The following is a 110,188-nucleotide window of genomic DNA, read 5'->3' on the forward strand; positions in this document are numbered from 1 at the left end:
GAATTTTGTCCCGCAGGAGTTCTTTTACATGCCAGTATATCTACTGACTGAGCCTACCGCATTTAAGCACACTTAAATGCCATCGACCTAGCCCGGGATCGAACCCGCATCTTTAGGCATAGAAGGTCAGCGCTATAACAACTCGCCAATCAGGTCGACGCTGCAGTAGAGGGGAAGTGGAGATGAAAATGGGATTTTAATTGAAATAACAGGCATAAGAGCTATAGCTATAATAAAATGTGTCTTGTAATTCAAAATACACAATCAAATAGTGGTTTCAAATTGAATGCTATATCGTTTTAATTGAAAATGTTGTAGTTTGTTATTGAAAGTAAAAACCTAGAAGAGTCAGTTACACAAAAATCAGACGCGGCTTGAGGCAGACTTCGGTGCACCCGGTGTCCTCTGGAGAGCTGAATTATCCAGAGATTCCTTCCTTCTTCGAATAAGAAGTCTAGTCCGTGAAGGGGAAGATGGTTTCCTCGTTCAAGGTGTGCGCACAGAGACCCGATTCAGGACTGACGGACCGCGAAGTCCCAGAGGACGTGGAGGCGTTGAGCTCCGGGGAGCTGGTGGTGAGCCGCCTCAGCTCCTCCGACGCCGAGGACACGGACGTGTTGGAGCTGAAGTTGTGCTCCGTCGGCTCCGGAGGAATGTTGGGCTGGTACACCTGCGAGCTGGAAGACGCACCGTTGCGGTCTCGAGGCACTCCCGCCTGCGCCGCCAGTTGGTACACCTGCTGCATGAAGCTAGTGGTGATGACGCTGTGCTGGGGGGCGATCATGGCGTCGGACATGACGGCCAGACGCACGCAGTCCCCGTAGTTCATGAGGGTGAGCGCCAGACCTGCGTAACAGAAGGGCACCTTACTCGTTTTGGAAGTAAGGAAAGAACTTACTAATGGTGTGTTAAATGAACAACTTTAAATAAAGTAAGGGAGACTGTTGTACCTTTAGCATAGTGTACCTGTGAACATTTTTTGTTTTTTAATTCTTGCTGCTACCTAGAGGACTCAAACTGAAGTAGATTGTAGAGAAAGCCGCTAAGTAGCTCTGGTCGTAGTTTCAGTTTGATTTATTGCAAAGTGTGAGTTCCGTGGACAAAAGAATTTTTTTAGAACCAAAAGTAAACATTTCGTTCATTGATGTATGTTTTCTAACACAAAACCAGATTGTATTTGTTACTATCTATCAAGTACGGTGTGTTCCCTATCATCTAGTGAATAATAACATATTTTAATTTGCATGATTTATTTGACTCTCTTTGTTTTCGGAGCCGTATTTGTTTAAAAGTGCACCCTCTTGTACCTTTGAACACAAAACATCTTGTACCATGGAACATATTCCAAATTACACGATACTATCGGTTTTTGTTTTTATTTTATTTTAAGGTCATGTCACGAAGGAAGTCTGGAATTAAAGAGGTCTCCAATTGATTCGGATGCCTTGAAGAAGGGTGTTGAAGCAGTTATTGCTCCTCCAGGAAATAAAATCTAAATCAGAGAAGCCTGCTCTAGTTTATGACTGCAAATACATTTTAAATATGATTGTCAGTTTTTACAGCTATATTCCCACCTATATTCCATGTGTTCCAACTTACAAGAGGGAATGTTCCAAGGTACATGATCCTGTTGTACCTTTGAACACATTACATATCCCTTCATTTTATTTTTTCCATCCTTAATAGATCTGTAAAACAGGAAAATACATACAGGAAGTTGTAAAGGAATCTTCAGTAATTATTTCAAGCATTTTTTCATTTAAAAAATTTTATTTACCTAAATTAAAAAAAAATAAAATGTGAAAAGTGTTTAAAGGTACAACAGTCTCCCCTACTGTGTTAAAGGTTGATGTACGCCATTTTGCATCAAAAAGTAGATTTTTTAAAAACTAAGTTCATAATTTAGTTTGATGTATGTATCGAATATGAATGAGGTCTCGCCCACCTCATTGCTTATTACATGACTAGTGTGAACTAGTCGATTTGTTTTATTACCATTAAGTACGAGAAAAATTCGTACCGGCACCGGGAATCGAACCCAGGATCTCTCAGCTGTGCGCGCTGAGTACTCTTAACCAACTGGGTTCGATTCCCGGTGCCGGTACGAATGTTTCTCATACTTAATGGTAATAAAACTAACCGACTAGTTCACACTAGTCATGTAATAAGCAATGAGGTGGGCGAGACCTCATTCATATTCGATACATATATAATGTTAACAGTTTTCAGAAACTGTTGTTGAATATGGCCATAAAGTCATTTAATATGCGCTCCTGTATATATATATGACGTGCATCGTCTTAAGTGCAGCTAGTAAGGCCGTAACATAACATAATACTACGAGAGGAGTTCGGCCGGCGTCGTGGATCGTGTCCCGGCATGGCTCAGTTGGTTAAGAGCACTCAGCGCGCACAGCTGAGAGGTCCTGGGTTGGATTCCCGGTGCCGGTACGAATTTTCCTCGTACTTAATTAGTTTGATATGTTAAGAATATATTCCCCAAGTTTCATGTCTATATTCAAATTACAAATGCATCTAAAAATTATTTTTGTTTTATTATGCACAGGGCTACGGGCTATTCCATATGAAATCGATCAGTAAGAAAACCTCGCAAGGTGCTGAGGAGAGTGCATTTGCAAAAATATACTATGGAAAGTCAAACGGTTTTCGTGTTGTTGAGCGACAAATTTAGCGCATTAAAAAAAAAAACAAGCCTCTTTCAGCGCTCAGAACTCTGGAACCGCTTACTGCAGAACATTGAACGAGAGCTCATTTTGAAGCTGACATTTGGTAGGTTATGATAAGAAGTAATCCTTATTTTTATTGTACACAGAGAGACAGATAATCTGATTTTACTTACTTTTAGGCTTTTTGCCCATTTGTAAAAATGTAAAAAAATATTGAGAAAAAACCTTGCATTATTAAGAGGGATTCGGCATTGTTTGCTTAGTGTCACGGCAATAAGTTTCGGGGGTATTAAATAAACTAATTTCACACGCCTAGACTTGAAAGGCGCAACACAGAACACACTAGCCGAGAGATGAAGATAAGCGAGCATTGGGCGTCATTTTACTCCTGTGTTTATGAAAACTTGTGATAAAGCTAGCCCAGCTATGCTACACGAAACATCACGTGTTTATTTCTCCTGGCCTTGCTTGCCTAGGCTAGCTCCCGCCTCAGTCAGCTGGTTACCTTACGCGCGTACTATTTATTTTCTTTATTTGATTTTTCAATACTTTCTTATTAACGTTGCACCAGTAAAAAATATGTGTTTATTTGTACTTTCAATGCGGAATCTAACCATATATTTTAAAAATATTTTTTCGTGGGCAAAGGTGTCTTAATTAAGAAAAATCTAAATTTCTCCATTTCCATAAAAAGTAAGAAAAACTGTTTACATGTCAATATAAACTTTAACTTTTCAGCATCAAAATAAACCATGATTTTGATCATTGGGTGAAAGGGTTTCGGAGCCACAACAGTTTAAAGTTGCTAATTTTATGAAAATACGATAAATTAAAATATTTTTAATTTAAACACTATGAAGTTCTGATGCCTCAAACTTTGCACAAAGCATTGTATCATAGTTGTCTACGGACAGAAAAAGTTTAATTGTATTTAAAAATTGCAAGATCAATTTTCTCTATATTTCGGTCGATTTGAGATGGAATAGCCCCTACGCTCCCTTCGTGAAGTGCAGAATTGCAGAAAATTAACAGTTTTTTTAATTGATGAACTAGTGGACTTACTCGTGTTAAATGTCGTGTTTTTTTTAGTCTGTACCGAAAAACATTTACAGCGTTTTGCTGTTTGATTCAAGATGGCTGTGGTGACATGACTATCAGCGCATTTCCTGTTTGTCATAAATAAAGGAGGAAACCTTTTCTTTTTGGTCAAGTTTTCATATCTTTATTTAGTAAGAACGTTTTTGTTTTTCAATTTTTCGTAACTTACACTTTTTAGTATACGGAATGGAGATTTTCTCCTAAACCGTTGGAGTTATTTACATGAAATTTGGCACAATAATTGTTTTAAACACTACAGTGGACATTTCTGTGGAACAGTTTTTGCGTAAGTAAGTTAAGAGTGAAAATATTCAGACTTACATGCTTGAAAAAGTTAATTTTTTCGTAAATAGGCCTATACTCATAGGAAAAAAATGTATCTTACAATTTAAGATATCTAGACAAATTCTGTCCCATAAGATTCTTTAATAGCATCCCAATAATCACTGAAAAAAAAATGCAAGTTCATAACAGCAGTAGGTTTTGAGAAAATGTTCCTTATGACTTTAATGGTTTCACAAAAAAAAAAAAAAATAGCATAAATGTGTCAATTATTAATACATTTTCTTCAAAATTATAGGACTCATTCCTTCAATACTTATTTGTGTGTGTGTGTGCAATACTTGAATACATTATCTTTGAAATAATTTAAGTTATAAAAAATATTGCACTTTACAAAATCTTCGCATAGATCCCCTTCGAACCATGGGACTGAAGGGATATTGTGACTAGTTTCGGCGTGGTTTCCATCATTATCAAACTTCTAGCGAGATTTTGCGAGTTTTCAAGCCTCTTCTTACCGGGTTTCTTTGTGGGGGAGGAGGATGTGTAGGTGCTGTGCTTATAATTGGTGGTGTTGTGTCAACTGAATTTCAAAACGGACCTCTTTTCGATACAGTACTCACAAACTCATCCCCACCATTACCTACACATCCTCCCCGTCACAAAAACATCCAGCAAGAAGAGGACAAAAGAAAGAACCCCTTTATTTTAATTTTTAGTAGGTTATTTTACGCCGCTCTATCAACATCTTAGGTTATTTAGCGTCTGAATGAGATGAAGGTGATAATGCCGGCAAAATGAGTCCGAGGTCCAGTACCGAAAGTTACCCACCATTTGCTCATATTGGGTTGAGGGGAAAATCCCGGAAAAAACCTCAACCAGGTAACTTGTCCCGACCAGGGCCACCTGATTTCGCGGCCAGGCGCGCTAACCGTTACTCCATAAATGTGGACGAACCCCCTTATGGTACAGTTAGGTATTTAAAAATATTTCCAAGTGAGAGTCATTAGTTACTTAAGAAAATCGTACTCACATATATTTGACTGCGGAGTTCTCCAGTACAGGGCGCTCTCAATTTCCTGACCCCAAATTAGTCTTTTACGGGACTCATCCGTTGCCTCTGGAGCCACTTCCGTCAGAGTGACAGCATATCTTCTGGACAAATAATTTAGTATAATCCGAACTGCCAATGAAGGCAAGAGTCTGGTGATATAACCGCCGTCAAGTTGCCAGAGAGACGCTTCGTAAATGGCCGGCTGCTTCCTACGGGCCTCGGCCAGTATCCGTTGTATCTCTTGAACGCTCTCTTTGCCATCTTCATAAATTGGAGAAGTCGGTAAAGCGAGACACAGAAGTCCTCGACCTGAAGGCGGTCCTGGGCTGTCATCTATCCCCCTGGACGTTTGCATCAGACTTTCTAGCGGGAAGTACCTAGCTGTGGCGAGAACAGAGCCGGGCACTGTTAGACCGAACTGGCGGAAGTATTCTCTCATCGCACCGGAAACAGCACTTATCACAATCTCACTAGTGGAAGCTCCGATCGAGGTGCCGATTTTACGAATCGTGTCCAGAGGTATCGGGTCGGTCCAAGCCACTACTTTTCGGCCACACAGTGAAACAGTCTGTAGCTGGTGCATCGGGTCGCGATGGGAGACCACCAGCTCTTCTATCAACATTCTCGGAGCAGTGTAGACGATGTTCGCCAAATTGAAGAACTCTTTGATGGCTGCAATGATCATTGCACAGTAGTTGAACGTCATTTCGGTTATTGATTTCGAGTAACCGAAGTTCTTGTCCCGTAGCACGAGTGCTCTTACTTCGCAGACTATGATATGGGGCACGGTTATCGTACAAGTGTAGCTGATACACCAGAAGAAGCTGAAGCCGCACACTATAAGTTGTTTCGGACTCAGCGAGTTGAGTATGCTTGAACTGATGAACTGAGGTGTGCACTGACGTCGCTCGACTTCTGTCGTAATGGTCGGGTTTATGTTAATTATCTTCTTGAAGACCGACATGTCCTTCCTTGTCAGTGACCACAACTCCTTCAGTATGGACACTCCTGTTATGAACGTGACAGCCGCACACACCTGAATTCCTGGGGAAGATTTCAAGATTTCTGGGTTCTCCACTGGGTCATACAGAGATACCAGCTGGTTCCAGCCGTTGCTTATGACGTCACGTATGCTGTTGTACAGTTTGGGGATTGCTACCGGTGTGGGGAACAGTTCTGTGAGAGGACTGTTTGGCAGAGGCTCTTCTATGGGGTTTTCGTCGTCCTCGTTTAGGCGTCGTTTGAACACGTTCGGTCGGTCAGGCCCGATGAGCAGCAGGTCTCCCAGGCCGAGGCCTTCTTCTGACAGCAGCAGGTGATGGATGCGAATCAGGAAGTAGAAGCGCTCCTCTTGACCCAAATAGCTCGGGATGAGACTGATCTGCCAGGGCGGAAGCTCAGGTGGCAAGTACTTGGACACGATGTCGCTCACGTACTCCTGCAAGTGGATTGATTAGCAAACATTAAGAACAAAAATTGTTAACGTAACGTAGTATGCTTTAAAACAGCCATTGAGAAGAACAGTCTTGTAAAACAGCCAATAAAGACAAAAATTAACATGACGTAGCATTCTTTGAAAACAGCTATTACAATTATTCCGATATCTTTGTATAAAATCTGACATTGCTTCTACTTTTAATTCATTACATTTTTCTTCATCTCGTTCCTGATCATGTAATGAATAGTATACTTCGCACGAAAACATGACGACCTTCCCTCATCCCCTTCACCAGTTAACTGCAGGCACGCGCAAGGGATAAACCCTTAGCCGAGTTGCCAATTCTTGAAGTCATTGTGATTTGCGAACGTTTTTCAAACTGTGTTCCGTGAAACCGCGATTTTAGAAAGACTATATTATCTTAGTAAATATATATCTTAATTTATAATTACTAAAACAAAATTGGTATGAAAATGAACAAACTTATTTTAAAAACACTTTATATTTATATTTTCACTAACATGTTTTGCCTAAATAAACAAAAAAATGCAGAATTCTATAATAAGTGTTAAATTCTCACGTTATTAAAGTTCCAGAATTTTATACTTAATTAAGAATGTTGCGCCGGTAAAATTTTCTGAAACTGTGATCATTGAATAGTTATAGAATTTATAGTACGAAAGAGTAAAGTTAGATTTTATCAGCTTCGCCTTGGGTGATAATTTCCACGAACGTATAAAATCTGTTTACTCTAGTGTGCTATACAATATTTTATTCATTACTAGTATGTAAATTTAATTTTAAATTGTAGGGATTTTCTTTGTAATGTGTTGTTGGCGAAGAAGTTCATTTACATTCATTTTAATTAATGCTAATATGTTGGTTGTTATGTAGAGAGTGATTTAAAAACATTTAATTCACTGCTGTAAGTTAGAAAACTTTTAAGCACTGCTGTGAATAATGTCATTATTTAGGTTGCTAAGGACGGTGTTGCTGTTGGCGATATCTCTTTCGCGTACTGTTCACATACTGTTCGGCGAAGTAAATCACGTATAAAATCGTCTATCTTACCGAATTCTGTTTTAATTTGTTTATTTTCTCTTTAGTTGGTGAACCGTAATTCTTAATTTCTATGCCCATATATCCAACTCCGCCTGTTGCGTCCGATGTTAAGTGATTAAGATGTATACTTATTAAATTGCCTGAACTTTCGATTACTTTATGGATAGAATTTCTAACGTTAGACACAATTTTAACACTTTGTTTTCTTAGCTACGCTCCTCTGCAAATAAGATACTCTGTTTTCTTCGACGGTGTTATTTGTTGTTCTTGTCGTGATCTTCAGGTGTATCAGGAGGCCTGGCTGCGGATCATCTGCTCCAACACTCATTAATCATGGCCGGAATAAATTAGACATATTGAGGCGCACAACGGTATAAAACAACACGTCGACAAAGACACTGAGAACGGGTGAAAGCCATCAGGTAAAGGCAATGGCTGTTAGATTTGGCAATGCTGGGCTCTATTGTATTTCTGCCACGCGGCTAGGGGTTGAGTAGAGGATGGGGGTTTATGAGGGATTACACAATTCCAAGAAGAGAGGCCGTCATGTTTCCGAGCCAAGTATACACAGCTATTCGCCTGATGAATCGAATTTCTGAACTCTATAATCTTCTTTCATCTGTTTTTTTCTTTTCATGGTCGAGGCCTCTTACTCACATAATATTCCAATATTAATCTTGTATTGTAGATACGTAATCTTATTTGTCTGTGAACATTTGATTTGTAACACTCGTTGCTTTAGTCAATTTTGTTATTTTTGTTGGCATATCTTTCTCGGCTTCGTAAGATAGAATGCAACCTAAGTAGGTATAATTCCACTTACTAACTTGTCCTGATAATTATATTGTTAACACTTAGTAAGCATCTTCTTGCTGCGTAGAGTACAATGCAGTAAACTGAATAGGCCTATTGTAAGTTTATTACAAATGTTCCGAAATTGTTACCGTTTTGTTTCTCTTCAAATTTGTACAACCAGTTACTTATTTTGAGATGTTTTGTCACTTTCTTCAATCACTAAATATATTAGACAAACAGTATATTATATTATTACTTTTTTGTGCCTGTTGTCATCTTATCTTTGTACTTGTATTTTTTTCTCCCCTTTTTTGCATTTATGTTTTTTGTATTTGTAATTTTATTTCTATTTCCTATTTACTTCTTCTTCTTCTCTGCATTTGTTTTCAAAATAAACCTATTTGTATTCTGGTGGTGTGGTAGAGGAGGCCTATGACTTTAACTCCTTCAGATTATAAATAAATAAATAAATAAATAAATAAATAAATAAATAAATAAATAAATTAATAAATAAATAAATTAATTAATAAATAAATAAATAAATAAATAAATAAATAAATAAATAAATAAATTAATAAATAAATAAATAAATTAATTAATAAATTAATAAATAAATTAATAAATTAATTAATAAATTAATAAATAAATAAATTAATAAATTAATAAATAAATTAATAAATAAATAAATAAATAAATAAATTAATTAATTAATTAATAAATAAATTAATAAATTAATAAATAAATTAATAAATTAATAAATAAATTAATAAATAAATTAATAAATTAATAAATAAATAAATAAATAAATAAATAAATAAATAAATTAATTAATTAATTAATAAATTAATAAATAAATTAATTAATTAATAAATTAATAAATAAATTAATAAATAAATAAATAAATTAATAAATTAATTAATTAATAAATTAATAAATAAATTAATAAATTAATTAATTAATAAACGAACAAACAAACAAACAGGTAAGCAAGCAAGCAACTAAATAAGTAAATAAATAAATAAATAAATAAATAAATAAATAAATACATAAGCAAGTAAATTAATAAGTAACTAAGTATGTAAGTAAAAAAATATTTTACTTCTCATAGTGTATTTCCCACCGAAAACCATGCTATTCTTTTTTCCATTGCATATTTTCATGTCTTGTAGGCCTAAAGCTATCTTTATAATGAAAAAAAAATCTGTATAATGGAAAGTGTAATTATGTCATCTTCGTGGCATACTTTTTTGTTATTTCGACTTATCAGTAGCAAAATGTCAGTAATAGTAGAAGTGCCATTAAGTGAATGCAGACGGTACTTTATTGAATTATGAACGTTAAACTCTGCACACTTCTACCTGTGCAGGCGTGCTACGTCACTGCTTTGACAATGATTCCCGTGCTCAGAGTTATTGTCATGTTCTGCACTGATGGTACACTGACTCTTTTAAGGCATATATTTTTAGTTTCTGGTTGAAGATCTCGAGTCAGTGACTAAAGAATGAAGTCTTACCTGTATGTTTAAGTCGTTGACAATTCTGCCACGGAAGAAGCCGCTGCCCACAAGCAGGTGGTTGTCCAGGGAGAATGAATTCGACTTCACCCACGCGTATCGACCCCATTTTGTTGTCAGCGAAGTCTGCAGATGCGGGAACATCAGCTTCCCGTCTTTATTTCGCTTCTCTATTATCTGTTCCTGTATACAAAACACTGCTTCAATTTTCGTACCATTACTCAAACCTGATTTATAATAATTGCAGAATACGAATAGCAAATTTTCAAAGATATGTGCTGTGAAAGGATGGCCAAGTATGGACGAAAAAGATTTGCATATCAATTAATAAATTAAGAAGGAGTACATCCGAGTGGTTAGCTGACAACAGCCTATGTTGCAAACATTGTGTTCTCTGACAGTCCTTACATTTATGTTTCAAGAAATTTTAGATATAATAATTATTTTATGCTCGACCATGCCGAAATGTAGTAATTATACACTTGGTAGCAGTCCTTTAATGCATGTCATTAAATTATACCTACTCATTAAAGTACAGGTGTTCAGCCAATGACGAGTCAGCTTTGTACCGTTATAAAACCTCCGCCAATGACAAGTCAGCTTTGTACCGTTATAAAACCGCAAGTATCGATTATTCTCGGATATGCAGTCGAAAGAGAATTAGCGAAAAGTCACGGAGGCTGGAAATCCAATACTGTCGCAGAAGGTTATGTTCTGTTACTATAATAATTAGCGTTAATTGTAAATAATATTCAAATAAATTCAATTTGTCATCTCGTTTTTCAATGTCTAATTTAATTTCAATGTTATATCAAAGTTAATATTTAGTTTACTCTGTAGATTCTTATAGGCTGTCAAGGTCAATGTGGACATCTGTTCCTCGGAAAAAATCAATACTTTCGCGTCTGCGCACATCTCACAATTTACGAGGTATTGCTCAAGGTCAGTTAGATACAAATAAAATGAATAATTTCAAGTTAGAAATATGGTCGAGCATAAAAAGTCGTATGAAACTCGCCTATAATGGTAATTAAGAAGCTCGTATGAAAATTATGAAACGAGCGCAAGCGAGTTTCATAAACATCCGTACTCGCTTCTTAATTACTATCATTATAGGCTCGTTGCATAATGTACTATTTCGATACTGTGCCTCAGAAAAAGAAAATGTTTGTGCATAGTGATAGAAGGAAGAAAGTAGAAAGAGCAAGAATAACCATCGAACGCTGCATTAAGTTAGTCTTATGTAAGTTGTTGGCTGTTAAAATATCGGTTGGATTTTACTCAGTTATTAATGTACCGGTACTGTATATACAGCCGGAAGGCCGTGTGTTCGATTCCCGATGGAGTCATTGATTTTTCCATTCATCTAATCCTTTCTTCCAGTGTGTACTCAGCCTCTAACAGAAATGAGTACCAGGGGCATTTTCTTGGGGTAAAGACGGCGGGCAAGTAGGACTGATATCCATACTGCCATTAAATGCCGATTGTCTGTGAAGGTGGGAGTCACCCTCTGCCTTTACTTTACCTTTATACTATTTACAATTAATAGTTGTAATTTTATAATAGAACTAATGGATTTAATACAATATAAATGCAACATGTGGTATTCGTAACATATGACCGGGAAAAAAAGTTAATACAATACAGGATGATTCGTTTGGGAAGATACAAAATAAAAACGCTGTGACATGAGAACGGTTTCTGTTTATTTGTCTGTAATTTGCAAATATATACTAGAAGGATGGGAGGGCTTACAAATTATAACTTACGTATAATTATATATAACAGAATTCACATCGTGTGGATAATTCCTGTCATGTGTGATATAATATTACAGGGCAGAATTTTTAAAATAAGGTCAGTTTTTGCTTTGAGATAATCAATATTCCTATGCTGCTGTACATAGACATAATTTTTTACAGAACCTCAAGCACATAAATCGGGTGGCGTCAGGCCTGGAGAATTTTCACGCCACATAATTGGCCTCACCAGTTCATGTCACATGCTGTTCAGAAAATCATCAACTTCTTTTCAGTGAGGTTATGCCCAGACTGCCAGAACACCGTGTCTACTTGCCATCCATTTCTGGACAGTCACAACGCGTGGGCTAATGTCTAACACATTTCATGCGGTTGCGGTAGAGTTTTAGATAAATTTGACAAGTTGTGTATGATATAGCCATCTCTAAAGACTGTCGTCTAAAATTTGTAAGTCGGACCTCTCTGAAAACCACAATTACAGTGAAAACGACGCTGAACTGATGTTAAATATTTTCAAATTCTGTAAAACAACACGTGCATTTAGCTAGTTGCCTTGCAGTAAATGGCATTTTTATTCAGTCGTTGCTAAGAGATAATCTGATTTCTTTTGTTCGTAAAAGGAATGATACAAAGCTCTTGTGTAATTTTAAGTTTTGTATCACTGCTGATATAATTTATAGTGATTTTATTTTGACCTCCCAAACGGAACATCTATATTTTATACGCAGACTACAACCGGTGTAGTTACTTCGTTGCCTAGCAACGTCTCAAACCAAATTGAATTGCGGCATGCGCAGAAACTGGCAATATACCTGTAGTCTGGCCTTGATGAGTTCGGGCTGGAAGCGGCCCTTGACGGTGAGCAGCAGCGTGATGATGCCCTGGTTGCGCATGGTGTCCGTCGCGGTGCGCACTGTTACATTGCGCACGAACTCCAGTCCGGGAAACAGACGCTTTAGCACCCCCAGCCAGAAGCTGCGCGTGCAGTTCATAACTGGGGAGAGAACACAGCAATGGCTTTTATTGTCTAGTATGGAAGAATTGCAAGGTTTTCTACGGATTTACCAGCATAACTAACTACAACCAGTAGCCTAGGCGGAGGAGGGGGATTTCTCGCTTTTGTATTGATGGCAGTCATAGGCTAGAATAGTAATATGCGTTACAAGAGCGGTATGTTGAAGTTTTCATGTTCGAGGAAAAGTTTGAAATAGCGAAACGTAGTTGAGCTTTTTTAATTTCCGAGAATTGAAAGAAAACATACTGCTCATTATCGTACATTATTTTGTGCGAAGATCGTTTATTACATACCTGAAAGAGGAATCTCTAATTAGTTGCAATGAAATCTCCATCTTGGTTTCTGTTCAATGACGGCAAATTTGCAAAACAAAAATATATATCTTCAACATTGTTGCTTTAAAATATTTTCTGTGTTTACTATACTCCAGCAGGCCGTGATATACATCTGTATTTTTTTTCCCCCAGTCTATGATGAGTCTGGAATCTTGTTGATTTTTTCACGGCTTCCTTAATGTTACTTGCATCACGAATGCAGTAACTTTAGTGGAGTTGTAGAGTTTACTTATTTTTTGCAAATATTCAAAAACAATAATTAACATTGCAATTTAGGTGAAATTGCAGTGGTAAGTTTCCAATTTATAATTATTACTATATTGAACGTCTCTAAAAATAATATGTTAAAAGCCTAAAGCAGTAAAATCAATATGTCACTTAAGCGGTAAGAAGAGGGAAATTGTTATGTGTGTTAGGTTGGGAATACTGAATGTGGAATTTTAGACTTTCCGCGGATTGGTTTTGTGCGGAAACCAAGCAAAATATACGCACAATCTCGCACAAACTTATTTTACATAAATACGAGTTTGCAACTGCTACCAAAAATTTAAGATCTCCTTTGTAAGCTCGTATTCTTTTGATTCACAACTAGTCTACGCTCTGCCCCCCTCCGTATGACCGGAAATAATGCTCGACGATAAACACCTTCTCCTTTGTTGTGAGAACCATAATTGCAGAAATCAACACAACACTGAATTCACAATTTGTCAAGCTATGATACAAAATGAATAAACATTTCGTTGCTAGGGAAACGTGGACAGCAGATGAGTGATAATTTCACTACTGTTTGTTTTGACGCGTACCGTACCATTACCATTTGTTCTTAACTTCCATGATAAAATGTCTAGCTTTCATTAATCAGGTATTCTTGTCGTACTTTAACTTTTATTGTAATTGTAAATTTAACATTAATTGTAATCTTATTGTTCATGTTATAGTTGTAATCCCCTGGTAGAGGGGCAGAGAAGGCCTGACGGTCTTATCTCTACCAGGTTAAATAAATAAATACTAAATACTAATACTAAAAGTGTATAGCCTAAGTGTTCGAAAAATATATCAGCAAGGAAAGCCAGTCTAAGATGCCAGAGTTCTGGGAAATAAGTTTGCGTCTTGCAGACACGGCACAACATAAATTGAGTGGAATCCACTGTTATGAGTAAAATTTTCGTTGTTTTCGATTTTATAGTAATTTGTATTTTTGAATGGGGTTAAGTACCGTGCGGTAGTGGGGGATCGCAAACAAATGCCTCTTCCAAAAATGGGTCGCGCCTTCAGAAAGTTTGTGAACCACTGCCCTAAAGTTTTGACGTACTTTTTTGTTACACCCTGTATAACAGTGGAAGGCCGACGGCATTTACTTCAGCCAAACCCGTTTCCTGCTGAACTATGAACACAATCACAACACGAGGATGTTTACCGCCGTAGAGGACGATGGTGCCCGGCACGAGGAAGCAGGCCGAGAGGAAGGCGAGGAACGTGTACAAGTGGTTGGCGAGGTCCATGAACTCCTGCACCTGGCGCAGCATCCAGTGCCCCCTGGAGGCCATCTCGCGTAGCTGTGACCGGCTGCCTCGAAGTCGCTTAGCGCTCCTGTACCTGCCACAAGCAACGGAGAACAAACTGATTAATACAGGGTGGAACTAATATAGCTGTGCAGGTTTTAACAGCTTATTCATTCATTCATTCATTCTGGTGTAGTTAAGGTAGCCGTGGGAAAATGTGATCCTGCGCCGAGCCACTGTGTAACCTGCACCTATGGAGGGAGGCGGACACCCGAAGGGGAAGTGAAGCAACTGTGTGACTTATTAACGGATTTTCATTTTCCTTACGTCAAGCACTTAAATATAATTTTATAGCTACAGTACAAGACTACAAACTAATTTTTAGTACGTGTAACGAAGAAAGAAATGAACAAGAAAACATAGGACACATTATCACAACCTAAAATTAACTGTCTTCAGAATGTCTCTGCGACAGAGTTTCAAAATCAGGAATTATGTCACTTACTGCCAGTCGTAGTTGATCACGAAAATATTTGTCTGTCAGTCGTGATCTAAATTTGGTTTTTACTATTTTCATTGTTGAAAATAATGTTTCACAAAATGTAAGTTGTAGTGAACATGGCTTCAAAAGAGCAAGCGAAAGAACGAAGCTTCGAATATCTATTTTTTGGCAAAGATTTGAAAAGTTCAACATTTGTCAAATCCTTACATCTAGCTTTCATTTAACATCACATTGTAAATCTGTGAGTTTAAATTGAAGATCTAACCTCATTATTCGTACATCTTCTGTCGACGTACTACCGTAAGATGATGATGATGATGATGATAATAATAATAATAATAATACTTAACCTTTTAATGTTTCATCAGTAACATGTAGTATAATGCCGTTTTATGTTATACAACCGTTTTCCTCGTAATACTTGTGAACAAATCATACATTTAATATTCTCATCATATTGACAGGAAAAAATGCGTCCTCCAATCCTACTTGGAACTTTCGTTTTTTTAGAGGTACATGGTTTCGAGAGAGACATTGCGACGATACGCCACTCGCAGGTCAGAGACAAATACAAATGGAACGGAGTTTGACTCCAGTGAGTAAGAGGGTGGGGGATGGGGGAGGTAGGAAGCAAGAGAAATGCATAGCTATCATTGCGAGCCACAGTGTGCTCGTGAGTCACATTTTCGCCACGGCTGAGTTAAGGCCATCAGGCCTTCTATTTCACACCACCAGAAATACAAATACAATAATAGAAATAAAAAATCATACTATAAACAAAGTAAAGCCACACAAAAATATACACAGGTTGCAGTCACACAAACTTTAAATGAGTGATTAAGTATCATAATTAATTTTATCCTAGTTAATTAACGAACATAAACAAGAAACTTGCAATTTTAATCTAGAGTAAAAAAAAAAACAAATCAACACTTCTAGCAATACCTACAAAAACCATTAAATAAGACAAAATTGTCCAAAGTCCGGCAGTCCCTGACGTCATTAGGTAACGAATTCCAGAGGCGAGGTATTTCTACAGTGTAGGAGGATGAGTATAAAGACGTTCTGTGATGAGGGATAGAAAGAAGTGCTTGATGCCGGTTTCAAAGACATGTGACAAGTTGAAAGCGCGATAGTAGATAATTCGGAGTAGAAGTATGCATGATTCCAAATAGAAGAGGCAGTGAATGTATTGCATGCGGAAATCTGTGGTCTGTGCCTGTCCCTCTTCACCGCTGACCATGACTACCCACGCGCATGTAAACAAAGACGTATCTATTGTCAAGGAATAGCTAACCTGTTTCATCGGGCAACAAGTTTCGTTCCTGCTAGTCAGCGATGTATGCAATGGAGGGGAAAAGAAACTGGCCACCCTACACCATTATCTCGTGGCTTAGCTTCCTAATTAGTGATACATTATTGGTGTCACTTATGAGGTTCAACAACTATCGATTTATTAATTAATCAATGACCGATCAATACATTCATTTATCAATCAGTTCTTCATCTGTCAAAGCATTCGCTTATGTCTCAACTATCGACCTATTTATCAATCCAGCCACTCATTCATACATTTGTCGATTAATACATACAGTATGTGTCGTAATTATGTACTATTGCGGAGTATTCTATACACCAAAACAAACATATTTTATCATAAACGTATAGCCGATACTGCATTATAATATCTTACCAAGAACAGTAAAGTAACCCAATTTTGACGATACAACAGGCCAACACAGCCAACCATATATGTGAAAAAGTAATATAGTGCATACAGTGTTTTATAGTGTATATATTTATTTGTTTTATTTGTTTATAATTATGTGTTATAATGTTTTAACATAATTTTATTGTCCTATACGGGTTTTGCAATTGATAGAACTTAACAGCATCACAATAACCAACCACATACTGCCTATAGTAAACTAAGAAATCATGAAAGGCCATACACAAGTGAACAATCCACAACATAATTAAAAAACTAGGTCTTCACAACACACAATGACATAGGCCCCATATCTGAAGATGACACACACCAAGTGTCGAAAACGTTCATAAATCCAAATATTAAGATAAGCACAGGTGGAAAACAAAAAAATTGATATTATAATACAGTGAGCTTATCGGCATCTCCAAAATGAAACCAAAATGAAACTATCCAAAATGAAACCAAAATGAAACTAAGAAACGATACTGCATTGTTATCAAGATATGGCAACACTGCGTTATTTCAAAGCTAGTCTACCAATTACTCGTGGCTAAAATCGGAACTAACAGTCGGTGTTGTTTTGTGGTTCATAGTTGGCCATGTCTTGTAGTCATGGTGATGTTTTGTTGATTCATGATGTTGAGTATTGTAACTGAGATTAGTGTTATTTTTACTTTACTGAATTGCATAATATAACAGTTGGAACTATTACAGAATGGGGGAACCATACACAAGCAGTGATGTGATTTTGATTTACGGTGAAGTAAAAACAATTCTGCTGCTGCTCGTATCTACGCTGAACGTTTTCCTGACCGACGACACCCAATTGCAAAAACATATTTTGTAGCAGTGGAATGTCGCCTTAGGGAAACAGGTCGCTTTCAGCGTATTCCGAATCTCACCGGACCGGTGGACAACAATGACGTCACGCTGCAGCGAAATAGGAACAAAACTGCTGGAAGGATCGATGGCTGTCATGGCGACTGTATAAGTTGTTGTCTGTGCTACGCTAGCAAAATTTTGCGAAATTTCCGTACTGCCATCTCGTTCAAAGAAAAGATAGCATGAACAATTTATTTCTTGAACCGGTAGTAATAACTGGTCCGTTGACATGTTCGCTCATAAGCCATTAACATATTGTTTTTACGTTGTGCTCATTACAAACAATACAGCAGAACACACCGCCATGACACAACAGTGCACGATGTCATTCGTCTGCTAATTCCCGCACTATACAAGAACCAATCAGATTCACTGATGGCGGCTGATGGAGACTGCCACCACCTCTGCAAGCTGATGACACCGGTGCGACACCGGTGGAGCATCAATGAAGCCATCGGTGGAATTCGGAACACCGTGATGCCATCGGATTGCTCAGCGCTAAGATTCGGAATACGCTCTTTGCACCTGTGATGGACAATGCCAATAGACCGCGAAGTCGCAGAACTGCTGCTACTGAAGAAAACATTCTGCTTTCCGTAGACTATTCACTAGGTACAAGATAGTTACGATTTTAGGCACGGGTAATTGGTAGACTAACTTAGAAATAACGCAATGTTGCCATAGCTTGATAACAATGCAGTATCGGCTATACGTTTATATGACAAAATGTGTTTGTTTTGGTGTATAGAATATTCTGCAGTACTTTATAGAACATAATTATGATTCACCTTGTATAATCTATTGATAAATCCTTACAATCTATCTATCTGGTACGGTGTGATCTTGTCCTGTTATGCCATGTCTTTTCTTGTCTTTCGATGGTTCCACCATCCATGTTAATGTTCCTTTCCCTTCTTTCCTCTGATATTGTCTTGTCTTCGCTTAGTATTTCCTTTATATCTACAATCGCTCTTATTACTTTTTTTTTTCCGTAATGTTATTTTAACTATCGAAGAGTTTTAGCGTCACACCCTTCGTATGTGGCGGAACTACGGTGACCAACATGACGCCTAACCTTTCAATAAACTCGGACAAATTCTGCCCAAAGCGGGTTCGAATCCGGTGCCAGATCTGTCCGACAGCAAATTAACGAAGACGGCAGCATTAATAAAATGTGTAGGCTATGAGTAAATGTTAAGTGGAATCTTCTCATCTGTTACATCCGACGGCCAGAAGTAATTGGTCAGTGATTGTCCCGTCAGTTTTACCAACATAAAGATTTATATACTGTTTTTCCCAGCGTCGCAATTTATGATACATTTCCGAGTGTTGACGACCACTAAATTCCAGGAAATGTCGGGCGTCCATTCACGCAGGCAGCTGATAAAATACGCTATCCGTAACCTGCGCCACGGTTCGAATGCTCTCGATGAAGCTGACGTCGTAACACTCTGCCATCAAGAACCAGTATTTCCGATCAGTATTGAATGCAAATATGTTGGCATGATTAGGCATGTTCAATTATTGGACAATAAAACGCACGGAAAATGCATGGCGGATAGCCTACCGCGAAATTGATGTTATGGTTTGACCCCTCGGGCCAATATTTATGTACTGCAGCACCCGTAGGATATTTCGTTACGTCTTTTAATTTAATACATTGAAAACGTCCAGTAGAGTAGCAAATGAAATTTGAATATTCTGTAAATGAAACTCGTGTCATATTATTATTATTATTATTATTATTATTATTATTATTATTATTATTATTATTATTATTATATTCACTCTAGAGGAAATTAAACGCAGAAAAGTATATTCTATTATCCATGTGCTAAAAAGGATAAATGTTCATCTCCCCTCTTGCTTAAAAAAGTCCCTTGTGCAGACACTTGCATTTCCCTATTTCGACTATGCGGACATTTTACTGACTGACCTCTCCAGCGACAACAAAATGAAACTTCAACGTGCTCATAATTTGTGTGTACGTTTTGTAAGCAATGTTCGTAAATATGATCATATTACTCCATCCCTGGAAGCAATAGGTTGGCTTAAACTAGATAAGAAAAGAAATTTACATTCACTTCTCTTTCTCTTCGAAATCTTGAACTCTTCTATTCCTTCGTACCTGTCGTCTCGCTTCACTTATCTTTCTTCCCACCATAATCTGAACACACGCTCTCGTCATGAAACAATACTAACAATACCATCCCATCGCACCTCCTCATACTCATCTTCTTTCACAATAGCCCTGCCAAGACTCTGGAATTCGCTACCTGCTAGCATCAGGGACTGTCGAAATAAAATTGAATTCAAACGAAAACTTACTAGGCACTTGGTCAGTAATTGATTACTTGTAAATAGTTTCTTTAATCTATGACAAAATATTTCAATATTCAGTAATTTCATCACTATACAATTTTGTTATTCTAGATTTAATTGTAATTCAGTAAATATAAAATATTCTTTGTTTCTCTATGATAAATTATCTAGCTTTAATTATTCAGGTAATCTTTTCGTACTTTGATTTTATTGTAATTGTAAATTTAATACTAACTGTAATATTATTTGTAATTGTAATTGTAAATTTAATACTAATTGTAATTTTATTGTTGATATTGTAGTCGGAATCTCCTGGTAGAGGGGCAGAGAAGGCCTGACGGCCTTATCTCTACCAGGTTAAATAAATAAATACTAAATACTAAATAAATAGGAAATGCCTGCTATTATTCTGTTGACAAGCTCTCAATTTTCGTTAAAGTACTTTCACCGGATATAAGTAATTGATTTTGAAATTGGCTGTGTAGTAACGAAATTCTTATGTTAAGTTGAAGGATTATTGTTTTGTTATTATCCAGACGAAACAATCAAGCCACGCTGTAGAACAGAGCTTTATTGTTATTAATTTTATGTCTTTGGTTATGCTGTTACGGGCATGGAGATTATTAGAATGTACACTCTATTTCATTTAATTTCGAAGAATGTTAGAAACGCAGTTCTAAGTGTTGAGCTTTTGACATTTTCTCAACTAAACCGTACATTTTGTTCGTTTTTTTTTTTCAGTTTTAACATTAAGTGTTAAAAGTGCAAATGTTCTTTTTTAACACTAGTGCAGTCTATATCTTTATAAATATACAGATTCATGTTTAGTATTACTACATCAGGTTATGTAATGTTAATGACGTAATTTGCTTTCTTTAATTATATTTATCATAACATTAGATTATGTGTTAATAAAAACAGATGAAAATATAAGTTATATTCTCATAAAACTAGGATAGGAATATAAAAAATGGGGGCAAATAATTATTAATATAGCAAAAACTGAATGTCTGGCTGTCGGCAATGAAACAGTGGATATACTACAGTACTTCGTGGTGATTCATGATATTGTAAGAGGGAAAGATCAACATAATTATCTTTGAGTTAGGCTATGTTTAATAAACATTTTAGCAGTAATTTAAACGATAGGAGATGGATAGCCCTAAGGAAACAACCGACAAGACAGTTACATCCTGTAATTTGAAATAAGAATAAAAAAAAAGAAACCAAAATAAAAATGTCCACACCTGTGGAGTAACGGCTAGCGCGTCTGGCCGCGAAACCAGGAGGCCCGGGTTCGATTCCCGGTCGGGGCAAGTTACCTGGTTGATGTTTTTCCGGGGTTTTCCCTCAACCCAATATGAGCAAATGCTGGGTAACTTTCGGTGCTGGACCCCGGACTCAATTCACCAGCATTATCACCTTCATCTCATTCAGACGCTAAATAACCTAAGATGTTGATAAAGCGTCCTAAAATAACCTACTAAAAATAAAATATAAATAAAAATTTACAAAACAATCTTAGAAATAACGTGAAACATCTTTAAGAGGGCGATACCAAGTTAAAAGTGAAATATTGAAAATCAAAACCAAATAAACAAAAACAATATTATATTGGTGGATAAAACATAATGAAAATATAGGGAACTAGCTGAAAGTACCCGGTGTTGCCCGGGTTTTCCTTTCTGCTTCTGTTTTCAAATGAACTGTTTGTTAAATTTTAGAAAATTTCGGAAATCCAACTATAGACAACCAAAACGAATTGTTTTACTAAGCTTTCCTCTCACTTACATGAATTAATACTCCTTAGCCAAATGCCTGCCGGGTTTAACTAAATTTAAAACAATTGTAGATCAGGCACCGAAAAGAAAATATTTCATCATATGCCTGACGTTCAACTTTGTTTTAAAATTATATATTATATATTTTAGCACACGTCCTAGGATCCTGTCAGCATGGAGAACTCCTGAGAAATTCACGCCATCATAACATCCGAAAACTAATAGCACAAGCCCTTAGAAACAAATCCTTCGAGGTCCATGAAGAGGTGCACTGCGTTGCGTCTGAAGGCGGCGGAATTAGAAGAGCGGACATCGTGGCTCTAGACAAGACTAATAGTAAAGGCTTTATACTGGACCCAACTGTTAGATTTGAGATGAGCCAGACCCAACCATCCGAGGTCAACAAAGAAAAACAACAAATTTATGAGCCTACTATTCCGTATTTTCGAGAAAAATATCAGATGGAAGGCACCTGGGAAGTACATGGTTTAATGATCGGAGCGAGGGGCACCATCCCACGATCAACTGTAAACACTATCAAAACATTTGGAATCCATGACATCATTCCAAAAATAATTACTTCAACCATTAAAGGGTCTGTGGCAATTCTGAAAAATCATTTATACGGAATATCATAATACCCCCCCCCTTTTCTATTCGTTAGTGTGTGATTGTTACAAATATATGTACAAATTTATTATTTCTTAAACTTAAGCTCCTAGTTCACATTTAAATTTGGCTCATCTATCTTACTGTAATCATTACTATTCTTATATGTGTGTTATTCTGTGTTTTTGGCAACCCAGGATGCCTGGGCAGACTATTTCTTGAAATAAATTATATATCTCTGCCGGTCAGTTACCGCTAAATTTCAAGTGCTTTATCTTAGTCGTGGCTGTCAGCGTATTAAACACCATTAATTTTTCTGCTGTCTCCTTTCCTCCCCGCCACAAATGTGACGTTGTACAGAGGCAGAGAAAAAATAATTATAAGATCTGTACATTTAACTGAAGCTGTGCTGACATACATTTCACGTAATTTCATGCCTATGTGTGCTTTCACTTGAACTTCAGAGACAGCTGATGGTGATTAGAGAATTCCCTTGTTCCCAGTCTGAATCGTTGGGGTGTCATTGTGTGCCTAAATTTATCTATCGGTCGTACCAAAGAATCAATATATACGTATGTAATTCAATTTATATTGGAACATTTTTTACCCCTTGACAGCTGTACGCCCGCTTATATCATACCAGGGCTTTTTAAAATATGACTTAAGATATAATATCTAACAAATTTAGAACATATTAAATATATTACTTTTTATTTTATATACAGAATGCAGATAGAGTATAATTTTGCAAGAAGTCATTGTTCAGCATAAATAATAATATTCTGAAAGACATCCTATGTTTTAGAAAATGAAGTCACCGTTCTTTCCACAACGCTTGACATACTACACTGGCAACCTGATTACACAGATAAAATTTCGCAATAACTCATTATTGGACATGGGCAATAATATTTTGAAAGATAGCCTATATATTTTACAATTAAGTAGTATATCGAAATGATAGCCGTCCAAATCTTGGATTTAAAATATCGGCATCCCAATCAATTCAAATGAACAAAAATGAAGAAAATGTAAATTAATGTCTTATTTTCAGTGGGCTTAGGTATATTCACATACTACATTAGGAACATGGCAAAAGTCTCATTGATATGCATACAATTCGTTTTCCCGTCTTTTGTATAAATATGTATATATGTTTAGGTGTGCTCACTTGAAAGCAAGTTACGCAATTATTGACAATATGAAAAACACGGAGATTTAGGTGAATGTCTGCAACTTCGAGCTACTATCCTTGAGCTTTATTTTACTACGGTCATTACGAATGCTAGTTGCACTGAAATGGCAGTTGCTTAAAATCGAATGACATGTTACTGGCTATCATAAGAATATGTGGGATAAAAACATCTTTTCCTTTCGTTTTGCCATTTAATACTGTCACTTCTATTACGTCTGTCATCAGTTTTTTCACACCAATTCCTGTTCCATTGCATAGTTCTTGTGGATCAATATTTCGCAATAGTACTATTGGTGGTTCAATGTTAAGTATTAAATTATGTGTTGGCAATCCTTGTGATTTCAAAGAATTTAAGAATTCAGTTTGATAAAACACAGTCTGCTCACTATCTACAATTGTCTCGAGAAACACATAATACGGTTCTGGACTGCATAAGGATACTTATTGCATGAATTGTCTATATTTTGGCCCTCATGATGTATCTACAATGTTATTTTATATCGTTTTGCTTTTTCCATGGCCTCATGAAAGTCGATGTTGAATACAACAGACAATAATAAAGAACAATTGACTATAGAAGATTGCATTTTAGTATTATACATGAATGTTTGATCGTATTTATTTTTATTTTTTACTTTTTTAATCAATTTAACGTCCATTTTAACAATTTTAATATAGCCTATGTTCTTCTCCTGGTTATGAAGGTTAAATGTGCAAACTTTGGTACATATTGGTCAAAGCGTGTAGATTTGTATAGGGAACATACATACATACATACATACATACATACATACATACATACTCACATTCACTTTTATATATTAGATACGCCGGGACTGATAAAATTTATCGTTGCAATACGGTTTATCGTCATTCCAGTTTTCGTTTATGGAAGTTCGACCGTATGAACAACCACGGATGCCCAACAACAGACTATCTCAAAGGCTATTTAATTGCAATCCTTGTGGAAGAAGACCAAGAAAGCGGAGGAGACCAGCGTTCAACCTGAAGCGGAACAGACTAGAAGGCCTAATCCAAGATAGTCGATGATGATGATGATGATGATGATGATTATGATGATGATGATGATGATGATGATGATGATGTTTTCTTACCTGAGTGTGAGAATGACTTTTCGTTGTGAGATCTCACAGTGAACTGCTGCGTCTTCAGCACAGAACGTGCTGCATACAGGCAGTCTGTGTTGTCGATCGGAAGATAAGACATTGAATCCAAAAGAAGTTAACACAACACTGCGCTTTGTTTGCACCTTGACCGTTGACCTGCTCTCGTGTGACTCATGTCCAGGAATGTGAAATATTTTTATACTTCATGCAATGTCAATAAAACAAATTTACACTTTAATGTCGATTGAAATAGGCTGTAAGAAACAGTGTGCTGCTTTCTTGTTCAGAAGGTTCGTTTTTGAGACCTGAGTTCGGTTGTCCGCTTTCCTAAAACAAAGTTCAGTGTAGTACCTTAAAGATACCATTACTGCCTTTGCAGAACGAAAAGTTGCACTTGTAAGGATAAAATTTCTGAACGTTTAAAGGACAAAACTAAAATTATTTCAACCATTTATTACCATAATTCACTGCTGTCTTTAACTGGCTGAATTAAATCAATGGCTTGCCTAAAACGTGCTATAAAGTATTTCATATAAGACAATTTTTATCTCGAAAAGGAAGTAAAAACGAGCAAAATTGTATTAAACCGTTTTGTTCGAAATATTTCAAAGAATATCCCCCTAAAATTAATGATGTTACTTACGATTCACTCTGTATATATTTGGTGAATTTTTACATGTTAGAATTACAAAAAGAAACACAAAATGGTGAAAGAGAAACACAGACGTTAGGTTCTCTTTATAATGTCCACAATTTTAATGTCCATTTTATTATGTTCATTGCACAAAAGTCCATTACACTATGTCCATAAATATATGTCCAATGAAGTATATATCCACGTTATTTTAGTCCAATTGCACAAATTTTATGTCCACATTTTTACGTCCACTACATGATTGTAATAGTAATATGCGTTACAAGAGCGGTATGTTGAAGTTTTCATGTTCGAGGAAAAGTTTGAAAAAGCGAAACGTAGTTGAGCTTTTTTAATTTCCGAGAATTGAAAGAAAACATACCGCTCGTGTATCGTACATTATTTTGTGCTAAGATCGTTTAGTCCATACCTGAAAGAGGAATTTCTAATTAGTTGCAATGAAATCTCCATCTTGGTTTCCGTTCAATGACGGCAATTTTGGAAAACAAAAATATCTATCTTCAACATTGTTGCTTTAAAATGTTTTGTGTGTTTACTTTACTCCAGCAGGCCGTGATATACGTCTGTCTTTTTTTTTCCCCCAGTCTATAAATGCGAACTTAATACAAACGGCTTCCTTAATGTTACATGCATCACGAAATGCAGTAACTTTAGTGTTGTAGAGTTTACTTAATTTTTGCAAATATTTAAAAGCAATAATTAACAGTGCAATTTAGGTGAAATTGCAGTGGTAAGTTTGCAATTTATAATTATTACTATATTGAACGTTTCTACAAAAAAAAATATGTTAAAAGCCTAAAGCAGTAAAATGAATATGTCATTTAAGCGGTAAGAAGAGGGAAATTGTTATGTGTGTTCGGTTGGGAATACTGAATGTGGAATTTTAGACTTACCGCGGGTTGGTTTTGTGCGGAAACCAAGCAAATACGCACGATCTCGCACAAAATACATTATGTCCATTTACAAATTTACTTCAATTCTCTACTCAATGTCTTCTGATTGTTCATCTTCATACAGCTTCAGATGATAACTAATAGCTTTGAGGTAAGTTCTGATGTGTAGGCCTATTTCTTCGTTTTAGTGTTGTAATTCCGAACAATCTCTTCTACTCGACTTAAATTTTGTAGGTACGATCTTTTAATAGGGTGTCGCATATTCAAATGCCCGCCAAGCACATCTCTCTTTTCACATCTCCAGTATCCCTTTTGCCCATTACTGCTCTATGATGATGACGACAAAAAACTTTACAATAGCAAAGGTTTAGACTGGATCAATTTTGCTTCAATCATGGTTATGGCTCAATGTACTCTATAGAGGAAAAAGGGTAGCCGTTTCCATAGTTTCGATGAACAATGAAACAGGAAGCTAAAAATATTGCTGATAACTGGTCATTAAAAAGTGGGCATAAATAAAAGTGGACATAACGGCCATGGGCCCAAAACAATGGACGCACATAAAATGTGGACATAAATGAAAGTGGACAAAAATATTAGAGAACGTAAGTTATATGGACATGGTTTCAATGGACTTGACGTCTTGGTAGCGTGAAAGAAGAATTCAGAAGTTACAAAAAAATAAAAAAATTAATAATAATAATAATAATAATAATAATAATAATAATAATAATAAAACACAACAAAACTCGAAGAAATTCTTAGTTGTCTAAGTTTGTAGTAACTACTGATTAAATTTCAGTTTAAAAATAAATACAAATTGCAATACAAGGAGCGTTATACTGTATATATGGCGATACAAAAACAATAAAATAATAAATACAAACCTTTTTAAGCTTTGAAGTTACAATTTAGTATGGCATCACTTGTTAAGTGTGCGAGTACACAATAAAAATTTAAAAGAGATTGTTTCAAAAATACAGAAGTTGAAAATTTCAGCCCTTAACCTCCTTGTATACATTATTTTTTTGTGTATGAAAAATAATTTTATTTCTGCTTGTCTTGGGAATAATTGTTCATAAAAGTAAATTGCAAAGGAACCATCATTCGCAACACGGTAAAAGAAATGAATTATTCTGAAACGAGTAAAAACTCAGATAGTGTTGTGTCATCATGGTGGCATCAGTTATTTTCGGAAAGAAATATATTTCGACCCCGACTTAATTGAAGTTCGTAGCACTGATATCTCCTATGTCTTGCGCACTCAACTACTAAAGTGCTTGTTTTGATACTTGACATCGTAAGAGAATGCCCCCTGCTAAAGGCTTACCTTCATGTAGAACTTGACACTAACATGGACACAGACAGTTGTGGTTAGCCCTACATGGCAGTTCACAGCGTAGCGCGAGGCCTTCTGACACAGACGATGCGACGGTGAGCACCAAACGTAGATTACTGCACTGTCGTGCGTCGTGCCAGAGTCTGGTCAAACTCCTTGTTTACGTCACCACTCATATCGAGAAGATTCCATGTCAATACCGATGAGTCTGTTTTAACTGTACAGCATCGTCATCCATGTTCGAAATGTGTATGTTATTCATTCATAGTGTTCTGCCCAAGGACAGGTCTTCATTATTTATAATAATAATAATAATAATAATAATAATAATAATAATAATAATAATAATAATAATGATTTATTTAACCTGGCAGAGTTAGGCCATACGGCCTTCTCTAACACTCAACTAGGAGTAAAAACTGCGTTACAAAAACACTACAAATTTACAAAGTACACTACAATTTTACACACAAAAGTGAATAAGATAATAATAATAAAATGTAAACAACAAGTAAGAAGAAATCAGACATAATATACGAGTATAACATACAGAAAGAAAGAAAAAAGCATAATAAAATGTGAACAGCAGGTCAAAATAAATGAGGCATACAAAGTATAAAAAATAAGACAATTATTGATAATAATAATAATAATAATAATAATAATAATAATAATGATAAAAAATAAGAATAGTAATAATAATACTAATAATAATACTAATAATAATACTAATAGTAGTAATAAAATAGTGCAGTACAAAGCATACAATGAATACAATATTTTTAAGTACACATAGTAAGGAAAATTATGATTATATATAGCTCAACTTATCACATTATAGATATACCATTATCGGAAAATATGGAAACAAAAATATAAAATAAGTTAAATATCACTAGAACATAAAAAAATGTGAATACGTGGAAACATGCAATACAACACTTGTCATAATAGTAAGTTAGTTTGGCAACTCGTCATAAGATAATTTTCTAACTTGGTTTTGAAAGATTTCAATGTTCGGCAGCCCTTGACTTCAGGCGGCAGAGAGTTCCAGTGACGAGAGGTAGCAACAGTGAAAGATGAGGAATACAGAGATGATGTGTGAAGTGGAATTTCTAGCGTGTTATCGTGTTGTGATGGAGTATTAATATTATGATAGCGAGAGAGAGAGTATGAAAACGAGCGAATAAATAATAGGGGGATGAAGTGTGCATAATTCGATATAAGAGAGAAAGCGAGTTTATGCCTAATTAATTTGTCTAAAATGCGTTACGGTCCTTAAGATTAGGTTGGTGTCATAATTAGTAACTGACTTTGTGCAGTGCGACCTTTGAGTGCTTCCGTACCTTAATATTGAACTTCAGCACTCATTAGTACGCTATGCTGTTAGTTCAGACTTGGGAGAGCTCTGAACTCTGCTGAAGATACGCAAGCTTGTGATATTTGTTTCGAGTCTGATCCACCTCTTTCCGAATCTTGTATGTACAGGTGACTTTTCGAGTGTAGGTAAACTGCGACAAGATGACCGAAGATGCTTCTCTTTATATTAAAAGCTTCCTTTGTCATTGCTATCCTCCTTTTGACTTCCTGACAGCTAGGCTTACCATGAGAAGAAATTCTATAAAAGGACATGGAATCTAAAATAAGAGGACATTGCTGAAAAAAAGGAGGACTTTTTAAAAATTGGTATAAACAAAATTAAAGATAAAAACAATGGCTCACCTTAGTCAGTTTTCTCACTAGTTGCTGGATCAGTATTACATCTGTACCCTACTTATCGGTGGAGCCCACTTTGTGCACGAGAGCCTGAAGGGACCAACTTAATCTTGTAACAAATAACTATGGAACTGTTCACAGGACATGTCCTTACATGATGATACCTCTGACTGTCTCCGTTAGCATGCGATTTCGTTCTTTTGTCCATCGAGCAGATATTAAGGAAAATACTCTCTCAGCACTTCCATTGTGACTTGGGATAAATAAATAGAATTGACATATGAGGCGTTCAGAGCTAAAGTGGATCAAGTCACAAATTTTCATAAATTGTGTTTATTAAATTCATTTTCTGATTATCTGAAGTTGGATCTTTTTCGAGCAGTAATGGATCAAGTCTTAATTCCAAGCATTCGCCGGTAGGTGACAGCAGTCACTTTTGGCTCAGATTATTTGTTCACGATGTTCTGAGCCATAATGGATCAAGTCACCAAAGCATTTCATCAGTTTACATCACAATTGTCTATATTTTATAAATCTAGAATTTGGGAATGGAGGAATAAAATCATTGCTAGTCAAATTGGATAATCCACTAGAGTAAGTTAGCTTTAAGTCCTATTATCTCAAATCTACGTCTCATGGACTTGATCCACTTTAGCTCTGGACACCTCACATGTTTAAGAGTTCTGAGAAAGTTTCAATGCTCGCCAGAACTATTGGAATTGAAGAATTTGCACTATTGTTTATCTAAGCTTAAATCTTTGTCAAAATTAACTTGATTGGCATATCTTTGTACATTGCAGAATAAAATTGATAAAATAGCTTAGAATCATAAATAGTGATTTTTTACAGTGAAAGAATTCAATGCATGTCAATAGGTCATCATATTTTGTGTTTTTTATGTGCTCCAGCTTCAACCATTGAAAGCAGTTAAATTCTTTCATAAGTTTTCACCATTTATTTATATATGCTATGCATAATATCGCACATTATTCAATATTAATATTAATTCTAGTTGAAATACAAAATGCCGAACGTTTCAAATTTTTTAAAAATGCCTGCCGGACAGGATAAATGATTAAGAAAGAGCATATGTCCTCCTTTTGCCGGACGGATGGTAACCCTACTGACAGCAGCTCATGTTACTGGTTTTAGAATGCTCCAAGTATTTGCAAGTGTCCACTTGCTCTACTGCCTCATTTAGAATTCACACTTTTACTTTCTTTATGTTTCTTCCGATAACCATTGTCTTCGTCTTGTTTGCAGTTAACTTAATCCCGTATTGTTCACAGCTGTCATTTAGCTCTATTAGCATATCCGTCAGTATAATATCGTCTCCTCTTTTGCTAACAACGTCTTATCAGCTGTTAATAACACGGAAAATAGAAGCAGAAATTTTTTAATTGGTTTAGAAATTTGACCCCTGATTTCGAAATATCGCTTCATGTGAAGAAAAGGTGTATAGCATGGCCTTTATTAATTGCTTCTCTCATCATAGACCCTTCCTTTCAATTTCTAAACTGAAACAACAATAAAACATTCAAACCAACTTCATTCCCCAAAGTCAGTGCCTGTGTATCCCTGATACAGCACAGAATTATTATTATTTTGTCAAGAGTAACTTTTTTTGAATGGAAAACTTGTCATTTTTGTATGGACATGTGTTCACCATATCAAAGAGATATGAGTATCTCTATTGCGTATATTTATATTTAGAGTTGAATTGCGTAAACTTTTCAGCCATCTCATTATGAAGGAGCCATCGGCGTAGCTCAGTCGGCAGAGGTACTTGCTTTTTGATCCGGAGTTGCGCTCGGGCGTGGGTTCAATTCCCGCTTGGACTGATTACCTGGCTAGGGTTTTTCCGAGGTTTTTCCCAGCGGTAAGGAGAATGTCAGGTAATCTGTGGCGAATCCTCGGCCTCATCTCGGCAAATACAATCTCGCAGTCACCAATTCCATCGACGCTATATAACCTAGTAGTTGATACAGCTTCGTTAAATAAAAAAAAAATATGAAGGATGAACATTGTTAACAGAGTGGGGTTTACTACAATTTCAAGTCGCACTGAACCACATCTTTGCAAGGCTGGCAACTCTGTTGTATTAGTAGGTTGGTAACGCTTACGGACGTTGCTGGCACTTGTCGAAGATCAGCCAATGTCTCCAGCCTTGACCCAGGGTTTTGAGATTGTGCTAGATCTGATTTGAGGTCTCCCACACGTGTCTCATTTGAACTGCTTGGTCATATCTGACCTTTACTTATCCTTTTATTGAAGATCTAAAAATGCAATGAACTCCATTGATCGTATCGATTCTGCACAGGCAAAAGAAAAGAGCGTAAATTTTTAAGTTTATGAAAAACTGTATTTTGCACGAAATGGAAATATAAAAATTTTATAATTATTTTGTTGTCAAGAATAACTTTTTTGAATGGAAAACTTGTCATTTATAAATTAATTTAAAACAGTTATATTACCGGTTGTTCTGTATGGTTGTGAAACTTGGACTCTCACTTTGAGAGAGGAACAGAGATTAAGGGTGTTTAAGAATAAGGTGCTTAGGAAAATATATGGAGCTAAGAGGGATGAAATTACAGGAGACTGGAGAAAAAATGTACAGTAGGATATAATGTTTTTATTTGTACAGGGACATCATTTTATTTTACTAACATTTTTAATATTAACCTGGCTATACCTTTGGATTAATGACTGGGACCCGGAAACACCGTTTGTTACCTCCTTCCACGACTGGAGTTCGATGATACTGGCGTAAAATACAAACAAATCACTTTACTAGGTACAGGAGGGAAGAAAAGTAGTTCATCCATTTACGTAAACTAGGAAATATCGCGATTTTGAGTGTGATAATTTTCATTAGGTTTTGTTTAATCAAAATACAGTACAGTATTAACAATAAGTGTTTTTACTCACGAACTGAGTTATCCATGCGAACGTATTCATTATGCAGTGTATATTATACTGTCTACAGCACATTAGCGTACGGTATAGAGAATGAAGTTAAAATGAAAAATAATCATAATATGGATATTTAAACACATTTTTTAAAATGGTGGCCGTTTATTTCGATACAGGCTTCAGTTCCTTTGTGCCTTAATCGCACTATAGACTATTCCATCTAAATCCAATTACCAGTTTCGTCCTTCATACTTAGTAATTGATGTTGAAATAATTCTGTACCTACTCTATAAAAGAGTACCTTACGTACTGTAAATTCAGTCTTCACTTCTGCCCGACCCGCACAGATAAAATTACTCAGACATACTATCTACTGTCCGTCCAAGTGGCTATGTCGCAGGATCGTAGAAAGGGGGGGAATCACGTGATAGTTAATTACTTAACGAGGCCCTTTTATTTAAGTTATTTTAAACAATTGCATAATATTACGTAGACGTCCAATTAATTCCTAACAAAAATTAATGTTTTCAGAAAAGATCTAAGAAAGCCCAGCCACTAGTCTTTACAGTGGAATTAGCAGAAGCAGGTGGGGGAAATCGGGATGCGATGTAGGCAAACGGACGACAGTATCTGTGCGGAAATATGATTCAATATTGGAAGTTTTTGTCACTGGAAAACGCGAACATATTTCTGAAACGTACTATAATCACTAACTCAGTACTGCGGCCTTGGGTCTGTGTCGAGGACAGTTGGAACTTCGTTAGTAGAAGGGGTGGGAGTGAAGTACATTCAAAAACTCAGGTACAATAAAAATTGAAGTAAAAATAAAATGATGTCCCTGTATTAGAATACAAATTAGTTGTAGTTTTATATTAAGATTCTAATTCAGTTTTCATGTAATTAATATTATCAGTACTACTTACTGTAGGCCTATATTTTTGTGCTCTAAATTTCTTGTCATTTCTTCTTCTTTGCTGAAACCTAAACGACGTTTGATTTCTCATTTTCAGCCACGTCTTTTTTATCCACAGCTGCGAAGTAATTGTTAGCATGCTAGACCGTGTAACAAGCGGGCCAGGGTTCAAATCCTGGTTGAGACAAGTTACCTGGGTTAGATTTTTTTCTCCGGGGTTTTCCTTCAACCCATTAAGAGCAAATGCTGGGTAACTTTCGGCGCTGGACCCTAGACTCATTTCGCTGGAATAATCACCTTCATGTCACACAAACACTAGATAACCATAGCAGTTGATAAAACGTCATAAAATAAACTACTAAAAACACATCTTTATACTTATAAGCAAGTTCTTTGATGTAGGCCTGTACCTTCAACTGCGGTCCTTCCATTCCATTGTTTTTGAAAAGGCAGGTTTACGTAGCCAGCAATGAATGAATGATTTCCGACTGTCCGCTTAGAGCAGTCGAGCTGGATGCACTGCTCCCAAGACGTTAAGTCCATTGAAACCATGTCCATATGAGTTATGTCCTCTAATATTTTTGTCCACTTTCATTTATGTCCACATTTTATGTGCGTCCATTTTTTGGCTCCATGATTGTTATGTCTTCTTTTATTTAAGTCAATTCCTTTTGTACCACTGGAAGATGTTCCGGCTGTTTTTGATAGCCTTATAGGTAATATTGAGCCTGATATAGTGAATTTAGCATTGCACATGGAAAGAACTTACATCCGAAGAACACCTGCTCGAGGAAGAAGAAGAGCAATGCCACCTAGATTCGCACCTCAAGTATGGAACACTTATAATCAGGTTCTGGCAGGACAACATCGAACAACTAACATAGTCGAGGGCTGGCACAACCGCTTTCAGAAACACATCGTCACACATCGCGCGTCGGTCTGGAAATTCATGGAATTTATCAAGAAAAACCAAAGGAATAATGCAATTGAGGACTTCACCCGGATAACGGCGTATACGCTTATACGCCCGTTTTCCGACGATCAAGGGATTAGATAGTTGAATGCGTATAGCACACTGCAGTAAATTTTCGTAAGTCTACTGGGTGTTCATTTCAAAGTGTGTCATGACGTCACTGTTGTGAGTCAGCGATTTGAAGCGAGTTTCAGCTTTTATGTCAGAGAAGTTGCCTATTAATCAAGGCGTTCAGTCTGAACTTGAGAACGTGTACGGTATAACTTGAATGTCGTAGCAACAGATGGCGGTCTGTAAAGTCTGTGTGCTACCATAACCTCTTTCAAACTGTTTTGCGCGGGCAAGTCGTACGCAGGGTATTTGTTATCATCGATTGCGTACGGCAACATTCCACAACACAAATCAAAATGCTCCGTGTCCATGTTGACCGTCCAAGTTGATGCCAACAAATACGTAAGAAATCGTCTTAACCCTCTCCCACATATCCCGACAGTAAGAAAAAAAAAATCACTTCAGTACGTGTTTCCAAACATTTCACATTCTTGTCACTACTGGCGTTACCGTACGTATCGGTAAGTAATCTTCAGACTGAACGCCGTACTTGCTAGGCAACTTCTCTCGCATTTAGGTAATACGCCTTTGCGGAAGTGTAGGATGATTGAATTCTCTAGGCTCATCGGATAGCCACATGACGACATACAGCGAGCCATGACACATTTTGAACTGAACACCCAGTAGCTTCAATACACAACACAGGACACAATGTTACGTGTTTACGTTGAATGAGTGAACGCATCTACTACAGCGGCAGTCACATGCTGTTGCAAGCCGTCCTGTAGTAGGCTAGTATTCGATGTTTAGGCCTACTTCAGGTTGTCAGTTGCAGCAGTGAATCATGACCGAAAATATGGGAAAAAAGAAGCTTGTGAGCAAAAGTAAATGGAAAACCGAAGAAAGGAAAATTAATAGAAACAGTGGCAAGTCATATACAACTTGTACAGGCAAGGAAATGGAAGAGAAGTCATTTACACCTGTAAAAAGATGATGTATGAAAATGTGTACACATGACATTTCAAAGGACGATCAACTCTCTATTTTTAAACGCTTTTAGGATATTGGTTCGAAATTAGAACAATATCATTTTTTTGTATCTTGCCTTGAAAGAGTGAATCTAAAAGCTGAGAATCAATAAAAAAAAATTGTGCACTGATGATGCTATTATGGCTGTTACCTCAAAAATAATTCAACAATTAGATGTAGGAAATAAATGTCTAGGAATTTTTCTAGACTTACAAAAAGCTTTCGATACGGTCAATCACAGTATACTTTTGAATAAAATGGATAGATTAGGAATTAATGGAATTGCTTTAAAATTATTTAAATCTTACTTAAGTAACAGAACTCAAGCAACTAAAATAAATGATCACCTTAGTGAATCACGTAACATTGATATAGGTGTACCTCAGGGTACGATTTTAGGTCCTGTTTTGTTTTTAATATATATCAACGATTTACTTAAAATTGACATTGAGAAATATTCTGGTACTTTGTATTCTTGTGCTGATGATACTGTGGTTATATTTAGCGGTTCGAGTTGAAATGAAACTTATCAAAATTCTAACAGTGGTATTAATATTATTAAAGAATGGCTGGATGCTCACTTACTTTCTTTGAACGTTTCCAAAACAAAATTAATACCATTTTCATTAACATCACATGGCCTTGAGCAACTAGAAATAAATAATAATATAAGTATAACTATACATGATTGTAACCTACCTACTTTCTCATGTAACGCTTTGAGTATATCCTCACAAGTTAAATATTTAGGCTTTATTATTGACCAACATTTAAAATGGGTCAAGCATATCTCCTTTCTGTGTAACAGATTGCGTAAAACAATCCACAAATTTTCCATTCTACGCTCTTATTTACCTGTTTATGTTCTGCGTACTGTGTACTTAGCTCTGTTTCAATCAATAATTCAGTATGGTATTTTAGGTTGGGGAGGAATGGCAAAATCGACTCTCCGTCCTTTAAATCTGCTCCAAAAAAGAATTATCAAAATTTGTCTATATAAACCTTTTGATTACCCAACAAAATTAATTTTTCAGGAATTTGGCGTATCAAATCTAGAACAAATTTATAAACAAACATTGCTGATTTACTTCCATAAAAACCACAATAAATTTAAATTTGATCCTCATGAATACCAGACGAGACAAAACTACAGTTTCTTTCTAAATACTCCCAAATGCCACACAACTGCTGGATTAAAACATAGCAGAAATTTTGGACCCAAAATATATAATACATTAATTAGAGCTTACCCTGAGCTAAGTACACTTAACACACATAGATTTAAGAAACAAATCAGATTAATTATTTAATTGTTTAAGCTAATTGAGTTAAAAATTGATACTCTAATATTCATGTACTTTTGTATTTTCTATTTGTATATAGACCCTATTATTACATGCTGTATGTATTTTACCATTTATTAATGTGAATGTGCTCAATGAACTGTCTTAATTTTGTGATATATTTTGTATAACTGATCTGAACTGCGCCCGAGCACGAGCTTCTGCTCTTTCGGGCTGCAATGCCTAATGTAGCTCAAGTGTATAGTATTAAATAAATATTATTATATTATAATATTATAATAATAGAAATAATTTGTGGAAATATAGTGTTTTCTATAATGGGGGTAAAAAATTTGATGTTATCAATACTTTCTATTGAGTCTATTGCAAATTTCAGAGAAACGATTAAAAAAAGTTCAGAATAAACTGGTTTCAGGTGACATTCTCAATAATAAAAAGGGTGCACACTTAAATCGTCCTCATACAATCATGATGCAAAAGTATAAACAAGTGCAATACAGTACATCAGGGGTAGTTTCAGCTTGAACCTCATAATCTACATCATTTGTTTCCTTCAACATTTGAAAGACGGGAATGGAAGTGTCGCATCTGAAACTTTTGAGTCCAATACAAATGAACCCAGTGCCTTTGAAACCCTCCAAGGCGAAGGACTTAAGAGACCTCTTACAGTTTTCAGATGAAGATGGCCAAAGTTGGCTGAACTCAATGCTGAATAAAGCCAGGACATCATCACACAATGGTGAAGATGACTCTAGCAAAAATAGTGATGATGCATAAAGAAGAAAAAGACATAAGAACAAGAAAACCATAAACTGAAAATGTAATGTTAATTTGTAGGCCTACTTGTGTAATTACTAAATAATTTTATTTAATAAGTTGTGGTAAATGTATATTTTATTTTGTCGAATTTATTTTATTTTACTTTTTTCAGGCAAAATTATTAATAAAGTACGAGATATTCCCATATATAATTAATTTTCATGTGAAGTTAGACCCCTAGAACATAAGAATAATTAAAAACAATACTAAAACATATTGTCGCCGGAAAAAGGGCGTATACAAAGTTCCATATTATATTTATTTACTAATAGCAGGACATACTATTTGCTGTTATGTTTCAATAATTATGTTTTAAATATCCTCGAAAGTATTTAACAGTAATGAAAAACTTTTTCGACGCAACTATGATGAACCTGACAGCTTACAAACATTGAAATCAGTTTATATCAGAACTACATTTTGCCGTATACGCCCTTATTCGGGTGATTCCTCAATTATGAATAATAATCCAATTGCTTGGCGGGCATTTGAATGTGCGACACCCTATTAAAAGATCTACCTACAAAATTTAAGTCGAGTAGAAGAGATTGTTCGGAATTACAACCACTACAACGAAGAAGGACACGTCAGAACGTATCTCAAAGCTATTAATTAACTGAAGCTGTGTGAAGATGAACAGGCAGAAGAGATTGAGTAGGGAATTGAAGTAAATTTGTAGATGGACATAATATATTGTACAATCATGTAGTGGACGTAAAAATGTGGACATAAAATTTGTGCAATTGGACTAAAACAAAGTGGACATATATTTATGGACATAGTGTAATGGACTTTTATGTAATGGACGTAATAAAATGGACATTAAAATTGTGGAGATTATAAAAAGGACCTAACGTCTGTGTTTCGATGCACTACGTCAGCGGTGGCGAAAATATAATCGTGCGCCGAGCCACTGTGTAACCTGCAACATGCATAGCACCTATGGAGGGAGGCGGACACCCGAAGAGAAGTGAAGCAACTGTCTGACTTATTAACGTTTTTTCATTTTCCTGACGTCAAGCACTTAAATATATTTTTGTACAGTACAAGGCTACAAACTAATGTTTAGTACGTGTAACGAAGAAAGAAATGAACAATATCACAACCTAAATTTAAGTCTTCAGAATGTCTCTGCGACAAAGTTTCAAAATCAGGAATTATGTCACTTACTGCAGTCGTAATTGATCACGAAGGTATTTGTCTGTCAGTCGTGATCTAAATTTGGTTTTTACTATTATAATTGTTGAAAATAATTTTTCACAAACATAAGTTGTAGGGAACATGGCTTCAACAGAGCAAGCGAAAGAACGAAGCTTCGGATATTTATTTTTTGGCAAAGATTTGAAAGTTCAACATTTGTCAAGTCCTTACATCTAGCTTTCATTTAACGTCACATTGTAAATCAGTGAGTTCAAATTGAAGAGCTAACCGCATTATTCGTACATCTGCTGAAAAAGGGTTGACGTACAGAGATGGTGATGATGATGATGATGATAACAACAACAACACTTAACCTTTTAATGTTTCATCAGTAACATGTAGTATAATGCCGTTTTATGTTATACAACCGTTTTCCTCGTAATACTTGTGAACAAATCATACATTTAATATTCTCATCATATCGACAGCAAAAAAATGCGTCCTCCCATCCTACTTGGAACTTTCGCACATGGTTTCGAGAGAGACATATGCCACTCGCAGGTCAGAGACAAATGCAAATGGAACAGAGTTTGACTCCAGTGAGTGAGAGGGTGGGGGTTGGCGGAGGTTAGAAGGAAGCGAAATGCACAGCTATCACTGCGAGCCACAATGTCTCGCGAGTCACGTTCTCGCCACGGCTGCACTACGTCATTATATGATGACATCGAACACTAATTCTTAATTTTTACCTACATTTGACTATGTCAAGGGAAATATAGGTATTGTATCTGAATAGGATTCAGCACTTTTCTTCATATGATCCATGTTGAATCTTTCGTACACTACTTTCAACACTTGAATATAAATAATTGATTAAATGGCGATCTTACTCGTGTTAATTATGTAAGCATGTGTGGCTTACAGCTGTTTCGGGTGCTACTTGACACCATCCTCAGAGCCTACTAGATCTCGGCGCTATCTCAACTTCGCTGCCTGAACAATATGAAATATACAGACACACTAAAACACACCCTAATCAAATTCTCAACACACAGATTAATTTCAGAACACACACTATTTGACACAACTCTTCATCACACGAACGCAACCACACAACAGGCAGCGAAGTTGAGATAGCGCCGAGATCTAGTAGGCTCTGAGGATGGTGTCAAGTAGCAGCGAAACAGCTGTAAGCCACACATGCTTACATAATCAACACGAGTAAGATCGCCATTTAATCAATTATTTAAGTTCATAGGACTACTGACAAACTTCAGACTAGCCTCGGAAAGCGCCTCATAAAAATGTTACAGAACCTCTATAAAGGGACCCAAATAAGCATTGAGATAAACTCTGGAGACATTAAATCCGAATATATCAACATGGGTGTCCGACAGGGCTGTTGTATTTCACCTATATTGTTTAATTTGTATATTGACGACGCCATTAGAGCATGGAAGAGAAAATTATTATAGTTGGGTTTTGACAATGACATAAACAGTGATAACTTTGTCTTCACACTTATGTTTGCTGATGATCAAGTAATTGTTTCAAATTCCGAAAATGCACTCCCACGAGCTCTGTTTGAATTGCAGAAAATAATAGAGGTGTATAACTTCGAAATTTCAACTGATAAAACAGAATCTATGGCATTCCAGGGTCCAACGCAAATTCGTTGAAGTTTGTTATTAATAATAAAAAAGGTAAAGGTATCCCCGTAAGATGCCATGAAGGCATTTGGGGGGCATGGAGGTAGAGCCCCATGCTTTCCATGACCTCGGCACTAGAATGAGGTGGTGTGGTCGGCACCACGCTCTGACCGCCTTTTACCCCCGGGAAAGACCCGGTACTCAATTTTATAGGAGGCTGAGTGAACCTCGGGGCCGTTCTGAAATTTTGGCAACGAGAAAAAATCCTGTCACAACCTGGGATCGAACCCCGAACCTTCCAGTCCGTAGCCAGCTGCTCTACCAACTGAGCTAGTTATTAATAATAAATTGTTATTAATAATAAATTGATTAAACAAGTCAACCAGTTCAAATTCCTTGGTTACACACTATCGCCTTTTGAAGAAGCGGATGTCGAACAAAAAACGGAAATATTCAACCGAATGTTTAGTACAATAATTAGAACTTTAAAAAACAAGGCAAGGAAGGAAACAATGTTGAAGTTTTATAAGACGATGGCAGTACCAGCGGGTTTATATGGAGCAGAACCGTGGGTCCTCACTAGTAGAGATAAAAGTAGAATTCAAGCTCCAGAAATGCGGTTCCTTCGCTCAGTGATGGGTGGAACAAGGAGGGACAGAATACGAAACGAAGAAATTAGGCAATCACTGAATATCTACAACTTAAACAACAAAATTGTGGAATATAGACAGAACTGGAGATCCCATGTGGAACGAATGAATGATGAAAGACTGCCTAAATTAATCTTCGGGTATCAACCTAAGGCCATGTATTGTGGGTCCCTATCACCACGGCATGGCGCGTCCTCAGGTTGCGGATAGAGGAGACGGCCTCCAGATATGGAGGGTAGCTGCGAATATATTGAATAAGCAGTCGTGGACAGCCGATAAGGGGTGGTCCTCCAGCTTGGGGGTTGGGCGAAGGGCTAACAACCCATCACCGTAACAAACAGCTTGTTACGAATCCCTACAATAAGTTATGTCTCGTGACCAGAATATTGTACGAAATGGAAATATAAAAATTGGAGATTTATCCTTCGAAGAGGTGGAAAAATTCAAATATCTTGGAGCAACAGTAACAAATATAAATGACACTCGGGAGGAAATTAAACGCAGAATAAATATGGGAAATGCGTGTTATTATTCGGTTGAGAAGCTCTTATCATCCAGTCTGCTGTCCAAAAATCTGAAAGTTAGAATTTATAAAACAGTTATATTACCGGTTGTTCTGTATGGTTGTGAAACTTGGATTCTCACTCTGAGAGAGGAACATAGGTTAAGGGTGTTTGAGAATAAGGTGCTTAGGAAAATATTTGGGGCTAAGCGGGATGAAGTTACAGGAGTATGGAGAAAGTTACACAACGCAGAACTGCACGCATTGTATTCTTCACCTGACATAATTAGGAACATAAAATCCAGACGTTTGAGATGGGCAGGGCATGTAGCACGTATGGGCGAATCCAGAAATGCATATAGAGTGTTAGTTGGGAGACCGGAGGGAGAAAGACTTTTAGGGAGGCCGAGACGTAGATGGGAGGATAATATTAAAATGGATTTGAGGGAGGTGGGATATGATGATAGAGACTGGATTAATCTTGCACAGGATAGGGACCGAGGGCGGCAATGAACCTTCGGGTTCCTTAAAAGTCATTTGTAAGTAAGTAAGTAAGTATCAACCTAAGGACTTCCGTAGTATTGGTAGACCAAGAAAACGATGGCAAGACCAAGAATAAGCAATATGTATGAAGTTCGCAACAGGTCGAGAGGCCTAAAGCGTGATGGTGATGATAATGATGATTTAACTTCATATGACCTGAGTTCGGACTTGAAGTCAAGACCAACTGACTTCTTGAATACAGATCTAAGTCTCGCTTCATGTAAAGTACGTATGTATGTAATCCATGCTTTCTTGAAATAATCTTAGTCTACTTACGGATATCGAGGAGAGAGCAGTAACACTTTTCTGATTCTCTGTTTAGCACTAACTTGTACTCACACGTATACCATGTTATCTTGGCGGAGATGTGCTGATGGACCCCTGATCACTGTTCGCTGACGTCAGATGGAGTCAAACACATGCGATGTCACTGTCACTCAAACACTTTGCAGAATTCACTTTCCTGTGCTTTCAGTTCGACTAGAAAGCTGAATTGATGCGATAATCTGGAAGTAGTATCCTTTGTGTTTCTGTGGAATTCTTGGACCAGTCGTACAGCCTACTTCCTCCCGTGCCTTCGCGTTTATTTCCTGCTGTGTGGCGAGAACTGCTGTTCTGGAAGCTGGACATCAGTTGCGCTCTTATCTCTCGTCCTAGATACTCTGCAGACGTCAGCTCCGAAGGGTCAAGCAGTAAATGCAGTCTTCTAGAAATTATTTTTTTATGAATGTATTTTATGCAATACTCATTTCAGACGCCATTAACAGAAAAACGTTTCAGTAAGATATTTACGGATTTAGCAGACGATTTAGCTCTGGTAGCATACTCAGAAAATGATTTACAGCATTCAATAAGCTATGTACTTACTTACTTACTTACTTACTTACTGGCTTTTAAGGAACCCGGACATTGCCGCCCTCACATAAGCCGGCCATTGGTCCCTATCCTGAGCAAGATTAATCCAGTCTCTACCATCATATCCCACCTCCCTCAAATCCATTTTAATATTATCTTCCCACCTACGTCTCGGCCTCCCCAAAGGTCTTTTTCCCTCCGGCCTCCCAACTAACACTCTATATGCATTTCTGGATTCTCCCATACGTGCTACATGCCCTGCCCATCTCAAACGTCTGGATTTTAATGTTCCTAATTATGTCAGGTGAAGAATACAATGCGTGCAGCTCTGCGTTGTGTAACTTTCTCCATTCTCCTGTAACTTCATCCCTCTTAGCCCCGAATATTTTCCTAAGAAACTTATTCTCAAACACCCTTAATCTCTGTTCCTCTCTCAAGGTGAGAGTCCAAGTTTCACAACCGTACAGAACAACCGGTAATATAACTGTTTTATAAATTCTAACTTTCAGATTTTTTGACAGCAGACTAGATGACAAAAGCTTCTCAACCGAATAATAACAGGCATTTCCCATATTTATTCTGCGTTTAATTTCTTCCCGAGTGTCATTTATATTTGTTACTGTTGCTCCAAGATATTAGAATTTTTCCACCTCTTCGAAAGATAAATTTCCAATTTTTATAGTTCCATTTCGTACAATATTCTGGTCACGAGACATAATCATATACTTAGTCTTTTCGGGATTTACTTCCAACCTTATCGCTCTACTTGCTTCAACTAGAATTTACCGCGTTTTCCCTAATCGTTTGTGGATTTTCCCCTAGCATATTCACGTCATCCGCATAGACAAGAAGCTGATGTAACCCGTTCAATTCCAAACCCTGTCTATTATCCTGAACTTTCCTAATGGCATATTCTAAATCGAAGTTAAAAAGTAAAGGTGATAGTGCATCTCCCTGCTTTAGCCCGCAGTGAATTGGAAAAGCATCAGATAGAAACTGGTCTATACGGACTCTGCTGTAAGTTTCACTAAGACACATTTTAATTAATTTAATTAATTTTATATTAGTATTAAGTAATTAAGTTAATTTTAATAGAATAAAATTAATTTTGTTTTTTTTTTATATAATTTTAGGTATTTGAGTTTGGATAATCTTTAACTAATTAACTAAAAAAAATAAATGTTGGTACTGGCATTAATGAGATGGATGAGCCTGCCGATTCTTGCACAGTTCTATATTTGGATGTATGCTGGTAAGTTTAAGTCGGAGATCGTCACCTACATCGAGTCGATTTTGGTACTTTGTTTTTATTAGAGTTAGTGATGAAAACCCTTTCTCACACAGACACGTAGAAGCAAACTGAATTATAATCTCTAAATCACCATTTTACAGTTCACTATATTCTCTTTTCACTTATGATGAGGTCCAGAAATTAATCATACCTTCCGCTTGGAATTTCATTTTAAGTCAGGTGTCATTCGAGAGTTCAACTAACTGTTCTCTTTCACTCAATGAAAGTTTGTTATTTTCAGTATCGCAATGAAAGTGATCACGAACCCATGAAAATTCGTCATATTTATTTGGAAAATAAGTTTAAAATTGTGACCTCAGAGTTGTATTATTGGTGTACGACGTACAGTACGTGACCATTTCAATGTGCTGACTGGGTGTCGGCAAAACTATTAAGAAAATTATAAACACATGAAAAGGTTCGGTACTTTGGTCCTCTGTTAAGAATTCGGGTGGTCCCTGACTGGGTTATAGGCGCCAGATGAGCTATAATGTGATACGCAATTCGTTTGAATTTCATTTTTTCTTCTGTCTTTTTTGAAGGACCACAAGGGCACACCTCGAGGACCACAGGTGGTCCGCGGACCATAGTTTGAGAAACTCTGATTTACAGCATTCAATAGGCTATGTAATATAAGCAAAATGTGACATGAAAATAAATAAAAGGAATGGCCTTCTGCGGAAAATATCATGTGCCTAGCACAATATATTTGGATTAAAAATGTTAGAAATAGTAAATTAATTTACATATCTAGGATACACATGATTCTTTTTGAATGAGGTAGACATTTCAGAGAAGATTTATCAGTACACCAAAACAATGGAAATAATTAACAGTATTGTGAACCCTCCTTAGTACAAAGACATAAATTACTAGATTTATCCTGTACAAGACCTTGGTGAGACAAGTATTTTCCTACAGCAGAATCCTGGACATTAAAGAAGAAAGACGAAAGTAGAATAACAGCTAATGAAATTAAATTCTAGTTCAGTACATATTAATTTTATAAAGAAATAGTAATAAAATCATAATAATATATCACAAATATTTCAATTTTCAAATAATATTTGTACCTTATTCCTATCTATTTTGTGGAAGTTTTATATAAATTCATTACAGTTTATCGTCTTCTGATGATTATCATTGTGTATAACGTATTTCAGGCAGTTATAGGTACAATATAAATTGTCTCATCTGTATGATTGTGATTTTCCCTACAACTACAATCCCTTACCAATTGTAACACTTTCTACATCTGATGGAAAGCCATCCCAGCCTGGTGCTTTATTATTCTTCAAGGAGGAAACCGCTTTTCTAATTTCTCCCGTGATCTGGGAAGATTGCAGGAACAAGCGAAATGTCTGGCGGAAAGTCAAGAAACGTCTGAAGGATATAGACAGGCAAATAACAGAAGGGGAATGTAGGGATGAGGTTGCTCTGGAGATCCAATCGATGATCAAAACAAATTGGGGAACCGAGTTATACCTCTATTGAGGAAGCAGAAAAGGTAGGCTAGGTTTAATCTGGTTTCGTCTAGGAGCTTGGAGGGAACTTAAAATCGTCAACCCAGAGGAGGCGAGAATATGTCCTATTTGCGTTAGAGGCGAGACATCACACCATATTTTATCGGAGTGTGAAGCCACAGAAGTTCTGAGGAAACGATTCCTGCCAGAGTCCTTCATTACATCTAGCAGGGGGCCCTTGGCAACATACGATATATTAAATAAAGCTAAATTCTGTAACAGTGTGGGAAAATTTATGGTAAAAGTTCGACAGCTGAGAATGGAACTGGTTGAGGGGAAGGGGACCGAGGAAATAAGGGGAAGAGTTATTTATTAGTGTTGTAATGGGTTGTATTAACACTGAGCGAATAAGATAATTAGGGGTTAATGTTCTTTTTGTATTTATTGTTTGTTTTTTATTGCATGTGTATATGTTTTATGTGTTAAATTTATATTTATTATTTGGATTATTTATTGCAGTTTTAATAAGGGAATTGAATTGTTTTATATATATATATATATATATATATATATATATATATATATATTTCGCTGTTTTTTTACATATCTTACATTTATTGTATTTTTATTATTTTTTATTATCATTATTTTTTTTGTGAAATTTGGTATGAAATTAGATTAGTTATAATTGCGATAATTAATGGTAACGGTAGTAATAATACCAATTATTGTTGTTTTTATTTTATTTGAAAATGCAAACTGTGCATAGTTATAGCATGAATGGCCGTACAGGCTCAAAAATTTGGGAACCACTGGTAACCTGTAGATAATAAAAAAAAATTGAAATTATTGTTCATCGATTCTAGCATTTCATTTAGGCACACCATTTACTTTTTATACTGTATGTTATTCCTCATAAAATAGAAATGCTTACAGAAATTGAAAACCAAGTTTTATTTAGTAACTTGTTTGTCCAACGACAGAGATTTTCTTCTGGTTACATACTTGAACTTTGACATAATGTTGTAGCACTTTAAAATACAGCGATGATTCAGTAATTTAAATTTCTGTAATGGCTGAATTAATGAAATTCCTTCGCTATCTGTTGTAGTTCAATTATAAATAAATAAAAACGGCATGTAAAACAAACAAGGCGTGTTGCAACCTCTGGTAGTACAACGCAGCAGGGTGTGGGACGGGATCAGTGTTGATGTTTCGCGGGTGATTGGCGCTGATCTCGGAGCACAAGTTGCTCCTAGTTTGTAATGCGATCTCTATTACTTCTACCCAGTACATGCTCTTTGTTCCACCACCATCAATAACAACGTCATAATAAGAGTATGAAGCCAGATCCATCATGGAAAGCAGGTATTGCAGACATACCTTACATCAAGAAGAAACGCTGTCTTTGTTTACAAATAACTTGAAATGCAATTGTGCAATGGTAGCATATGACTTTGCAACTAAGGAATAAAATACGCAAATATGCTAAAATCCGTCCCCTAATGATGCTTACTGCATCACTCAATTCACGTCTTCTTCGATCAGTACATCGATTCGACCCTTCTTGCCTTCTGTCATTGCCGTTGCTGGTCGGTCGCTTCGAGGCTTGTCAACGATGTTCGTTTCTCGGCTCTTGAAATCTCACACTCATAATCTAACTTACTGATGTCTATAGTACTGTCACGATACACATTTCTTAGACGAGTATAGATCTCAATTGGTCTAATTTTCTAAAGAGTGGGGAATTCAAACACCTTTTTTTTATACAGATATCGAAAACATTCACCATTTCGAAGAGCTGTTGTTTCTATCCCATGTCACGTATCGCATAGTCGTTTCGTATGGTGAACTAGATACGTCTTGTGATCTCTAAATTAAATTTACAACATTAGTGAGTCGCTAGGTTTCAAAGAAAGAAACTGAGTTACGCTGTATGGTAGAGGTGGGGAAAAAATAATGTAACAGCACCTTGGAATACTACGTTCCAAAATAACGCTAGTACTTGCTGTTACAAAATACTCGTTTCACTTTGGAATTACATTATGATAACGCCTGTTCCACAGAACGAACATGTTTGGCACTATTGAAAGCAGTGGCGCCAACTTTTAGAGAAACACTGGGTGGGCTCAAACATTTGAGGTATAAGTTAAATTATTGGGTGGACTCGGATCCCAGGAGCCTATTTAAGTTGGCGCCACTGTTTGGAAGCAGAATTGGGAATCATTTCGTCGCACTGAAAGAAATGTTGGAATTAAAGTGAAAGATAAATAGTAAAGATATGAAGAGCCTCTTTAAAAAAATGTACACATTATCTTGAAACTAATGTTACCGAGTATACGATTCTATCAAACAATTATTAGCATAATGCCTGTATTAGAGTATAGTAACTACATTGTGGATTTTATTAAGGGAGGTGAAAATATATAGGTTATGTTTTATTTACAAATATTTTACAATTTTAGTTTCATTACCAATTCTTGAAATTAAACTAAATTCTGTTGAAACATGACTGTTGTCGAAGTTTTTTATTTACAAAAATACAACGGTAAATTTTCATATTTAATTACAAAGAGATTATTACTCTTCATGACGGTATTAATATGAATTTTAGCACGATCGAAAAGACTATATTTACTAATTTTTGGAGAAATTGACACTATTGTAAACTTGAGCTGAGCGGAAGAGAAAGAATAGGTTAGGTTTTATTTACAATTGGGATCCACTTCGATTTCGTGACCAATAACATTTACAAATAATTTAAAATTGCATTACATTTCCTGCTTCGAACAAACCTGATCTACGTATTCAATTTGGCATTATAAAACATTTCTTTTCCACGAATTCACATCTCGGTTCACTATGACATCATACTGCATCACATCAGGGAAGTATGTGATCATTTAGCGTCCTAAATACCACTGTTACATTACATACTAGTCGTACGTGCATGTTCCAAAATACTACTGTTCCATCAGCTACTAGTCAACCGTTCCAAGATACCACTGGGCACAAGTTACTGTTATTTCGGAACTGTTATTTGGAACCTAGTATTTTAAAGGAACTGGAACAGTTGGAACCTTTACGAGAAAATAACAACTTTTCCCATCTGTACTGCATGGGAGAAAGAGCCGCAAAGGTGTGGATACTCTCTCGGGATGGGACGTTGAATGTAAAGGCTGGTTCACAATAAACCGAGAACAGAAACGACAACGAGAACGAGAAGGGAAATAATGTTAAAATAAATGTATTCAAATGTGAGCATTCACAACTAACTATTGTGAATGCTCCCATTTAAATACATTTATTTTAACATGATTTCCGTTTCCGTTCTCGTTATCGTTTCTATTCTCGGTTTATTGTGAACCAGCCTTTAGATAATACTCGTTCAATTTATCTGTGCAGACGGACTAACCCATCACTCTAAACGATAGCATTTGGTTGTCATAGAATCATTGCTGTCGCCCTCTTAAAAGAATGCACTCGTATACAGGGTGTTTAAAAAATACGGGGCATAATTTCAGGTATGTATTTCCCACATGTAGACAATCAAAATAGTTCATTACAACATGTGTCCGGAAATGCTTCATTTCCGAGTTATGGCCTTCACAACATTGACATTCACCGGAACGTTTTTCTTTCCGCAGGTCGTTGTCGTTACAGAAGATGTTCAAAATGTCCACCTCCTGCTTGAATACAGACCTCATATCGATGTCTCAGTGACCTGCGAACACGATCCCAAACTCCAGGAGTATTGCGTATGTCCTCAGAACATGCCACAATTCGATTCCGAAGGGATTCCAAATCAGGCACCGGAGACGAATAAACCAATGATTTTAAATAACCCCACAAGTAAAAATCGAGAGGGTTCAGATCAGGTGAGCGTGGAGGCCAAGCAATTGTGCCAGCTCTAACTATCCATCGATCAGGAAACCTTCGATCCAAATACATACACAACACTGAATGTAACCTTCGCCTCGGAATGAACTGTCAGAGTGCCCTCTTAATGTCTCTTTTGACGGCAACCACCTGCGGAAAGAAAAACGTTCCGGTGAATTTCAATGTTGTGAAGGCCATAACTCGGAAATAAAGCATTTCCGGACACATGTTGTAATGAACTATTTTGATTGTCTACATGTGGGAAATACATACCTGAAATTATGCCCCGTATTTTTGAAACACCATGTATGAAATGACATACCCGTTGCTTATGCGCTCGTTCCCATTTGCGCTGCTGAACTGTACCTCGATATTTTGAACTTTCTCTCTTCACTCAATTTCACTACGGAATTTTTTTCCAATTTAACTTGTCGACTGCTCATTGTTGCTCAATTAAGATTCCAGTCTGGTTCGTTACGAATCGGTTGATACCACTGCGAACATTCTATCGCTTCTCGCTTTCTCGAGTTACACTGCCTCTCCTGTCGCGCGACCCGCCGTTTCCGTCCGGCCTCAAATAACCTCCTCCCGCGTCTCACTGAACGACGTCACCCGCTCCATCTCAAGGTCAGGTGGAGACATTGGTCTTTCATCTGTCGATTGCCGTTAACTTCATTGGAATATGTAGTGTAGTTTAGAAATTATAGGCGCTACAATATTCGCCTAAAAATGTGTAGGTCGATTTTCTAGGATGGCATCAAAAAGAGGAAGCATCACTTTCGTACCAACCCACTGATGTAGATTGCATGAGTTCGAAAATACTGTATATTTATCTACACAAATACTAAATTTATATAAATCATACACGAAAATAAAAATGCACAACAATATTTCAACTGGATTTCATGTCACAAAAGGCCTGAGACAAGAATGTCCCTTATCACCAGTTTTATTCAAAATATAGGTACTATATACACAAAAGGCTTCAACAGTCTGGAAAAAGAAATGCTGAAAAATGGGAGTATTATTAACAGAGGATACAATTTATTCACTACTATTTGTAGATGATCAGTTATTAGCTGCAGAAGATTATGAAGTATAGAAATTGATAGAGGAATGTGAAAAATGGGGTTTAAACATTAATCTGAAGAAAATAATTACATAGCAATTGGGACAGATTCAAAAGACTTAATATTAGAAGAATACATATACTTGGGAGTGAAAATCACGAAAAACGGCGACCATGAAAAGAACATAAATGGAAGAATAAACAAAGGAAGGATAGCAATAACAAGACTAAACAGCATTTTATGAGACCGACATGTTACAATAAAAACAAAAACAAACATTTATAATTCAATTGTAAAAAAGTATAATCGCATATGGATTAGAGACATGGCATTTGAAATCAAGAACAATACATCAATTATATTGGACTGAAATGGATTTCTGGCGACGATCTGCAAGGATTTCGAGGAGAGAAAAAAATCAGGAACAACGTGATAAGGGAAAAAGTGAAGCTGAGGGAATTTCTTGTAGAAGACATTAAAACAGCACCGGTAAGATGGTTTGGCCATATAAAAATGATGACGGAAGACAGATTACTGAAAAAGATTTATGAATGGATTCCGACGGGAAGAAGAAAGAGAGGAGCACCGAATTAACCTGGACAAAGGGAATAGTTAGAACATTGAGTGAGAGAGGTTTAGAGGAGGGAGATTGGGAGAATAGACATGAGTGGCGAGTGGCTGCAAATTCTTGAAATGAGTACAGGAAGATATTAAAGACATTGATTGTAAACCTGTGAAATAAATACATGAAATACTAAATTGACAATATTGTACAGAAAAGAAGACTGAAATAAATAACTGATTGTTCACTACCAGAAGTCGAAAACAAAGCCAAGATTATATGCACGACTGGAGTAATGATTAAATAACAGCGAGTAATCACTGCGAATATTTAGATCAGCTGCCTACAAGTCAACCGTTGATACTGGAAGGTTAAGGCAGTCTTGCGATGCTGACTAGTAATTTCGAGCTAGAGCTCTTCTATGCCCGCTGCGCGCGCGCGGAGCTCTTTTGCCTGTAAACATTGCTAAAGGATGTAGGCCTACAGATCTTAGAACACAGCGCATCATGACGGAACGGAAGCGCTTAAAGCTTTCAAGGAAGAGTGGAAGATACAATATTTATGCTTCGAGCATGGTGATGAAGTCCAGTGTTTGTTGTGTAAAAAAAATATCATTTGCAAAGAAAGCAACATAAAACGGCATTATGAGACGCAACATGAAAAAAAAAATATAGGCATTATTCAGGAGAAGAGAGAGATAAATTGATTTCGGAATTGACATCGAAGGTAAATTAATTTACATTTGGGTCAGTAGATTGTATCTATATTCCTTTTATTTCTTTATTTTAAATGTATTGTTGATGTTTTATTTGTTGCTTGTTTCTGGATATTTACTTTTATTACACTACGTGTTTCTTTAATTTAGAAATAATATTTTAACTTTGATTGCACTTTAACTTATACTATTACTAAGCTCAAAAAGCTAATTCACTTTTATTCCAATAACTATTTTCAAGATTTTGATCAAATATGAACTAAACATTTTGAAAACGTTGATGCAAGGAGCTTTTTCAGTAACGTGAATATAAAATATACTTAAAAATATAATTTCAAAACTATTAGACCTAATTGCATCAAATTTTGTACAGATGATATTATTATAGATCTGTTTATATAGTTTAAATTTCACAAAATTTTGGCCGAAAATTGAGAAAGTTTTAAAAATCATATATATCCCTTTAAATGATTGACCCCAAAAATTACGATGCCTCTCAATATCTTAATTTAATCAATTTGTTTTTTCGTGTTACGTGCATCTCACAAATCACTCTAAGAAAACTCATTACATAATCACGACTGGAGAGTAAGCACTAAATTTTCACAATCACACAATCAATATACTTTATTTCAATCAATATTATCATTATTTGTTCAACAAATACTCAAAAGTACTTAGAGATCACACACGTCGAGCAGGTAGACCCTATTAGTTTCTCCTAACCAATGAAGTGAAGTATTTACATAATAAATAATTGCTGTTAACAAGAAAATGGTTTACATACAATTAAATTTTCCTATTTCTCTTTTTGTTCCTAAAGAACCCTTCCCTTTGCGATTTGTTTATATATGAAGGGTACACGGGAAAAACGATCAAGGTCCATCAAAAATCTAAATTGAGTTAATAATGTTATCTTATAGTAGAAAAGAAGTACTTTCATATGGTCTAGCTAGTAATAAGAAATCATCGTTCTTGACATTCCACTACGTCAATTTCTATTAAATACACACATAACAAAGTATTAAGTGCTTAAACTTTAAAATTCGTTTTTCTCGAAACTTTCTAAAATGGACCTTGATCGTTATTCCCGTGTACCCTTCATATGTACATGTATATTAAATAACTGAATAATTAGCCCTATTACATAGTCAGAAATTTAGTAACGCAAGTTATTGTAATAATTGCTGCCTTTATTCGCTGCATGTGCATGTACATCCCTGATGTCTACGTTACGACGCTATGTAGTGGATGCGCTATGCGCTCGTGATCAAGGTCGAGCTCTTCTACCGTGACTGGGAGCTAATATCATCTCTAAGGAGCTAGGTGTTACTTTGTTTCACAAGAATGGTAGCCAGACCACACTTCAAAAGCTGATATCACTGTTACTGTACACCAGAGGACAATGGTGTGAGGCCAGCAGTCCGTAGAGTTGTTGGATCAGCAAGTTGACGTTTCCCTCGTTGCTCAAGAAGTTCCACATGTGAACCCCGTAGCTTAAATTCATTAAGTCCATCACTTCCTGAATTTCCGTCGACCTGAACAACATCTTCCACTGGTAGTAGAAGATAGGAGTGAACACTTCTGTCGACAGGATCTTAAAGCCCCGACAAGTCTCTGGACTCATCTTCTCTACCTGCAACAACATTACTTCTTGTTACTTTGTACACCAAGAAGTCCACACCTGTGGAGTAACGGTTAGCGCGTCTGGCCACGAAACCAGGTGGCCCGGGTTCGATTCCCGGTCGGGGCAAGTTACGTCAACCCAGTATGAGCAAATGCTGGGTAACTTTCCGTGCTGGACCCTGGACTCATTTCACCGGCATTATCACCTTCATTTTATTCAGACGCTAAATAACCTAAGCTGTTAATAAAGCGTCGTAAAATAACCTACTTAATTAAATACACCAAGAACAATTAAGGTTATCGATAAGGTGGGTTGGAGTAATTTGGGTATATAAAAAAACTGACTTTTTTAAGTTTAGATACCCATAGCCTGTTACTATGACTATTACACTTTTACTATGTCAAACTACTTTTCACCAATAAAACGGTACGAAAGTACGTCTTTCAACCGATCATGGCTGCTTATCGCACAATTTTATCGCGTCCCTAGCATTTGTTTAATTTTATCGCGTCCCTAGAATTTGTTTATTTTTAAGACTACCCTAGCATTTGTTCCTTTGTTTGCCAACATTTCAAACTGCATTGGTTTGGACGTCAAAAAACAGAAAATTACAAACCACTCCAGTCGATACACAGCAGTTTCAAATATGACTCGCATTGGCATTCAAGAACAAGAATTAATAAAGATCACTGGTTATAGCTATTCATCTTCCCTGAAACCCTATTTACAAACAAATGAAGAGCACCATTCGGAAATCCTGAATAAGTTGAGGAATACACCATGTACATCAACGAGTTCCACTTCTTTTACGTACACGTCCAATATAACATCAACCGAACCACCTACCACTAAAACATTCAAATTTGAAAATTTTACTTTCAATAATTGTTCCTTTTAAAATTATTGTTTATTTTTTATTTCAACGTCGTTAATTAAAACTTTTCTTGTTTATTTCATCATCCCAAATTAAAACTTTTGTAACACTTGTTTATAATAGGTTATGCTATAGCTTCTGCTATATGATAATATGAATAGTCACGTATCAGAGATTGTTTAATACTAAGATTTATTGAAAATCATCTGTCAAGTGACGTTGATTACTGGGATCCGGATAATTGAAGTGGAATGCAACTGTTTTAATAAAAATGAATTTATATCAACAAAGCCTTCTTGACTAGTAACCGTCTACAGTGTTCAATGAAGATTCCATAGTTGGCACAACTGATAACAGGAAAACAGCTAAACATAACACACTACTGCCATCTAGCATGCATCTAGCGTAATATTTGTAATGTTGAGATGGTACAATAATATATTTGAAGACGGTTGTATTTTCGTAAGTCAATTAATATTTTATTGTATTGGAGTACTTCGTTACTTCTAATCTCCATATACTTTCTTCTAATCGTGTAATAGTCAATTAAATCCCACTCGATTTTTGATTTACTCTATATTAATCAAAACCTCTAGTGAAATTACTGTTGATAAATTTTCTCGTCAATTTTTTATGTTACCACTGTTACCTTCTAGAATGATTCTATTGTATTTTCAAGTATGTCGGCCTCTTCTTACCGTAATTATAACCATAAGTTTATTAACTATACTCAGTTTACCCCATGGGTGCGTAAATTTGGGTATAATGTGTAAAGTAAAACATACATTAAAGGCCTTATAAAATCGCATTATCCCAACCATAGGTTAGTCCATGTATCCTAGAAGAGAATGCAAAGGTTAGATAGGCATTCAAAAATTTTAATTAGACAATAAAAAAATTTCGGCCAGCTGGTTTCCCAAAAATATTGATTTGAATGTGATGTGTCATTCATTTCATACATCATTTCTAAATAATAAAAAAAAAAATACCAGACAGTATAAATGTGATCAACACAAATTTTTAACACACCCTTGTAGACAATTGTGAAATAGACTATATATATTAAATAGGCGTGTGTTTGAAGATTAGGTGAAGTTTTATTCAATAAATAGTAATTTTTATATCCAATTACCCCAAGTTTGTAAATTGTAATTTACTAAGAAACTAATTATGATATACTAAATTTATTAAAACATGTTCTAAACATCTGTAATGCACACATAGCCTACATGAATTTGGTTATTATATCTCAATTGGTTTCCCAATAATATTGCTTTGAATGTGATGTGTCATTTCATAGACTGGTAAACAAGAAACAATTTTTTTTACCACTCAGTACAAAAATGATCAACACAATTTTTTAACACTGCATTTTTTTTTTCGTTGTTGGTAACTCTATAGCATCTATTAGATGCTTTCTGGTTGTGCTAACAGATGAAGCTAACACTGCATGATAGGCAATTCTGAAATAGACCACATATATTAAATTGGCATGTGTATGAAGATTGGGTAAAGTTATCTATACTAATAATAAATCTGTAGCCGAAATTTTTCTGGTAATTTTCGATTTTCCAAAAATAATTGGTCCTAACATATATAATTAATCACCCTGAAACCGAAAATCGCTTTTTTGAAATTTTTGTTTGTATGTCTGTCTGTCTGTCTGTCTATGTTTGTTACCTTTTCACGCGATAATGGCTGAACGGATTTCGATGAAAATTGGAATATAAATTAAGTTCGTTGTAACTTAGATTTTAGGCTATATAGCATTCAAAATACGTTATTTAAAAGGGGGGTTATAAGGGGCCTGAATTAAATAAATCGAAATATCTCGCTTATTGTTGATTTTTATGAAAAATGTTACATAACAAAAGTTTCTTTAAAAATAATTTCCGATAAGGTTTATTCCTTGATAAATTTTGATAGGACTGATATTTAATGAGATAAATGAGTTTTAAAATTAAAATAATTGCCATCTAAGGCCGTGTAATGAATTAAAAAACAAATGACTTCGTCTATAAGGGGCCTTGGACAGCAACAATCGAAAGCTATGAAAGATAGCGTACAGATAATGTTTCTGTGTTTGTATGAAGTGATATCGGAACCTAAATTAACCGATTTGTATAATTAATTATTAATTCACCATTGGAAAGTGTAGTTTCTCTAGATGGACATAATGCTGTAATGTTATTACAGTAACTTCTGAGTGAATCGAGGACAGGTAAGATTAAAATAGCTTCTTATGCACAGAAAACGTGATAGGCTATTCTGTACATTCGTTTCCTGTATTTCCTAAAATAATTTTTATGACCAAATGAGTGGTCTCTGGATCAAAATGATCGCATTTTAATTATGCAAATACAATTTAAATTAAGTAACATAATAAACGATTTATCCTTATATCAAACACGAATGTTTCCTGGATCAAATGTCCTATTTTAATTATGTAATTACTTTATATTTATTTCTAACGGGTGCAGCGGAGCGCACGGGTACGGCTAGTATTGAATAAATTGTAACTTGTACCCATATTATCCCATTATACCAAATTGTTGTACCTACTAAACTTCTCTCGTTTTTTTTTTTTTTTCGTGTTCCCCTGTAATATTGAAACAAATACTGATCTACGCTTCTATGTATGGCTTGATGACGACGTTAACATATTGCTTTGAAATAATTTTTCTTTTTGTGGAATACTATTCTGGCAGATAAGAGTAATCGATTTAGAATCTTTATATGAATACCTGAGTGAAAAGGCTTCAACATTCAAATTCTAAATTTGAGAATAGAGGGAAAAAATTCAATTGCTGCTAGAATTTTTAAAAATATTTTCAGGTTTTTTTTCCGTTCCACAATAGGGATAGGGGAGAGTCGGGTAGTATCGGACATCGGATAATATCGGACAGTGAGTTTCTTTCATCTACCACACGATGATAGTACCTGATTGACATGGTTACGTTTCTGTGATGTCACATAGAGAAACGTAACCATGTCATTCAGGTACTGCCATATGGTGGTAGATGAAAGAAACGCCTGTCCGATACTACCCGATGTCCCATACTACCCGACTCTCCCCTAACAATATGTTGAAATTAAAAAAAAACTAAAAAAGACTGTAGCTGCATGTTTCTATGCATTTATTTTGTGAGAAATGCTGGTAGTTTATTTTATTAATATTTTTTATGAATTATAAGAAAAATATCATTTTTAAAATTTCAAAAACAAATTTTGAAAATGAATAAACGGGATATTTCATAAAATGAGTGCATTGTACAAAATGTATTATAGGCTCTACATACATCAGCAGTTCGCACTGAAGATGATGATGATAATAATCCGGAATCGTGCAATTGTTTGGAGGAAGAGAGTGGTATGAGGAGATTGTAGCCTAATGGATGTTGCAAACCAGGGAGTTATAATTATTTGCATATTAAAACTTATACTGACACATTTATTATTTTTTCTTACTAATTTGTGCTCTTGTATTGATGTTAAGATGGTATAAATTTTGTATTTCATTTGTACATATATTTATGCTCGACCATGCCGAAATGTAGTAGTTATACACCTGGTATCAGCCCTTTAATGCATGTTATTAAAGTACACCTACTCATTAAAGTTCAGGTGTTTTCAGCCAATGACACTCAGCTTACAGGTGTTCAGCCAATAACGAGTCAGCTTTGTACCGTTATAAAACCGCAAGTATCGATTATTCTCGGATATGCAATCGAAAGAGAATTAGCGAAAAGTCACCGAGGTTGGAAATCCAATACTGTCGCAGAAGGTTATGTTCTGTTACTATAATAATTAGCGTTAATTGTAAATAATATTCAAATAAATTCAATTTGTCATCTCGTTTTTCAATGTCGAATTCAATAATCAAAGTTATACCAAGTTTAACGGATTACACAAGGTCAATGACATTATTGTTCCTGGGAAAAAATCAATACTTTCGCGTCTGCGCACATCTCACAATTCACGACCTAGAACAAGGTCACTTCCGATCTTGTCAGATACAGATAAAATGTATACATCTGAATACTGTAATTTCAAGTTAGAAATATGGTCGAGCATAAAAAGTCGTATGAAACTCGCCTATAATGGTAATTAAGAAGCTTGTATGAAAATTATGAAACGAGCGCAAGCGCTCGTTTCATAAACATCCATACTCGCTTCTTAACTACTATCATTATAGGCTCGTTGCATAATGTACTATTATATATTAATGATTGTAGTTTAATAGTGTAATTCTGTAAACTTAATGATAAACGGATCAAACTGTATTAAGTCCAAAAAAATTCTAATTTCTAGGGACTGAAAAGTGAAAATGTTTCATTTTATATACTATCCAATTTATCATGTAAACAAATGAGGTTCAGAACTCGTCTTTCATAAATAGCTGTCACACTTCAGAAGTATTTTGTTTTTCGCCTCTCTTATAAAATTTAATTTTTTTGGACATAATATGGTTTGCAACGATGCTCCTCGTGTAATAGCATGCCATACATGTTCTTCTGATTTGATACTTGACTAACTTGGCCGTATTTGAGGGGACTGAGTGGTTGAGGCTCACCTTGTCCACGCCACAGACTTGCTTCAGAACTTTCGTTATGAGATCCGGGCCGTTGTGATTCCACGACCCCCCGTCGAAGTCTTTCAGCGTGTCCTCGACGCACAGTTTAGCCACTTCATGCCCAATTACTTCTGCCGACATGCTCAGCACACAAGAGGACAGCGTCTGGGGGTTCTCTTTGCCCACATAGTTTCCTCCCAGTTCCTCCAGTGAGCTGCAACAGGATTGTTAAACCGTTGTTACATTAGGCTAATTCACACGGGGATAATATACAGGAATCAAGTGCTTGGAGCAAGTCGACTTTCCTTCAACTTTCCCCTTGTGATATGGTCGAGACAGTCAAGTTGTGACTTGACGGTCAAGCAGAACTTGAGTTGACGACCCGTCAACTTTTGTGTCCACTTTCCCGTCACGTGACCAACTTGACTCCACGACTTCCCGCGTGTAAATGCGAACTTGTAGCAACTTGGCAAGTAGAAAGTTTGTAGTTTTAGGCCTATTGTCGAAGTAAATTAATAATTATTAATAATGAGCGCCCCTAAGCGGAATTCCAACGATATCATAAAGTTTTTGAAAGTGTATGAGAAGTATGAATTTGTATGGAATATACGTGACAAAGAATACCTCAATAAAAACAAGCGGGAGTTATTATTGCAGAAACTAGTTAGTGAACTCATGGAACAAGGTTTCGAAAACATAGACGTAGAAGTGGTTCGAAAAAAAGTTAAAAACCCTTAAAACAGGACTCATTCTGAGATGCTTCCTGTATTCTGCAGGATCTTCTTCAGCTAATTCTTTCAAGAAGGTATTAGATGCACCGTGCATAATTCTTCTACGAATCCATTTCTTAACCCATGTTCTCTTTTCCTTTTTTTCAAGAATATTTTGTAATTCATACAATAACAAGGCGCCAATTAGCTGCACACATGCTTGAATATGTGCTGGTGGCATCTTCAGTTTCACCGAACTAAGAATGCCAGTTCACTATTGATTTTTATTAACTATAACAGAATACAGGAATTCAAACACCACTACGAATACAACATTCAGCGCGCGCTTTTTTTCAAGCATGGTTTCAAGTTTAATGTCTCCGTGTGATCACAAATATAGCATCAAGTTTAAAGGCTTCAAGCACTTGACTCCTGTAAACCATCCCCTTGTGACTTGGGTTATTGTCACTATAATGTTTTCGCTGTAAGAAAAATCCTAATGTAAACAATAGCACGTGACTGAAGTGAGACTTCATTGGCCGCTGTTTGGCGCCATAGATTCTCAGTACGTGTTCCCGCCTACTGTTGTACATTCTGTTTCATGTTAAACATTTCCCGTTACTCGTCAAGTAGGCCTAACCTCACTACTATGCATTCGTTTGCTTAGGAAACATATCTATACTAATAATAAATCTGTAGCCGAAATTTTTCTGGTAATTTTCGATTCTCCAAAAATAATTCGTCCTAACATATACAATTAACCACCCTGAAACCGAAAATCGCTTTTTTGAAATTTTTGTTTGTATATCTGTCTGTCTGTCTGGCTGTCTGTCTGTCTGTATGTTTGTTACCTTTTCACGCGATAATGGCTGAACGAATTTCGATGAAAATTGGAATGTAAATTAAGTTCGTTGTAACTTAGATTTTAGGCTATGTAGCATTCAAAATACATTATTTAAAAGGGAGTTATAAGGGAACCTGAATTAAGTAAATCGAAATATCTCGCTTATTATTGATTTTTGTGAAAAATGTTACATAACAAAAGTTTCTTTGAAAATAATTTCCGATAAGTTTTATTCCTTGATAAATTTTGATAGGACTGATATTTAATGAGATAAATGAGTTTTAAAATTAAAATAACTGCCATCTAAGGCCGTGTAATGAATTAAAAAACAAATGACTTCGTCTATAAGGGGCCTTGGACAGCAACAATCGAAAGCTATGAAAGATAGCCTACAGATAATGTTTCTGTGTTTGTATGAAGTGATATCGGAAGCTAAATTAACCGATTTGTATAATTAATTATTAATTCACCATTGGAAAGTGTAGTTTCTCTAGATGGACATAATGCTGTAATGTTATTACAGTAACTTCTGAGTGAATTGAGGACAGGTAAGATTAAAATAGCTTCTTATGATAGGCTATTCTGTACATTCGTTTCCTGTATTTCCTAAAATAATTTTTATGACCAAATGAGTGGTCTCTGGATCAAAATGATCGCATTTTAATTATGCAAATACAATTTAAATTAAGTAACATAATAAATGATTTATCCGTATATAAAGCACGAATGTTCCCTGGATCAAATGTCCTATTTTAATTATGTAATTACTTTATATTTATTTTTAACGGGTGCAGCTGAGCGCACGGGTACGGCTAGTAAGTATATATATATATATATATATATATATATATATATATATATATATATATATATATAATTTGAACTGATAATGGAAATTACGGGAAAACGGCTGAACGGATTTTAATAAATGGCCCCTCATTTTGAAGCTTGGAACCCAAAGTTTTTTGGAAAAGTAGTAGTTTTCAGTGAAATGTCAATTTTCCTATTTTCCAAAATCCATCTGTTATCAGTTTTGAGAAATAATTTTATTGAATCACGGCCGACTTGATTGAATTTCAGAACAAAACACACACTACAATAAACATTAGACTATTACACGAAGGCCATGACCTTCAGGATTGCCGACATATTTAGAGCTCAATTCAATTTGTTATTAAAAACTGATTCTGCTGTGTATAATTTTCTGAGTACAGCTGTGTATTGGATATTCAAATCTACAAATCGTGAGGTGGTTTGATGACATTATTACCATTAGAAATAAAATATTATTATAGTTAATATCATGATGTGACTATTTTTAATTAATTACTCATATTAATGTTATATTGATGTTATGAAAGTGAAACGTTTTGGGGTTATATAAGTAGATGTAGAGAATATATTACATTAGATCTTCATTTCTATACTTTACTGAGTAGCGGCTATGTAGTATATATATATATATATATATATATATATATATATATATGTGTGTGTGTGTGTGTGTGCAAAAATTACGTAAGATAATAATATTGTTATTAAAAATCAAATATTTTTATAGTTATTATTCAAGTGGGGTTGGGTCTTTTTCATATAGTTAATGGCGGTGTGGTGTAGATATTTGTATGAGTCATTTTCTTCAGTATTGGCTCGAGAGAGCGCAAAAATTACAGTTAATAAGAAAAAACCAAAAGGTATTACTTACTGATCAAATAAGAGGCCTACAAAATTTTGTAGTCTCTCGATCATTTCAGGAATATCTCTTAGCAGGATACATTTCAAGGTAGTTCACGAAATATGCAGCAGCTATACAAAGATGCTATGTCTAATGTTCGAAAGCATAGCAAACCTGATTTTTTTTTAGCTTTCACCTACAATTACAATGACCTGAAATAGCTATTGCTTTATTCCCACATGAAAAACCCACTAATCGTTCTGACATTGTTACTTGAATTTTCGCGTTGAAACTCAAAGACTGAAGGTGGATAGGTTCAAGAAAAATATTAGGCATAAAAATCCATTCAGAGGGAGTACGTTTCATTATTATGGAAGGAAATAACTTTCAAAATGTCTGATAGTTATCATTCAAAATAAATCTGAAAAAAATTTATTTGAACGTCTAATTTACTTAATTTGCAGGATTTGCTGCACAAGCCACTAGTTTACTTTATAATTACTCTAATTAAAACTCACATAACTTATTATATACATTTAAGACTATTTGTTTTTCTCCGCTCTTGAGAAGGTTTCTACTCTCATGTTTAATAACCAAACACACCAAGGATGCAGAAGCCATACTTCAGTACCACTTGCTTACGTGAACAACTACGAGCTCAAGTGACGCCAGCTTGTTACAAAAACAGACTACTTCGGTATTACTGTTGGTATTCATCCGCGTTCATAATACATAACAAAATATAAAAGTAGCTTTTCTTTTACATATCGTTTTACATATGAGTGAAGTTATATGTTTCATTGTATTTAACAACTAGGATTCAATTTTTTATTTTCAAATAATACAAGATGATAGTTTCCAAATACGAACTATATTTTCCTGCGTCATGTGAGTGTTTCGACTGTAAGCCAATCACGGGTATGACAGCCACGTGCTTGTGTTTACATTAGGATTTTTCTTACAGCGAAAACAGTATAGATATAATATATTTCAGCAACTAAAATGAAAAAATATACCACTTTAAAGATGAAATTTAGCATTTTATATCACTTTCATTGTTAGGATTTACAATTTTGTAGCGTTTTAGGATGGAACACTTTTTATGGAAAGTGTCTTGGTAAAGTTTATCCAAGCCAAAAACCGTATTAGACCAAAAGAATATGACATCGCTGACTGATCTGTGATTGATTGGAAGCCAAAGCCAATATACGCTATAAAATAGTCTCTCGTAAATATTAATTATAATTAACGTTTTCACATAATATTATATCAGTTCAAATCGGTGCAATGTAATTAACCATTATGCTAGATTAAAAGAAACCTAATGTACCTATATATTAATGAGTACTTGATCTTTTCTGTTTACCACGACGTAGTGATACATTAGTATGTTTCATGGCTTGGACAGAAAATAGAAATCCTATGTCATCGATGTGTTAGGAAGAAGTGCATTTTCTAGTTAAAATTCTTGAAAATAATGTACATTAAAGAATATAAATTACAGAACAAGTAGCAAAGTCTTGACCATTTCTAACGTCTGGATTTAATATTCATAAATATGTCAGGTGAAGAATACAAAGTGTGCAGTTCTGCGTTGTGTAAATTTCTCCATTCTCCTGTAATTTCATCCCTCTTAGCTACAAATACTCTCCTAAACATCTTATTCTCGAACACCCTTAATCTCTTTCCTCTCTGAAAGTGAGAGTTCAAGTTTCACAACCATACAGAACAACCGGTAATATAATGGCGGGACGCAATTAAGATGAATGCTAACGTAGCACCAGTGAGAAGTCTTCATGGGAGATCCTTGGACGGTTTCCGTTGCAGATACTGCAACGAGATTGAAACCTTAGCACACGTCCTAGGATCCTGTCAGCATGGAGAACTCCTGAGAAATTCACGCCATCATAACATCCGAAAACTAATAGCACAAGCCCTTAGAAACAAATCCTTCGAGGTCCATGAAGAGGTGCACTGCGTTGCGTCTGAAGGCGGCGGAATTAGAAGAGCGGACATCGTGGCTCTAGACAAGACTAATAGTAAAGGCTTTATACTGGACCCAACTGTTAGATTTGAGATGAGCCAGACCCAACCATCCGAGGTCAACAAAGAAAAACAACAAATTTATGAGCCTACTATTCCGTATTTTCGAGAAAAATATCAGATGAAAGGCACCTGGGAAGTACATGGTTTAATGATCGGAGCGAGGGGCACCATCCCACGATCAACTGTAAACACTATCAAAACATTTGGAATCCATGACATCATTCCAAAAATAATTACTTCAACCATTAAAGGGTCTGTGGCAATTCTGAAAAATCATTTATACGGAATATCATAATACCCCCCCCCCCTTTTCTATTCGTTAGTGTGTGATTGTTACAAATATATGTACAAATTTATTATTTCTTAAACTTAAGCTCCTAGTTCACATTTAAATTTGGCTCATATATCTTATCGTAATCATTACTATTCTTATATGTGTGTTATTCTGTGTTTTTGGCAACCCAGGATGCCTGGGCAGACTATTTCTTGAAATAAATTATATATATTCTAACTTTCAGGTTTTTTGAGGGCAGACTGGATGACAAAAGTTTCTCAACGGAATAATAACAAGCATTTCCCACATTTATTCTGCGTTTAGTTATTATTATTATTCTTCTTCTTCTTCTTATTATTATTATTATTATTACTATTATTATTATTACTATTACTATTATTACTATTATTATTATTCATAATCATCATCATCATCATCAAGGTTGGGCCATTTGGTGCGTTCCTTCTCAGAGAAAAAGATCTTCCCACCTATTATAAGGTCCGACGTCCAACTGGGGTATAGTTCAATAGTAATATGCGTTACAAGAGCGGTATGTTGAAGTTTTCATGTTCGAGGAAAAGTTTGAAAAAGCGAAACGTAGTTGAGCTTTTTTAATTTCCGAGAATTGAAAGAAAACATACTGCTCGTTATCGTACATTATTTTGTGCGAAGATCGTTTATTACATACCTGAAAGAGGAATTTCTAATTAGTTGCAATGAAATCTCCATCTTGGTTTCTGTTCAATGACGGCAAATTTGCAGAACAAAAATATCTATCTTCAACATTGTTGCTTTAAAATGTTTTCTGTGTTTACTATACTCCAGCAGGCCGTGATATACGTCTGTCTCCCCCCCCCGCCCAGTCTATAAATGCGAACTGAAAACAAACGGTAAGGTTATGTAATGATTTATTTTTCATTTTAATATTTTAACAATATTATTTATATAACATATTGCAGTAATAACATCGGCATGTGGAATCTTATTGATTTTTTCACGGCTTCCTTAATGTTACTTGCATCACGAATGCAGTAACTTTAGTGGAGTTGTAGAGTTTACTTAATTTTTGCAAATATTTAAAAACAATAATTAACAGTAAATGAATACAATATAATATTTTATTACTCAGTTAATGACAAATCAAACTAAAATAATGACTTAGTTTATAGTCATTAAGTTTATATACATGAATTACAAAATTGCGAACGTTTTCGCCTATTCAGGCATCCTCAGGCAGAGTTATATAATATCTCAATGTCATATACGTAGCTATTGGTGGTGAGTACTATTTAAAATTAATTATGTATAGGACATCTCCATTATTAAAATGTAATATTACAGGTAATAAACTTAAATAATGTTAAAATAATTAACAGTGCAATTTAGGTGAAATTGCAGTGGTAAGTTTCCAATTTATAATTATTACTATATTGAACGTCTGTAAAAATAATATGTTAAAAGCCTAAAGCAGTAAAATCAATATGTCACTTAAGCGGTAAGAAGAGGGAAATTGTTATGTGTGTTAGGTTGGGAATACTGAATGTGGAATTTTAGACTTTCCGCGGATTGGTTTTGTGCATAAACCAAGGAAATACGCACGATCTCGCACAAAAGTAATTTTGGGAACCTGTCTTCATTCATGCGTTCAATTTGTTCTTTCCAGTCTTCTTTACATTGTAATAATTTGTCATTGAGGTTAAAAATCTTAAGTTCAGCACGTATGTCTTCAGATCTTTTATGATCTAAGAGAGTAAACCCCGCAACCGATCTCAAAAATCTCATCTCTGCAGCCTCTATCTTACTATTATTATTCATATTACTATTATTATTGGTATCATTTTTCTTGCTGCTGCTCATTAACTACTCTTCAAAACCGCGGTTTTCCGGTTGCTTGTTAGTAAACTTTAAAGGTTTGATATGGACAAATGAAGTGAGCCTGTGGTACTGTTTGAGAACGATGGCAATGATCGCCGTAAAGCTAATAAATTAGAACATCAATTACCGCTTTATGACGACATCCAGGTCTAGGTACGTGCCGCCATACTTGTACAGAGCCACGAACCGTAGCACATCACTGGCATGAAACACTGGCCATTTCGAATTGCTAAGTTCGCCATGGAAGTCCCATCCTTCAAGAGGCGTTCCCTTCAGGAACTCCGGGATGTCGAGCTTCCATATCTTGACGTTTGGGTACTTGAACAGCTGCCTGATGTAGCTGGACGTTACCTCCATCCCTCCGTTCATCGAGCAGGTGTAGAGCAGGTGGACGGTCGACGAGGGGTTCCACTTGGCTGCAGATTCGATGCTGCACGCCTGTCGTTTGGTTAGAAGCAGTCCTGTGCTGCTTATTTCGTTGGGTGATATCGCGCACAGCGTTTCGAGGAAGATGATGTTTTTCCGTCCACGGATTGGCTCCATTTCGATATCTGGAAAGTTGTACACCTCTTCGTGGGTGCTGTCATTGCGGGCCTCCTGATAGTGCGAGTACAGAAAGCTGTTTATCCACAGAACAAACACGAGCGCGCAGACGAAGATGATCTTGTGTTTGAGGCGGCGCTTCATTACTCCTGAAATAATAATAATAATAATAATAATAATAATAATAATAATAATAATAATAATGATTCGAAGAGGTGGAAAAATTCAAATATCTTGGAGCAACAGTAACAAATATAAACGACACTGTGGAGGAAATTAAACGCAGAATAAATACAGACGTGGACAAATTATTATAAAATTGACGATTTTTATGATAATTCTGTTTACAAAATTTGACTTTTCAATTTAAACTACAGTTGACAATTTTGCATATTTCCATCATTATAGTAGACAGAAATATGCAAAAATGTCAACTGTAGTTTAAATTGAAGAGCCAAATTTTGTAAAAATACATAATAAAAATCTTTAATTTTGCTAAAAATTTATAAATATGCAAAAATGTCAACTGCAGTCGAAATTGAAGATTCAAATTTTGTAAAAATATAAAATAAAAAAAAATCTTCAGTTTTGCTAATAACTGGGAAATATCCAAAATGTGAACTGTAGTCCAAATTGAAGAGTTAAATTTTGTAAAAATATATAATAAAAATCTTCAGTTTTGCTAATAATTTGTAAATATGCAAAAATATCAAATGTAGTCCAAATTGAAGAGTCAAATTTTCTAAAAATATACAATACAAATCTTCAATTTTGCTAATAATTTGGAAATACGCAAAAATGTCAACTGTAGTCTGAATTGAAGAATCATGTTTTGTAAAAATATATAATAAAAATCTTCAATTTTGCTAATAATTTGTCCACGTCTGTATGAGAAATGCCTGTTATTATTCGGTAGAGAAGCTTTTATCATCTCGTCTGCTATCAAAATATCTGAAAGTCAGAATTTATAAAACAATTATATTACCGGTTGTTCTTTATGGTTGTGAAACTTGAACTCTCACTTTGAGAGAGGAACAAAGGTTAAGGGTGTTTGAGAATAAGGTTCTTAGAAAAATATTTGGGGCTAAGAGGAATGAAGTTACAGGAGAATGGAGAAAGTTACACAACGCAGAACTGCACGCATTGTATTCTTCACCTGACACAATTAGGAACATTAAATCTAGACGTTTGAGATGGGCAGGGCATGTAGCACGTATGGGCGAATCCAGAAATACATATAGAGTGTTAGTTGGGAGGCCGGAGGGAGAAAACCTTCTGGATCGTTATCGTCAAGTTCATCATTTGCTAAACCGTATCTTCATCTTCACTGTCACTTTCACCTTTTTCATTTTTGAGCCATATTCATCGTTGTCTCTGTATCTTATCAACAGTAATCTCACTAGAGGTTTTCATTTATCTAGAGAAAATCAAAACTGGAGTGGGATTTAATTGACTATTAAACGATTAGGAGAAAGTATATACAGATTAGAAGAAATAAAGTACTTCAATATAATTAAAATATTAATTGACTTATAGAAATTCTATTTCACTAATGTTAGCTTCACCAAAACGTTTGAACGGAGCCGCCATTTTCAGTTGACTGTCTATGCTGTAAACAAATGACGATTCTAATACATGTTTTATAATACCGTAAAGAATTTGCAGTTTGAAATGTTGGCAAACAAAGAAATGCTGGGGTAGTGATAAAAATAAACAAATTCTGGGGAAGTGATAAAATTAAACAAATGCTAGGGAAGTGATAAAATTGTCTGATAAGTAACCATGATTGGTTGAAAGATGTCCTTTCGTACCGTTTTATTGGTCAGAAGTAGTATGACGTAGTAAAAGTGTAATAGTCATCCTAATTGTATTTTTATTAATTTATTAATTTCTGGAGAAATTAAGACCATCAGGCCTCCTCCTCCACTCATCCAGAAACAAAAGAATACAGTAATGTATAAATAAATTATTACGAAATATAATATTTAAAGTAAAGACAACCACAAACTCAATATTAAAAGTGGTGGAGATAACTAAATAACTCTTACAACATTGTAAGTATTCAAGAGCACGGAAAACAAGACAATTATTAATTAAATAACTCTCGAACATTAGGGCTATTCAAGAAATTAGTGAAGGAAATTTTGTGTAGTAATAAAAATTACTAATCCAAAGTAATACCGAGTGTTAGGGGAGAGTTGGGTAGTATCAGACATCGGGTAATATTGGACAGTGAGTTTTTTTCATCTATCACCAGATGATAGTACCTGAATGACAGGTTACGTTTCTGTGATGTCGCATACAGAAACGTAACCATGTTATTCAGGTACTACCATCTGGTGGTAGATGAAAGAAACGCACTGTCGATATTACCCGATGTCCGATACTATCCAACTCTCCCCTAATCACTCAAGGAATATTGTAAACCTGCAGCACAAAATTTAACATTGCAATATGTAGGAAATACAGATGTATGAAACTGTATTCAATGATTTGTTTAGACATGTAATAATTAAAAAATGTAATAGATTAAAAAATAATGCATTTGAGGGAGGTGGGATATGATGATAGAGACTGGATTAATCTTGCTCAGGATAGGGACGAATGGCGGGCTTATGTGAAGGCGGCAATGAACCTCCGGGTTCCTTAAAAGCCAGTAAGTAAGTAAATAATAATACCATAATTGTACCTATTTTTAAGAAAGGAGACAAGACTAACTGTAGTAATTTTCAAGGAATATCACTTTTGTTGAAGTAGAAAATTTTATCCAATATTTTTTTGAGAAGATTAATTCAAATGTAGATGAAATTATTTGAGGATCGTCAGTGTGGTTTTAGGCGTAATAGATCGACTATTGAACGGGTTACATCAGCTGCTTGTCTATGCGGATGACGTGAATATGTTAGAAGAAAATCCACAAACGATTAGGGAAAACACGGAAATTTTACTTGAAGCAAGTAAACAGATAGGTTTGGAAGTAAATCCCGAAAAGACAAGGTATATGATTATGTCTCGTGATGAGAATATTGTACGAAATGGAAATATAAAAATTGAAGATTTATCCTTCTAAGAGATGGAAAAATTCGAATATCTTGGAGCAACACTAACAAATATAAATGATACTCGGGAGGAAATTAAACACAAAATAAACATGGAAAATGCGTGTTATTATTTGGTTGAGAAGCTTTTATCACCCAGTCTGCTGTCAAAAAATCTGAAAGTTAGAATTTATAAAACAGTTATATTACCGGTTGTTCTATATGGATGTGAAACTTGGACTCTCACATTGAGAGAGGAACAGAGATTGAGGGTTTTTGAGGATAAGGTTCTTAGGAAAATATTTGGGGCTAAGAGGGATGAAGTTACAGGAGAATGGAGAAAGTTACACAACGCAGAGCTGCACGCATTGTATTCTTCACCTGACATAATTAGGAACATTAAATCCAGACGTTTGAGATGGGCAGGGCATGTAGCACGTATGGGCGAATCCAGAAATGCATATAGAGTGTTAGTTGTGAGGCCGGAGGGAAAAAGACCTTTAGGGAGGCCGAGACGTAGATGGGAAGATAATATTAAAATGGATTTGAGGGAGGTGGGGTATGATGATAGAGACTGGATTAATCTTGCTCAGGATAGGGACGAATGGCGGGCTTATGTGAGGGCGGCAATGAACCTCCGGGTTCCTTAAAAGCCAGTAAGTAAGTAATAGATTAAAAATAATTTGGTAAATGAGGTACGAGTAAATAGCCCCTAAGGGCCATATTCATAGACATTCTTAGCGCGGGCTTCCGGTGGATGATCAGCGAACTAACATTTTTCGTATTCACAAACCAGTGTTAGCGATATGATATGATATGAATCCTGTACAAGTACAAGTAAAAGGTAACCAGTAGATAACCGCGTCTATGCATAGCACCCTTAGTTTTTAGAAGTGCTCGAGATATTGGATTGTGATTGATGTTACCTGCTGTTTGTGGCGCTAGAGCGCAGTGTTGCCACACCTTCTCTTACTCGCTGTCGGTCTTCGACTTACGCAACACTTTAATCACATAATCACTATCGCTACCTTCGGATAACTGCTGAGATAAGTGCATGATAAGAGTGTATACAGCATAATAATAACAGGAATTTTGCTCAATGTGCATGATTTTCTATACTTATTGGCACAACTATGCCAGTGTTTCTTGTCTGTGTGTACAATGCATTGCCAGATATCTTCCACACTTTTAGTCACATCGTTTACACACACACACTCGGCACTTGGTTCATGAAAACCTACAGTTCTGCACATTTTATGTTTTTTTTTTTTTGTCTGTCTGGATTTTATTTTTTATTTATTTATTTAATACTTTACACTTCAGCTACATTAGGCATTGCAGCCCGAAAGAGCAGAAGCTCGTGCTCGGGCGCAGTTCAGATCAGTTATATAAAATATATCACAAAATTAAGAGAGTTCATTGAGCACAATAACATTAATAAATGGTAAAATAATACAGCATGTAATAATAGGGTCTACTATACACAAATAGAAAATACAAAAGTACATAAATATTAGAGTATCAATTTTGAATTCAATTAGCTTAAACAATTAAATAATTAATCTGATTTGTTTCTTAAATCTGTCTGTGTTAAGTGTACTTAGCTCAGGCTAAGCTCTAATTAATTCATTATATATTTTGGGTCCAAAACTTCTGCTGTGTTTTAATCCAGCAGTTGTGTGGCATTTGGGAGTATTTAGAAAGAAACTGTAATTTTGTCTCGTATAGAATTCATGAGGATCTAATTTAAATTTATTGTGATTTTTATGGAAGTATATCAGCAATGTTTGTTTATAAATTTGTTATAGATTTGATACACCAAATTCCTGAAAAATTAATTTTGTTGGGTAATCAAAAGGTTTATATAGACAAATTTTGATAATTCTTTTTTGGAGCAAATTTAAAGGATGTAGAGTCGATTTTGCCATTCCTCCCCAACCTAAAATACCATACTGAATTATTATTGATTGAAACAGAGCTAAGTACACAGTACGCAGAACATAAACAGGTAAATAAGAGCGTAGAATGGAAAATTTGTGGATTGTTTTACGCAATCTGTTACACAGGAAGGAGAAATGCTTGTCCCATTTTAAATGTTGGTCAATAATAATGCCTAACTATTTAACTTGTGAGGATATACTCAAAGCGTTACATGAGCAAGTAGGTAGGTTACAATCATGTAGTCCACACCTGTGGAGTAACGGTCAGCGCGTCTGGCCGCGAAACCAGGTGGCCCGGGTTCGAATCCCGGTCGGGGCAAGTTACCTGGTTGAGGTTTTTTCCGGGGTTTTCCTCAACCCAATACGAGCAAATGCTGGGTAACTTTCGGTGCTGGACCCCGGACTCATGTCACCGGCATTATCACCTTCATTTCATTCAGACGCTAAATAACCTAGATGTTGATACAGCGTCGTAAAATAACCCAGTAAAAAAACAATCGTGTATTGTTATACTTCTATTATTATTCATTTTTAGTTGCTCAAGGGCATGTGATGTTAATGAAAATGGTATTAATTTTGTTTTAGAAACGTTCAAAGAAAGTAAGCGAACATCCAACCATTCTTTAATAATGTTAATACCACTGTTAGAATTTTGATAAGTGTCATTCCAACTCGAACAGCTAAATATAACCACAGTATCATCAGCATAAGAATACAGAGTACCAGAATATTTCTCAATGTCAATTTTAAGTTTTTTTTTTTTTTATTTTAATTTTGACCGGCCAGAGGCCGTTTACCAAAGTTATCTATTTTTGTTTTCTGTTTTCGTTCTTCATTTGTTTTCCTTTGTTTTACTTATACTAATACAAACACAACACCCATGCCCGAGGCGGGACTCGAACCCACAACCCTTCGGACCAAGCGATAGGGACATGCCGTGCCCCTACCGCTTGAGCCATCCGGGCCGGCTTCGTAAATCGTTGATATATATTAAAAACAAAACAGGACCTAAAATCGTCCCCTGAGGTACACCTATATCAATGTTACGTGATTCACTAAGGTGATCATTTATTTTAGTTTAGTTATGTTGGAAGCCATGCATGGTTAACTTGGTGACTGTCTCAGCTCGAAGCCTCCGTGTATTATGAAGCGTCCATGTTAGGTAAGGTGTTCCCCATAATGATGTTTGAGCCCTGAATTACAGGCAACCGACTCAGCCATTACAGTCTATACCGGTGGTTCGCGAACGTTTTGAAGACGCGACCTACTTTTGAACAAGACTGCTATACCAAACTGGTAGGGTACTTAACCCCATTCGAAGATAACAAATTTCTATATAATCGAAAACAACGATAATACGAGGCGCGTCCATAAAGTAACTTTCCCACTCATCCCACAGTTAGCAAACCATTGCGCGAAGCGACTGCTTGTGCGTGATAGAGTAATGTCCTGGGATGGCGCATGCGCTAGCGGAAATTCCCGACTGCTCTCAGTAGCTTCGTTTCATTGGTTGAATATGACGCTTCTATTCCAGCTCCCGCCACGTGTGAAGTGCGATCAGTGATAAAGTTTTTGAATGCACAGGGCATAGTGCCGATTGAAATTTATCGTCAGCTGTGCCAGGTCTTTGGGCCTAACGTCATGAGCAAGCAGATGGTGCGTTGCTCCAGAAGGTCGTCTGTGATGATGGTTTGCCTCCCACTGCGCTCCTCGTCATGCACATTTTGGCGTCCTGCTGAAAATTGTCTACAGCAGCAACGCACCATATGCTTACCCATAGACCTGGCACAGCTGACGGTAAATTTCAATCGGCGCTATGCCCTGTGCATTCAAAAAATTGATCACTGACCGCACTTCACACGCGGCGGGAGCTGGAATAGGAACGTCCATCTTCAACCAATGCAACGAAGCTACTGAGAGCACTCGGGAAGTTCCGCTAGCTCATGCGCCATGCCAGGACATTACTCTATCACGTATACGCAGTCGCTTCGCGCAACATATGGTTTGCTAGGTGTGGGTCGAGTGGGAAAGTTACTTTATGGATACCACTCAAACAACAACAAAAATATAATAATATAGTGCAACAGTGACACGAAATATTACCTGAACATTATTTCTAGAAGCCTACTTTGCTGATATTTTCGAACACTTAAACACTTTGAATGGCACGAGTTTGCAAGGCCAAGATAACATAATAACAACCGAGGATAAAATCAAAGGTTTTGTAAAGAAACTTGATTTCTGGTCCGCATCACTTCACAAAAAGGAATGTGATGCATTGCAGTGCATTAAAGAACTTCGGGAAATTTATCTACGCGTGACAGATAAATAGTCAGTTTGTTTTTTCCAACATTCAGTGAAGTTGCATAATTTTAAACAACAGCTTTTTCAATACTTTTTCGGGAGATATTCAAAACAATACAACAGTCAGAGAAGCATACTAAATCCTTTTTTGACACTTGTGTTAAACTGGTTGAAATAAAAAAAAAACATTGAAAAATGCATTCAAATAGGCGTGTGTACGTACCTTCTGGTGGAATGTTGAAACTAGGCTTCGTTACAGAGTGTAGATCAGATATGGATCAAAAGAGTCCATGAATACCTCGACTATGCAAAAGAACCTCTTAAATTTTTTTTCCCTCAACCCATTAAAAGCTTACTGGATTTACTGATGCCAGATCTAAACTTAATACAAAGAGCTATCAGTGGAGAAAGGAGAAACGAATATGTAAGAAAATTTAATAGAAATGTGTACGAAAGCAAGTGGGTGAGTGGATGTGAAGTTAGAAATGCTTTTTTTTCCCACCTTGTTTACTTTTTTGGAAACAGTGATATTTGGAGTAAAGGGAGGTTGAGACAGATCTTGCACATGTTATTATATCAAATAAAACACGCAGGGAATGAAAACACCTCAATGTTTTGGATCAGGCTATCGCAGAACGAAGTCTTATCTATTCCACTAATTCACTATTAAAAACGAATAAACTTGGAAACCTTTCATACTCTATTTTGCTATTATTTCATGAGCAGTTACGATAATGAAAATTGCTTTTCTTATTGAACATCAAAGAGATCTTGTGACGTTCGTGGTGGGACTAATTTGTATCTCCACTCCAGCGGCGTTGTTACGCTACCTCCATATTTTATGAGAACAACTTACCTTTATGACAAGAAGAATGTTGACCTTGATGCTCTTGGTTTTTATCAGTGACACACAGACATACAGGTTTTACCACACCGATATAAAGAGCAGGGCGTTGTCACTGAATTCTTTGTGCAAAATTATGTGAAAGCAAGTTAAATATAAAATCGAATGAACTATAATTACATTAATTGTATAATGAGTATTACTACATTCCCGATGCAAGTTGACAAAAATACGAGTTTTCATTAAAGGTCTTGTGCTGGTCCATTTGATGCACGTATATAATGCTTCGTCACAGAACGTCTTGTGCAAGTTGATATAAAATTCAACACCTCCATGTGCCAGTTTACGTAGAGCACAATGTCTTGTCACCAAATTGCATATACAAACACTTTGTGTCTAACCTACTCCTTCACACTATTGCATATCATTCTCTCACACCAGGCGCACAACTGATAATGGACACTGTTCTAAATCGACTGTATGCCTGATAGCTTATCACACCCTTTAATAGTAACACGTGTAATATCTTCCTTCATGTAGATATAGTACACACATTCTACGGTAACTGTTGCCAGCCTGGCGACTTTAAACTATTGTTGATGACAATTTATTTTAACTAAAATTATAGTGCAGTGCATTGTCACTATTTTTTTGTTCCAGTTAAATTAGAGTTCAGTGCATTTTCTCTAAATTCTTTGTTTCAGTTAAATTAGAGTTCAATGCATTTTCTCTAAATTCTTTGTTTCAGTTAAATTATAGTGCAGTGCATTGTCACTATTTTTTTCTTCCAGTTAAATTAGAGTTCAGTGCATTTTCTCTAAATTCTTTGTTTCAGTTAAATTAGAGTTCAGTGCATTGTCACTAAATTCTTTGTTTCAGTTAAATTAGAGTTCAGTGCATTGTCACTAAATTCTTTGTTCCAGTTAAATTACAGTTCAATGCATTGTCACTAAATTCTTTGTTCTAGTTAAATTACAGTTCAATGCATTTTCTCTAAATTCTTTGTTCCTGTTAAATTACAGTTCAATGCATTTTCTCTAAATTCTTTGTTCCAGTTAAATTACAGTTCAATGCATTTTGTCTAAATTCTTTGTTCCAGTTAAATTATAGTTCAATGCATTTTGTCTAAATTCTTTGTTCCAGTTAAATTATAGTGCAGTGCATTGTCACTAAATTCTTTGTTCCAGTTAAATTACAGTTCAATGCATTTTCTCTAAATTCTTTGTTCCAGTTAAATTACAGTTCAATGCATTTTGTCTAAATTCTTTGTTCCAGTTAAATTATAGTGCAGTGCATTGTCACTAAATTCTTTGTTCCAGTTAAATTACAGTTCAATGCATTTTGTCTAAATTCTTTGTTCCAGTTAAATTATAGTGCAGTGCATTGTCACTAAATTCTTTGTTCCAGTTAAATTACAGTTCAATGCATTTTGTCTAAATTCTTTGTTCCAGTTAAATTATAGTGCAGTGCATTGTCACTAAATTCTTTGTTCCAGTTAAATTACAGTTCAATACATTTTCTCTAAATTCTTTGTTCCAGTTAAATTACAGTTCAATGCATTTTGTCTAAATTCTTTGTTCCAGTTAAATTATAGTGCAGTGCATTGTCACTAAATTCTTTGTTCCAGTTAAATTACAGTTCAATGCATTTTGTCTAAATTCTTTGTTCCAGTTAAATTATAGTGCAGTGCATTGTCACTAAATTCTTTGTTCCTGTTAAATTACAGTTCAATACATTTTCTCTAAATTCTTTGTTCCAGTTAAATTATAGTGCAGTGCATTGTCACTAAATTCTTTGTTCCTGTTAAATTACAGTTCAATACATTTTCTCTAAATTCTTTGTTCCAGTTAAATTATAGTTCAATGCATTGTCACTAAATTCTTTGTTCCAGTTAAATTATAGATTGCACTAAATTCTTTGTTCCAGTTAAATTACAGTTCAATGCATTTTGTCTAAATTCTTTGTTCCAGTTAAATTATAGTGCAGTGCATTGTCACTAAACTCTTTGTTCCAGTTAAATTACAGTTCAATGCATTTTGTCTAAATTCTTTGTTCCAGTTAAATTATAGTTCAATGCATTGTCACTAAATTCTTTGTTCCTGTTAAAATACAGTTCAATGCATTTTCTCTAAATTCTTTGTTCCAGTTAAATTATAGTGCAGTGCATTGTCACTAAATTCTTTGTTCCAGTTAAAATACAGTTCAATGCATTTTCTCTAAATTCTTTGTTCCAGTTAAATTATAGTGCAGTGCATTGTCACTAAATTCTTTGTTCCTGTTAAATTACAGTTCAATGCATTTTCTCTAAATTCTTTGTTCCAGTTAAATTATAGTGCAGTGTATTGTCACTAAATTCTTTGTTCCTGTTAAAATACAGTTCAATGCATTTTCTCTAAATTCTTTGTTCCAGTTAAATTATAGTGCAGTGCATTGTCACTAAATTCTTTGTTCCAGTTAAAATACAGTTCAATGCATTTTCTCTAAATTCTTTGTCGCAGTTAAATTATAGTTCAATGCATTGTCACTAAATTCTTTGTTCCTGTTAAAATACAGTTCAATGCATTTTCTCTAAATTCTTTGTTCCAGTTAAATTATAGTGTAGTGCATTGTCACTGAATTATTTGTTTCTGTTAAAATATAGTTCAATGCATTTTCTCTAAATTCTTTGTACTAGTTAAATCACAATGTAGTGCCGCTAGTAAAAACGCATGGGTTATCTACGAAGAGTTTCGATGAATCTGATAGGACAAAACGACCAATGTTAGCTGTTTGTAATTACTTTCTAATTTTCTGCTGTGATTCGATATCCCACTTTTCGTTGTTACAATAGCTTCACAAAAACCAAAAACTACTTTTGTTACTATGTAAATGACATTGAGACGATAAAACCTTCTTTGCGAAAAATAAGCGGGTTTGGCCCCACTGTGGCGGTTATATGTTGACTTAATCCTGCTTCATCATGATCACGATCGCACGCTTATTACCTTCTGATAATTTTGGTATTGGTCTTGGTTTTGTGAGGATCATAAGTGAGGAAAATTTCTTACACACGTGCTTACTGCCAAATATAGAAAGAATTTGCGCCGCAAATATTCGTACCCTCGATATATTACCAGGCAAAGCGAACTTCCAACTTGACTCTATTCAAGCAATTCAAAGAACCTGGAGAGAACTTTTCCTCGGCTTAACCAAAGAACATGACAATGGTAACGACCATTGTCAAAATGAAAATCTATGGACGATATATCTTCACAAATGTTTACACAGAATCCATAACGATTCTACGCCATTAGCATCCGTACTTTTTGTACTTTATTCTGTAAACTTAAATGCATTGCAGCGAGTAAGAATCTCTAGAGTACATTAAACATATATTTATTACTGTGACTAGGAAATTAAGAGAGGAATTAAGAAATACAGAATTCGAATATTGGAAAGTAATGCCTGGACGAGGCAGAGGTGTAGAATTGTACAGCCAAGTACCTAAAGCCAACGCCTGGATTTTTAATAGGTCTGGACTATCTACATCTGAATGGATAACCTGCCTCAAAATGAATGCCAATTTAGCAGCAGTTAGAGGAGTACCTGGTCGCTCTTTGGACGGATCCCGGTGCAGACATGGCTGCCCAGAGACTGAAACCCTTGCCCACGTCCAAGGTCAGTGTAACAGAGGTTTACTCCTCCGAAATGCCAGACATCATGTTCGATCCTTAATTGCAACTGCTTTGAAAAAAATCTTAGACAGTAGAAGAGGAAGTCTTTTGCCTTGCTACTAATGGCTCCTCTAGACGTATTGACATCATAGCGTATTCCCAGACTACCAAGAAAGGATATATAATTGATCCTACCATAAGGAATGAAACGGGGAGTAGCCAGCCGGAGGATGTCAATCAAGAAAAGATCAACATTTATCTGGCAACAGTTGATTACTTCAAAGCAAAATACCAGCTTGAAAACATTGAGGTGATTGGTCTTCTTATTGGAGCTCGTGGTGGGATTCCCAAGTTCTTTGAAAGCTTCAGGAAGACTTTTGAACTATCACAGACACTTACTACTGACATCATAACTTTAGTTTTGAAACGCTCTTGCCAAATTCTGAGTCATCATATTCACTCTGTTTAATTTCTGTTTCTTCACTTTATAATTCATATATGTTTATTTTAATTTTCTGTCAACAAATTTTATGTAAACATTTAATATTGTCAAATTCATGTAGGAGAGTATACTGAGTCCTTCTGGTCTACCTCCAATGGGAGGCAGTTAAAAAAAATGTCAATAAAACAACAAAATTTCAATACACCATTATGTACATCAATTAATAATTTCAGGCGTTTCATACTGCTTCTCTTCGTAACTAAATGCTTTCCATACATCAGACAATGAACATTTTCGCCTGTTTCACTCATAAGAAGTCAGGAGTCCAGTTAGTCTAAAACTTACTGAACGACTTCTTCCTCAATGTCTTATGTACAGCCCTCGAGTTCATCAGTGGCTTGTACTTGCTCTGAACAGCGTATACGGGCGATGAGGCACGCTTGCGCTCTCGTTGACATCACTGTCTTACCACATGAATGACTGCTTACTCAGTAGAACAATTTGATGTGTGTTACATGAGCTAAATACGTGGTACATTCATTAAGTTCTGAGACTGAGGGCATAGTGGCGGTGTGGTGCACTAGAAAGGATAGTGGCGCCGTGATATGGTACCTTGTCAGTTAGTCTCTCGTCCCAGCATCATACAGTTACGTGTATATAGTGTAAGCAGAACTACGGTCTTTGTTGTGACGGTGATTTGAATGCGCGCGTCGGAACTCGAGTATGTTGCACTTTGAGCAACGGGCAAACGTCACGTTCTGTCAGAAATTAGGCGAAACTGCTATAACCGATCATAACTGGAGACGAAACATGGTGTTTCCTTTACGATCCGCAACTGAAGCGACAATCCGCCACCTGGAAAACGCCATTATTTCCACGACAGAAAAATCCGCAACAAGACAGGTCAAAAGGCAAGGTGATGCTTTAACAGTTTTTTTTTCAAATGGAATTGTTCACATAGAATTCATCCCACAAGGTGCAACTGTAGACAAGATCCTCTACAAAGAGATTCTTGGCCGTTTAAGCAATTCAGTTCGTCGTAAGCGTCCTGAGCTTTGGCATAGGAAGAATTGGCTGTTGCTACACGACAACGCCCCTGCACATCGCTCCATCCTTGTCCAAGAGGAACTTGCAAGGCAACAGGTCGCTGTTTTGCCACACCCTCCGTACTCACCTGATCTCGCACCATGCGATTTTTTTTCTCTTTCCCCTCATGAAATCAATCCTACGAGGGCGTAATTTTTATGCGGCCGAAAAGGTCATGACTGCCACAAGAGAAGCCGTACGGCATCTTCCTGCCAACATCTTTCAGCGGTGCTTCCAACAGCTACACCAACGTTGGCAGACGTGCATAGCGGCCAACGGCGACTATATTGAAGGAGGATGTCGATCTGTCTAAGTGTACGCCGTATCACGCGGCATCTTCTGAGACATCCAGATTCTTGTGGGTACCTACCCTTCAGGCGTCAGTGTCAGAACTTAATGACTGTACCACGTAGTGCTGAACAGTGTTAAAGAAATACTGCAACGCTATTTCAGAAGTGGTCGGAGATGTGTGAGAACACCAGCGGGCAGAAGTTGTGTGCCAGGAGTTCGTAGGGCGTCTTAGAGTTGAGGACGAGAGGCACGTGTCGGCTCAGGCTGTTCCACAGGTGCACGCCGTAGCTGTGTTTCATCCCGTCTAGAGTCCGGATGTAGTCCGTGCTGACGAACATCCGTCTCCATTTCAGGTATTGAAGCGGAACGAAATGCTGTTCGGACAAGACCTCCAATCCCTGGCATCTCTCAGCACTCATTTCCGGAATCTGTAAAACAGTACGGGATACTGGATATTAGAACTAATAAAAGGCACAGGTGAAAACAAAAATATTCGTTTCATCTATCGTAGTTGGCACAGGATACCCAAACAATATTCTATATATATAATTTGAACTGGTAATGGAAATTACGGGAAAACGGCTGAACGGATTTTAATGAGTGACCCCTCATTTTCATGCCTGGCATCCAAAGTTTTTCGGAAAAGTAGTAGTTTTCAGTGAAATGTCAATTTTCCTACATAATTTTCCTATTTTCCAAAATCCATCTGTTGTAAGTTTTGAGAACTAATTGTATTGACTCACGGCCAACTTGATTGAATTTCAGAACAAAACACACACTACAATAAACAATTGGCTATTATACGAAGGCCATGACCTGCAGGATTGCCGACATATTTAGAGCTCAATTCAATTTGTTATTAAAAACTTATTATGCAGAGTATAATTTTCTGAGTACAGCTGTGTATTGGATATTCAAATTTACGAAACTTGAGGTGGTTTGATGACATTATTACTATTAGGAATTAAATATTATTATAGTTAATATCACGACGCATCTTTTTTCATTAATTGTACATAATATTGATGCTATATTGATGACATGAAAGTGAAACGTTTTGTGGTTATGTAAGTAAATGTAGAGAATATCTTAATTTAGATCTTCATTTCTATAATTTACTGAGTAGCTGCTATATATAACTGAAAAACGTAAGTAAGATAATAATATTGTTATTAAAATCAAATATTTTTATACTTATTAACCCAGTGGGGTTGGGTCTTTTTCATGTACTTAATGGCGGTGTAGTGTAGATATTGATATGTGTCATTGTCTTCAGTATTGGCTCGAGATAGCGCAAAAAAATTACAGTTCCTAAGGAAAGATCAAAAGGTATTACTTACTGATAAAATAAGAGGCCTGGAAAATTTTGTAGTCTCCAGATCATTTCAGCAAGATCTCTTAGTAGGATAAAATGATTTTACGCTCTACATTTCAAGTTCTACATGCAGCAGCTATACGAAAATGCTATTGTTCGAAAGCTTAGCAAACCTGACATTTTTTTAACTTTTGCCTACAATCCACAATGACCTGAAATAGCTACTGCTATCGTCCTGACATTGATACTTGCGTTTTCGCGTTGAAACTCAAAAACTGAAGTTGGATAGGTTCAAGAAAAAGTATTTGGCCTAAAAAAAATCAATTCAGAGGGAGTATGTTTTATTATTATGGAAGCAAATAACTATCAAAAAGACGAGTATTCTTCATTGAAAATAAATCTGAAAATTTTTTATTTGAACGTCTAACGAACTTAGTTTGCAGCAGTATTTGCTGCACAAGCCACTAGTATTTTTGAAAACTAATATATTAGTCTCAAACAATTAGTCTGAACGAAAACTAACCAGAAAACGATCAATCATAAGCAAAGGCAAAAGTTTTTGTTGAATAATAATAAATGTGAAAGTTATTTATTGTTCTAAAACGATATAAATAATGGTTAAATGGCGATCTTACTCGTGTTAATTATGTAAGCATGTGCGGCTTACAGTTGTTTCGGTGCTACTTCACACCATCATCAGAGCCTTCTGTGTCTCGGCGTCATCTTAACTTCGCTGCCTGTTGTGTGGTTGCGTTCATGTGATGAACAGTTGTGTCAAATAGTCTGTGTGTTGGGTATTTGATTAGGGTGTGTTCTAGTGTGTCTGTATATTTCATATTGTTCTAGTTTTATATTAAAAATTCGCACTAATTTCCGGATAAGGTTAATGGGTAATGACTGGAATGAAAGTTAACAAATACGGCGTAATGATTGAGTTTACAGCCTAAATAAGCTAACTGTGATGTTAACGCCTCTTCCAGTCAGTTCTCTTATTGCAATATCTACATATAACAACATTACTAGCACTTTAATAAAATCTATGTTCTTGATATTGTTCAACAAAGAATGAATTGTTTAAAGAAATGAGAATATTGGCGAACAGTTATGAATAAATAAATAAACGAATGAATTAAATAAAATAAATAAAAATGAATAAATAAACAAGCGAACGAGTGAATGAATGAACAATTAAATAAGTAAATAAATTAGTAAATACATAAATAAGTAAATAAATAAACGAGTGAACGAGTAAATAATTGAGTAAGTAAACAAATAAGTAAGTAAATAAATAAGTAAATAAATAAACAAGTGAACGAGTAAATTAATGACTAATTAAGTAAGTAAACAAATAAGTAAATAAATAAATAAATAAACAAGTGAACGTGTAAATGAATGCATGAATAATTAAGTAAGTAAACAAATTAGTAAATAAATATATAAGTAAATAAACATGTGAACGAGTAAATGAATGAATGAATAATTAAGTATGTAAACAAATAAATACATAAATAAGTAAATAAATAAACAAGTGAACGAGTAATTGAATGAATGAATAATTAAGTAAACAAATAAGTAAATAAATAAATAATTGAACGAGTAAATAAGTGAATAATTAAGTAAGCAAATACGTAAATACATAAATAAATAATAAAGAAGTGGACGAGTACATGATTGAAGGAATGAATGAATAATTAAGTAAGTAAAGAAATAAGTAAATCTATACTAATAATAAATCTGTAGCCGAAATTTTTCTGGTAATTTTCGATTTTCCAAAAATAATTGGTCCTAACATATATAATTAATCACTCTGAAACCGAAAATCGCTTTTTTGAAATTTTTGTTTGTATGTCTGTCTGTCTGTCTGTCTGTCTGTCTGTCTGTCTGTCTCGTCGACCTGGTTGGCAAGTTGGTATAGCGCTGGCCTTCTATGCCCAAGGTTGCGGGTTCGATCCCGGGCCAGGTCGATGGCATTTAAGTGTGCTTAAATGCGACAGGCTCATGTCAGTAGATTTACTGGCATGTAAAAGAACTCCTGCGGGACAAAATTCCGACACATCCGACGACGCTGATATAACCTCTGCAGTTGCGAGCGTCGTTAAATAAAACATAACATCTGTCTGTCTCTCTGTCTATATGTATGTTTGTTACATTTTCACGCGATAATGGCTGAACGGATTTCGATGAAAATTGGAATATAAATTAAGTTCGTTGTAACTTAGATTTTAGGCTGTATGGCATTCAAAATACATTATTTAAAAGGGGGGTTATAAGGAGGCCTGAATTAAATAAATCGAAATATCTCGCTTATTATTGATTTTTGTGACAAATGTTACATAACAAAAGTTTCTTTAAAAATAATTTCCGATAAGTTTTATTTCTTGAAACATTTTGATAGGACTGATATTTAATGAGATAAATTAGTTTTAAAATTAAAATAACTGCCATCTAAGGCCGTGTAATGAATTAAAAAACAAATGACTTCGTCTATAAGGGGCCTTGGACAGCAACAATCGAAAGCTGTGAAAGATAGCCTACAGATAATGTTTCTGTGTTTGTATGAAGTAATATCGGAAGCTAAAATTAACCGATTTGTATAATTAATTATTAATTCACCATTGGAAAGTGTAGTTTCTCTAGATGGACATAATGCTATAATGTTATTACAGTAACTTCTGAGTGAATCGAGGACAGGTAAGATTAAAATATCTTCTTATGCACAGAAAACTTGATAGGCTATTCTGTACATTCGTTTCCTGTATTTCCTAAAATAATTTTTATGACCAAATGAGTGGTCTCTGGATCAAAATGATCGCATTTTAATTATGCAAATACAATTTAAATTAAGTAACATAATAAACGATTTATCCTTATATCAAACACGAATGTTCCCTGGATCAAATGTCCTATTTTAATTATATAATTACTTTATATTTATTTCTAACGGATGCAGCTGAGCGCACGGGTACGGCTAGTACATAAATAAGTAAATAAATAAACAAGTGAACGAGTAAATGAATGAATAATTAAGTAAAGAATTAAGTATATAAGTAAATAAATAAACAAGGGAACGAGTGAATGAATGAATGAATGAATGAATGAATAATTAAGTAAGTAAAGAAATAAGTAAATAAATAAATAAATAAATAAATAATTGAAGAGTAAATATGTGAATAATTAAGTAAGCAAATAAGTAAATACATAAATAAATAAATAAATAAATAATAACGAATTGAACGAGTAAATGAATGAAGGAATGAATGAATAATTAAGTAAACAAATAAGTAAATAAATAAATAAAACCTGAGCAAGTAAATAAGTAGACGAATAAGCGAATCATAAAAATAAGATCATATGTAGTTATAAGCTATTGGTATTAAATATTACATTAATTTGCTAACTTAAAACTTTTATTATTTATATATAGTCACTTGGATTGACTCACCTTAGTTGTGTCGCAGACCTCTTTGAGAACCCTGCTCACCAAATTCGGCCCGTTGTGAGTCCACCTGTCCCCTCTGAAATTGGTCAGTATCTCATTGACGCATTTTTCTGTAATTGCCTGTCCTATCCCTTCGATACCAAAACGCAGAACGCAACTGGCGAGGAAGTCATTACTTTCCTTTACCACAAAGTCAGTCTGCAGATCCTGGAGAGACCTATCGGAAAAATGGCCCTGATGAAATGACGTTCGAATTGCTATTTATTTTAATATTATTTTCTAAAGACAAATATCATGTCATTATAATACCAGGTGAATAAGAAAGTATGAAACACGTTTCCTATTTTTAATTTTTCGAAGGAAGCATAGGTTTATATCCACAAAAGTTATAGGCCTAGGGTTTATGAATGGAATATTTTGAACATGTTTTCAAATAATTTGTTTTACATTTATAAAGAGTGTGCCAAGGAGTCTGTTTTTTTTTAAAGTGGCAACATGTAGGCCTATAATTTTTCCATTTGTAGATTCTCATAAAATTAGGAAGCATCTCACTCAATCAGAAAGAGATACAGCAAATATAAATGTAATAGAAAAAGAGCAGTGGAAGCGACATTATAGATCATTGTGGTGCAACGAAAAATCAGGACTGGAAATAGAAGAAAATACACCCAGCTATGATACTTCGGTCGATCCAATTACATTAGAAGAACTAAAATCAGCACTAGCCAATATGAAAAATAGAAAGGCTTGTGGACCCGATGGCATAAATACTGAATTATTGAAATATGGAGGTTTGATCCTACATTTGAGACTACTACATTTACTAAATGAATGCTGGAGAAGTTACACAATTCCCAAGACTTGGAAAGTAGCAGAAGTAATTTCACTTTTTAAAAAATGAGAAAGAAATAATTGTAAAAACTACAGAGGAATAAGCCTTTTAAATACTACTTATAAAATATATACTAAAATAATTAATAATCGCCTAAAAATGATATCTGAAGTGAATCTAGAAGAAGAGCAGATGGGTTTTAGAAAAGGGCGCTCATGCAGTGACAATATTTTTAGTATAAAAAGAATTTTAGAGAAACGACGAGAAGTCAATCTAGAAACGCACATAGCTTTCGTTGACTTCGATAAAGCTTTTGATTGTGTAGAACGACCCAAATTATGGAAAATAATGTATAATAAAGGTTAGCCTCCACATTTGATAGAAATAATAAAATGCCTCTACACAGGAACATCGAAAACAGAAGAAATAAGAATAAATCAAGGACTGAGACAAGGTTGTAGCCTATCACCTAGTCTCTTCAACATATATCTAGATGACTTAATTAAAGGATGGAAAATGGAGGTGAATCCAGGTATAAGGATTAGTAAAGATACATTTTTAAATATTCTAATGTTTGCCGATGATGTAACATTAATACAAGACAGTGAAGAAAAATTGCAATATGCCATTCATAAACTACACCTACTAGGAAAAGAAGACCATAATTTGAGCATATCACCTCATAAAACTAAAGTAATGGCCCACAGTGGTAAATTTCCAATTCGTACAAAAATAATAGTTGATAATAAGCCCATAGAACAAGTATCTCATTTTGATTATTTAGGTTGTAATATAACTTACGATGTAGATAGAGATATTGACAACAAAATTAGCAAATTCCAGTGGATATGCGGAACAATAAATACTTACTTACTTACAAATGGCTTTTAAGGAACCCGAAGGTTCATTGCCGCCCTCACATAAGCCCGCCAGCGGTCCCTATCCTGTGCAAGATTAATCCAGTCTCTATCATCATACCCCACCTCCCTCAAATCCATTTTAATATTATCCTCCCATCTACGCCTCGGCCTCCCTAAAGGTCTTTTTCCCTCCGGTCTCCCGGAACAATAAATAGAACACTGAAAAATAAAACTAGAAAAGAAACAAAACTAAAGTTCTATAAAACTATGGCAATACCGGTGTTGACATATGGAAGCGAATCATGGATAATTAAAGAACGAGAAAAAAGTAAATTACAGGCTGCAGAGATGAGGCTTCTTCGCAGAGTAAAGGGATGTACAAGAAGGGATCTGATAAGAAATGAGGATATCCGTAAAGAATTAAATATATACAAGATAAACGATAAAGTTGAAGATTATAAAAAAAAGTGGAAAGAACATCTGTCTCGAATGGATAATGAAAGAATTCCAGCACTGATACAACAATACCAACCTAAAGGCAAAAGAGATGTCGGACGTTCTAGGAAGAGTGGAACTGAATAAAATGTGAAGACGGAACAGGCACTAAGCCTGAACCATGAAGTGAAGATGATGATGAAGATAGATTCTCAAAGTCCCAGAACGTACAAAATCATGCAATTTATCACTTATACCAGCCCTGGGCATAAAGGGGAAGTAAAAGGGAGCAACGAACCCCCGCCCATGTCCTTAACAAAGGCACCGTAAGACACTGTGCATCAATGTTGGATTTTAGACGACCAAGGAGAGGCGAACGTTCGTGGTCAGTGTCTTCGGAAAGATGAAACGGACTTCTACAGCAAGGGAATTTTCAAACTTACAGAACGGCGGGGAAAATGTGTGCAAAGAAATGGAGACTATGTTCAAAAGTGACAGGAAAGTCTGTAGATTAAGATGATGTACCTGGTTTGTCTAAAAAGTAAAAATTAAGATTTATAACCCTTCCAGAGATTAAGATACAGACTTCATCGATTGAAAACAATACTTTCCAGCTCTTGTCTTTCCCTTTCCAACAAAAGGCTAATCTATGTAATGCTTCTCAAACCTATTTGGCTCTATGGATGTTCGTTATGGGGATCGGCTTCTATAAGTCAAATCAAGCGTATTCAAACATTCCAAAATCGGGCACTAAGAATAATCACTGTAGCACCATGGTACATAAGAAATGAAACACTTTATTCAGATCTAGACCTAGCCAAAATAGAGACTGTAATTCATTTTTCCTACACATGGTTATATGCAACATTGTCAACACATTCTAATAGCTTAATCAACCAGATTACTCGGAACTTGCCCCCTGCACGGACTGATCGTCGCCTCAAGAGGAAAAGACACACTGATTTGTTGATGCTTTGAGGAACGTTAATGGACGTCACCATCTCCACACATCTCATATTGTTGAAATGTTAATTATTAAGCACAATTGATAGTACCAATGTACAAAAATTGTCAATTAAAAAAAAAAAGATTTATAACAATGGGTTGCTCGTGGCTTCCAGGATGACCCTTGTACATTTGTTTAATTTGTTTTTGTGCGAGATCGTGCGTATTTGCTTGTTTTCCGCATAGAACCAATACGCGGTAAGTGTGAAATACCACATTCAGTATTCCCAACGTAACACACATAACAATTTCCCTCTTCTTACCGCTTAAGCGCGACATTCATTTTACTGCTTTAGGCTTTTAACATATTATTTTTAGAGACGTTTAACATAGTAATAATTATAAATTGGAAACTTACCACTGCAATTTCACCTAAATTGCAAGGTTAATTATTGTTTTTAAATATTTGCAAAAATTAAGTAAAGTCTACTACTCCACGAAACTTATTGCATTCGTGATACAAGTAACATTAAGGAAGCCGTGAAAAAATCAACAAGATTCCAGATGCTGATGTTATTACTGCAATATGTTATATAAATAATATTGTTAAAATATTAAAATGAAAATTAAATCATTACATAACCTTACCGTTTGTTTTAAGTTCGCATTTATAGACTGGGGGGAAAAAAAGACAGACGTATATCACGGCCTGCTGGAGTATAGCAAACACAGAAAACATTTTATAGCAACAATGTTGAAGAAAGATATTTTGGTTTTCCGAAGTTGGCGTCATTAAACAGAAACCATCATGGAGATTTCATTGCAACTAATTAGAAATTCGTCTTTCAGGTATGTAATAAACGATCTTCGCACAAAATAATGTACGATACACGAGCGGTATGTTTGTTTTCATGTTCTCGGAAGTTAAAAAAAGCTCAACTACGTTTCGCTTTTTCAATCTTTTCCTCGAACATGAAAACGTCAACATACCGCTCTTTTACGTATATTATTATTACATCGGTTCTAAGAAAAAATCAGTCTCTAAGAGGAGTCGTTTCTTCATAGAGGTTCGACTGTAGTAGTTCTGGACATGCGAGAACGTACAGGGAGATCATTTTATTTTTACTAACATTTCTGGTATTAACCTGCCTATACCTTTGAATCAACGGTTGCTAACCCCTTCCATGACTGGAGTTCGATGGCGTAATATACAAACAAATCACTTTACTAGGTATAGGAGGGAAGAAAAGTAATTCATCCATTTGTGTAAACTAGGAAATATCACGCTTTTGAGTTTGATAATTTTCATTAGGTTTTTGTTTAATCAGAATACAGCACAGTATTAACAATGAGTGTTTTTACTCACGAACTGAGCTGTCCATACGGACGTATTCATTATGGAGTGTATATTAGAGTGTCTATAGCACATTAGCGTACACTATAGAGAATGAAGTTAAATTGAAAAATAATCATAATATGGATATTTAAACACATTTTTCAAAATGGTGGCGGTTCATTTCGATTTAAATATGTAATTCCAATTACCAGTTTCGTCCTTCGTACTAGTAGGCCTAACTCATGTTGAAATAATTCTGTACCTACTCTATAAAAGAGTACCTTACGTACTGTAAATTCAATCTTCACTTGTGCCCGATCCGAAAAGATAAAATTACTCAGACATTCTATCTACTGTCCGTCCAAGTGATTATGTCGCAGGATCGTAGAAAGGAGGGAAATCACGTGACAGTTAATTACTTAACGATGCCCTTTTATTTAAGTTATTTTAAACAGTTGTATGGGTATAATATTACGTATATGTCCAATTCCTGACAGAAATTAATGTTCTCAGAAAAGAGCTAAGACAGCCCAGCCACTAGCCTTTACAGAGAGGCGAATAGAAGCAGGTGGAGAAAACCGGAATGCGACGTAGGCAAATGGACGACAGTACCTTTGAGAAAATGATGCAATATTGAAAGCTCTTTCGTCATTGGAAAACGCGAACATATTTTTGGAACGTACTGTGACAGTAAGGCTACTATGACTGTATATGCGGTCTTGGATCTGTGTGGAAGACGGTTGAACTTCATTAGTAGAAGGGGTGGGAGTGAAGTACATTCAAAAACTCAGGTACAATAAAAATTGAAGTAAAAATAAAATGGTGTCCCTGTAGTACTCACTTGAGAACCAGCACGTCCAGGTCCAGGTACGTGCCGCCGTACTTCCAAAGACTGACGAATCTCAGCACGTCGCTGGCGTGTTCCACGGGCCAGTTGGACGCGCCGAGGTGCTCCCTGAAGTCCCAGTCCCTGAGCGGCGTGTCTCGCAAGAAGCTCGGGATGTCAAGCTGCCATATTCTGACGTTGGGGTACGTGAACAGCTCGGTGACGTAGGTGCTGGACTCTCCTAGCTGTCCGTTGATGGGGCAGGTGTACAGCAGGTACACTGTGGCGTCCGGATTCATCATCGCCGCCGACTCCACCGTGCAGGCCTGCCTCTGGTTGAGGTGCAGCCCGGGAACGCCATCCGACGCGTTGGCACCCGCTGCGCACAGAGTCTCTATCAGGATTACATTTCTGCCGCCCCGAACTGGCTCCTCCACTAAGGAGGAATGTGCCGTGTGGACGCTACCCTTGAGTGCGTGAACGTCGGCTGTGTAATGCTTCAGATATTCTGCACGCAGCCACAGCTGGAGCCAGAAGATTGCCACTATGGTACAGCAGCAGATCAGCGGCGACAGGAGTGCTTTGTACTTGCACCGCATTACAAATCTGCCTGCAACAGTGAGACAAACAAATATGCCCTGGTTGGAAAACACACTACTTTCAAGGTTCTGTGCTGTCATACTTTGCTACGTACAAGGATATTTTTCAATGCTCAAAACAAGTTGCTGGGCAAAATTTTAGTGTACAGACCCAAAAACAAAATTTGGGCCACCTAATTTTACTAAGTTCCTGATACAACGCATTGCGCATGTGCAATAAACAAGAGCGCCTCCAAAAACAAAATTTGGGCCACCTGATTTTACTAAGTTCCTGATACAACGCATTGCTTATGTGCAATAAATAAGAGTGCCTCCAAAAACAAAATTTGGGCCACCTAATTTTACTAAGTTTCAGATACAACGCATTGCGCATGTGCAATAAACAAGAGCGCCTCCAAAAACAAAATTTGGGCCACCTGATTTTACTAAGTTCCTGATACAACGCATTGCTTATGTGCAATAAATAAGAGTGCCTCCAAAAACAAAATTTGGGCCACCTAATTTTACTAAGTTTCAGATACAACGCATTGCGCATGTGCAATAAACAAGAGCGCCTCCAAAAACAAAATTTGGGCCACCTAATTTTATTAAGTTCCTGATACAACGCATTGCGGATGTGCAGTAAACAAGAGTGCCTCCAAAAACAAAATTTGGGCCACCTAATTTTACTAAGTTCCTGATACAACGCATTGGGCATGTGCAATAAACAAGAGCGCCTCCAAAAACAAAATTTGGGCCACCTAATTTTACTAAGTTCCTGATACAACGCATTGCGGATGTGCAATAAACAAGAGCGCCTCCAAAAACAAAATTTGGGCCACCTAATTTTACTAAGTTCCTGATACAACGCATTGCGCATGTGCAGTAAACAACAGCGCCTATATGTATGCTACTTGTGGAAAGTCTTGCGAAGCTTGCTGCCTACATAGAGGAGGACTGCTACCAAAACTCGGCCCATTTTTTTTAATTCCATATGTGTACAAGAGAGCAGTGCTGTGTGAAATGGACCTTGGCAATGAAATTTCCAACCCTGCATTTGCCTAACTATAACAGTGTAAAATCACGGAAAAAACACAATAAAGTTGGTCAGTCCGAGGATTTGAGCCGCGGACCTCCAGAATGCGAGCCCCGTGCTTAATTCATGACTGAACCACCTCGGAAGGTTCTCAGCTACTAACTCTGCAGCTATCTTCAGTGTTAGATGCTAAATCCGTGGTTGGGGGGAAATCACAATAAAAACTAATTTGAGAAATGGATCAAAGTCGTAAAAGCTTACCTTGTGGCAACGTCGCACTAAATATCCTTGGGAATTAAGTTCAGACACGCCCCTTTGACATATTATCATTCTGAAATCGCACTTCCTTCGTATATATTGTAATATGTTAGTAGGGCAAACACTATCAGTTTTTCTCCGCCGTGACACCCCATTCATTTTCACATGTCTCATCTTAAAATTCAACTAAAAATTTACACAACACATGAACGGAGGTTGGGCTTGGTTATTTAGAATAGAAGGGAGCATTAAAAATAGAATTATCGAAGATTTCGAATTACATAAGTTTCAGTAGTTTTCCTGCTTTCTACGCTAGAGGCATTTTGATTGAAATATCCCAACGTTTTTCGAGAGAAACGGCCCAAACTAATGTACTAAATATATGGAGTCCCTTTGGAAATTGTACCGGCAACATTTTATATAAACATTAATGTAACATAGCAAGAGTCCCGGGCCGTAGCGTCGTGGTCTAAGGCATCCTGCATAAGACTCGCGTTAAGGAATGCGCGCTAATTCGAGTCCTCATGTGGGAAGAAATTTTTTCATGAAATTTCGGCCAGTGTATGGGACCGGTGCCCACTCAGCATCGCGGTTCACTTGGGAAGCTACGATAGATAGCGAAATCCGGTTGCGAAAGTCAGCTATAACGGCTGGGGGGATCATCGTGCTAAACACACGATACCGCCATTCTGGTTGGATGATCGTCCACCTCTGCTTCGGTATGTGGACGTAAGGCCAGCAGCCGGCTGATTGGTCTGGGCCCTTCATGGGTTGTAGTGCCACGGATTATTATTAATACAGCAAGAACAAAACTGTTTATTCAAGATTTTGTACGCTGGCGTTAAACTTAAAGAGAAAACATACTTTTACACTGATGTACCGAAGTACATATGATATTTCCCTATAGGGATTCTGCATTACCATACTTTTGTTTGCTTTTAGTATTTAATTTTAATTACTTAATTAAATTGCTTTTATGTTAGTTGTCTATACAGTTCCAAATTGAAGATTGATATTATATTGCACAAGTGTTCAGCATTTCGTAATTATATTAATTACCCTTCTCCAGAAGACAACACATGTAACAAGTTGTTATATTTCATATGATCGTCCTGCTGAACACTCAGCGTAAGTAAAGTCTTAGTGCTATACTTAAAATTTGGCACTTCATACATGACAGTAGCACTCTGCAGGAAGAGCAGGTTTTAAATAAATGTTCATATTTTGTGTAGCATATTACTCTTTCACAGTCTGTCATGCACGTTTGAAGAATAGCAAATATGTAACGAATAATGATATACGGTTGTTACATTACCTGGAGAAGAAGATACCTTCCTGCGATAGTGTAAGTCCTGGGAATAAATACATTTTGCCTGCACCGTCGAAGTTTGACACGTTTCCTCCAGAACAGAGCACCTGCAAGAATTTACAGCGGCTGCTTGGAGATAGCTAATCACTATGATTAGTGAGTCAGTAATTCTGTAGTCTAAGTAAAGCCTAACTTATCACAAGGGATGTCCTTGGTTCAAGTAACAGGACTTCTTGCCCCTAGTTATCTCGTGCCATCGCGAAGTGTGTTGTGGGCGGTTCTTACATCGGGCTGAATGACGTAAACGTCCAAACCGTTCGAAACGGAGCAGTATAAGAAGTCGACCGCATGGGTGATTAATAAAATTCGACGATCACATGTCAGGACTTTATTACTTCGGAATATGTATGATAAGACTTTCTTGTGTTAAATTCTAACGTATCTTGTTTACATGTTTCGACCTATTTATGGGTCATCTTCAGAACTGGTCGTTGTTGGTCTTGGCACCTCTTGTTCTGTTTCCTGCGAGAGTGCGTTCGTGTGGTATGGTGTAGAGTCAAAGAGTGTGTGTGTTCTGAAATTGAGTTGTGTGTTTAGAATTTCATTACGGTGTGTTTTCGTGTGTCTGTATATTTTATATTGTTCTAGTGTGTTGAGTTTCTGGCTTTTTTTATTGGATGTGTAGTATTTCCATGTCTGTGTTGATGTATCTGTGGGTGTGGTTAGCATTTGTGATGTGTTCTGCATATGTGGAGGTGTTTTGTAATTTTGTTATGGCTGTGATGTGTTCTTTGTAACATGTTTGAAATGATCTGCCTGTGTGTCCTATGTAGAAGTTGTTGCAGGTGTTGCATTTGAGTTTGTGTACGCCTGTGTGGTTGCATTTGTTTGTTTGTGTTGTAGAGTGTTATTTGTTCTGTATGTGATGTTGGAATTTAATTTCTTGAATGAGGTTGCAATTTTGTGTGTGTTTTTGTTTTCGTATGTTAGTGTGATGTATTTTTTGTGTTCTTGTGTTTGTGTTGTATTCTTCTGTTTTTTGTGGTTTTGTTTTGTCTTCTGTATTATGTTGTCTATTATGTTAGGGTTGTATCCGTTTTGTTCTGCTATGTATTTTATTGTGTTTAGCTCTTCGTTGTAATCCTGTTGGTTCATTGATATGTTGAGTCGTCTGTGTACCATTGTTCGGAATGCAGCTTGTTTGTGTTGTGTGGAGTGGGGTGGTTGGATGTGTTGTGTTAGTTCAGACACGTTCTTCTTAATTTTATTTCAATCAATTCAGTTCGTTTGTTTGTTGTCTAAGAAGAACTCCAGAGCATATTTTGGATGTACAGTTATCGTTGTCTCATTCTTAGTCGCGTAACACTCAATTTTGTTTTCCAAATTTCCTTTGATTTACTTATTTTTGCATCAGTTTTTCCCCAGCAGTGATTTACACCTCCGCGCTCACCAGCTTCACTTCCCGTTGCAGTCGACAATTGTCGCTGGTGCTGCTAATCTTATCTGAACTTTCTGTTGTAGCCAACAGATGTGGCTTGTATATAAATCTGTAATTCTCTAGTGATCGTAACCTCGGTATTAAGGTACGGTCACACGTCGCTACTTTGCAGCGCTGCAGTACAAAAAAAAAAAAATACTGCGCAACTCTTGTACTGCGACGTATGAACAACGGTGCAACCCGAAAAATAGCGGCTGCCGAACCTGCTGCCCGCTACTTTTCCATGCTGCGCGCAGCTTAAAAGTAGCGACGTGTGAACAGGGTTCTCAGGGTTGCAGCCGCAGCATTTTTGATATCGGTTTTATTGAAACTTTTGCTGCGGTTGCGGCCAGTGTTACCACCCGAATGTGCCAATGGCACTTTTATTGTTTGGATATATTTTAATGTTAGATGTGATGAAAATAATTTATTTGTAACAGCTACTAAATGTACAATACAGTCTGAGTATATTTCCATAAAATTTACTTAGTCTTACGTTAAAAAAGTGTAAAATTGTTAAAAAAAAAAAAAGGCATATTGAAGGGTACACGCGAAAAACGATCAAGGTCCACCAAAAATCGAAATTGAGTTAATAATGCTATCTTATAGTGGAAAGGAAGTACTATCATGTTTTCTAACTAGTAATAAGAAATCATCGTTCTTGACATTTCACTACGTCAGTTTCTATTAAATACACACATAACAAAGTATTAAGTGCTTAAACTTTGTAAAATGGACCTTGATCGTTATTCCCGTGTACATATACCTTCGACTGACGGCCCGTTTCAACGCTATGTCACGTCATCTTCAGTGTCTCTTGAACCACTGGTGATCTTGACTCTGCGATGTGCATTTGTCGATGGTAGGGTTGGGGGTGTGTTGTTCTTATGGTGGGGGCTGGCTGTTTGTGTGTTATGATGTATTATGACGTCAAATAATGTGTGTGTATTGAACTGAAATTGTATGTTAAGTATATATTGTGGGTGTGCTATTGTATTCTTATATATTTCGTACTGTTCTAGGATGTTTAATTGTGAACTTTTTGGTGTGATGTGTAAAATTTCCATATGTGTTTCTATATTACTGTAGTCATGATTATTGTTGATAATGTGGTCTGCATAATTTGATGTGATGTAGGGTTTGGTTATAGCTTTAATATATTCATTATATCTTGTGTGAAAGGATCTTCCTGTTTGTCCTATGTAAAAATGTGGGCAACTATTGCATTTTAATTTGTAAACTCCAGTTGAATTATGTTTATTTGAATATTTAATGTGATTATTTAGGTATTTCTGTCTTGTATTATTTGTTTTGTATGCTATCTTGTATTTTAGTTTTCTGAATGAAGTTGCAATTTTGTGCGTCATTGTGTCCAGATCATGTTCGCACTTGACTGGCAGGAAGCAGCGATTGTTTACAATTTGTTTGTTTATGTCAATATTAGAGTTGTCTTATCACTTGAAGGAGATTTACCTTGCTATGAGTTGTATTAATAGATTAGATAGTTTTTGTGACAGCAATAATTAGTCACTTGACAGCTTTACAGTCCCTCCCATGCTTCACTAGAGTGGCTTCTCCGCCTTCATTTCACAGCGTTTGATTCATTCGTTCACGATTAACTGAATGGACGTAATATCTCGGTCTGGGCATTCTGCAATTCCCACGGTACTACTTTATTATTATTATTATTATTATTATTATTATTATTATTATTATTATTTAGTCAACTGTCCAAAGACAGGTCTGAACCTCACAAGTGATAACAACAAGGCACCACTTATGACGCAATTAGGTCAGTTCCTTTTACCCTCCATTACAAACATCGGTGATTAGCTACATATTACACTAATCAGACTTAAGATGTATATAAACAATTGTTCTTCCTCTGACACATTGTCTAGTGAGATGCACTGCCTGATGATAAGTGGACATTATCAAGTGAGATGTACTGTCTGATAGTAATTGGTGTACATATCAGCCAGAACCTCAAGACGTATTGGGCAGAATATTAACATTACTATCCACATCAGTTTTATAGTAGTAATTCTAAAAATAATAAACAATGCTGATACAAATTCATGAAACAACTTGAATGTGGACAAAACTTAAACATTTCATTTAAAAAGTATTACCTGTCCTAAAAATATTAGACAAACAACAATCTAAATATGTACAACGATCTATATAGCCTACTTCTAAATATTTACAATAAAAAGACTAAAGGAAATCCCAATTTCTAGTGGAAGAAATATTATTTTATTCTCTCATCAATTATTTTGTGTCAATCATTTTCAGAGTAATTAAGAAAATGTATGAAATATTTATTTGGTTTATTTACAAAAGTTTTGGAATCTTTTCATTTCAACAAGTCTTTTCTAGTATTTGGAACAAGGATCTCGTCATGTTCAATCTCAAAGTGTTATCGATGTATTAATCCACCTCTGACCACGTGACAGAGCCAACACCGCACTCTCACCTATCACTCAATACAGTCTATGCCGTCCACTGCTCATATTTGCTTCAGCTGCCCGGCCTCGATGTAAACAGTAATTAGATTATGGAGGGGGGAAAGTCAATAAATCAAGGAAGAGTAAGTTAAATGCCACACGAGTGAGTGTTCTCGAAATGTTCTTGGGACTTATCTTAACGTTTATGTGAGTTCCTAGCCTAAAGGCCACTTGTCTCACTACGTTCACATCGTCCTACAGGATGGACCTGGTTAATTTTGCAAGACTAAGAGAAGAAAGCCCAAACTCGGACGAGGCACATTCAATAGAGAATGGATTGAGACGAACAGCGTGGACTACAAGGCACGAAGTAAATTTTATACTTTGTATCCATAGTACCACGAGTGCATCAGAGTAAAATTGTGTCAAAATTTTACAATTTTTCTCCCTTGTAAATCGATTGTAGACATCGGAACATATACAATTTGCATTGTATTGTTTCTTCTTATTCGTCAACTTCGAAGGCCTAACACTGAATCATCAGGTACGCTTGGTACCTCGATCGTATACGTAGATTTCGATCGCTCGCTTGTCACATCGTCGGGTGCTTCAGGTGATACACAAAGTCATCCTAAGCTGCAAGTGTGCCTGTCTAAATTGATTGTGCTTGGGTACAAACTTTTTCATCATACAAATTCATGGACTGTACCCACGTCAGATAGTGAGTTTGCTATGTGCTACAGCGCTGTCTCTTCTGGGACATCTGTGAAATTATCTGCAAATACATTATTTGTTGTGTCGTCTAAATTCCATATTGCTATATGCGGTAGCGCTTCCTCATCTTGGACATCTATCAAATGATCTGCAACTGCATCTTCTTCTGTGTCATCCACTTGCGACGTTACTACTTGCGGTAGCGTTTCCTCATCTTGGACATCTATCAAATCATCTGCAACTGCATCTTCTTCTGTGTCATCCACTTGCGATGTTACTTCGTGCGGTAGCGTTTCCTCATATTGGACATCTATCAAATGATCTGCAACTGCATCTTCTTCTGTATCATCCACTTGCGACGTTACTATGTGCGGTAGCGTTTCCTCATCTTGGACATCTATCAAATCATCTGCAACTGTATCTTCTTCTGTGTCATCCACTTGCGATGTTACTACGTGCGGTAGCGTTTCCTCATCTTGGACATCTATCAAATCATCTGCAACTGCATCTTCTTCTGTGTCATCCACTTGCGATGTTACTATGTGCGGTAGCGTTTCCTCATCTTGGACATCTATCAAATCATCTGCAACTGCATCTTCTTCTGTGTCATCCACTTGCGATGTTACTATGTGCGGTAGCGCTTCCTCATCTTGGACATCTATCAAATCATCTGCAACTGCATCTTCTTCTGTGTCATCCACTTGCGACGTTACTATGTGCGGTAGCGCTTCCTCATCTTGGACATCTATCAAATCATCTACAACTGCATCTTCTTCTGTGTCATCCACTTGCGAAGTTGCTATGTGCGGTAGCGTTTCCTCATCTTGGACATCTATCAAATCATCTGCAACTGCATCTTCTTCTGTGTCATCCACTTGCGAAGTTGCTATGTGCGGTAGCGCTTCCTCATCTTGGACATCTATCAAATCATCTACAACTGCATCTTCTTCTGTGTCATCCACTTGCGAAGTTGCTATGTGCGGTAGCGTTTCCTCATCTTGGACATCTATCAAATCATCTGTAACTGCATCTTCTTCTGTGTCATCCACTTGCGACGTTACTATATGTGGTAGCCTTTCCTCATCTTGGACATCTATCAAATCATCTGCAACTGCATCTTCTTCTGTGTTATCCACTTGCGACGTTACTATGTGCGGTGGTGCTCTGTCTTCGAGGAAATCTGCCAAATAATCTTTTGTGTCATCAACTTGCGGTTCGTAGTACATTTCTGATCCTTCGTTGTCATAATCTCTGACTGCAGTTGCCTCATTTTGAGCCACGTCTCTGGTTACTGCCACGTACCTGCTTTGTTCTTCGGCTTTAATTAGAAGAACTTTTTCTGGAGGCGGTTGAGCGCTAAACATAATCGGCACATACCATAGAAATATGAAGATGGTTACAAGAAACATCAACGCATATGCTGTTCGCCTTTTCATTCTTGAACCATACATCTGAAATACAAAAATAATCAGACTTTAGAGAGGTCATCGTCATTATTGTCATAATTTACGAGTACTACAAAGGATTGGACTTCCCGTCCTTTCTGTGTGTGGTGTACACCTCTGCATTTCATTAATAACGACAAACTGGGAGTCACGATTAGACTTCGTGGAATTGCCACGAGAATCGCAAGGTTTACTGCGCAAGCAGTATAGACTGTATGAGAAGGGGGCGTGCAAAGGATTGTGTATGCCTCTGATGTAAACACTGAGCAGTATACTGTAGTTACAATAAAACCTACATATATCCTGTATTGAAGAAATATAATGAATGATCTTTGAAGTAGGAAATGTCTAAACATGTAAATACACAATTATTTTATAGTGAGATATATTAACTCTTAAAATTTAATGTAAGATACTCACATTATTCTTGAATATGTGCATTGCAGTGAGGAGTTACGTACATTTTGAGCGACTGCAAAGTAACCTCCTCCGTTGGTCACTTAAACAGTTTTTATATTGGGAAATGTACGTTCAACATCACACGATGTAATACGTGCATATTTGAAGAACGGAAAGTTACTAATTTTTAGTACACCAACTTCAGGCGTCTTGTCATGACCTGATAGTACATAATTTATAATACGAAGGTTGTGAAGAGGCAGAATTTTCAGCAATAATGTTTCTCAACTCACATTTCACTTTTTCTGAAATTAGTGAATTGTTATTTTGGATAACGGTTTGTGATACTTTATCCACTATAATAAGGGCTTCTGAGAGTTGTAGTTTAGACGATTTTGACAGAATGAAGCTTTTGGACACGATTTTAAAATTAGAATCAATGAACAGAATATCTTCCAATAGCTGTTCAGAAGGCAATGATTTTACAGCTGAAACAGCGGAACTGTCTGTGCTATCTAATGCATCAATTACCTCCATTATTTTGCCTAATGTTCTGCATAAGGGGATACTGCGGTGAAATTTATATCTCAGAAACCTATGGATATTTTCGTTCCATTTTTTTTACCACAAACAACTCTCATAGACTTACTTATGTGTTTAAATTTTCAGAATGATTGGTTAAGAATTGTGCCGTTAAAAAAATATTTTCATATAAATTATATAAAATCTTGGGAATCATTTTGCATGTGTATCTGAAATTGTGATGACATGTTTTTGTGCTCAAAATATAGAGACAACATGGGTCTATGCACTCCTTGATTATTGTTCGTTAACATCACTTTTTTTAGCCAGAAAAAATTTTTATCTTTCATTACAGTACAAATATTCGAATTAAAAATTACATACAATACTAAAATAATCATATCTCCGATCTGGTGTTAGACAGAACAAAATGAATACTTGAGTTATTGCATAACATAATATTGATCGTGTGTGCCAAATTTCATGCATCTAGTCCAAGGCAATAAAGAATAAAATGAATCCCAATATTGAAAAATGAGAAAAATTAAATTTACAGATAATCCAAGTTGAAAGTTTAGTTAGTGATTATCTCATCAGAAATAGCTAGAAGGTTATGTTTTGAAGTCTGACCTTGCTAGAATCCTCCTGAAGCATAACTACATCCTTCCTGCTGCTTAAGAGCTCCTTCTGCTCTTATTTTGGCCATCTTCACCTGTTTTCGGTAGTGCTGGAACTTCTGAGTCGAACGTAGGATTCTGTTCCTGACGCGTCTCCTGTCCCGAGCAATACTAGTCTTCATCCCTTGATGACCAGGAGAAACACCAGCTTGCTGAAGAGTTCTTGTCATAGTTTTGCTGTATCCATGATTAAATTCACTGACTGCAATGGCTACAGCTATGTCAATTTTCCTTTTCGATACAAAATTTTCCTTTGGGCACTTGTTCCACACCATGCTGTGGAGACATTCATTGGCATTCTGTGTTTTTCCTCTCATACACCTTTCCAGGAGGTCAGTTGATGCCAGCTTCTGATAAAGAGGAATAATTTTCTCCAAGACAAATGGAGAGATTGGTGTGTGAATATGTTGTCGGTGCGTGCCGGGTTGTGTTCCCATAGCCACAGCTTTGTTGTAAAAGCACCAACTTTCAGGGCCAGCAGGGCATTTTGAGTGGAAGGGATTCGCATCAGTTGAGGAACAGTGGTGTAAAGTGGCCAGTACTGCTGTTCTCATTGCTGTAACATCATTAGTGTTTTCTCGTATGGCATTTCCATAATAGCGGGTGAGTTTCTGAATTGTAACATTTGTAAGACTCCCTGGCTTTTTACCTCCCAATTTAAATTCTTTGGCAACTTGTCTCAGCCCTGTACCTAGTCGTTTTGACACATGATTCACACACTCCTCCTTCACCAATTTAATAGGGCCATAAATCTTTAGATTTTGAAGATAGTTGAAAGTTTTGCTGTCGCCATCTGACAACAGGGTGGTGTATCTCAGTCCATAATCTGTAGATCTCTTCCACAGTAACTCTGCAGCAAATGCCTCCATACCACCAGATGATCCACTATAATTTTGTTGACACTCTGATTTATGACCTAGTTTCCATATACTGAACTCAGGGGAATCAACACCAAGATCTTTTGTAGCTAGTTGACATGCATGGCAGTATTTAGATATTACAGCATAGTCAACAACATAACCAGTGAGAATATCTATTACAAAACCGACACCATACAAGGATGTGTGTCCCCTCTTGTGCCAAGAGCCATCGAAGCTTACAGCAATATCCACTGGCTCATTTCTATTGTCATCTGTTATGTTTTTCTCCCTATATACAGTTTTTACCTCTTCCCTAATTGCATGCATTGAATTTTGGGCTACTGTAGTGTTTGTTGCAGTAATAATTTTTAAGTGATCATTGTAAGAAGACAGTGATATACTGTTCACATTTAGCACTGCTGAAAACTGTTCAATTGCTGAATGCCCTCTCCCAATATTTGTAAATGCCTGGACTACTCTCCTGTTTATGTCAAATGGTGCCCTAGTCGATGATTCACTATTTACCACTCTATTCGATGTCAATACTGAACTTTTCTCACCATCACAAGTTGTACATTTCATGGAAATTCTGCAAGCAAAACCTTGGAAATCTCTTGTATGGAAAGCTAGTGTCTTGTTCCCACACATGTCACAAGATATATTATGCAAAAGTTCATCTAAACACTTCAGATTTACTATAACGTAACTTGGAGAATTGTCTGGTTCACAACATACACTATCTACATTGTCTTCCAGGGAACGTAATCTTACATTTGTATCGTCACAGTCACCAAATGGCCCTGGTTGTGATGTAGGCATAGTATCTAACACTGGATGTTCCTCTTGAACAGATTCAGCTGTACTTACCACATCACTTTTTTTCCATCTTGCCTGAATCCTTGCCTTAGCCAACTTCTTTTCTTGCAGTTTTGAAACACCTGCACTTTTAATTGTATGCAGCTTCTTCCTAGGCATTATTAATGATGGTCTACACTAAAAAAATACCCTAACTAAAGTATATCTATTCTACCTAAAATATAATGCGCAATACGAAATAACTAAACTGTATAAATGTAAAAACTAGGAAATAAAAGTTCTAGAATTGAGAACTAAACTAAATTACTTTGCAAAACATATAACCTCCAGACAGAAAATAGCACATGGCAATGTTTACAAACGGAATGAGTCGCTTTCTGTACTCATATTTCCTACTGCATTTGTTGTGGTCACCATGAAAACATGTTTTCAAGAAATAGTTTATGAAAGGTTCTAAAAAAATTGAAAGTCGGATTCAGAGACATCTAGGGAATAGTTTGGAACTATTTGAACAACAGCAGTGTCTCAGTAGATAATGAAACACAAAGTTCAAAGAAAAACGTAGAAAATTCCATCCCTAAACTGTGTTCCTACTCCAGGAGGGAGCAGGAGATTTAAAAGGACGGGGGTGTGGCTCTTGAGCAATGCAGGCATTTAAAAATGGCTGTAATAACAGGTGTTCGAGTTGCGCAAAGGACACCAAACTTACCACACTTGTTAAAAAGGACATGGAGAATATTTTAATGTAAGAAAAAAATTTTTTTTTTTTAACAAAAATGACCATATTTCACCACAGTACCCCCTTAACAGCATCCAACCACGTTCCCCAACGGGTCAAGACTGGCTGCGGGGGTAAGGGTATTCCAAGGGCAATTATTTGGAACAGCAACACTCTCATTGTAGTATGTTTGATTGAATTCTTGTCTACACTGAACAAAAAAATGTAAGCGTTGACTATTCCAACCACAGTAATGCAAAAACAAGTGCTTACATAGGTATACATTAGCTGTAGCTACTCTATCTATTTGGACCGGTCACATCTCTTAACATGAACTGCTTATACTACGAGACCGGGCGGTCGGTCACCTCCTCTATACTACCGTACATCGGCAACCTGATTGCATGCTGCGTGTGGCAATTCAACGAAGTCTAGTCATGATAATACGCGCGATCGGTCGCTCGTGTCCTGACTCTGCTGAAAGCAAAACACCCAACCGAAGCATCAGGGACGACCGGTCGTCCGGATCATATGAAGAGTATCATAGACTGAAAACAGTATGCGCTATGCAAATTATTAAATTGCCTGACGCTCTATCACCTGATTAGTGGACCTAGAAGGTGTACATGCCATCAGGTTGAATAAAAAATTACAATAAAATATTTAAATAATAAATTAATAAATCAACATAATAAAATAAAGTTTTAACAAACTATATTGTCTATAAGAATATAAATATAAAGTATAAGCAGCACTAAAAAAATATATATAAATATGTTTGTACTTATCCTCTGGTTGAACAGAACAGTTAACGTATAATATTATGAAACAGTGTTTTTTTTTTCATTTATGTATTTATTGTCGCTTTAACTTATAACAAAAGTCATATCGCGACAGAAACAGTGTTGTATTCGTAATGGCACAGGACACAAGTAAATTTACTGAAATTAAAAACCTAGGAGGAAATTCTACACGGGACTGAACAAAAATTATTAATTTTGAAACCAAATGGCGATTTTTCTATCGATTCTTTTAACTTTGAAATAACTTCAGCACGAATTTTGTTTGCTCCATCCTTGACATATTTTCGTAATATGGTCGTTGAATGTGGAATAATAGAATCTGCATACAATTTACTATTAATAGGCCCAACGTGAATCATTGTCTGCGATTAAACATCTCTTAATATACACTATTGTAATAATGGAACATGTAGATTTGGTTTATTTTGATTAAATACTGTGACTGAAATAGGTTATGTCTGCTTTTAAAGAAATTTGATACGCATCACAAAATCTCTGTTTTTATTATGCAATCACATATTTACTAAGCTACATTAAACTTTTTCGTTACTGATGTAATGAGTTCGACAAGATGGATACTGAATAACATTGATAATTTAAAGCGTTGTTTCATTTAAATAATTGTGTTCATTAAAAATTATGTTTCCTTGTTTAAATGTTCAAATACTTCCTCATTTTCGTGCTATCTGAAATAAAAACAAAATAGTAACCTTCTTAGCTAGGCTTTTTTGGGTATCGGGCATTAAAAGGTGATGTACGGTAATTGTCGTGCAAGAACCTCGAGCGCTCGCAACCGAACGTTTCAACCGACCAGTTATAAATTCTCGACTGATGTCCTCGAGCGTATCGTTTCCCGGCTGCCTTCTTCACAACCGAGGACTGATAGGCGAGTTCGGTCGGCCGTTTTCAAGACAACACAGAGGTCTGATATGGTGGTCGTGATTGAAAGTCACTGCTTCAACCTTCGGTTTGTGTACGGCGAACAACCGAGGACTGATAGGCGAGTTCGGTCGGCCGTTTTCAAGACAACACAGAGGTCTGATATGGTGGTCGTGATTGAAAGTCACTGCTTCAATCTTCGGTTTGTGTACGGCGAACAACCTAGGACTGATAGGCGAGTTCAGTCGGCCGTTTTCAAGACAACACAGAGGTCTGATATGGTGGTCGTGATTGAAAGTCACTGCTTCAATCTTCGGTTTGTGTACGGCGAACAACCGAGGACTGATAGGCGAGTTCGGTCGGCCGTTTTCAAGACAACACAGAGGTCTGATATGGTGGTCGTGATTGAAAGTCACTGCTTCAATCTTCGGTTTGTGTACGGCGAACAACCGAGGACTGATAGGCGAGTTCGGTCGGCCGTTTTCAAGACAACACAGAGGTCTGATATGGTGGTCGTGATTGAAAGTCACTGCTTCAATCTTCGGTTTGTGTACGGCGAACAACCGAGGACTGATAGGCGAGTTCGGTCGGCCGTTTTCAAGACAACACAGAGGTCTGATATGGTGGTCGTGATTGAAAGTCACTGCTTCATCTTCGGTTTGTGTACGGCGAACAACCGAGGACTGATAGGCGAGTTCGGTCGGCCGTTTTCAAGAGAACACAGAGGTCTGATATGGTGGTCGTGATTGAAAGTCACTGCTTCAATCTTCGGTTTGTGTACGGCGAACAACCGAGGACTGATAGGCGAGTTCGGTCGGCCGTTTTCAAGAGAACACAGAGGTCTGATATGGTGGTCGTGATTGAAAGTCACTGCTTCAACCTTCGGTTTGTGTACGGCGAACAACCGAGGACTGATAGGCGAGTTCGGTCGGCCGTTTTCAAGAGAACACAGAGGTCTGATATGGTGGTCGTGATTGAAAGTCACTGCTTCAATCTTCGGTTTGTGTACGGCGAACAACCGAGGACTGATAGGCGAGTTCGGTCGGCCGTTTTCAAGAGAACACAGAGGTCTGATATGGTGGTCGTGATTGAAAGTCACTGCTTCAATCTTCGGTTTGTGTACGGCGAACAACCGAGGACTGATAGGCGAGTTCGGTCGGCCGTTTTCAAGAGAACACAGAGGTCTGATATGGTGGTCGTGATTGAAAGTCACTGCTTCAATCTTCGGTTTGTGTACGGCGAACAACCGAGGACTGATAGGCGAGTTCGGTCGGCCGTTTTCAAGAGAACACAGAGGTCTGATATGGTGGTCGTGATTGAAAGTCACTGCTTCAATCTTCGGTTTGTGTACGGCGAACAACCGAGGACTGATAGGCGAGTTCGGTCGGCCGTTTTCAAGAGAACACAGAGGTCTGATATGGTGGTCGTGATTGAAAGTCACTGCTTCAACCTTCGGTTTGTGTACGGCGAACAACCGAGGACTGATAGGCGAGTTCGGTCGGCCGTTTTCAAGAGAACACAGAGGTCTGATATGGTGGTCGTGATTGAAAGTCACTGCTTCAATCTTCTGTTTGTGTACGGCGAACATCGTCTGTGATCGCCATCATATTTCCTATGAATTACGTTGTCAATCATTTATTAATTGTAACCTCATGTACGGCAGCAATACAAAAAATAAGTTTTGTAATATTTAAAGTGGAAGGAAATATTAATTGAATGTGTTACGAAACCTGGAGGCCTTCACAATAGGACATCCGACTACTAGGTTACATGATCGTCTTCAAAAATAAATTATAATGTTATGCCGGGTGACAAGTAATTTGTCAAATGCGGAAAAGTCACTACGTGGTTCTGTGACAAATTTACTGTAATACGGTTCTCTACCTACAAACACCGAGGACGCCCAGTAATAATTGATTGCTACCATTTAAAAGTAGATTTAGCTTTAGTTATAGTTTGTGAGGATTTGAACTACTTGAAACTACCTTTTATGGAATATACGACGATTTGTCCCAAGCAAATGGTACCAGTAACTTTTGTCCCAATTTTTTTATCCCAGAGATGCTTAGTCACTTCTTTTTTGTGTCCCAATTTTTTAGTCCCAAACGCTTGTACGTCCCAAGCTGAAGTGAAGATAATTTGTATATTTTATGAAATTCTGATTGAAAAAAAAAAACAAATAAATTCCAAATGACTTAAAAGTGTACTAGCTTTATTTAATTCAAGTAAGCTACATGTGTATCAGAATAAATGTCCTATCCCAAGTACTTTGTAATTTCACCATTATCCTTATGTCATTATAACGATTTAAAACTTTCTGCACCTGACGTTCTACAGCTCCGTAAATTTTTATTCTCTTCCTTGGAGATTCCCCGACTTCAACACATAGCAGTTCTCTGGCCACTACAGATGCCTTCTTTTGTAATTTATCTAGGAACTCATTAATTGGTGGATGTGGTTTTCACATGATTTGATTTATTTTGTTATTCCAACCTTCCACGGGGTTTTACTTGACGTGGAAGATACGTGTCGATTTATTAATGATGTCGCACTTTCAATTGATGATAAAGCTCCTTCCCTAATGCTTGAAGCGACTTCTCTGGCTTTGCATTTACCTCAATCTGGAGCATGTGTGTGTTCTTTTTTTTATACAGTTCCTGTAATCGATCTGGACACTGTTCTCTCTTCTCACATCTCTATTCATTTTTAACATCTCCTTCCCTATGTTTTGTGTATAAGAACCCTTTGTAAATGAGTTTGGGTTTCCCCCTTTTAGACATACAAAGCCTTGGCCGGTTAATTTACAGATAATTTCGTAATTTACACTTCCAATTTAGAAGCCTATTGATTTGTAATGCTATAGCAACAACAAGGACTCTACTTTTAAGTAACATTGTTGGATTAGTTCTGAGAATACTCTAGCCATAACATATAGGCTTGTCGTTATATTCGTACCTAACGAGTGAAACGAACATAAATGTGGGACAAAAGTTTCTTGTTTTGGTCCCAGTGGCGTGGTACGAAAACTGTTTGTGACAAAATACTTTCTGGGACCTGGGACGAACCGCTCGGGACGAAAAGTCGTACTACACCTTTTATGTCATGCAGCTTAATTGCGTCGCAGATTCATGGGATATCATTCCAATAATTGTTCCACTTCCTTGTATTACGGTTTTCTATGCTCTGTGTGTGTGTGAGTGACGAGATGTTTATCTGTCAATAGTCATTCATATTGTGACGAGTAAGTGATGAATGATGACCAACCGGTAACATGAGACATATAAGGGTGGTGACGAGTATTTCGTTTGACCAAAGGACTGTGACAAATATTCATGATTCCGTTTTTTATGTTATTTATAAGGACTTGGTAAATACGTACAGACCCAGAAATTAAATTGGTGCAAGCGCAGTATATTATAACTGAAACTTGGAAAATTCAGGTAGCCCAAATTTTGTTTCTGGGTCTGTACAACTTGAACTGTAGTTCTTACTTACGCTATAGAATGTACTACTCTTAGATGTGACGTAACGTCCTGGCATCTCGGAATTTACATGTAACAAGTCCATGCAAGCGATGTCTCCAAATGAGATTCAGCCTAGAAGACAAGAAGACAAATCTATACTTACTTAGGCTTTTAAGGAAGTCTCAGGTTCATTTCCGCCCTCACATAAGCCCGCCACTAGTCCCTTGGCCTCCTCAAAGGCTTTTTCCCTCAGCATTGCAATTAACACTCTATATGCATTTCTGGATTCGCCCATACGTGCTACATGCCCTGCCCATCTCAAACGTCTGGATTTAATGTTCCTAATTATGTCAGGTGAAGAAAATGCGTGCAGTTCTGCGTTTTATACCTTCTCCATTCTCCTGTAACTTCATCCCTCTTAGCCCCAAATATTTTTCTAAGCACGTTATTCTCGAATACCCTTAACCTCTGTTCCTCTCTCGAAATGAGAGTCCGAGTTTCACAACCATACAGAATAACCGGTAAAATAACTGTTTTATAAATTCTAACTTTCAGATTTTTTGAAAGCAGACTGGATGATAAAAGCTTCTCAACCGAATAATAACAGGCATTTCTCATATTTATTCTGCGATTAATTTCCTCCAGAGTGTCATTTATATTTGTTACTGTTGCTCCAAGATATTTGAACTTTACCACCTCTTCAAAGGATAAATTTCGAGTTTTTATATTTTCATTTCGAACTATGTTTTGATCACGAGACATAATGAGATACTTTGTTTTTTTTTTGTTTTGTTTTTGTTTCTTTTTTTTTTTTCGGGATTTACTCCTACTTCGAAAGCTATCTCTTTACTTGCTTCAAGTAAAATTCCCGTGTTTTCTCTAATAGTTTGTGCATATTCTCCTAACATATTCACGTCATCCGCATAAACAAGCAGATGATGTAACGCGTTCAATTCTAAACTCTCTACGTTTCCTGGACTTTCCTAATGATATCTTCTAGAACAAAGTTAAAAAATTTATTTGCAACAACTGGCATTTTTCTGTACTTATCTAAGCAAGGTATTGTTTTCAGATGGCATAATGAATGTTTATAAATTTTTTGTGTAAGGTACGTATAGGCCTATGTATGCATTCGTCTTTTTTTAGTGTGGCCGCATTTGTATGCTAATGATGAAAGTACGTATTTGTGAATTAGCTTATTTTATCGTTTTATTATTCCCCTCACCCAAGGAAGTCGGTCTGTCTCCTGAAACAACTATCAAAGACTCACTACATTCTTTGCATTTACCTGAATGATGAAATGGAAGGTGCTTCTTCGTCGCTTTCTTGAGAGTGTAACTGTAAGGTGATAGGAACCGTGTTTGTCACTGCAACTAACACCACACGCCTCCTCATGTTTATCAAACCGTGAAGTCGTCGAGGAGAACCGGCTTCGAGTTGATCCCTGTATCAAGACTGCCACGTAGGCTATATGTATAATTTTCCCTTTATCGAAATCGCCTAGTGATGAAAGCTATAGCTATTTACTAAGGTTGGATAAAAAGTAATGGCAACAGTTCGATATTT

General features: G+C 36.3%; 4 protein-coding genes across 8 annotated transcripts; all 4 read right to left on the reverse strand.

The window, feature by feature from the left end:
- Positions 1-222: 222 nt before the first annotated feature.
- Positions 223-42,376, reverse strand: LOC138702092 (uncharacterized). 4 transcript variants are annotated; one of them, XM_069829649.1, is made up of 6 exons: positions 42,098-42,376; positions 14,456-14,634; positions 12,501-12,682; positions 9,929-10,111; positions 5,100-6,558; positions 223-846 (listed from the first exon to the last, which is right to left on the reverse strand). In XM_069829649.1, the coding sequence occupies exons 1-6, from the start codon at positions 42,106-42,108 to the stop codon at positions 455-457; spliced, it is 2,406 nt and encodes an 801-aa protein (XP_069685750.1). In that variant the 5' UTR covers positions 42,109-42,376; the 3' UTR covers positions 223-454. The 4 variants fall into 4 exon arrangements, with proteins under 4 accessions (XP_069685750.1, XP_069685753.1, XP_069685752.1 ...); XM_069829652.1 differs by having other exon boundaries at positions 42,035-42,376; XM_069829651.1 differs by lacking the exon at positions 42,098-42,376 and adding an exon at positions 27,548-27,702.
- A 9,249-nt stretch (positions 42,377-51,625) lies between these two features.
- LOC138702093 (lactosylceramide 4-alpha-galactosyltransferase-like) lies at positions 51,626-75,248 on the reverse strand. Its single transcript, XM_069829654.1, has 4 exons — positions 74,773-75,248; positions 66,219-66,783; positions 58,668-58,881; positions 51,626-53,229 (listed from the first exon to the last, which is right to left on the reverse strand). Exons 2-4 carry the CDS (start codon positions 66,776-66,778, stop codon positions 52,960-52,962), a joined length of 1,044 nt encoding a protein of 347 aa, XP_069685755.1. The 5' UTR covers positions 66,779-66,783; positions 74,773-75,248; the 3' UTR covers positions 51,626-52,959.
- A 3,650-nt stretch (positions 75,249-78,898) lies between these two features.
- Positions 78,899-93,582, reverse strand: LOC138702094 (lactosylceramide 4-alpha-galactosyltransferase-like). The gene is made up of 4 exons (XM_069829655.1): positions 93,408-93,582; positions 90,236-90,830; positions 84,990-85,203; positions 78,899-80,660 (listed from the first exon to the last, which is right to left on the reverse strand). The coding sequence occupies exons 2-4, from the start codon at positions 90,817-90,819 to the stop codon at positions 80,391-80,393; spliced, it is 1,068 nt and encodes a 355-aa protein (XP_069685756.1). The 5' UTR covers positions 90,820-90,830; positions 93,408-93,582; the 3' UTR covers positions 78,899-80,390.
- A 1,708-nt stretch (positions 93,583-95,290) lies between these two features.
- On the reverse strand, positions 95,291-109,982 carry LOC138702099 (uncharacterized). Of its 2 annotated transcripts, XM_069829658.1 has the most exons (3): positions 109,911-109,982; positions 108,654-108,754; positions 95,291-99,490 (listed from the first exon to the last, which is right to left on the reverse strand). In XM_069829658.1, exons 2-3 carry the CDS (start codon positions 108,723-108,725, stop codon positions 98,063-98,065), a joined length of 1,500 nt encoding a protein of 499 aa, XP_069685759.1. In that variant the 5' UTR covers positions 108,726-108,754; positions 109,911-109,982; the 3' UTR covers positions 95,291-98,062. The 2 variants fall into 2 exon arrangements, with proteins under 2 accessions (XP_069685759.1, XP_069685760.1); XM_069829659.1 differs by lacking the exon at positions 109,911-109,982 and having other exon boundaries at positions 108,654-109,866.
- Between the last annotated feature and the right edge of the window lie 206 nt (positions 109,983-110,188).

The sequence above is a fragment of the Periplaneta americana genome, chromosome 6 (genome assembly GCF_040183065.1).
Source record: "Periplaneta americana isolate PAMFEO1 chromosome 6, P.americana_PAMFEO1_priV1, whole genome shotgun sequence".
NCBI lineage: Eukaryota > Metazoa > Arthropoda > Insecta > Blattodea > Blattidae > Periplaneta > Periplaneta americana.

Excerpts from the sequence above, each read along its gene's own strand:
- LOC138702093 (XM_069829654.1), bottom strand. The coding sequence starts at position 66,778 with ATGAAGCGCCGCCTCAAACACAAGATCATCTTCGTCTGCGCGCTCGTG. Across the intron at positions 58,882-66,218 it reads CTGGATGTCGTCATAAAGCG|CTCACTGGAGGAACTGGGAG; the intron begins GTAATTGATGTT and ends ATCCTGTTGCAG. Across the intron at positions 53,230-58,667 it reads AAGTCTGTGGCGTGGACAAG|GTAGAGAAGATGAGTCCAGA; the intron begins GTGAGCCTCAAC and ends ATGTTGTTGCAG.
- LOC138702092 (XM_069829649.1), bottom strand. Across the intron at positions 10,112-12,500 it reads TCATCAAGGCCAGACTACAG|GAACAGATAATAGAGAAGCG; the intron begins GTATATTGCCAG and ends TTTTGTATACAG. Across the intron at positions 847-5,099 it reads AACTCCGCAGTCAAATATAT|GTCTGGCGCTCACCCTCATG; the intron begins GTGAGTACGATT and ends TCTGTTACGCAG.
- LOC138702094 (XM_069829655.1), bottom strand. The coding sequence starts at position 90,819 with ATGCGGTGCAAGTACAAAGCACTCCTGTCGCCGCTGATCTGCTGCTGT. Across the intron at positions 85,204-90,235 it reads CTGGACGTGCTGGTTCTCAA|GTCTCTCCAGGATCTGCAGA; the intron begins GTGAGTACTACA and ends TTTTTCCGATAG. Across the intron at positions 80,661-84,989 it reads AGGTCTGCGACACAACTAAG|ATTCCGGAAATGAGTGCTGA; the intron begins GTGAGTCAATCC and ends ACTGTTTTACAG.
- LOC138702099 (XM_069829658.1), bottom strand. The coding sequence starts at position 108,725 with ATGGACTTGTTACATGTAAATTCCGAGATGCCAGGACGTTACGTCACA. Across the intron at positions 99,491-108,653 it reads AGAGTAGTACATTCTATAGC|ATGTATGGTTCAAGAATGAA; the intron begins GTAAGTAAGAAC and ends TTTGTATTTCAG.